This window comes from Hippocampus bargibanti, linkage group LG17 (genome assembly GCF_051943395.1).
Source record: "Hippocampus bargibanti isolate YZ-2025 linkage group LG17, ASM5194339v1, whole genome shotgun sequence".
NCBI lineage: Eukaryota > Metazoa > Chordata > Actinopteri > Syngnathiformes > Syngnathidae > Hippocampus > Hippocampus bargibanti.
In genome coordinates, this window is record NC_142750.1 from 1726407 (window position 1) to 1869674 (window position 143268).

The 143268-nt window shown below is 39.9% G+C and overlaps 9 protein-coding genes, 1 long non-coding RNA gene and 1 other non-coding gene across 20 annotated transcripts in view; 7 read left to right on the forward strand and 4 right to left on the reverse strand.

The window, feature by feature from the left end:
• The first annotated feature begins 17406 nt into the window (after window positions 1-17406).
• nptx1l (neuronal pentraxin 1 like) lies at window positions 17407-24842 on the forward strand. Its single transcript, XM_089017994.1, has 5 exons — window positions 17407-17968; window positions 19874-20078; window positions 21751-21995; window positions 22080-22259; window positions 22840-24842. The coding sequence occupies exons 1-5, from the start codon at window positions 17534-17536 to the stop codon at window positions 23059-23061; spliced, it is 1287 nt and encodes a 428-aa protein (XP_088874120.1). The 5' UTR covers window positions 17407-17533; the 3' UTR covers window positions 23062-24842.
• On the reverse strand, window positions 17827-47543 carry LOC148885159 (SEC14-like protein 1). Of its 4 annotated transcripts, none has more exons than XM_089017990.1 (18): window positions 47266-47543; window positions 47016-47099; window positions 46850-46934; window positions 45446-45595; window positions 44761-44892; window positions 44539-44667; window positions 44284-44458; window positions 42989-43098; window positions 42174-42363; window positions 41132-41220; window positions 40959-41029; window positions 39741-39912; window positions 39534-39668; window positions 38623-38757; window positions 37943-38194; window positions 36598-36776; window positions 35547-35694; window positions 17827-17962 (listed from the first exon to the last, which is right to left on the reverse strand). In XM_089017990.1, the coding sequence occupies exons 2-17, from the start codon at window positions 47018-47020 to the stop codon at window positions 35589-35591; spliced, it is 2115 nt and encodes a 704-aa protein (XP_088874116.1). In that variant the 5' UTR covers window positions 47021-47099; window positions 47266-47543; the 3' UTR covers window positions 17827-17962; window positions 35547-35588. The 4 variants fall into 4 exon arrangements, with proteins under 4 accessions (XP_088874116.1, XP_088874118.1, XP_088874119.1 ...); XM_089017992.1 differs by lacking the exon at window positions 17827-17962 and adding an exon at window positions 19930-20068; XM_089017993.1 differs by lacking the exon at window positions 17827-17962 and adding an exon at window positions 28256-29158.
• A 3655-nt stretch (window positions 47544-51198) lies between these two features.
• On the reverse strand, window positions 51199-83517 carry mgat5b (alpha-1,6-mannosylglycoprotein 6-beta-N-acetylglucosaminyltransferase B). 2 transcript variants are annotated; one of them, XM_089018414.1, is made up of 18 exons: window positions 83198-83517; window positions 82086-82198; window positions 75673-75817; window positions 73455-73564; window positions 68494-68567; window positions 68232-68399; window positions 66705-66869; window positions 65777-65946; window positions 60571-60702; window positions 59556-59689; window positions 58660-58790; window positions 58550-58555; window positions 57633-57788; window positions 57384-57530; window positions 56659-56775; window positions 55912-55986; window positions 52560-52831; window positions 51199-51706 (listed from the first exon to the last, which is right to left on the reverse strand). In XM_089018414.1, the coding sequence occupies exons 1-18, from the start codon at window positions 83254-83256 to the stop codon at window positions 51508-51510; spliced, it is 2373 nt and encodes a 790-aa protein (XP_088874540.1). In that variant the 5' UTR covers window positions 83257-83517; the 3' UTR covers window positions 51199-51507. The 2 variants fall into 2 exon arrangements, with proteins under 2 accessions (XP_088874540.1, XP_088874541.1); XM_089018415.1 differs by lacking the exon at window positions 58550-58555 and having other exon boundaries at window positions 73437-73564.
• A 971-nt stretch (window positions 83518-84488) lies between these two features.
• Window positions 84489-88661, forward strand: LOC148885161 (uncharacterized). Its single transcript, XM_089018193.1, has 4 exons — window positions 84489-84645; window positions 84753-84843; window positions 85877-86185; window positions 87157-88661. The coding sequence occupies exons 1-4, from the start codon at window positions 84643-84645 to the stop codon at window positions 87519-87521; spliced, it is 768 nt and encodes a 255-aa protein (XP_088874319.1). The 5' UTR covers window positions 84489-84642; the 3' UTR covers window positions 87522-88661.
• Window positions 88662-88878: 217 nt separating this feature from the next.
• On the forward strand, window positions 88879-91137 carry LOC148885162 (ras-related protein Rap-2a-like). Its single transcript, XM_089018194.1, has one exon. The coding sequence runs from the start codon at window positions 89801-89803 to the stop codon at window positions 90425-90427; it is 627 nt and encodes a 208-aa protein (XP_088874320.1). The 5' UTR covers window positions 88879-89800; the 3' UTR covers window positions 90428-91137.
• Window positions 91138-91184: 47 nt separating this feature from the next.
• LOC148885163 (phosphoribosyl pyrophosphate synthase-associated protein 1) lies at window positions 91185-105332 on the reverse strand. Of its 6 annotated transcripts, none has more exons than XM_089018188.1 (11): window positions 104951-105332; window positions 104632-104684; window positions 103884-103950; window positions 103613-103788; window positions 102614-102729; window positions 102465-102520; window positions 101263-101408; window positions 99709-99747; window positions 97458-97528; window positions 97172-97318; window positions 91185-96302 (listed from the first exon to the last, which is right to left on the reverse strand). In XM_089018188.1, exons 1-11 carry the CDS (start codon window positions 105031-105033, stop codon window positions 96144-96146), a joined length of 1113 nt encoding a protein of 370 aa, XP_088874314.1. In that variant the 5' UTR covers window positions 105034-105332; the 3' UTR covers window positions 91185-96143. The 6 variants fall into 6 exon arrangements, with proteins under 6 accessions (XP_088874314.1, XP_088874312.1, XP_088874317.1 ...); XM_089018186.1 differs by having other exon boundaries at window positions 99709-99750; XM_089018190.1 differs by having other exon boundaries at window positions 91187-96302; window positions 103613-103785.
• A 3326-nt stretch (window positions 105333-108658) lies between these two features.
• Window positions 108659-116095, forward strand: LOC148885164 (cytoglobin-1-like). Its single transcript, XM_089019298.1, has 4 exons — window positions 108659-108807; window positions 108896-109038; window positions 114566-114797; window positions 115093-116095. Exons 2-4 carry the CDS (start codon window positions 108896-108898, stop codon window positions 115255-115257), a joined length of 540 nt encoding a protein of 179 aa, XP_088875424.1. The 5' UTR covers window positions 108659-108807; the 3' UTR covers window positions 115258-116095.
• A 625-nt stretch (window positions 116096-116720) lies between these two features.
• On the forward strand, window positions 116721-120101 carry LOC148885165 (uncharacterized). Its single transcript, XR_016118116.1, has 3 exons — window positions 116721-116979; window positions 118023-118085; window positions 119623-120101. It is a non-coding gene; the product is annotated as an uncharacterized LOC148885165 (long non-coding RNA).
• Window positions 120102-122726: 2625 nt separating this feature from the next.
• Window positions 122727-133351, forward strand: fbf1 (Fas binding factor 1). Its single transcript, XM_089019330.1, has 30 exons — window positions 122727-122986; window positions 123085-123115; window positions 123169-123232; window positions 123275-123325; window positions 123421-123466; window positions 123540-123606; window positions 123738-123867; window positions 123953-124021; window positions 124245-124403; window positions 124483-124609; window positions 124724-124857; window positions 124946-125039; window positions 125661-126122; window positions 126206-126283; window positions 127200-127267; window positions 127371-127423; window positions 127496-127543; window positions 127651-127776; window positions 127845-127945; window positions 128032-128238; window positions 128389-128496; window positions 129341-129480; window positions 129551-129669; window positions 130159-130281; window positions 130351-130527; window positions 130934-131110; window positions 131853-131990; window positions 132082-132175; window positions 132674-132798; window positions 132883-133351. Exons 1-30 carry the CDS (start codon window positions 122967-122969, stop codon window positions 132973-132975), a joined length of 3429 nt encoding a protein of 1142 aa, XP_088875456.1. The 5' UTR covers window positions 122727-122966; the 3' UTR covers window positions 132976-133351.
• On the reverse strand, window positions 133345-133416 carry LOC148885167 (small nucleolar RNA SNORD49). The gene has a single exon (XR_016118168.1). It is a non-coding gene; the product is annotated as a small nucleolar RNA SNORD49 (small nucleolar RNA).
• Window positions 133417-134417: 1001 nt separating this feature from the next.
• The window catches only part of LOC148885168 (sphingosine kinase 1-like), an 8944-nt gene continuing 93 nt past the window's right edge, over window positions 134418-143268 (forward strand). The window contains exons 1-5 of the mRNA XM_089018903.1: window positions 134418-135447; window positions 138953-139102; window positions 139564-139658; window positions 139803-139918; window positions 141413-143268. The exon at window positions 141413-143268 is cut by the window's right edge and continues 93 nt beyond it. Coding sequence (XP_088875029.1) covers window positions 134841-135447; window positions 138953-139102; window positions 139564-139658; window positions 139803-139918; window positions 141413-142265 — 1821 coding nt within the window. The 5' untranslated portion in view covers window positions 134418-134840 and the 3' untranslated portion in view covers window positions 142266-143268. The remainder of the gene's footprint in view (window positions 135448-138952; window positions 139103-139563; window positions 139659-139802; window positions 139919-141412) is intronic.

Here is a 143268-nt window from a genome sequence, read left to right on the forward strand (position 1 = left end):
TTGTATAAGCAGCCATGGTGAACAGAAATGTTCGACCCCAATTAATTTTGAGTCCCACAATGTGTACATGTAGGACGTGCACGCGAGTGCGCAGATGTGCGTATGCACGTGTGAAGGTGAGAGTCGGACACCAAAGACCTTCTCTTTGACCACACATAGCAGCAGATGTTCGGGTTATTTGGCCGTACCCAGCTGGCGAGATCAATGGCCTACAAAGCGGCTGGTCAGCTGTGGATTCTCGGCAGCTCCAGCAATTAACCTGAAAATGTAGCCGGTCGGTATCAGCAAGGGACCGCCAGGATTTATTTTTGTTTTCATTCTTTGGTTGGTTGGATGTGTGAACATAAGCAAATCAGCCCATTTCCAACAGAGTGTTGGAAATGGGCTGATTTGTCTGCCGGGAATTTGTATCAACTAGTATCAAATAGTAGTCTTGGTGCAACACACAACGATTCACCATCGTGTTATTTATGTGTTTTCCTTCTAATTTCGCCATCAACACGAAGTTTTCAGACCAAACAAAGTACCCACAATTCATTGTGTGTCGCTATCTCGGTCAGGGGCGTTCCTTCAGTGACGTCACGTGAGGACTCGTCACCAACTCAAAAACAAGACTTCCTGAATATTCAGCACGAGTCATAAAAGGTAAAATATAGCTATATGCGGTGGAATCTTGGTAAAATGCGCTCAGTAGAAGTGATTTGAAGTGTTTTTACAAATTATGGATGCAACTTGTCCGGAGGTGTCGGTTGTCCTTGAAGCTGCTGTAAACACGATCGATTTAGCCAGTGAAGTCAATACTGGCCGTGTCACAAAAGCAGTGGTGGGCCGTCAGGGCCTGAAGGCCTTCTCTGATGGCCTCAAAATATCTGAATTATGATATGTTGTCCCTGAATTCTTCTTAAATAATTCCAAATAGTCCGCGTTTTCACGCAACTTCAGTTTGTCAGTCCATGAACTCCAACAACGGAGTCTTGACGTGAGAATTGGAATGCTGCGATCATCCTCCGTGGGTTTAACGATGAATTTGAATCTATTTTTAATGGGTTTTATTGTATCAAACGATGTTCAACATACGCACTGTGTCACGTCGGATCAATTTGCTCCGGGTTATATTGACGTGTGTTGCCTTCCAAGGCTATGCTACCTTAGCTCAATACAACACTTGCGCCTTCCACCAAGCGCTACAAATATGTTGGTGAGCCAGGGAAAGAAAGATGTCAAATAAGTAGATTCATGAACTCTGCTTTGGACATCTATGTGTGTGTGTGTGTGTGTGTGTGTGTGTGTGTGTGTGTGTGTGTGTGTGTGTGTGTGTGTGTGTGTGTGTGTGTGTGTGTGTGTGTGTGTGTGTGTGTGTGTGTGTGTGTGTGTGTGTTGTATGATTAGTCTTGTGAGGACCACTAACATTCTACACCATATGTAGTGAGGACATTTTCGACAAGTGAGGACCTTTTGGCCGGTCCTCACAAGTTTTTCATTCTAAAGGCCTTTATAAATCAATATGCCTCAGAATCAGAATCATCACTGCCAAGTATGTAGAACACGCAAGGAATTTGTTTCCGGTAGAACACGTTTCACTAGTATCATCATCAAAAAATTGCAAAGAGGCACTAGACAGTTCCATTTGGGCTACTGTACAAAGAGTTAATGGCTTGAGGGAAGAAGCTGTTTAGATGTCTGCTGGATTTGGTGCGCATGGATCGGTAGCACCTGAGGGGAGTCGCTGGAAAAGGTGGTGGGCAGGGTGCGGAGGGTCCAGTAGGATTTTCCGCGCCCTAGTTTGGATTCTTGCAGTGTGCAAGTCCTCGAGAGTGGGTAGGGCGGTGCCAATGATGTATTGTATTGTATTGTATTGAGTTATTTGTCTATGAGTGGCGCGTGACCGAGACTTCAACCAATCTTGGATTATCGGGGAACATTGCCATGCAGGTGGATATGATCTCGGGCGTACTAGCATACCGTTACGTAAAGGTGAAGTTTGATTGTGGTTCGAGAGAAGCGTACAAAGTTGAAAACAAGCACTGTTACGCCTTCGTTAGAACTCAGCAAAACTTTGAGGTGCTGCTTGATGAGTTATTTGATCTCAAAAGAAAGCGCCGCAGGTCCCAAAAACAAAAAAGGGACTTTTTAATCAAGTCCGATTTGTACACAAGCTAGTTGAAGTTACAGCACTAATAACGTTCCCTGAGGATTCGGTCCAAATAGTTTCTGCAGTCTTCAGGCTTAAAAGTAATTTGGCGACACCTGATGTTATTTTAACCAGATGCGGATTTTTCTATTGGACATTTTTTGTGAAATGCACTTTTTCCCATCACTTATACAACTATCTCTCTTTCAGCATGATGTTTATTATTATTTTTATAATTGTAACATATTTGGGTATTAGCTATCTATTCGCTAGCTATTAGCTATCTATTTGCTAGTTAATAGCTATCTATTCGCAAGCTGATAGCTTTCTATTCGGCAGCTTATAGCTACCTATTCGCTATCTATTCACTGGCTATTGGCTATGTATTTGCTAGCTGATAGCTATCTATTCGCTAGCTATTAGCTATCTATTCGCTGGCTATTAGCTATCTATTCACTAGCTAGCTAGCCTGCTATCTATTTGAGTTACTTCCAGGTTTTGTGAATGCTGGCTATCTATTAGCTGTCTATCTGGCTGGCTAGCTATCTAGCTGGCTATTAGCTATCTATTAGCTATCTAGCTATTTGAGTTACTTCCGGGGTAAGAAAAAACATAACAGGAAAAAAACGTACCTTGTGACTGTAAAGTGACCTTGAGAGTTTTGAAAGGCGCTTAAATATGACATTTATTATTATTATTATTATTATTATTATTAAGTGGTCAACTACCGTATTTTCCGGTGTATAGGCGTGCCACAAAGCATTCCTTAAAAAAAATGGAAATGAAGCGTAATAGTTTAAGAAATTAAAACTTGAATAGATGCAACCAAGAATCTGGAGGGGACTACTAAAAGGTCACAACTCGGAGAGCTGTGCGCTCTTGACTGGTCGCCGATGGGGAAAAAAGGTGCAGCAAGGCCATTAAGAGTCTTAGGGTCTGCTCGACTCTGAACGTGGCATATACTGTCTTACAAGATGAAAGCCTCGGCGGAATCAAAGAATGACTTGGATCAATAATTACCTGACTCTTCACACTGTGCAATACATCGACTCTCGACTCTGACGGCAAAGTGCAGCGCTGCCGCATCGGCAGTGTGAATCCACCTCGGGTTGTTGTCATGGCGACGGGCGGCAGAATTGCTGCCATCGCCCGTTGTGGATTTCATGTGCGTTCAAAGACAGAAAGAGGGAAATCGGTCCCGTTGGGAGCGGGCGGGAAAAGTATTCCGCCTGGTGATTGGTAGAAACGACAAAATTAACCAATGAGAGCGACTGCTCTAAAGGACCGACAGCGGGCGGCCAATCAAATGATGTTGTCATTCAAAAATTTGAAGCTACTTTTTGGGATCACTTTCAGCCATTCCAGAACTAACGTGTTTTTTTTCAACAAGTGAAAAAATGTCACAGAAACACTATTTTGTTTTTTCTACTTCTTCCTTTCCTTTCCTCACTTTACTGCTGTGAAATGCCAATTTCTCCACTCCGAAACTAATAAAGGTAAATCCAATCCAATCAACAACAAACCAAATAAAACACGGCCATTGATGACTTCTTAATATTATAAAGACTCGGCTGTCTTGCTAGCTACCTAGCTGGCTATCTATTTACTATCTATTAGCCAGCTGGCTAGCGCTCTAGCTGACTATCTATTAGTTATTTATTGGCTAGCGAATCGCACTATCACTCAACCCGGAAGTAAATAGATAGAAAGCTAGCTAGCCAGCTAGTAGATAGCTAATAGATAGCCAACAGATAGGTATCTAGATAGCTACCCACCTAGATAGCTATATAGCTAATAGAAAGTTAATTAGAGAGAATGCTAGCTAACCAGCTAATAGCTAATAGATAGCCACTTAGATAGCTATATAGATAATTTTGTAGCCATTAAAGCTTTGTTCAGACTTTTAAAGACATGCACCCCCCTTCACTTCCCAACAGTGGAAACCGCGCACTCTTCTCTGCATGCACCCCGCCAAAACAAAATTCGGTTGACTCATGCAACAATGCGCTCTTTTGGTTAAACTCGACAACATCAAAGATCCATCTCAAGGGCAACTTGGAAGAAGCGGAATAGTAATTGGATGCCTCTCTTCCTCCAAATTGAGGTATCGAACACATCGGGCGTTGACACTTGCACCATACGTAGTACAAATATCGAACATCGGTCATCAATATGGGTTATTAGTCCAACTCACATCAGTCATGGAAGGAAATGAAATCAATCAAGCACACTCATGGCAATCATGACACATGCTCTATTTTTTAAAGCAAATTTGAACGTATAACAAAATGTCACGTGATTTAAATTGCCCAAGCTGAAATGTCAACATGTTTTTCTCGATGTTGCTGTGCAGTATCGGAACCCAAAGAGTTTGGCAGACCAGCCGTTAGGTGGAACCTTACATCACTTCACACCAATGACTCACGTTTATTTTCCTCTACCGGTCCAAAGCGCCTCTTTGTGCAACACTGGCATCAAATTCTTCACTTTTTTTATCCTCTCTTCCACACAAAATCAATATTGCCAAGAATACTCTGTCACAGGGTGATAGAGATTAGACTGAATAAGAAGTTATCATATTTAAAGGACAACCGACATCACTTTTTTGTTTCCTAACTGACATCAGAAAAACGTTTTATAGCATCTAAAATACCCAAAACACGCAGTATGATATTTTTATTCAAATGCAAAACACCAATAAAAATGACTTCAAGTGTCCAAAATCTGCAAAAAAATTGAGCTGCGAATTGGGCATTTTCAGAAAGTCCCGCCCCCAGTTCGTGACGTCACGGCAAGACGTCTTGCATTGCTGGCGAATCAAAACAATGGCTTCAGATTGGGAAAATATGCTTTCTTGTTAAACGTCCAGTTATGAATATGGTTCAAATAGTTCTGAAGAGGAAAGCATACATGTTTATAATCGATTACATAATTTATTCCGTGCCATTTTGAGGCAACATTGGGGGGAAATGTCTCACCCAAAAAGAGGCAGAAAATGGCCACCGAGCTCCTGTGAGGAATTAATCAGCCCGTTTCCACAGGCTGATGAATTCCTTACATGGAGCTTGGATGCCCTCTTCTGGCTCTTTCTGGTGCAACACGAGGTTTTCTGACCAAACAAGCATTGGAAGGACTGCTACAATGTGTCCCTTTTTTCGGTCAGGGGCATTCCTTCAGTGACGTTACGTACGGACTCGTCACCAACTCAAAAACAACACTTCCGGAATATTCAGCACGAGTCTTAAAACGTAACATATGGCTATATGCGGTGGAATCTTTGTAAAATACGCTCAGTAGAAGTCATTTGAAGCCATTTTATGGACACAACTTGTCCGGAGACGCCCGTTGTCCTTTAAGACTGTAGATTCAATAAAGTGCTAAAAATCTAGCGACACGCTACCGTTAACATTTTCATTTTTGACCAAAACATGGCATCAGTCAATGGGAAAATCTCATCCAAATGCACTTTTCTATCATTGTCGTCTGACAAAACTTAGCAGCGCCCTTCCGAGACCACACGACATATTTAACTTCCCCCTTTGCCAGTTTCCTCCCGTTTGAAGATATTGAACCTTCAGTAAGTCGAGCGACTTGGTCAGTTTGACTTTGCAGAAATTGCGGATAGCATTTTGAATCCTGGCCAGGCAGCCTTGCCTTGATCGATGCACAAAGGCTTGGAAAAAGCAGAGGGGAGCTAGCGCATGTGAGCCACATTGAGTTTGGATTGACAGATGTTGAGCTGTGAGATGTTTCTCCATTGTCGGCAGGTGGCTGAGCCTTAGAGACATCTCCTCACACTATGATAAAATACGCAGAATCAATAGCTGCCTGACTTTGTAGGAAGGAAAATCGTACGATTTTTTTTCAGTCCACAACGGGAAAACCAGAGCATGCGATACGGAGAGCTGGATGAGCCGTTCAAAAGCTTTGAAATCTCCATTTTTCTCATCGGAGATTCTCAAGTTACAATGGGAAGTTACGCTTCTTCCTTCCTTTGTGCGAAAAGCTTGCAAATGGATTGCATTTTTCACCATTTTTTTTCTGAACTAATTCGCTGCCATTGCCAAATTTCTTCGGGAATTGAAAAGCGATTCCCAAATGTGTTCGAATTTAGTTTTTTCTTACGCAGGGTGCAGATATCGCACTGGTCAGACCTCTGGCAATGTTATTTCCTTCCACGAGAGGGCAGCATTTTCCTTTTGTCCATCCTAGCGCTTTGTTCCAGCTTCAGCTGTTGTTAAAGCGCTATACAAACCAATACATATGCATTGTATTGTACGATCCCCTACGTGACGTCACATTTGGAACGCCCCTGACCGAGAAAGCGTACTTTGTTTGGTCTGAAAACTTTGTGTTGATGCCGAAATTAGAAGGAAAACACATAAATAACGTGACGGTGAATCGTTTTGTGTTGCACCAAGACTACTATTTGATATTCGCTGACACAAATTCCCAGCAGACAAATCAGCCCATTTCCAACGGCGCCATCTTCTGCATTTTCTGGGCGCTACATTGGAGTCCAGACGGCTTGAATTGATACGACGGACTTCTTTAATCGATTGCAAACATTTATGCTTTCCTCTTCAGAACTATTGGAATCATATTCATAACTGGATGCGCAACAAGAAAGCATATTCTCCGAATCTGAAGCCATTGTTTTGTTTTTTGAGCAAGGCAAGACGACTTGGTGTGACATCACGAACTGGGGGCGGGACTTCCTGAAAATCCCCAGTTTCGAGCTGATTTGCGGCAGAATTTGGACACTTTAAGTCATTTTTATTGGTGTTTTGCATTTGACTAAAAATATCACCCTACGTGCTATAAAACGTTTTTATGGTGTCAGTTAGGAAAAAAAAAATGGCGTCGGTTGTCCTTTTGAAGGAGATGAAAAAGTTTGGACGTCAAACTCCTTTGGGTAACATTACCAAGTCAGCACTCTGTTCAAGATGCCCTGCGTCGTTGCTTTTCAGCTATTCCAAAAGCCTTCAGAATACGGAAAGGAACGGGGCCCTTTTAAAGACTAAATATAGAATCACGGTGTGATGTGCATGCAAAGCGCCCGAAGATGTACGTCCGGTGAGTATGGCATTGCACGGTCAAGTGGACTTACTTAGACGGACGGTCCCGCTTTTAGCTTGAGACCGAGTACAAATTGTCAAGAATTTGCTGTGCTCAAACCGTTCGTCTATGTTTCCGGCTGAATTTCCTTATCAATATACCCTTTCCTTAATTTAATGACGATGAAGGGTGGAGCAGAAAGTACCTGAAAAAAATTGTCATATTCTCTCATCAATTGAGACTATTTTGTGTAGTTTTAATGCTTATTTAGTCGAAAATTATGTTTTATGGAAACTGATTATTCTCATTTTTAATGGTTTCCTATGGGAAATTAATTTTGGAAGACACTTTTTGCCTTACACACACTTTCTGTGAACCAATTAAGTTCGTAAGCCGAGGTATCGCTGTATTGGGAATCCCCGGGGCATTGCTTTAGACTTTAAATCGGGCCAAATAAAACCCTCAAAATAAAATGGAGTCGACATGCACATATACATCATATGTTCTATCCCTGGCTCTGGTTTCACCTCATTAGCATGACTAAAACTATGCGGTACCGTAGTCATGCCTGTAGCTTAGTCAAGCTATGCAGTGCAGTCAAGCTATAGGAATGAGTATGATACCACATAGGCTTAGTCATGCTAATGAGGTGAAACCAGAGCCAGGGAGAGAACAATCAAGGTTAACAGAGTGGTTTCAGGGACTGGTCCACTTCTCCCCCAACCTTAGAGCAGGGACCTATCAGAGCAGGGTCCGGCAGAGGGACCTATCAAGGCAGAGGTCACCTCTGTCCATTAGGGATATAGGGCTAGGGTTACCAGCACAACTTTAGTTCGCTGATGAAGCTTTTCGGATGAGGAACGAAACGTCCGACACATTCAAAGAAGTACAGATAACGGCTGAAGAAACCTTTTCCTTGATGGTATGACTGAGATCCTACGCAGAAGCAGAACAAAGTTCCACAAAGTAGAAGCAAAGCAGATACCAAAACGGAGCGCTATCAGCAGCCTCATAAGCACACGTTATATAATAAACAGTCAGCCGGGAAGGTCAAGCGACATGAGAGCATTTTGTGCAATATCAGCTAAAGAAGTCCAACAAAAAGCTAGCGAGGGAAAAGCGCATGGTGTATGAGGTGCATCCGTACCACCACGAAAGAAAAAAAAAAAAAAATCACATTTGCTCAGGGGTGGTGAGACACACCACTGATCACGCTGTGAACAAATGTGCTCACAGTAAGCATCTCTTCTGCGCTCCAGTGGGCGTTGCTCGTGACAAATAGGAGTTTGTGTTAATTGGGGGGTGGGGTGGGAAAAACAACAAATGAAGTAAGCCTCCGAGTCCATTTATCAGAACTAAGACTAAAGAAATCGCTCCGAATGATGTTCATTGACATGCCGCCAGCTTGGAACGGTCATGGAGTCTTTAGCTTGTCAGCCCTCCTTTGCAAATTTGCATGTTCTCTGTGTGCCTCGGTGGGTTTTCTCCGGGTACTCGGGGTTTCATCCCACATTCCCAAAACATGCAGGGTAGATGAATTGGGCACTTCAAATTGTCCCTCAGTGTGATTGTGAACACAATTGATTGTTTGAGAAAATTATGTTTTACGGGGACCTGGGAACCGATTATTCTCATTTTAATGGTTTCCTATGGGGAATTAATTTTTGGGATACACACTTTTCCGCCTTACACACTCTGTCTGGGAACCAATTAAGTTCGTAAGCCAAGGTATCACTATACTACCTTCCGCCAGAATGCGGTTGACCCGTTGCGCCACACTCAAGCCGCACTGATAATGACATGTTGGATTTATATTTTCCCTGGCCAGCGCTGGCCAGACCTCTGACAATGTTTTGTCCCTTCCACAAGAGGGAATACACGTGGGCCAAAGTGGTTTGCAGGTCAACGTTTTCAACGCTACATACGTCTTAAAGAAGATCTAAAGTCAGTGAAGATTTGAAAGTCCAACTGAAATATTGAACAGAAAAGGAGGTCTATTTTTAGATGGTTGGTGGAGGTGGTTGGGGGTGTGATTCCGTTTTATTATTGATGTCGCTCTGTGAGTAAGGTGGTGGTGGTGGTGGGGGGGGGGTCGCTCTGGTTTCTCGCCTGAGAGAACAGCTGAGAGGAGCCTTGTGGTGGTCTGCGGGGAATTCTCCGTTGCATTAACGAGACAAGATTTGGGTGGAAAAAAAACGGCGTAAATAAATGAATCAATATGTCACAAATATAAATCAATACAGTATGTGTTGTATTTCGTACTACCGGCCCCATTTTAAGCTCAGATAACTCCATAAGCATATAACTTAGGAATTAACTTTTTTTCTGATAAAAGAAGAAAGTCTAAGATGTCTGACGCTGAATTTAATGCTTATGTAGTCGTAAAACTCAATATTCTGCGGGTCCTTCCAATTTGAGTGACAATGACAAAAACTCTGGCACTGGATTGGACACATTTTTGCACGTTTGCCAGCGAATGAGTTAAATAAGTCCCATTTAGGCCAGCGACTCAATTTTTAATATCAGGATCAAAATATTAAACAATAATAAAATTATATAAAATAAGCTCTCTATTTGCTATCTCTCTCTTTCTCTCTCTCAGCTAGTGAGCTAGCTTTCTATCTATTTGAGTTACTTCCGGGTGGAGTGAACGCTGGCGCGTGTGGCTGCCGCTGCTCACCCACAGAAGAACTAAGCCTGTGACTGGAAAGTGACCTTGAGCGTTTTGAAAGGCGCTTATAAATGAAATATAATTTTAGTATTATTTTTATTATTATTATCTTTATTATTTTTTTATAATTTGTGTTTATTTATTTATTAATTTTATTATTATTATTATTATTATTTTTTATTATTATTTTTATTCATCTTATTCTTCGTCTTATTATTATCATTATCATTCTTATTATTATGCGATATATCGTGCGTTCGTAAGCTGAGGTATCACTGTATATCCCAACATGGTACTTTAATGAATTAAAATCAAATCGAAATCAGCTGGAGTTAGCGGCTCCGACTGCTCACAAATCAGAAATCAAACTGCGAAATTGATGTCGAATGTTTTCCCGGGTGGTGGAATTTATATTTCAGGATGCTATTTCTCTTGAACTCCTGTAATATTCATTTAGCTACCATTCAAACGCTCAACAGCATTCAGTTTTTTTTTCCTATTAACAAATGCAAGAATTTAAAGCAAGTTGCCCACTTGGTCGATAATTAGCTGCAATGCGTCAAATATCAAAGTAAATGTCATCTCCTTCTAAAGGTTTTCTGGCCGTTGCGTTCACCATTAGTCATGGTTCAATGTCATATTTGTCAAATGTGAATGCATGGAATGCTTATATATAGCGTTGGTCAATGTCAAAAGTCAAAGTTAGCTTTATTGTCAAATATGCTAATATGCATGACATACAGCACAGATGAAATCTCGGACCCAGCGTGCAAGGCACTTAGAATGTGGCTAAAAATGATTATTATCTATCTGGCTATCTAGCTAGCTATCCGCTATGAATGTTGTTGGCTATCGATTGGCTAGCTAGCTAGCTGTCTATCTATTTGAGTTACTTCCGGATTGAGTGAACGCTGATGCTTGTGGCTGCCGCTGCTCACCCGCAGAAAAACTTAGCCTGTGACTGTAAGGTGACCTTGAGAGTTTTGAAAGGTGCTCAAAAATGAAATGAAATGTATTATTATTATTATTATTATTATTATTATTATTATTATTATTATTACAGTAAAGTCTCGTTATATTGATATCGGATATATCGATAGTCCCGGTTATATCGATACTATTTCTATGCACACACGGAGAAAATTACATGCAAACAGGGTTGGATATATCGATAGTCCCGGTTATATCGATATTTTTTCGGACTCCCTGAATATCGATATAACGAGACTTTACTGTATTATTATTATTATTATTATTATTATAAAAAAGACAGACAATTGACAATAGACAATACATGTAATTTCTAAATGTAAAGTGAGGTAGTGTCGTATGTAAAGTGAGGTAGTGTAGTAATGCAAAAACAAACACGAAAAAAGGGTTGAAGTGAGGTTTGGCAGAAAAAAAAACCTCGGAAAAAAATAGTGTTCAGACTGATAGTACAACGTGTACTCAGAGTTCAGTGAGTGTGGCAGTGGGAAGGGGCAGGGGGGCAGGGCTGGGAGGGAGGGAATTTTGAGTCTCCTGACTGCCCGGTGGCAGAAACGTTGGTCTGAATCCTAACACCGAAAGACTTCTTTGGAGTTTTAATTGAGTATTACGTGGTGGAATCTGTCATCTGCTAAATGTGTGGGAGTGTTTTGAATTTTCATAAGTTTGGCAAGGCACCATTTTTTTTCCCTTTGTCTACTTTTTTCTCGTACCGGGGCCCAAGTTGCCGTGATTGGCTCAACGTGGAGTGTCTCCTACGGAGGTGTCAGACAGAGACTTTGAGCGAGTCACTCACTTTCTTTTGTGTTGCTAAGCAAGAGCACATCCCTTCATTAGACTGCAATTCTTGACAGCCGTTCATGCTTCCACGGCTTTTCTGACAGCCCACCGCATGCTTCAACGGATTCGCCAGACAATAGAAGCCATGGCGCAAACATGCAACACAAACGCTTCCCTATTGAAATGGATGGGGCCCAATTTAGCTAGCTAGCCAGAGTATATCGTACAAAACTGATTGAAATAAACCAAAATATATTCATTGGAGCATTATATTTGGGTATTAGCTATCTATTCGCTAGGCTTGTAGCAGACGTGCATTTTTCCCTACGTTACATCACAAAAGGTTGAGTGAAGGCCTAGCTAGCTACCCGTTAGCTATCTATTAGCTAGCTAGCCTTCTATCCAAGTTACTTATCTATCTATTAGCTAGCTAGCTTTCTAGCTAGACCTTGAGAGTTTTGAAAGGCGGTTATAAATGAAATGTATTATTATTATGTACTCGCTAACTATTCGCTAGCTACTAGCTATCTATTCGCTGGCTATTGGCTATCTATTCGTGAGCTATTAGCTATCTATTAAGTAGCAATTAGCTATCTATTCGCTAGCTAGCTAGCTATCCTGCCATCTATTTGAGTTACTTCCGGATTGAGTGAACGCTGGTTTGAAAGGCGCTTATAAATGAAATGTATTATTATCACTTTCACACACTATCGTGGACTTACCGTAGCAACGTCAAAGGCTCAGGTTGACAATAATGTAAAATTATTATTATTTTAATAATCCTACCTTAAATTTCTCTTTGTTTCTTGGCCAGAAGACCAGGTTCATCGTGGTTCCACGAGTTTGGACTCGTCGGTCGGCCTGGGAGGGTCATCAGTGGTAATCATTTTTAAACGATTGTCTGGTTTCATCACGATTGCGTTGAAATTGGGTGAGCGCCTGTGGAGAGGAAGACGATAACGGTCATAAAAACTAAAATATTGTTTTCATCATTTCAGACATCTATGTGGGCATACGTAGAGATGTGTATGTGAGTTCTGGTGGCATATAGTCATAGTTTTCTTACATTAAGCCACATTACATTTTTTTCTAAATGGGGAATTTCTATGCAGAGTAAAACTTTTTAAAAAATTAAAAAATAATCGTGCAAACTCTTAATGAAATAAAATTGAGAACATTCAACACACCATTTTTTATGAGTCTACCTATATATCGAGCTAGCTAGCGTTCGAGCTATAACAAGCGACGAGCTAATTAGCTAGCTAGAGATCGTTATAGCTAGCGATCGAGCTAATTAGCGGTAAGTGCAACCATTTAATGAAATAAAATTAAGAAAATGCAACAATTTTTTTCTGAGTCAATCTCTCTTTCTACGTATCGAGCTAGCTAGCGATCGTGCTAATTAGCTAGCTCGATCGCGAATGTTTATTTCTTCCAACCCTTTGGTTTTCATTCGAACGAAAGCCCCACTTACCATTTGCCAAGTAATATTGAGCTTTGGATAACAGCTAGCAGCTTCTGAAAAGAGCAACATGTCAGATTTGCTTCTAAAAAAGAGCGTCGATTCAACATGGCAGTGTGCTGGATACAAAATGTCCATTTAGCTATTTTTGACACAACACCCGGAAACCTCTTTTCAATTGATATGCGTTCATTTCATGAAAAAGACGAGCAGAAATCAATGTGCCGCAGTCACCAGAGGCTCACTGCGTAAACGTGTGACAGTAACTTGCCGAGTTGATCACATCAATAGTCTGCACATGCCAAGCTTCTTTTCGTGGTTGCTTGAGTACTCGCATGATAAATCTCACGCACGTTCGTCGAGTCTTCAACGTGCAGTTCTCTCCTCTTTGTACTTAAGTTTCCAGCGTTTCACCGAAAGGTTGAAAACTGCCAGAGAAAAAAAAGCCAACATGGAGAAGCAGAAAGGGCGAGTGCATGCACGACAAAGAGCAGAGTGCTACTGACAAATGAATCATATCGCGTTGGCTTTCCAAGACTGTTTTCCAGTTTGAAAACATTTGGCATCAGATTAAATGTGAACAAGTCAATCCGGAACGAGCCAGGCAGGACTCAAAGATTCCAACTGGGATATATTTAGAATTCCTCACAGCTATGAAAAAGGCTTTCCTCGCACTTGTTTGTATACAATATTTTGCTCTACTTTTGGAAAGAGAACATAAGGCACCTAATAAATCACATCACTTTTTTTCAGTCTGGATTAATTCAGACATAGCACTACTGAAGGCCTAGCGATAAAATCCATTGCAAAACACTGAAAACAATTTCCACAATTGAATAAAAACGACTTCATATAACTATTTAAAAGGAAATGATGACTAAAAATAAAAATAATGTGATCAATCGTCAATATTTGTTTTTACACGGCCAATTGAATTCGTGCACAGCTTGACACCGACCCCATTGATTTTCGACAATAGCGTAGTAGAACTTCAAAGTAATCGGGTTTATCTTGTTGCCATGAACATAATTTCATACTGCACCTGTTCAATGCTCCCATGATCGATTCTCAGGTCAGGAGCAGAGGTCAGATCAATGAAAAAAGAATCTGAGAAACACATAAGATGACAGACAACTCATTTTTTACCACCAAAACATGTTGGAACGCTTCCTTCTGTAGATAACAGACAGAAACGAATCAACGTAGCGCGTGCACTTGCAGCACGAGCGCTTATTTGTAACAGATTAGTATCGCCTCCTGTGAAATATTGTTTTGTTGTCACCTGCGGTATAAAAAAGTGAGAACTTGAATAATAACTTCTTGCAAACTGCATTATTAATTCATTCGCGTCGAATTAAGTCGAACAACATGATGCTGTGTATTCAGCAGCTGTTAATGGGTTTACTCATGGAAAAGATGGAGGGGGGGGGGGGAGTGGAAAAAAATAAACACTTAACAAGCAAACAAAGTTCTGCCCACTTAAAGCATCTGGCTCAAACACTTGCGAATTTAATTGGTTCCCAGTAGTGTGTTAGGCGAAAAGTGTGTATTCCAAACATTAATTTCCCATAGGAAACCATTAAAATGAGATTAATCCGTTTCCAGGTCCCCATAAAACATAATTTTCTAATTTTCTAAGCCTTAAAACTTCACAAAATATACATTATTTTATGTACAATAAATGTACTATGGTATTGTAATTAAAGAAATAAACTGTACAGTCGAATAAAGTCGTTTTATTTACCTTTGTGCTGGTCATTGATGGCTTGATGGAATGGAGTGGCCGGTTTCATCAGCATTAAACACTTGATGAGGAACGTAGCCTTCTTCTTTCAAAATGGACCAGATGGCTTGTTTGGGGAAAAAAAAACATTGTTATTGTTGTTTGGAGCTTGAATACAGATGGCTCTGTGCAACAAAAGCCATTCTAACTATTTCATTGTTTGTCTCTTTTCTCTACACTCAATTCAAACTAGATTAAAAAAAAATAAATGATGGGGGTTTCTCTCTTTGTAATGCGCTTATAAATGAAATGTAGTAAGTATGTAAAAGTATGTATGTATTTATATATATATATATATATATATATATATATATATATATAAAATGGTAGAGAACCTGATTATATTTTATTTATATATACATGATTTTATATTCTACATGATTTGATTTATTTATACATTACATAAAAAAATATATTTGTAATGTATTTTAATTGATTTTATTCATTTAAAGGCACTTTAATTTATTTTATTGTATTTTATTGTAACTTGTTTTATTTCAATGTATTTTAACGTTTTTATTTGATTATATTTTGTTAGAGTGGGTTTAATTATATTTAATTTTATTGTGTTTAATATGAATTTGCAAACCATGTTTTTTATCTGCTGCTGAAGAATGAAGAATTCATAAACTTGCTACTGTGTTACTTCCTGGTAGAGTGAACACTGGCTTGAATGGCTGCCGCTGCTCACCCGCACAAAAAAAAAAAAAATCCCGCTTAGAAATTAAATGTATTATTATTCATAATAATAATAATTTTTCTTCCTATTTTAATGTCTCTTCCTTATTTCTCTCCACTAATACGTCGATTTTAATTTGATCGACCCCATAGATTTTCATTGTTAATTGAATGTTCTGATTGTAACTATTCGTCGTCAAGTGAATGATGTGTGCTGAATGGACAATGGAGAGTCATTCACGTGTCCTTCCCGGATAATGAACAGCGTCATCATTTATTCGGTAATTCCTGAATTGCTTCCCATAAGGTGCTTCTTCTTCTTTGTTTTAAAAAAAAAGTGTCGTCATGGCAACTAACTTTGGTTTCCACAACGTTCATTCCCCCCCGTCACCAGGATTGCCCCTTTTGCTACAATGCAACATGTGATTATGGTTAAAAGCATTTTTAAAATAAAAAAAGATGTATTTTCATGCCACTGTACAGAGCGCTGAATTTATGAATGCAGCAGCTAACAAGTGGAGACTTGGAATGTACTGTATCACCGACGAGAGGGAGAGAACATTCTATTCTTTTTTTTTTGGGGGGGGGGGGGTTACCTAACTGTAAGGCAGATAGAGATGCAGCAAGGATGCTACTGGTAGTGTGTGTGTGAGTGTGTGAGAGAGAGAGAGAGAGAGAGAGAGAGAGAGAGAGAGAGAGAGAGAGAGAGAGAGAGAAGCAATCAGTGCAGAGAGAATACAGTAACATGCTCTGCGGATGCTGCTGTCCTTGGTCCTGAAACTCCACTTGGGTGCATTTGTGTGGCGAGAGAGAGAGAGAGAGAGAGAGAGAGAGAGAGAGAGAGAGAGAGAGAGAGAGAGAGAGAGAGAGAGAGAGAGAGAGCGACAGAGAGAGCGACAGAGAGAATGAGAGTATGAGAGAGAGAAAGGCTGAGAGTGAGAGTGAGAGACAGAAATACTTTGAGAGAGCGTGAGAGTAAGAGAGAAAGAAAGATACAGAGAGAGGGGGGGAGGAAGAGAGAGACTGAGAGTGTGAGATTACGAGAGATAGAGAGGGTGAGAGAGAATGAAAGTATGAGGGAAAGAGAGAGAGAGAAAAATAGAGAGATTGAGAGAGAATGAGAGTATGAGAGAGACCACGAGAGTGAGAGAGAGAGAGAGAGAGAGAGAGAGAGAGAGAGAGAGAGAGAGAGAGAGAGAGAGAGAGAGACTGAGAGTATGAGAGAGAGAGGATAAGAGAGACTGTACGAGAGTGAGAGAGAGAGAGAGAGAGAGAGTGAGAGAGAGAGAGAGAGAGAGAGAGAGAGAGAGAGAGAGAGAGAGAGAGAGAGAGAGAGACTGAGAGTATGAGAGAGAGAGGATAAGAGAGAGACTGTACGAGAGTGAGAGAGAGAGAGACAGAGAGAGAGAGCGAGAGAGAGGGAGATAGAGAGACACTGTTTGGGAGTGTGAGATTATAAGAGATATAGATAGATCGAGATAGAGAGAAAGAGAGAAAGAAACAGAGAGAGAGGTTTCACCGTGCGCACAAGCAAAATACATGTACAAAAAGAAAGAAAGAAAGCATTCAGCTGTGTTGCTTTCCAGCCGTGCGCAAACCATAACACGTGACGTTAAAGCGCTAAAGAAAAAAGAAGTCAAGGTAAAGAGTAAGCAAAAAAAAAAAAAAAAACATGTGCGAGGAGCCCAGCAGCAAAATGGAGGGTATCTATGTGTGTGTGTGTGTGTGTGTGTGTGTGTGTGTGTGTGTGTGTGTGTGTGTGTGTCGGTTTTTCTTTGGGAAGTGACGCTGCCTCTGGTGCCTATTAATGAGGGACTCCGATTCCCTCCCTCCCCCTTCGCTAGCGATGCAGTCAAGCTGCTCTGTATAAAAACGCCTCCTCGTACATCCGCACGCGGGGCAAAATCACTGCAGATTTTTTTGTCTTTCTTTCACGTCAAAAGAAATTAAAAAAAAAAAAATCACAAACCCGAGCAGGCCAACATGCAGAGCACAGAGCAAGCGAGCTTTTGGAGATTTTGCCTCTTTTCATCCCTCTTTTTCCAGACTTCCTGTCAACACTTTGAAGGAGGACGCACGCAATTTATTTGCACTTCGGTCCCAAAGGATAGCGACATCTGCTCGGCCACTTTACAGAACGCCGTCCCCGCCGACGACCTAAAGAGCGTCGCGGTGCAACTTCGGGAGACGGTTTTACAACAAAAGGAGACCATCATCAACCAGAAGGAAACCATCCGAGAACTGACCTCAAAGTTGTCGCGTTGCGAAAGTCAAAGCGGCGTCCAAGTCGGCGAAGGCAGGAGGAAAGAAAGCGGCGGCAAAAACACCATGGGGGATGTCTCCAGGGGTCCCGCTGACACTCTGGCGCAACTCTCGCAGACTTTGCAGTCGCTCAAGCAGAGATTGGAGAACCTGGAGGTAAGACGATGCGTCCGAAACAAAAAAAATAATCATCATTTGGAAAATCGGACAATCATTCGGGGACGTTTTATCAGGTTGGAGTGACTTGTAGTGATGGGAAATCCAGCTCTTTTCAGAGAGTCGGTTCTTTTGGCTCGGCTCACTAAAAAGATCCGGCTCTTTTGGCTCTCAAATGGCTCCTATCATTGTTTGTTTTTTTGTTGCTTAAATAATTTTAAAAAAGGCGTCTGTGTAAGCTCTTAAGTCGTACGGGAATGGTCCATCGATGAAAAGGTTTCTTCAGCCGTCATCTGTACTTCTTTGAAGGTGTCGGACGTTTCGCTTCTTATCCAAGAAGTACAGATGACGGCTGAAGAAACCTTTCCATCGATTAAATTATTTAACTACCAAAAATCATGTAAAAGACGACAGAACGAGAGTGAGAAAATTGAGAGAAAACAGTGAAATTTGGACTGGTTTCAACTTTGATAGTTCAAAGGCAGAGTGAAGACTGCAAGGTTAAAATTCTCATCAATCAGGCTCCGCAAGTAACCCGCAAAAGCCATCTGTACACTTGATGCAAAAAGCTATCAACCCAGATAAACAGTACACAATTGATGAGGAACTAGGTAAAATTATGGCAGAGAAAGCACCTACAAGGGATCATTCCTCAAGTTGGTTAAAGAAGAAGGCTACGTTCCTCATCAAGCATTTAATGCTGAGGAAACCGGCCACTCCATTCCATCAAGCCATCAACGACCATCACAAAGGTAAATACAACCACTTTATTATATAGTACAGTTTATTTTTTTCATTATAATACCTTAGCACATTTATTATACATAAAATAAGGTATATTGTGTGTAGTTTTAAGGCTTTGAAAATTACAAAGTAGAAAATTATGTTTTATGGGGAGCTGGGAACGGATTATTCTCATCTTAATGGTTTCCTATGGGAAAGTAATTTTTGGGATACACTCTTCGCATTACACACTGTCTGGGAACCAATTAAGTTCGGCGGGGAATAGAGGACAACAACAGTCGGCTGCCAATTTCTTGTTCGGAGAATGGGCTCGTTCAACAACATAAATGTAGAATTTTCATAAATGTAACGTTCATAAAACAAAAAGTTTGTAAGCCAAGGGGTTCGTAAACTGAGGTATCACTGTATTTATCGATTTGCTATCTGTCTAGCAAGCTAGCTATGTAGCTGCCTATTTATCCATTTTCTATCTATTTGCTATCTGTCTAGCTAGCTAGCTATGTAGCTGGCTATTTATCCATTTGCTATCTATTTGCTATATGTCTAGCTAGCTATGTAGCTGGCTATTTGTCCATTTGCTATCTGTCTAGCTAGCTAGCTATGTAGCTGGCTATTTATCCATTTGCTATCTATTTGCTATCTGTCTAGCTAGCGAGCTATGTAGCTGGCTATTTATCCATTTGCTACCTATTGAGCTAGCTAGCTATGTAGCTGGCTATTTATTAGCTATATGGTTATCTAGCTAGTTAGCAAACTGTCTATCTGGCTATCTATTTGCTATGTGCCTAGTTAGCTAGCTATGTAACTGGCTATTTATCCATTTGCTATCTGTCTAGCTAGATAGCTATGTACATGCCTATTTATTAGCTATATGGTTATCTATCTACTTAGCTAACTGTCTATCTATTAGCTATGTGTTAGCTAGCTAGCTAGCTAGCATTCTATTTATTTGAGTTACTTCCTGGTTGAGTGAACGCTAGCGCATGTGGCTGCCGCTGCTCACCCGCAGAAAAAACGATTTTGTGACAGTAAAGTGACCTTGAAAGTTTTGAAAGCTGCTTAGAAATGAAATGTATTATGAGTATATTATTATTATCAAGTTATGAAGCTACAGAATCCTGATGGAAACGTTTTTTTTGGGGGTTCTTTTTCTCAATGCAGCAATTCAGTCGCAGTAACAACTCGGCGCAAGCCAACAGCTTGAAAGATTTGCTCCAAAGTAAAATCGACGACTTGGAGAAGCAGGTGTTGACCCGCGTCAATAGCATCGAAGGGAAACCCGGATTGCGCAACGAGACGGAGCAACGGGGGAGAGTCGAGTCCACCCTCACGTCTCTGCACCAGAGGATCAGCGACCTGGAGAAAGGCAAGGCAAAAAAACACACACACACCAGAATCAAAATCAGAAAGACTTTAACTCATTCACTGCCAGACAATGTGCAAAAATGTGTCCACGCCAGTGCCAGGGTTTTTGGCATTGTCACTGTAATTCCAAGACCCTCACAATATTCCGTTTTAGGACTACATCAACATAGCCAGCTACCGAGCTGGCTATCTATTTGCTATCCATTTGCTATCTATTAGCACATGTAGCTACGTAACTGTCTAGAATCCAAACTAGGGCGCGAAAAATCATACTGGACCTTCCGCACCCTGCCCACCACCTTTTCCAGCTACTGCCCTCAGGCATTTAGCTGGTTAGCTAACTGTCTAGCTGGCTATATATTTGCTATCTATTGGCTATCTGTCTAGCTAGCTAGCTAGCTATATAGCTGGTTATTAGCTATATGGCTATCTAGCTAATTAGCTAACTGTCCAGATGGCCATCTATTAGCTAAGTGTTAGCTAGCTGGCAAGCTTTCTATCTATTTCAGTTACTTCTGGGTTGAGTGAACGCTGGCGCGTGTGGCTCCCACTTCTCACACGCAGAAAAAAAAAAACGATCCTGTGACTGTAAAGTGACCTTGAGAGTTTTGAAAGGCGCTTAGAAATAAAATGTATTATTATAATTATTATTAGAACAACGCCCTGTGGTGATATCAGATCCCTCCTGATTTATGGGAGCACATGTTTTTTGGAGCCTTTCCTGCTCTCGCAGCAGATTAAAGTATTACATCCCCATCCATTTCTAACCTAAACCCCCCCCCAAAAAAACCACATGCGTGCGTTTGGGATGGTTTTGATCTCCTGGCAGACGAGAAAAAGGTTAAAAAAAATGTCGCAGCTCGGAATGTGTTGATCGAATGGAGATTAAAGCAAATCTGGAGCATGGCGATGGTAGATTTGTTGTGTAATGTTTTTCATACCAAATGTAAATCTCCCCCTCGTCGTGTGTGGACGAGTGTTTGCAGTCTTCCATTCCAATTGATGATATCTAATAATAATAATAATAATAATAATAATAATCAGAAAACCTTTATTCCTCCCACAATGGGGAAATTTACTCCACAGCAGCAATAATAATAATAATAATAATAATAATAATAATAATAATAATCAGAAAACCTTTATTTGTCCCACAATGAGGAAATTTAAAGTCCACAGCAGCAATAATAATAATAATAATAATAATAATAATAATAATAATAATAATAATAATAATAATAACTCCAATAATAATAATAATAATAATAATTTCAAAACTCTCAAGGTCACTTTTCAGTTACAGGATAAGTTTTTCTGCAGGTGAGCAGCGGCAGCCGCACGCGCCAGCATTCACTCAAATAGATAGAAAGCTATCTCGATAATACATAGCCAATAGCTAGCTAATAGACAGCTAGCTATAGCCTGGCACCGCAAAGCGTAGGACAATTTTGGCCAGGCAGCCAGAATCTCACACTCGCACAGCAATCGACTGCGTGCTGGCACCAGAGGGGTGCGGGGGGGGGGGGTCGCGTGTCATTTAGCCTCCGAGTCTCTATTCAACATTTTGAATGTATTTCGACTTACAACCATTTCGACTTACGACCGTTTGGTCGGAACGGAACTCAGTCGTAAGTCGGCTTTTACATGTACGTATATCCATTTCCTTCAAACAGGTCAGCGGGACAACAGGCCTCTGGATAAATTCCAGCTCACCTTTCCGCTGAGAACCAACTACATGTACGCCAAAGTCAAGAAAAGTTTGCCCGAGATGTACGCCCTCACCGTTTGCATGTGGCTCAAGTCCAACGCCTCCCCGGGAGTGGGGACGCCATTTTCCTACGCGGTTCCCGGTCAAGCTAATGAGCTAGTGCTCATCGAATGGGGAAACAACCCCATGGAGATTCTCATTAACGATAAGGTAATACGCTTCGCATCCTGGTCATTGGGCGTGGGATTTGACGGAAACCGGTGTGATTGACATGTTATCTGCGCTAACGTCCAGGTTGCTAAACTTCCTTTCCTGATCAACGACGGCAAATGGCATCACATCTGCGTGACGTGGACCACGCGTGATGGCGTCTGGGAAGCTTTCCAAGATGGCGTCAAGAGGGGGAGTGGTGAGAACCTGGCGCCGTACCATCCGATCAAACCACAAGGATTGCTAATCCTCGGTCAGGAGCAGGTAAAGGCCTTCAAATTGCTCATTTCGGGACTGGGTCGACATGAATACGGTCGAATATCGAGCCAAATTTGGCCTAGCGTAGCCAAATCGACTACGAAGAGTCCAAATTTGGTCGCTTGTAGTTGATTTTTAGTCGTTTTGACGTATTATTATTATTATTATTATTATTATTAAATAAATCAAGAAATATTCACACTCAATGCTGATTTAATACCAATGTAGATGTTAAATGGGAATCTCGCTCCCTGGCCGGCTATCTAGCTATGTATTAGCTATACAGCTATCTTTCTATCTATTTGAGTTACTTCCGGGTCGAGTGAACACTGGCGCGTGTGGCTGCTGCTGCTCACCCACAGAAAAACTCATGCTGTGACTGTAAAGCGACTTTGACAGTTTTACGGTTTATTGTAGTGGCAGCTGTGGATTGATTCAGACATAGCACTACTGAAGGCCTAGGTCAATGATATATGAAGGACCGGGACCCTACTTTATTTTACTCTTTTTGGGTGTGCCGAACATAAAAAAACATGATTTTTGACGTGTATTTGATGTGTTTTTTTTTTTTTTTTTTTTTGCGCAGGACACTTACGGAGGAGGTTTCGACGCCACCCAAGCGTTCGTTGGCGATTTGGCCAATTTTCACATCTGGGATCGCAAACTCTCGGTGGGAGAAATTTATAATTTGGCAACTTGCAGCAGCAAAGCACAAGTGGGCAACGTTTTCGCATGGATGGAAACAAGCTTGGAAATTTACGGTGGCGCCTCCAAGTGGACATTTGAAGCTTGTCGGCATCTCAATTAAGACGCTGAAATTAATAATAAGAAAAAATTAATGGCAGGTCTTTTTTTGGGGGAGAACGCACATTTCCAGCATGACGACATATTGACATTTTTTCTCCGTGGCTCCGTTTGATTGTTTTCACGTCAGAGCCTCTCCCCTCCCCCCTCCTGTGAAACCTTCAACACAAATGAAAGATTGAACGGGGTCAAAGGTCACGTGGCCTTTGTAAGCAAGATGCTCTGCAATTTCCATTTTTTGTTTTGACCGCAAAGGGATTTTTCACTGTGAAAAAATGGACAAAGGCGGCCAATGCGTTTTAAAACAGGCTACGAGGTTTGATCTTTGCTTTACAAGCACCCCCGTCCCCTTTTTCCCCTCGCCAATTCCTAAACATGATTTTGTGTCGGAATCCCCCTCCCCTAACCAACTTCCCGACATGGCCAACGTTCAAGCCTGAGTGCCTTGGGCTGTTGAAAAGAATGTCTCAGCGCATTTATTCGTGTGTTGTTGTTATGATTAACTCATTGACTGCCAGATGATGTGCAAAAAGGTGTCCAATCCAGTGCCAGGGTTTTTGTCATTGTCACTCAAATTCCAGGACACACACAATATTGAGTTTTGGAACTACATAAACATTCAATGCAGCGTAAAAAAACACTTAGATTCTCTTCTTTCATCATAAAAAAGGAGTTAATTCCTAAATTATATGCTTCTGGAGTCATTAAAAAGGTCCAAAGTAGTAAATAAAACCATAAGTAAACCATGACAAGGTGAAACAAATGGAAAAAAACGAGTACCTGGACTACTTTTAACTTCCATTGATTAGTTATCTGACCTTGAAATGAGGGCGGCTGTCCAAATTACAATGCAATACGTCCATATTGTTTTAATAATAATAATAATAATAATAATAATAATAATAATAATAATAATAATAAATTTCTCATTTATAAGCGCCTTAGAAAACTTTCAAGGTCACTTTACAGTCACAGGATAAGTGCTTTTCTGTGGGTGAGCAGCGGCAGCCACACGCGCCAGCGTTTACTCAACCCGGAAGTAACTCAAATGGATAGAAAGCTAGCTAAAAGATAGCTAATGATAATAATAATACATTTCATTTACAAGCGCTCTTCAAAACTCCCAAGGTCACTTCACAGTCACAGGACACGTTAGATAGCGAGGCATTAGATAGTTAGCAAGCCAACAGCTAGCTAGCTAGCCAACAGCTAGCTAACAGCTAGTTAGCTTTTAAATTCAAAGTTATTACAATGGTTTTATATATCGCTTCAACGACAGCTGAAGCTGGAACAAAGCGCTAACATGGAAAAAAGGCAAATGCTGCCCCCTTGTGGAAAATAAGAAAAAAAAACATTACCAGAGGCCATGGCCAGCGCTTTATCGGCACCCAAACATGACAAAAACAACCCCAAAGAAAAGGCACTTTACGTTATATTTTCAATTCCCGAATAAATTTGTGAATGGCAGTGAATGAGTTAATGAATGCTTGCGTGATCCTCTTGAACTTAATTCAATAAAAACAACCTTTGCGCTGGCGGGGTTAGTCTTGAAACGCACCTCGCGGGCAACAATGGGTTATTATTATTATTTTTTTAGAATGTTTGTACATTACCCGGAATGTTTTCTGTACAGTAACGGCATGTCTTAACGTAAGCATTCATGATTTTCGCTTTGACTGTTGGGATTTGGGGTTTTCGGGAGATTTTATACTGCGTTGTGATATGCGTGACAAGCATGGCGGCACTAACAGATGGAAAAAAAAGTTCTAGTTTTTGTAATAAATTGTGATACTTCATTAAAAAAAGGGTGCGTCAATCGATTTGTTGACGTCGATCAGGTGACGCGAATGTAGCAACTTGATAAACGCATTGAGTTGGATTGGATTGGCCTTTACTAGTCTCGCAGTGGAGAAATTGACATGTCACAGCAGCGAAGTGATGAAAGGAAGAAGTAGAAAAACAAAATATAGGAGCTGCTGTAAAGGCAGCCACTCTGAGTTGTCGCCCAACTCCGAAAATATCCGCTTCTAGCATAAGAGCTTTTTAAATAATAATAATAATAATAATAATAATAATAATAATTATTATTATTATTATGTTAATGATTATCTAGCTAGCTAATAGATAGATAGCTAGATAACAAACTAGCTAGCTGGCTTCACTCAACCCGGACGTAACTCAAATAGCTCGAACGCTAGTTACCTGGCTAATAGATAGCTAGCTCGATAACAAACTAGCTAGCTGGCTTCACTCAACCCGGAAGTAACTCAAATAGATCGAATGCTAGCTAGCTAGCTAATAGATAGCTAGCTAGATAACAAACTAGCTAGCTGGCTTCACTCAACCCGGACATAACTCAAATAGCTTGAACGCTAGTTACCTGGCTAATAGATAGCTAGCTAGATAACAAACTAGCTAGCTGGCTTTACTCAACCCGGAAGTAACTCAAATAGATCGAACGCTAGATAGCTATCTAATAGGTAGCTAGCTAGATAACAAACTAGCTAGCTGGCTTTACTCAACCCGGAAGTAACTCAAATAGATCAAAATCTAGCTAGCTAGCTAGATAGCAAACTAGCTAGGTGGCCTAGCTAGCTAAATATTAGCTGTGTAGCTATCTAGGTGGCTAGCTATCTATCTAGGTGGCTAGCTATCTAGCTAATAGATAGCTAGCTAGATTACAAACTAGCTAGCTGGCTTCACTCAATCTGGAAGTAACTCAAATAGCTCAAAGATAGCTAGCTCGCTAATAGATACCTAGCTAACAAACTAGCTAGCTGGCTTCACTTAACCCGAAAGTAACCCAAACAGATCGAAAGCTATCTAGCTAGTAGATATCTAGCTAGATACCAAACTAGCTAGCTGGCTTCACTTAACCCGAAAGTAACCCAAACAGATCGAAAGCTAGCTAGCTAATAGATAGCTAGCTTGCTAGATAACAAACTAGCTAGCTGGCCTAGCTATCTATTAGCTGTATAGCTATCTAGGTGGCTAGCTATCTAGCTATTAGCTATCTACTAGCTATCTGGCTAGCTTTCTATCTCTTTAGCTTTAATGAAGTGACTTAAGGTGTCCGCGCTCAAGGCTGTGCCCTACAGCGGCGTTGTCATCAAGCATCGGAACGGATTTAAAGAAAGACGCTTTTTCAAGGGCTGGCGGCCATCGAGCTTGCATACGGTCGATCCGCGTCGCGTCTATAGGAGGCGGACACACACAGAAAGACACGCACGCGGCGCTATTCAACAAAATGTTGAATAGCGACGACGTGCTTTTTCATTCTATACGTGCGATTGAATCATGGCGTCCGCATTTTCTTATTTTTTTTTTTTTGTCATTGGAGGTGACCCTTTGATAGTGAACGAGGTCATTTGGTTACGGCGCCGTCGGGTCAAATGTCACGCTAATTGCTTTCCTTTCACTGCCTGGTCGCCTCCCAGTTGACGGAAGTCTTTTTCCCCCCCAAGACACTTCGACTAACGACAGAAGGTTCACGCGACGGGGCAAGGCTATTACGATTAGCGCATTTTGCTACATGATCTGCGCCATATATGACATACATTGTGTTAAAATAGCGAAAGAAACAAACAGCAATTGAAAACTGAAAGCGCTTAGAGACTGTCGATATTTGTTCCAAAAACAATCAGGATGCAATACTGTTTGAAAAAAATCAAGAAAAATAATGCACACAAAAAAAAATAACTTTGCTATCTAGCTAGCTATCTAGGTCCGATCTATTTGCTATTTATTAGCTATCTGGCTAGCTAGCTAGCGATGTAGTAGCTACTTATAAGCTATATGGCTATCTAGCTAGTTAGCTAACTATTTGCTATGCATTTGCTATCTATTAGCTAGCTACCTGGCTGGCTATCTATTTGCTATCCATTTGCTATCTGGCTAGCTATATATATATATATATACACAGTAAAGTCTCGTTATATCGATATTCAAGGGAGTCCGAAAAAATATCGATATAACCGGGACTATCGATATATCCGACCCTGTTTGCATGTAATTTTCTCCGTGTGTGCATAGAAATAGTATCGATATAACCGGGACTATCGATATATCCGATATCGATATAACGAGACTTTACTGTATATTCAAAAGTCACAGTAAAGCAGAAGCAAATCTCACCTAAGTGGAAGAATGCTTACTGTGCTCTTTATCGCAGGGGAAAACACATGAAATGTGTCGCCGAATGGCCGATGAAAAATTCATGAGAAGGAAAAACAAACATGAGCTTGATGTGGGCTTCGCTGAAATCTAAGCGTCCCAGCGAGGGTGAGAAAGATTTTGCAACTTGGTGATATTACACCGTTGAGATCGACGTGGCGGTTATAGGATTTCATCCGAAGAAAAAAATGCATACATTTGATTCTGCAGTCTTTGGGGTCTACTTTGCCTTTTCTTTTTCTTGGAATATTACAGCTCTATGGGACATGTTTATTTCATGTTTGTACCCTGAGGGTTGATCGGGTGCTGCTATGGACCATGGAATCACTTCAATTTTATATATATATATATACAGTAAAGTCTTGTTATATCGATATTCAAGGGAGTCCAAAAAAATATCGATATAACCGGGACTATCGATATATCCGACTTTACTGTATATATATACAGTAAAGTCTCGTTATATCAATATCGGTTATATCGATAGTACTGCTTATTACGATACTATTTCTATGAACGCAAGGAGAAAATTTACATGCCACAGGATCGGATATATCGATAGTCCGGTTATATCGATATATTTTCCGACTCCCGAGAATATCGATATAACGGGACTTTACTGTATATATATATATATATATACATATAAAATTGAAGTGATTCCATAGTGATACCTCGGCTTACGAATGTTAAATTCACAAGAATTTAATCTTGGCATACGAACTATTTTTTGGGATACACACGGAGCGTCACAATGAGGAATGTGTCATTCGTGAACAAACCCGTTCTCCTAACAAGAAAATGGCAGCCGACTTTTTTGTTCTCTATTCCCCGTCTTCGGTTAAAGCCGCATGTGATTGGTCAAGAACACAGCGGGGTAGGGGGGGGGGGGTTTACAGAATCAGAGCTGCAAATAAAAATAGACAAGCAGATGACAGAGAGGAGAGAGGGAGTGAGAAAATGGATAGAAACCAGTGAAATTTGGACTTATTTCAAATTTATTGATAGTTCAAAGGCAGAGTGTAGACTGTAAGGTTAAAATATCCCATCAATCAGGCTCCACAAATAACCCGCACACGCCATCTGTACACTTGATGAAAAAAGCTATCAACCCAGCTAAACAGAACAGAATTGATGAGGAACTAGGTAAAATTATCGCAACGGCAACTTCACTTGGATATCGTCAAGAGGCAACCTGGAAGTTCGTCATCCATTGATGATTTCAAGGCTAGCCAAGGATGGTTCGAGAACTTTAAGCGTCGTACAGGGATTCATAGTGTCATTCGTCAGCCAGTTCTGACGATAAAGCTGCCAGAGCTTACAAGGAATTATTCCTCAAAATGGCCACTCCATTCCATCAAGCCATCAACGACCATCACAAAGGTAAATAAAACGACTTTATTAAACAGTAGTTTATTTCTTTAATTACAATACCATAGCACATTTATTATACATAAAATAAGGTATATTTTGTGTAGTGTAAAATTAGAAAGTAGAAACTTATGTTTTATGGGGACCTGGGAACAGATTATTCTCATTTTAATAGTATCCTATGGGAAATTAATGTTTGGGATACACACTTTTTGCCTTACACTTGGTCTGGGAACCAATTAAGTTTGTAAGCCAAGGTATCACTGTATATTTAAATTACATATATATATATATACACACGCTATATGTATGTTTAGTCTCTAAAATTGATGAGGTAGAAAGGTGAAAGGTAGCCGCAGTCGGCACCCCGAGTGAGTTTTTAGCTGGGAACAAAAAAAAGATGGTCGCCGTTTTCTTAAAAGTGGACTTGGCGCTAATTAGTGGGTATATGTGTCTGCTCCGAGGCAATCTGTGTCCCAGGATGCTGGATGTGGGCCTGCTTTTCTCTCTTGTAAGGAAACTGAGCTGTTAATCTTTAATCATCATTGGGCGGGTTGCTGTGAAAAAAAAAAAAAAAAAAAAAATCATGAGATTTTTGGCATGAGATGCAAAAACCAGGGTCAGGTTTTCTGAAATAGAAACTGCTAACTAGCACGGATCGCTTTTATTTATTTTTTGCTTGTATTTTCTATCTCAAGAAGACGTTGGTAGCCCTTTCGGGTTACCAATTCAAAATGTCATTGGTTCGAGCAACAGTTTGATCGACACGTGATGCGACAAGGCCTGCAGAACTCATTGTGAAGGCGTCCAGGTCGATTTCTAACAAATGATGGCTAAAATGTGATTGGTTAAATGCTTAAATATGATAAAAACATCTGGAAGCAGCGCCACATGGGGGAAAGCAATGAAAAGAAGGCTTTGCAGGCCTTGACAGTCCGCCACTGACTTACTGTCAGAGATGTTCGATCGGACACTGTGGACAAAGACTTGCTTGAACCCAGAAAGATGTCTTTTTACCCTGAACACCTGAATTTTGCAGCCCTCTGCTAAGCTATTTATTGAGAGTATATGCAAATGAAAGTGATACATTAGTAAAACATAGTTTTCTTGATTAGAATACCTCACCTCTTGAGTTGTAAGCATGTAACACAGCTGTAAGGAATAAAACATTGTCTGTTCCATGAACGGATAAATTTGTAACCTGGCTCATGAGCTCTTCCTGTGAAGGAGTTTCAAGTTGTAAATTGCTTCGATGTTAATGAGTCTCCCAAGTCCTAAATTCTGTCCAAGGCCAGATCTCCTAAGATGAAGATGACAGTTTAACTTGCTGTGTCCGTTGACCTCAGATTGACCCCAGGTTGTCTGTGCTTCAATTGTGTATTTGAGTCACACAACTTGACTAAGCGTATAACAGCATGAAACTTTCAAATATGATAACTTCTGACTCTCCAGTGCCTCGGATGCATCCATGACTGTATAAATCCCAAGGGCACGCTGACAAATCCATCATTTGTGCATCTCATCAACAAAAACAATCATCAGCCTGTTTATTGCCATCAGACTTTTCAAATATTAATTCAATTGGCCGACCGTCGTAGCCACCAGTGATTTGTTCCAGTTCTTGAGTTTGAGCATCTTTGCATATTTTGTGGATTGAGGTTCAAATGGCGACCACCACCCCCCCCATTGAAGGAAATTCCCTCGTCAAGAGGGAAGCCATGATGCACTCCGTCGCAAAGGGGGTTGAACCGTCCAATTTAAGGCGCTCAGAGAAGAAGCAAAGCTTTGAATTGGTCCCTCGAGTGTATTTTCTTTCACCACTGCGAACCAAATCTTTCCAGGTTGTCTTCCAAACACACAACTGGCCTGGATTTCACCCACCGCTTTCAAACGCATCCAAAATAGAGAAGATACGATAAGATAAGAGAAGTGAAGAGAAGAAATTTCCTTCATTACAGCAGCAAAGTTATGAAAGGGAAACAGTCAAAAGTATTCCAGCAATATAAAATATCAATATAAATATTGATATATATGATATATTGATGGCGAGCCGTGGATTTCATAGTTAGGCCTTCAGTAGTGCTATGTCTGAATCAATCCACAGCTGCCACTGTAAAAAGTGTGGTGTGAAGTGTCTTCCACTGTAAGAACAGCAACTATCCAGGCAAATATTACGTGAATGTTTCATCATTCCTACTGAGGGAGCGTCCACATTTTCATTCTTTTTCATATTAATGCAATATCATCGTTGGGAGAGGTAATAAAGCGATTTTCATTTTGTTCACTCGTTACATCATATTTTTGTTTTGTTTCGGATTTCAGAAACTGTCGTCAAATATGAAAATATGAAGGAAATAAAACGGTAAGATCAGAAGCTCATTAAAGGACAACCGACACCATTTTTTTGTTTCCTGACATCAGAAAAACGTTTTATAGCATCTAAAATACCCAAAACACGCAGGCTGATATTTTTTTAGTCAAATGCAAAACACCAATAAAAATGATTAAAATGAATACACACAAAAATGATAAAAATGAAGTGTCCCAAAACTGACACAAAATGAGCTCGGAACTGGGCAGATTCAGCAAGTCCCGCCCCCTTGTTCGTGACATCACTATTGATCACACACAGCCTTGCTCCAGAATCAAAACAATGGCTTCAGAGAGTTCCGATTCAGAGAAGATGCTTTCTTGTTACTCATCCAGTTATGAATATGATTCAAATAGTTCCGAAGAGGAAAGCATCAATGTTTGCAATCGATTAAAGAAGTCCTTCCGTATCAATTCGAGCCCTCTGGACTCCAATGTAGCACCCAGAAAATGCACAAGATGGCGCACAAGCTCCGTTGGAAATGGGCTGTTTTGTCCACTGGAAATTTGTGTCAACTTACACCTTCTTTATGCGTGTTACCGCAATTGGCTGCGACACACAACGATTCACCATCGCGTTATTTATGTCGTTTTCCTTCTAATTTTGCCATCAACACTGTGATTTCAGACGAAAACAAGTACCCAAAATGCATTGTGTGTCGCTCTCTCGGTCAGGGGCGTTCCCTCCGTGACGTCACTTAAGGCATCATCATCAACTGGAAAACAAGACTTCCTGAATATTCAGCGTGAGTCTTAAAACGTAAAATCTAGCTATATGCCGGGGAATTTTTGTAAAATACGCTCAGTAGAAGTCATTTGAAGTGATTTTGCAAATTATGGACGCAATTTATCCGGAAGTGTCGGTTGTCCTTTACGAGAAGCTCAAGTGTTGCATTGCTGATTAGGTCTTAGCGCAATTAATGTGACAATTGGACAGGACGGAAAGGAAAAAAAAAAAAAAAAAAATGTCAATCACTTTGGATCAACGTCACCTGTCCAAAAAAAACGGGCTTTGTGACAACTTTTAGAACTGAGCTGACGCAACCGGGTTTGTCCTCGCTGGCAATTTGAGGCACGCGGTGGGACAGCTCCAAAAGTCATGAATAATCCATGAGCTCAGAGGCGCTGGGAATGGCGCCGGGATATGCGGCGTGAGACTTTCGCTCAGGCAACCTGTCAAACGGGGTCAGGATTGTTTACAAGCACCGGGCGGGCGCAAAGGTGGGGAGAATTTACCAAAAGGCAACAGCGTCGCTGGTGCGGCTGCGGGTGCTTGCGCAACACCAACTTTTATTTCCCAATTGGATTTGTGGACATCACTTTGAGGAATCACAGTCATAATGCGCATTTAAGGAGGGAATCCCGACTGAAACAGGAAAGTAAGCAAAATAAAAAAAAAAACATGTTAAGGTAGAGAATACTGTAAATGCTTTTTTTGCGGTGGACAAAATATCTATATGTGCGACATTTCAAATGTCCATCCATCCAATGAGAGGGCCGCATGATAAAGCACAATATTTGAGATATACATTTTCCATGTCCGTTAATTCGGCACATTAAATGTGCGCAATCCAGTTGGGGTTGGCCCCGTGAATGAGTGAAATGTGGGCCGGGGGAATAATCCTGCCGTGTGATTATTGGGCCAGCAGTGGTTGAAGCGTAATCCCAGGACGCTGGCGCTTTTCCACCTCGGTCACCTCGGAAAAGGGGGCGGGTACTAATCCAAGGTCACATCATCATCCTCAATCATCAAGATCAACGTCAGACCCACGTCATCATTTTGAATCGATAATAGCTATTGTATTTTATCATGGTTAGTGGTATATATATAATATATATGTAATATATATATGTATATATAATACAGTAAAGTCTCGTTATATCGATATCGGTTATATCGATAGTACTTATTACTTATTACGATACTATTTCTATGAACGCAAGGAGACAATTTACATGCCGCAGGATTGGATATATCGATAGTCCTGTTATATCGATATTTTTTCACTCCCGAGTATATCGATATAACGAGACTTTACTGTGTGTGTGTGTGTATATATATATATATATGCATCTATATATATAGATGCATATATAGATAGATGCATCTATCTATATATACAGTAAAGTCTCGTTATATCGATATTCAAGGGAGTCCGAAAAAATATCGATATAACCGGGACTATCGATATATCCGATATTGATATAACGAGACTTTACTGTATATATATATATATATATATATATATATATATATATATATATATATATATATATATATATATATATATATAGATATATATATATATATTCCTTAACTACTTGCCTTTCCTCAGGGCAAAAATGGTTGTTTTCACAATATCATTTTTAAAATTGCTCATTTTCTACTAAGAGTGTACCGAGGCGCTGACGAGAACTGATCGTTGATGGGCACAAACCTAATTTGTTTCCATTCACAAACCGAGGCGGCTACTGAATTATTAATATCAAGTAATCCTCGAAAACAACAAATAAGATTCAGTGTTGTTGAGGAGGCAACGGCTTCTGTTAAGCACGTTTGGCTCTGTTGACAAAGGTGAAGATTTGAATCCTCGAAATCTAATGGATGGATAATTGAGAAGCTACCGGAATACGAAGGCATCATTTTTTAAATGCGTTTTATACAGAAGTGGAAAACGTGGCTTAAATTGCCACGGAACGATGAGAGCCATTAAAAAAAATGGCCGATTCAATTTGGTGGATGGTGAAAGAATCCTCATGAGGCTTCCTTATGCCATGACATTTTGCAGATTTCACTAGATTCATTTTCCGTTCTCTGGGGTCGCTGTGACCTCGCAACCTCCAATTGTTCATTGGACACTGGATTGCTGCCCAGGAAAATGTATTCCGCATGCACTTTGGGATCAAAAAAGTGGATACGGTGATAGCTCGTTTTAAGAACGCCTTGGCTTACGAACTTTTCGGTTTATGAATGTTAAATTTATGACAATTTAACCTTGGCATACAAACTATTTTTCGGGATACACACATAGCTGCAAAAATGAGTGATGCGTCGTTCGCCTAACAAGAAAATGGCAGCTGACTTATTTTGGTCCTCTATTCCCCGCCCCCAGTCTTCAGTTAAAGCCACGTGATTGGTCAAGAACGCAGCAGTGAGGGGAGGTGGTCTAAACATTAAAGAGACAGGCAGACGAGAGAGAGAGAGAGTGAGAAAATGGATAGAAAACAGTGAAAATTGGACTTGTTTCAACTTTGATCGCTCAAAGGCAGAGTGTAGACTGCAAGGTTAAAATTCCCATCAAACAGGCTCCACAAATAACCCGCACAAGCCATCTGTACACTTGATGCAAAAAGCTATCAACCCAGCTAAACGGAACACAATTGATGAGGAACAAGGTAAAATCATGGCAGAGAAAGCACCGACAAGGGATCATTCCTCAAGATGGTGAAAGAAGGCTACATTCCTCATCAAGTGTTTCATGCTGATGAAAGCGGCCACTCCGTTCCATCAAGCCATCAACGACCATCACAAAGGTCAATAAAACGACTTTATTATACAGTACAGTTTATTTCGGTAATTATAATACCATAGCACATTTATTATACATAAAATAAGATATTTTTTGTGTAGTTTTAAGGCTGAGAAAATTAAAAAGTAGAAAATTAGGTTTTATGGGGACCTGGGAACGGATTATTCTCATTTTAATGGTTTCCAATGGGAAATTAATTTTTGGGATACACACTTTTTGCCTTACACACTCTGTCTGGGAACCAATTAAGTTCGTAAGCCAAGGTATCACTGTATTTCATTCAACAGGCTGGATTTTCTTAAATAGTGCAATATATTTATTTCTGCTAAATATTGTCTCACGGGCAGATGCCAAATATAACGATCACTCTGTATGACTTTAATAAAACTATTTTGTGATCATATTTTGGTGAGGAGGAGTTTGTTGTCATGGGCAAATAGGCAACAAATAAATCAGAAAATTGATAGGCCTCCACAATTGCTATCTTAATAATAATAATTATTATTATAATACATGTCATTTATAAGACTCTCAAGGTCACTTTACAGTCACAGGATAAAGTTTCTGTGGGTGAGCAGCGGCAGCCACACGTGCCAGCGTTCACTCAAATATATAGTTAAAACTTATCTTTGTAAATGTTCTAATGTTGTTTTCGTTGTTGTAAAAGAGGCAGGTTTCTATTTTTTAATCGTGTCAAATTGTGTTTGGTTTGGTTCTCTGATAGTAAATTTGTTTATAGGATAAATAAAATAAAATAAAAAATAATCAATGACCGGTTAGACTGTAGCATTTTCTGCACGGGTATACTGCCATCTAGTGGACAATTCAGAAATTTCAGTCATAAACTGCTTCGTCTTCATTTTGACAAGACATGACGACTATTTATTGACCCATCACGCGTATTGACGACTGTCCACTGATCGATTACACTTGACTGCTTTTTTATTTAAAAATCCAACACAGATCGACGACATTGTCTACTGTCTTTTGAAAAAAAAAAAAAAAGCTTTACTCTGCAAGAATGATTGAAAAATTCCCAAGTTACCCGGATAGCCAGCGGGGCTTTAAGTCCATCTTCGAGCTGGCACTACCTTGAGACCGTCGAGCTGCTGTGCGATTGGCCGGAAAGGCTCGTGGATGTACTGAGCTGAGAGAAACCACTGTGGCTGGACTCAAGACTGGTCATGGATCCCCTAGATTAAAAAAAAAAAAAAAAAACACAGACATGACATATATCAAAGTCAAAAGTCAAAGTTAGCTTTATTGTCAAATATGCTAATATGCATGACATACAGCACACATGAAATGACTGTCCTCTCGGACCCAGCATGCAAGGCACTTAGAATGACTGTAACAAACATAATAAACACGAAAATGCCAATTTGCCGGTTTGCTTTATACACACTCCAGGAAGTCAGCATTCCACTTAGGAATAATGTTAACGACCTTCATGGGGAAGAATGTTCATTGGAAATGTCCCAAAAATGACAAACATTGGTCATTTTGAAATTACCTATCATTTTCAATATATTAATATTAATAATAATAATAATACATTTAATTTTTAAGCGCCTTTCAAAACTCTCAAGATCACTTTACAGTCATAGGATCGTTTTTTCTGTGGGTGAGGAGTGGCAGCCACACGCGCCACAGTTCACTCAAACCGGAAGTAACTCAAATAGATAGAAAGCTAGTCAGCTAGCCAATAGATAGCAAATATATAGCCAGCTAGACAGTTAGCTAACTAGCTAGATAGCCATATAGCTAATAAATAGCCAGCTACATGTGCTAATAGATCGCAAATAGATAGCCAGCTAGGTAGCTAGCTAATAGATAGCAAATAGATAGCCAGCCAGGTAGCTAGCTAATAGATAGCAAATAGATAGAACTCCATCCAAGCGGCGCAGTCCGATTGGCCTTTCAAATGCTGCTTGTGGATGGTGAAAAAAAAATCGTCTGACCAGCACTTTATCGGCACCCCACGTCAGAAAAAAAAAAATGTAGGAATGGCGCTTCACGTCACACTTTTCAATTCACGAATAAAAAATGTGTTTAAAAAAATAACATATAAGGCACAGTGAAATCAAGGAACTGACCTGATATCTTGAGAAGCCAGCACTTCGATATAGTACATGATTTTACACTTGTGGGAAGAGACCTGCAAAGAAGCCAGCACGTCGTCCACGTACGACAAGCTGGAGGCCGAGGTGGCCGCGGCGCTGCAAAAGCACCACTGGAGGATGTAGTATCCGGGCCAGCGAGTGATGTGAGAGCCCTGGAAGAACAAAAACCAGGAAGATGCGGATTCAATATGACACTTCGCTCATGCGGAAGGCCAGTCGGTAGCGGCGGACATTTGGAGGGCATGTTGTAGAGAAGGGGTGTGAAACATACGGCCCGTGGGCCAGAACTGGCCCCCAAGGAGGTTTGATCAGGCCCGCAGGATAATTTAAAAATGCGACACGGAATTCATATTTTAAGGAGGTGTAATTCAAGGATTGTCCACTAGGAGCAGAGTTGTGCTGTTTCGATCAACGTAGAAGAAAACAGTTGGTTTTTTTAAACCACTGTGTTTTTTTTTCCAACCGTGGTTTCAACACCCTCATTAGCCAAAATGTCAGACTCATCACAGCAAAAAAAAAAACTGCAGCAATTCATCAAGTTCGACAAATTGCTGGCGGGACTGAGGAAAGAGCAGTCAACTTTCACCCAGAGCCAAGAAGTCAGTAAAGCAGCAGCAAAACTATCTATTTGCTATCTATTAGCTGTCTATCTGGCTCGCTAACTATCTAGCTAGCTATCATTTAGTTATCTAGCCGGCTAGATAGCTATCTATTAGCGACTGTATGCTGTGACTGTAAAGTGACCTTGAGAGTTTTGAAAGGCGCTTATAAATGAAATGTATTATTATTATTATATCTATTAGCTAGCTTTCTATCTATTTGGGTTACTTCCGGGTTGAGTGAACGCTGGCGCGTGTGGCTGCCACTACTCACCCACAGAAAAGCTTATCCTGTGACTGTAAAGTGACCTTGAGAGTTTTGAAAGGCGCTAATAAATGAAATGTATTATTATTATTATTGTTTATCTATTAGCTAGCTAGCTAGCTTTCTATCTATTTGGGTTACTTCCGGGTTGAGTGAACGCAGGCGCGTGTGGCTGCCGCTACTCACCCACAGAAAAGCTTATCCTGTGACTGTAAAGTGACCTTGAGAGTTTTGAAAGGCGCTTATAAATGAAATGTATTATTATTATTATATCTATTAGCTAGCTAGCTAGCTTTCTATCTATTTGGGTTACTTCCGGGTTGAGTGAACGCTGGCGCGTGTGGCTGCCGCTACTCACCCACAGAAAAGCTTATCCTGTGACTGTAAAGTGACCTTGAGAGTTTTGAAAGTCTAAAAATAACAGATGAGTCAAGCTCCATCTACGCGATCATACCTGTACACTCTCCCCTTCTCTGCACGTGAGAGCTTTCTCAACATGGCTGTAGTCCTGACCCGGTACCCAACTCTTGTCTATCACCTGCGGATTGACAGAGCCCAAAGATGTAAAAGCGTGAGCTCCGAGTGTGTCTTTCCGAGGGAACCGGGGGGCCATCTTGGAATGGTAGATGCTAAAAAGCACGTCCCCTTTGGACACGTCAAAGTCCCAGGTGATGACGGAGGACGCTTCCACGATCTCGATCAAAATCTGAATGGGAGAAGGACACAAAGTGAAGCAAAGGACAGGAACCGGCACCAAAACGCAGTCGCGATTGTCATTTATAATAATAATAATAATACATTTGATTTCTAAGTGCCTTTCAAAACTCTCAAGGTCACAGGATCAGTTTTTCTGTGGGTGAGCAGCGGCAGCCACACGCGTCAGCGTTCACTCAACCCGGAAGTAACTCAAATAGATAGACAGCTAGTTTGCTAGCTAACACATAACTAATAGATAGCTAGCTAGATAGCTAGCCAGCAAGATAGCAAATAGAGAGCTGGCTAGCAGCTAGATAGCAAATAGAGATTGTTAGCTAGATAGGTAGCTAGCCAACTAGATAGCAAATAGAGATCGAGGTAGCTAGATAGATAGCTAGCAGCTAGATAGCAAATAGAGATTTAGGAGGCGGACGCTACCTCGTATGGAGCTCCTTTGAAAATACTGCCACTTTTATAGACGGATTCTGTCAATAATCGGTTGTCTTCAATCTCCAGCTCTTCTGGCGTCCTGTACAAAGACTTGGGCACTAAACCTCCTTCGGGGATGTCACACTTTGAAGAAAGACAAGAAAAACAAGCTTCTCAATAGATAACAACTTCCTGCACAATTTGTAGATGGCTGTAACTTCAATGAGAAGGTTTCTTCAGCCGTCATGTTCTTCGAACTAAAATTTAGGGAGACTAAACAAATTCTTAAAAAAAAAAAGACTATCAAAGTCGCAGGGATAATACGAGTGGGCCTCAATCTGCGGTACATATGCACCTAAAAGCTAGCAACCATACATTTGACGAGTGAGGTTAAAATCTTAGCGAAAGAAAACAGATGGTTTGAAAAGGGAGTAAAAGAAGCTATCTTCATAAAACAGCAAAACCCTTCACTAAATCGCCATGGTGGGGTGCGGTTTCATTTGGATCGTTCTTACAAAAGTCTTCTTAGGCAACATACGCTTAGTTATGCTGATGGGGCGATACCAGTACAAAGGGGGCAATCAGGCCAGTCGCAGACTCCATCATCAGGCAGGACAATAGAAGTAATCAGTGTCGCCTCAGGGAGTAGTCCTCTGCTCCCCCCAACCTGAGAGTAGGGACCAATCACAGAAGAGTCTGGCACTGCCACATCTGGACAGTAGGGATATATATAGGGCCGAAACTACCAGCAAAAGAAAATTGTAGTTCGCTGACGAAGCCTCTTGGATAAGAACAGAAACGTCCGACACCTTCAAAGAAGTACAGATAACGGCTGAAGAAACCTTCTCACCGATGGACCACTCCTGTACGACTGGGAGCTTAACACAGACGCAGATGGCCGTCATTCGAAAAAAACTCACCGCGCAGTCTCCTCCCAAAAAGTCGGGAATAAACGCCTGGTCGATGTAGTCCACCAAACCACCCGGGCCCATGTAGTCATTGGCGGCGTAAACAAGAAACTTCTTCCGGGTGTTCTCATTGATCAGTGGACTGACCTGCAAGATCCGATAGCAGAAGATAAATATCCAATCCTCTGATCAGATAAATCGATAAATTTTTATTCTGACCAGCGTCCATAACACGGGAAATAATCTGGGTGCTTTGAGCATAAACAGGCGTCCCAACGTCTCGGGGTAGTTGGCCTCCACCACTTCAATGATCCTCAAGAGAGCCTTCAATCCTGGTCTCCACAGATGACGCATGTTCAGACCTTCCAGATCCACCAAGCAAGTCCAGCACCTGGCGCAGAAAATAATGTCACCATTGTTCAGCAGGAAAGTTCTTTTTTTTTTTTTTTTTAACTCATTGACTGCCAGACGATGTGCAAAAATGTGTCCACTCCAGTGCCAGGGTTTTGGTCATTGTCACTGAAATTCCAGGAGCCAGAAGAATATTGATTTTTAGGAATATAGAAACATTCAATGCAACTTAAGAAACCTTAGATCTCTTCTTTCATCAGGAAACAAAAAGTGTTATTTCCTAAATAATACGGGTCTGGAGTTATCTGATCTTGAAATGGGGGCGGCTGTCCAAAATACAATACATACATATTGGTTTATATAAGCGCTTTAACAACAGTTGATGATTATAACAATAACAACAATAATAATAATAATAATAATACATGTCATTTATAAGCGCCTTTCAAAACCCTCAAGGTCACTTTACAGTCACAGGATAAGTTTTTCTGTGGGTGAGCAGCGGCAGCCACACGCGCCAGCGTTCACTCAACCCGGAAGGAATTCAAATAGAAAGAAATGTAGCTAATAATAATAATAATAATAATAATAATAATAATAATAATAATAATAATAATAATACATTGTTTTTATAAGCGCCTTTCAAATCTCTTAAGGACATAGCTAATAGACAGCTAGCTCGCTATGTAGTTAGCTAACGAGTTAGCCAGCCAGCTAGATAGCTTTAACAACAGCTGAAACTCTCCCAGGTGGAAGGGAAAAACATTGCCAGAGGTCTGACCAGCGCTTTATGGGCAATCTGCAACAAAAACCAAAACCCAAACACTTGAGCCGGGGGAATTAAAATGGAAGCTTCTTTGGACTTGTTCAAAATTTGTATTCCTGCGTTTTATGGGTCAGGAGTTATCCGAGCTTGAAATGAAGGCAGATGTACAAAATACAATAGAATATTGATTCATGGCCAGCGCTTTATCGGCACTCAAGAAAAAAACAAATGAGGAAATTGCCTTTGACGTCATATAATAAATTTGTGAATGGCGGTGAATGAGTTAATCAGTCCTTTGGATAAGAAAGAAATTCTCTGACCAAATCGGACGACCAAAGAGCGCCGTGTTTTCCTCGCAGCGCCTCAGACCTTCTTCGTTGACGGCAACGACCTGGATCATGGAGGGAAAGCGTGCCGGTTAGCACGGTTATCGATATGATCCGCGTGGCAAAATAGGCCATTTGTATGCAAACGAGGGTCGAAAGCCTTTCACCTGTCGAAGCAGAACGTCTTCCGTCAAGGCGCGCATCAAACCCTTTGTGTCCATGTGGCCCAACCGCAACACATACAGAGGCCGACCATCTACACGCACAAAAGACAAGGAAGGATCATGTGGACAAAAAAACACACACATAGTAAACAAATTACACACACATACTACAATAGAAATTTCATTGGTGCCAATGTGAAATACATTTCATTTCTAAGCACCTTTCAAAAGTCTCAAGGTCACTTTACAGTCACAGGATCAGTTTTTCTTTGGGTGAGTAGCGGCAGGCACTTGCGCCAGCGTCCATTCAACCCGGAAGTAACTCAAATAGAAAGCTAACTAGCTAGCTCATAGATAGCTGATACCTAGCTAAATAGCCATATAGGTAATAGATAGACAGCTAATAGATAGCTGATAGCTGACCCTAAATTTGTGGTGGGCCGCGCATGTCACTTCGAGGCCTTCAGTCGTGCTATGTCTGAATCAATCAACTGGTGTGGTATTACTACACGTCCACTATTGGCCAGGAAATTACATGTTACTTGAAGAAACTTTGGAAATAATGTCATTAAACTGTTCACATTTTTACTATGAATGTGTGGATTCATGATAATCTCATAAAATGGCAATATTATTTGCTATTTTTGCTAGCTTCGTAGCTGTCCAACCTTTCTTAACGATATCCTTCTATTCTTGAAAAGTCTGTCTTGACAGAACTGATTTGATTTTACCAACCCTAAATATGCCCTTTTTCCCGAAAATGGATGAAAAATGGATGGAATTGTTGCCTTGGATTGGATTTTCCTTTGTTAGTCTAGTAGTGGAGAAATTTGGCAGTTATTATTATTTAGTCCACAAAAAAAGGCATTTCAATCTTACATTTTGGCTCAATCTTGTTGACCATTTTTATTTTTCTATGCGAAGATTGCAGGTGTGGACTACCTGTATTTCATCCAAAAGAACACAAAACCCTGGCACTGGAGTGGACGCATTTTTACACATTGTCTGGCAGTGAATGAGTTAAAAAAAAAAAAAAAAAACATGCCTCTGTCATTGTGATGCCATCCTCCGCAATAATAGTCCTGTAGAAGTTGAGGACGCAGCCACGAGTCCAACAGGAAATCCACTTGGTGTTGCTTCCTCCAGGTAAGCGATTGGCAAAGAAGCTCTCGAGCCTTGTCCAAGTTAAAGTCGGTGGCGATCAGAAAGCGGAGTATGTGCTGATCCTTTGGACACTGTAAAGCCACCCCACCAAAAAATATATATATTGCATGAGTTAACAATTTCACCAGTTCAAAATAAAAACAAACAACATTAAAGGACAACCGACACCATTTTTTTGTTTCCTAACTGACATCAGAAAAACATTTTATAGCATCTAAAATACCCAAAACACGCAGGCTGATATTTTAGTCAAATGTAAAACATCAATAAAAATGACTTAAAGTGTCCCAAAACTGCCACAAAATGCGCTCTGAAACTGGTGAGATTCAGAAAGTCCCGCCCCCTTGTTCGTGACGTCACGCCAGGATACTCCTTCACAAACTGACTTGCTCCAGAATCAAAACAATGGCTTCAGAGAGTTCAGATTGGGAGAAGATGCTTTCTTGTTACTCATCCAGTTATGAATATGATTCAAATAGTTCCGAAGAGGAAAGCATAAACGTTTGCAATGGATTAAAGAAGTCCTTCCGTCTGGACAATGGTCAATCTAGCTATATGCGGTGGAATCTTTGTAAAATGCGCTCAGTAGAAGTCATTTGAAGTGATTTTGTAAATTATGGACACAACTTTGTCGGTTGTCCTTTAATTGTTACATGAAAACGTGGAACTAATGTGTTGAGACAAAATAGATGCGACCTTGCCCTTGTTGGTTTCCTGGAGCCACTGGCGCAGTCGGACGAGGCAGCTTTCCTGCAGAGGCGTTAAATCACCAAGGTAACGTCGGATGTAATCAGCATCCAGCTTGTCTGCGGGCAAAAAAACACGGCGTCAACTTCGTACGCGCATTCAACCAAAGACTTGGGGCGCTTTCAAAACGGAGTGGAAAATATAAGCGACACCACACGGAGCCGTGTAAGTTCACCAGGTGGAATTCTCTGATGAGGATGCTCCCTTTCATGCCACCACAAAATAAAAGTTGGAAATTGAGGCTACAGTTTAAGTAGCTCTTTTTCACTTTAAAATAAATTTTGTGTTTGTGTGTGTGTGTATGTATGTGTGTATATATATATATATATATATATATATATATATATATATATATATATATATATATATATATATATATATATATATATATATATATATAATGTTTTATGTACAAAAATATATACATAGAAAAATGCACATTAAAATAAAAAAATTATGAATTAAAAAAAAGAACTCATGAAATGTCAGATATTTTCACATCAATTCATTATTATACAGTAAAAAATATGTATACATTTTTTACTGTATTTATGTACTTCATATAAAATAGACATGATCTATCCATCTATCCATGTCTGTATATCTATCTCTATTTCTGTATCTCTATATCTGTATCTCTATATCTATATCTATTTGTATCTCTCTCTATATATCTATATCTACATCTTAATTAAAATACAAAAAATATGAATAAAAAAAAAGAACTCATGAAATGTCAGATATTTTCACATCAATTCATTATTATACAGTAAAAATATCTATACATTTTTACTGTATTTATGTACTTCATATAAAATAGACATGATCTATCCATCTATCCATGTCTGTATATCTATCTCTATCTATTTCTGTATCTCTATATCTGTACCTCTATATCTATTTGTATCTCTATCTCTATATCTATATCTTCATCTACATCTATCTGTATATCTATATCTATATTTATCTGTACATCCATATATATCTATATATCTATATCTATATCTATATCGGTATTATATTTTTTTAATGTGCATTTTCACCCTCCAGGCCTAATGAATTGAGAAAAAATGACCTAAATTTCATGAATGTATTTAGTACTTTATTCCCAAATTGTAACACTTGAACAAAATTGGAACTCAAAAGCCACTTTGCCCCCCCCCCCCCCCCCCCAATCCAACCCACTTGAGTGTGAATCTTGCAGTTAAAACAAGAAAACAACCACAGCATGTCATCCCACTGACCATTAGGAGAAGCACTTGCTATCTCTGGGGTTTGGTCCTTGTCATCAACAGCCGGCGCATCTTGGACACTGTTTCCAGGGACGGATTGCGTCGGGGAGGGTCCAGCCCACCGAGGTATGTATGTGATGCCTTCTTTTTCCAGCTCCGCCAGGTGATACTGGATAATTTCTTTACCCTAAAAAGCAGAAGGACAGATGGGGAAAAATGTCTCAAAAAGACCACTTTCATCAATGTTCACAAAAGAAAATAGCAAACCTTTTCGATGCTATGAGCGTACTGCTTCATTGCGATCTTCTCCGCCAGGCTTTCAAAGCCGAAAAAGGATTTGACGTCGAGGCTAGCCGTTTGTTCGAAACAAGTCCACTCTTCATTTTCAGGATGGACCTGCGATGGCAGAATGCAGAAAATATGAAGCTGGACAGTTTGCCACTTGACAACATTGTTGACAAATCTGGACAAATTGATATCAATACTCACCGAATATTTGCACCATTCACAAGAAACAACTCGGTTGGAAAAGGTTTCGTTCTGCACTTCAATGACGAGAGTCCGTTCCCTGCGGTTCAGTGTGTTCTTTTGGATGAAATACAAGTAGTCCACGCCTGCAATCTTTGCATAGACAAATAAAAATGGTCAACAAATTTTAGCCAAAATGTAAGATTGAAATGCCTTTTTTTTGTGGACTAAAAAATGGATTTAGATCAATAACTTACAAAACAATTCTATCCATTTTTTTATTGGGAAAAAAGAGCAAATTTAGGGTTGGTAAAAAAAAATCAGTTCTGTCAAGACGGACTTTTCAAGAATAGAAGGACATCGTTAAGAAAGGTTGGACAGCTCCGAAGCTAGCAAAAATAGCAAATAATAATGTGATTTTATGAAGTTGTCATGAATCCATACGTTCATAGTAAAAATTCAAACAGTTTAATGACAGTATTTCGAAAGTTTCTTCAAGTCACATGTAATTTCCTGGCCAATCGCACCCTCTAGTGGACGTGTAGTAATATCACACCACACTCCGAGGTAATTGATTCAGACGTAGCACTACTGAAGGCCTCGGGGTGACATGCACAGCCCGCCACGGTTAGCACAGTACTCGTATTTTATGTTTTTTTTTTATCTCACAAAAGTAGCCCGAAGTCATACATGACAGCAAAGTTACCCGCTTGAGAAGTCGAGGCGCGTCGATGTCGATCGTGCAGCGCCTCTCGATCACCAGCGTGGAGCCATCTTGGCTTTGGCTCTCGCTGATGATCTCACTGTCTACAAACACCGGGATCAAGGAGCATTTTGGGAATCTTTTGTTGTACGCCTGATAAAGAGAAATTTAACTGCTGTGATGACAAAAAATAAATACATAAAAATGAATGAAAAAAAATGTTCATGTTCGGACTTTGTAGCAGGTTCCATCGGCTTATGGTCATGACAATAGTATTCATAAGACATCCAGACAAGTCATACAAAAGAAGGTATTAGTGTCACTAAGATGGCTGATATCTGTTTACGAATGCTTTAGCTAACACACGCACACAAAAGGGAGACGACAGAGCTTGAAACAAAAAAACAAAAGTGAAAAAAAAGTGAAATGGTGAGAAAATGGATCGAAAACACACTGAAATTTGGACTTGTTTCAACTTTCTTGAGAGAGTGTACCGGTAGACTGCAAGGTTAAAATATCCCATCAATCAGGCTCCACAAATAACCCGCACAAGCCATCTGTACAATTCGAAGAGAGCATACAAGCAACGGAACCAGTTATCAATGAAGTTTGTAGTGTGTCTGCCTGCATCTGTTGCTGTTGCAATATCACAACTTCTAAGATGTACAACCCAGAGCTCCTTCAGACACTTTATGATACAGTAGTTTATTTCTTTAATTACAATACCATAGCACATTTATTAAACATAAAATAAGGTATATTGTGGGTAGTTTTAAGGCTTATTTAGTTGAAAATTATCGATGAAAAGGTTTCTTCAGCCGTCATCTGTACTTCTTTGAGGGTGTCGGACGTTTCGCTTCTTAAGTCGCTGACGAAGCATCTTGGATAAGAAGCGAAACATCCGACACCTTCAAAAAAGTACAGATGACGGCTGAAGAAACCTTTTCATCGATGGACCACTCCCGTACGACTGAGAGCTTACACAGACGAGTAGAAAATTATGTTTTATGGGGAACTGGGAACGGATTATTCTCATTTTAATGGTTTCCTATGGGAAATTAATGTTTGGAATACACACTTTTCGCCATACACAGATTTTCTGGGAAGCAATTAAGTCTGTAAGCCAAGGTATCACTGTATTTTATTCCCCTTTTCATTTAGGAGATTTATTTGAAGAGAAAGTCGACTTGGAGTGTATATTGAAAAAATCCCATCTGGTGTCTGCAGTACAAAGTGTGCCGGTTGTTGCGTAAGCAACAGATTAATGTATAACATTGTTCGACCACAGGCGAAAATAACGTACCGCTAAACCTTCTTGGACTTGTATAAATATTTACTAAGCACTTTTTAATGGTAAAGATGATTCTTTCTTGCAGTGTGAACAATCCGGAAAAATAGACTACTCACTGCTATGATCAATTCAAACGGATGTTTGTAGACCCGCACGGGAGACTGGTATTCCCGCACCATGGCTGCAGCCTCGTCCAAACGCCTGAATGGAAACGACAACAGCCATCAAATTCACACGAGACGCAATTGCTGAGTAGACATGTACTTAGAGATAACAACTTAACTCATTCACTGCCAGACGATGTCCAAAAATGTGTCCAGTCCAGTGCCAGGGTTTTTGGCATTGTCCCCCAAATTCCAGGACCCGCTGCAGTTACATACACCGTAAAATATGGTTACTACATTAATAATAATAATAATAATACATGTCATTTATGAGCGCCTTTCGAAAATTAAAAATTCCATTATTTCTCATAGAGCAATAATGTATACATCGGGAATGGCAATGAATGAGTTAAAAAGTAAAAACTTACAGCAGTGGAATGTTGACCTGTGAGTTGAAGATATTTCAAGTTACTGATCCATTTGAACACCGTCCACAATCAGGATGCAGAGTTAATGCTTTTTTTTGTTGTTGTTGGCTCTCCTTGCAGGAAGTTGTAAAATGACAACACCGCGTGACCAGCTGGTGAACGGGAACTCCGTCTCTTTGGGACCAATGGGAAGCCACGTGCGTGTGTGTGTGTGTGTGTTCAGGTTTCGTAGCTGTGGTGGAGAAGGAAAGATAGGTGGTCAGCAAATGTAACGCGATATCGATGGCGAGACCATCGGCAGTTGCAGCGGGGCCACGTTGCGTCAGGAGCAAGCGGGGGGGGGGGGGGGTTGTTAGGGGTCTCGTGTGCTTGGAAAATAGTCACTTAGCAAGTAAACAAAAGCACGTTTTTGATCATTTGCCCTTTGTGTGGCTGTATATGTTTAACATGTGCATTGTAACTGGCGCCAATATTGTCATTGGTTGCCATGACAACAAAAATATTAATTTGGGCTTGTTTTGTAAAAAAGTGTTTTACGTTTCTATATGAACCTTCATAATAATAATAATAATAATAATAATACATTTAATTTACAAGTGCCTTTCTGGACAGCCAAGGACACTTTTCAATAAAAACAATACATAAAACAATAAAATCATGAATAAAACAATAAATAATTCATATATCTTTTTCTTAAAATCACTTTATGTTACTTCCGGGTTGAGTGAAGTATAAGGCGCACCTTCAATGAATGAATAAAACTTTTCCAAATATAATATATAAATATAAATATAAATAAATAAAAATATAAATTATAAATATAATAAAATGTGGCCGCCGCTGTTCACCCACAGAAAAACTGATCCTGTGACTCTAAAGTGACCTTGAGAGTTTTGGAAGGTGCTTGTAAATGATATGTATTATTATTATTATTACTATTATTATTATTATTATTATTATTATTATTAGATAGCTAATTTCTATGTGAGTTACTTCCGGGTTGCTCAACCTGCAGAAAATAATATCCTGTTACTGTAAAGTGTCCTTGAAAGTTTTGAAAGGCGCTTATAAATGAAATGCATTATTACTATTGTAAAAAATGAAATAAATTAGCATATAAGGCACACTCAAAAGCCTTCATTTTGTTCAGAATATAACCCTGCGCCTTATATGCAGGTGCGCTTTATATGGCAGTGAATGAGATCAATTGTGCGCGTAATATCATTTGGTCAAAGATGATTGTTTTGAACTGTTCAACTGTTTTTGCACAGTTTGCTGTTTTTAAACAAGGAGCTGAATGGCCAAATTCACAAGGACGTCGACTTTTATGCCTTTCCGTTTTTTTTTTTGTTGGGATATCTGCTGACTGGTGACATTTAGTGACACTTTCAGATCAGTGCACTGCCCTGTGGGAATACTCTTTTGAAGCCTTGCAAGCAAGCTACCGTTGAGCAATAGTTAAATGTTGTTTTGTTAGCACAAATTCAAAAGTGTGGATAGCCTGATGAAGAGGACTCTCTAAATACTTTGCTGCTGTGAAATGTAAATTTCTCCACTGCGAGACGAATAAAGGCAAATCCAATCCAATGCCAGGTGCAATTTAGCCACAAAAAATGTTGCAGGCAATTAGTGGGTAAAGCACTTCAGTTACTTACATCAAGGTCTCCTGTTAAGCATTTGTTTGGCATGAAACTTTCAAATATCGTTAACTATTTCTGAATACAGATCGCATGTAAATTAATACATGCAGAAAAAGATGAATTCTGTAAAATGAAACTAAACATGCATCAAATATACGAGTACAGTTAAACTCAATTCCGCGTGTACTAATGGGCACATACAAATAAACACAACTCGGTTGTCTATATCTTTAAATTCTAAATAAATTGAATTAAAAATAGCATAATTTAGATTACACAATTCACCGTGCGTCTTTAATAGTTAGATAGATAAACTCACACACAGCCGCAATTTGCGAGACTTAACTTAGCCTGTTGATGAGCGAAAAATTCAATTTGACAGCGACGACGCACTTCCTGTAAGTGACCGGAAATGGAAGACCACGTGACCACACGAGGTTTATCCCAGTGACGTTTAAGGGCGACTTGTCCAACATCAGCAATCTTGATTTGTTTTACATATTATGTTATAATTTTAATTGGTCGTGCTTGCGTTCGCCGTCAAAATAAAGAACGTCGTCATCAAGCATAAATATTGTGTGACACAGTGTTTCGTGAGTATTTTGACTGACTTAAAGCAATTAACCGTACGTCTGGTGACGTCATTGCATTAACCCCTATTTTAAAAAGAAATACAAGAACCGATTATTATATTATATACAAATTTATATTATGTATCAATGTTATATTATTTAACAATTATGGTCATGTAAATTGTTAACTTACCTTTTAGACTCCATAGTTTTAATTTAGCAAATATAATTACCACCCGGAAGTACTCTGGATGTCCTTTCCTGAAAGGGATCACATTTAAAATTCCACACACGGACATGAAACAATCAAATCAATGAATTTGTCAGAAATTAGTTTCAATCGCAGTAATCAAACCAATAAAATAGCGCAATATACACATCAACTGATTTGACGGCAAGGTTCATTTTTTTACAGGAAAACATCAAATAAAACCATCGCTGATGAAATAATACACGAATGAACTTTGCTGGATTTGGGGTGAACTCGTTCGTTTCTGTTATCCACCTGGTGAGAGAAAGCAACATTTTTTTTGTTTTACATTTATAAAAATAACGTGAATATGAGTTTAAATTGAACATGAGCCTTGAGCCCCAAAGAAACGTTTGTAAATACATCGTCTGTCCACACGAGGGCAGCAGTCAATTATGATAATGAGCTGGACTTAAATTTACATGCCGGGATAATAGTACAGTAATACATAATAATAATACGATACGATAGAACAAGTATTAAACATCAAATTCTGATGGTTAAATTTCACGATCGATATAGCTGGATGGCATAAATGCACCCAAGGAGCATCTCTCGCTTCTCAGTAAAAGGGAGAAGATAGTATGTGTCAAATTAACATTTAACAGCAAAGCATGTGACCTACTTTTCCTTCCAGAGCAGCAGCACCTCGAAATAAATAGCACACAGATTTGTTTTTTTTTACCTGAGAGCTTGGAGAGGATTAAACAAACAATGAGTTTGTCAACATGAAAATAAGAATCATTGTAAGAATCATAAGAAAAGAAATCCAAGATGGCGCCCGAGTAGGCAGCCGTCATGAGTCCATAATCCGTTCCAGAAAGCTGTTCGAAAAACCGATTTGTTCAAAAACCAAAACCGCATTTCCCATTATAATCAATGTCTGCTTTTTTTAAAATCGTGATTGAATAATGCAAACACATTAAACGTAGACTTTAACATTTAACATTAGACTTTAAATCAAACGCTACACCAGGATAATGTCCGATTTTTGACCGATCGACTTGCCGCTGTTCACCCGCAGAAAAAACTGATCCTGTGACTGTAAAGTGACCTTGAGAGTTTTGAAAGGCGCTTACAAATGAAATGTATTATTGTCCGGTTTTTGGCCATAATCCGTTCCAGAAACCTATTCTAAAACCGATTTGTTCGAAAACCAAAACCATCAATAGATAGCAAATAGCTAACTAGCTATGTAGCCAGCTAATCTAATTGAATTTTTTGACTTGACTTTATACTTTACTAGTGAGAAATTTACGTGGATGGATATCTCACTCATGACTTATGGATATCTCACGTGGATAGATCAATAATAATAATACAGTAAAGTCTCGTTATATCGATATTCAAGGGAGTCCGAAAAAATCACTATCGATATATACCCTGTTTGCATAATTTTCTCCGCGCGTGCATAGAAATAGGGACTATCGATATATCCGATATCGATATAACGAGACTTTACTGTATAATAATAATAATAATAATAATAATAATAATAGAGGGAAAAAAAGCCGGCTGCCATTTTAGGAGCTCCAAGAACCAAAGCCGTGTGTTTCCCGAAAAATAGTTTGTATGCCAAGATTATATTCTCGCGAATTTAACGTTCGTAAAGCGGAAAGTTCGTTAGCTAAAGCGTTCGTAAGCCGAGGTATCACTGTACTTGTACAATCATGCAAGTCCCTGAGTTGTCATTTTTATTTATTTTTTAAACCAACCTGTCAAAAATATTTCTCCGCAAGCTACCAAGTCCAAGTGGATCTCCTGGTTCGGGAGATTCAGGTCACAAGCAGTCCCGGCACAGCGCCACCTGTCCATCTCGATAGTCTCTACAGGGACAAAGGCGCTGGTATTTGATGCCGCCACCGGCGCAGCTGAACAGCAGCGGGTCCTGCTGCAGGCCACATTCTGCGTGTTCTGCTGAGAAGGCGGGAAAGAGGTGATTCATCTCGGACTCCAACGCCACGCATTGGAAATCCAGCCTTGGAGACAAAGATAAGACAATTGGTAAGTCTTTGTAAGCTCTCAGTCTTACAGGAATGGTCCATCGATGAAAAGGTTTCTTCAGCCGTCATCTGTACTGTTTTGAAGGTGTCTGACGTTTCGCTTCTTATCCAAGAAGCTTCGTCAGCAAACTCAAGTTTTACTGGTAGTGCCACGATATTTTAATCGATACAATTGGTAAGGATACTTTTTTTTTCTCCCCAAAAAAAAAGCAAGAATACTGTTATGATTTTGTTAAAACTCCCCTCAACTGCCACAAACTCCAGTGCCAGGGTTTTTGTCATTGTCACTAGTAACCCACAGAATAAAAAAAATAATAGTAAATAAAAAAATAGCTACCCACCTAGATAGCCATATAGCTAGCTAGCTAGCTAGCTAGCTAGATAATTAGTAGACAGCTAATAGATGGCTGATAGCTTGCTACATAGCTATATAGCTAATAGTTAGCCAACAGATAGCTCGCTAAATAGCTAGCCACCTAGATTGATTGGATTTGCCTTTATTAGTCTCGCAGTGGAGAAAGAGGAGAGGATCAAAGCGTCCTTTTCAGCAGTGGATCAGGGTCGTCATGGTGGAATGTGCACGTCTGCTACAAGCTAAATGTTGCAAGCAAACACGAAGCTGTAGCATCCATTGACCAAAAGAGATTGTCTAACATCTCCTGTCCCACGTAAATCCGCTTCCAATTCCAAGCCGCGACAGCAAGAAAAACCAAAATCCGAACAAATTCGGGAATGGCACACCGCGTCATATTTTCAATTCCCGAATACATTTGAGAATGGCAGTGAATGAGTTAAACACCCTAACAGTAACTAGAAAATAAAATCTTACGCATGGAAGGCTTCCTTGATGTTGACAAAACGATACAAGGCAGGTTCGCAGATTAAGCCGGCATCCTGGCAGGCTTTCACACACGACTCGCCCTGCAGCGAAGCCAAAAGCTGCAGGGCCCCGAGCGGGGGCCACGATGTGTGGGAGGTGACGTTGGAGGCCCAAGTCAGGACACTCGAGTTGGGCAGAAGCATGAAAGGAGCGAGTGGGCTGCCTTGCCATATCCTCCAAGCGTTCGCTGGAGGGAACCGAACCTCGGGAGAACAAAAATCCTACGGAGGCAAAATGAAATTAGTCTGATTGTAATAATAATAATAATAATACATTTCATTTCTAAGCGCCTTTCAAAACTGTCAAGGTCACTTTACAGTCACAGGATAAGTTTTACTGTGGGTGAGCAGCGGCCGCCAGCGTTCACTCAACCCGGAAGTAAATAGAAAGCTATTAGCTTAGCTAATACACTGAATGTCACTAAAATACACAGATAGAAAGCTAGCTAGCCAGCTAGTAGACAGCTAATATATAGCCAACAGATAGCTCGCTAGATAGCTAGCCACTTAGATAGCCATATAGCTAGCTAACTCGATAGTTAGTTAGCTAATACACTGAATATCACTAAAATATACAGACAGAAAGCTAGCTAACCAGCTAGTAGACAGCTAATATATAGCCAACAGATAGCTCGCTAGATAGCTAGCCACTTAGATAGCCATATAGCTAGCTAACTCGATAGTTAGTTAGCTAATACACTGAATATCACTAAAATATACAGACAGAAAGCTAGCTAGCCAGCTAGTAGACAGCTAATATATAGCCAATAGATAGCTCGCTAGATCGCTAGCCACCTAGATAGCCATATAGATAGCTAGCTAGATAGTTAGCTAGCTAATACACTGAATATCACTAAAATATACAGATAGAAAGCTAGCTAGCCAGCTAGTAGACAGCTAATATATAGCCAACAGATAGCTCGCTGATAGCTAGCCACCTAGATAGCCATATAGCTAGCTAGCAAGATAGTTAGCTCATACACTGAATGTCACTAAAATACATAGATAAATAGCTAGCTAGCCAGCTAGTAGAGAGCTAATATATAGCCAACAGAGAGCTCGCTAGATAGCTAGCCATCTAGATAGCATATAGCTAGCGAGCTAGATAGTTAGCTAATACACTGAATGTCACGAAAATACACAGATAGAAAGCTAGCTAGCCAGCTCGTAGATAGCTAATATATATCCAACAGATAGCTCGCTAGATAGCTAGCCACCGAGATTGATTGGATTTGCCTTTATTAGTCTCGCAGTGGAGAAATTTACATTTCACAGCAGCAAAGTTAGGAAAGGAATGAAAGTAAAAAAACAAAATACAGAGATAATAATAATAGATAGCCACATAGCTAGCTAGCTAGATAGTTAGTTAGCTAATACACTGACAACAGACAGCTAGCTAGATAGCTATACGGTATAACTAAAAGATAGCTAGCTAGATAGATAGCTAGATTACAGAATATTGAGTTTTAGGACTACATAAATATTTAATACAGCGTTAGAAACCTTAGAAAAAAAGTCTGGAGTAATATGAGGTGCAAGTGGGGGTGGCTGTACAAAATAGTATACATACATATTGGCTAGCTAGATCGCTAATAGATAGCTATCTAGATAGCCGGCCAGGGAGCTAGATAGCAAATAACTAGCTAGCGAGAAGCGCAGCTAGATAGCTGGATAGCTAGGTAAATCTTCTTTTTTCCTTTTTGACTGAAAAACACGACCATGTATAGAAAGGCCTTTTTGGGATACGCCATTTTCTGGATCAGAGCGCTAACGCATAAATCATAAAACCAACATGACAAGATAAAAAGCGGCGGATAGATTTGAAGTCAAGAAGTGCTTGTCAAACGTCCGAGTCGTAGGAATAAGAACGTCGTTATTTCACTCGACAACAAATGAGAATTGAAAGGTGTTTTTTTATTTATTTTTTGACGCTCCTGCGAGAACCCCGGATTACATTCCCTCCCTCCATTTTGAGCGATTCATAAGACTCAGGTAATAACATTTTTCTGACATGTCCCTGTGGCCTCCAGAGCCGTTTATTAAAGTGTCTCTGGCGCCCACAGGCAATAACGAGTCTTCCAATCTTCCCGCGGTCTCCTGCTTCGACTGTCCTTCAAAGAAAAAGAGGTAGACATTTTGTTTTTATTAGCCAAAACGACTAACCTTTAATTCATTCGCTGCCATTCATGAATTTATTCGGGAATTGATAGTATGACGTAGAGCGCCATTCCTGAATTTGTTTGGGTTTTCATGCTTGGGTGTTGATAAAGCGCTGGCCATGGCCTCTGGCAGTGTTTATTTTTTGTTTTCCACAAGAGGGCAGTATTTCTCTTTTTTCTATATTAGCGCTTTGTTCAAGCTTCAGCTGTTGTTAAAGCGCGATATAAACCAATATTTAGGCTAGCTGGCTATCTATATCGCTATCTAGCTAGCTATCAGCTATCTATTAGCTGGGTATCTATTAGCTATATAGCTATATAAATAGCGATCATCACTGTATTAGCTGGCTATCTCAATGGCTATCTATTAGCTATATAGCTATCTAGCAAGCTATCAGCTATCTATGAGCTGGCTATCTATTATCTACAATAATAATAATAATAATAATAATACAATAATAATAATAATACATTTCATTTTAAGCGCCTTTCAAAGCCATATAGGTATGTAGCTAGCTATCAGCTATCTATAAGATGGGTATCTATTAGCTATATAGCTATCTAGCTAGCTATCAGCTATCTATTAGCTATATAGCTACCTAGCTAGCTATCAGCTATCTATTACCTGGCTATCTCGCTGGCTATTAGCTATACAGATATCTCACTAGCTATCAGCTATCTATTAGTTGGCTATCTAGCTGGCTATCTATTAGCTATATAGAAATGTAACTAGTTGTGTCTTTGTGTTGTCATGTTATTTGCTATTTATTTATTTTTTTATTTGACTTTAAGATGGCATCGCGAGAGTGGCTGCCTTTCCAGCAGCTCCGGTATTTTGTTTTCTACTTCTTTCTTTCCTTTCCTCTAGCTTTCATAACTTTGCTGCTGTGAAATGTAAATGTATCCACTGTGAGACGAATAAAGCTACATCCAATCCAATCAATCAGCTATGTATTAGCTAGCTAGGTAGCTTTCTATCTATTCAAGTGACAATGACAAAAACCCTGACACTCCAGTGGACATATTTTTGCACATCGTCTGGCAGTGAATGAGTTTAGGTATTTTCATCAAATTGATGAATTGGTCTTCGCATGTATATTCCGTTTTGTTATGCTTGGTACGAGTGGGCACGTTGCGACCTACCTGGTTCTGAATGTAAGCATGCACTCTTTCCAGCATTCCCTCACAGGTGTACTCGTACGGCAAAAAAGGCTCCACCTGCAAAAACAACAGAGTGCTGTTTGTCTACAGAACCAAGCCAAGGTAATTACTGCCACTGAACGCCGCAGTTCATCAATATTGACATGTTCATTAGCGTAATTGTGAAAGGCGTAGATCGCTCCGTGCGCTCCGAATTGAAATCAATGAGCAAATCACAGGGGAACAGCTTTAAAAATTGATCTCGGTATTTTCCTGGCGACTTGATCAATATGTCAAAAAAGAGATTGAGGTGATGTGGTCCCGAGTACTTGATGAGTGTCGCTGTCAGAACCTGTCAATCATCATCTGTTTTTTGATGACAAGCAAATTGAAAGTCTTGGCTTGGACCTTTTTTGTTTTCATTGTTATTTTATTTTTGTTTTCATGCTAACGCTATCTTATACATAACAAGGAAGAGTTCCATAACTATATTTAATAAACCATAATGAACATAATAAACCAATGTCCATATTATAGAGCAGACCCAAAAGCACTCCGTTTTCTCAACAGACAAAATAAAAGGGTTGTGAAAGAGCTATATACGCACAAACCTGTTGTATTGTATTGTATTCCCTGTAGTACATCTCCATCTAGTAGATGCATAATATCATCATAATCATAATTCATATACTGTATATACGCATACAGACAGACAGACAGACATCCATACATACGTATGTACAAACATACCTTAATTTTCATGATGTCACGAATGGCCGCATCAAATTCTTGGGAGTTATTGAAATCAACGGTCATGACGTGCGGCTTGCCGATATATTGCTCCGCATAGGGATGCTGGGAGGACACCTGAAAGAGGTATATCAAAATATTATACCTTTGCCATCTATTAGCTATCCAGCTAGGTAGCTGCATAGCTAATAGATAGCTAGCTTTTTGTGGCTTTATGTTAACATCTGATTTCCTATGGGATGTACGCTTACGTACAGAGCTAAACCAAAAAATATGTTAAAAAAAAAACGAAAAGTGTTGTAGCCCCAAAAGCTATAGTACAGAAATTGAATGACTCATTTACAAGGTGAGCCTTGTACAGGTAACATCCGAGTTACGACCGGCTCCACTTACGACCACCCATACTTACGACCACGACTTTCAGACCCTATTTTTTTATTTTTTTATTCTGCACCTGGTATCGCAACACGCTAGCAGGCCGTTCCAACCATTTGGTCGGAACGGAACTCGGTCGTAAGTCGGATGTTACCTGTATTACTCGAAACCATTTGAAAGTGATTCTTTCAGTTTAATACTTCAACTTCCTAACCATTGTGGTCATTGTTTTTATATTTTGGTGGTCTCTATTCAACATTTTGAATGGATTGCGACTTACGACCATTTTGACTTACGACCGTATACACCGGAAAATACGGTACGTATATTGAAAAAAAAAGTGTACGCACCTCCCTGGATGTGGGTTTCCCTCTGAAGAACTGATGATTGAGAGAACTGTGAGCAGGGCTAAATTTAGGCTGCAAAAAGATGCAACCATTGGCGATGGCTTCCAAAGGAGCCGGGCCTTCATACGGGAAGCCAAATCCAATGAAAAGCTTTCAAAGGTGGAAATGAAAGGTCAGGGGTCGAGGTAAAAAAAAAAAAAAAAAAAAAAACAGCAGGAATGGATTGTTGTCATTTTCATTTCAAAGTTTCACCTTAGCCTTCCGAAGGAGTTGCTGGAGTTTGTGCTGAGGGAGAAGGCCATGGTTCTTCACAAAGGTGGGCACCTCGGGGGGACGTTGCGTTTCGTAGTACACCGTCCCGTGGATCTCCATGTGGCGATGCAAGATGGACAAGAAGGTCTCCTTACCCTTTGGATGGATTTGGCATTCTATTAAAACGTCACTTCGCGACTGTAAGCGATCGCTTTTCTAATGCTTCATTTTTTGCTTTATTCGCTGCCATTGACGGCTGCAGAGGTCAAAGGTCAACTCAGTGAATTCGTTAATGTAATCGTTATAGCTATTTATTTATTGTATTTATTTGAGTTCATTTATTTATTTATTACTTTATCTCTTTGTTTTTTTGATATTTTTTATTTTATTTTTTTTACTTTGTTACTTCCGGGTTGAGTGAACGCTGGCGCGTGTGGCTGCCGCTGCTCACCGGCAGAAAAAAAATATCCTGTGACTGTGAAGTGTCCTTGAGAGTTTTGAAAGGCGCTTATAAATGAAATGTATTATTATTATTATTTATGTTTTCATGCTAGCTAGCTAGCTAGCTAGCTATTGACTATTGATCGATTGATTGATCTATAGATCGATTGATCGATTGATAGATACTGTCGCTAGCTAGATAGCGAGATAGCAAGATAGCTAGATAGATACTGTAGCTAGCTAGCTAGTTAGATAGATACTGCCGCTGGCTAGATAGCTAGATACTGCAGCCACCGTGGCGCTCCGTGTAGTTTGGTTCGTTTGCCGAAAACTAGTTCGTATGCCAAGATTTTATTCTTGCGAATTTAGTGTTCGGAAGCCAAAAGTTCGGAAGCTTAAGCATTTGTAAACTGAGGTATCACTGTAGTTCCAAATAGAAGGGAATTTGTTTCAGAGAGATGACATCATGTACTTACGTGAAGCTAGGACAGCCAGCGGTCACGATGCAAGCAGGAAGGGAAAAAAAAAAGATTCAGACATAGCACTACTGAAGGCCCATCACTGGTCTCCGTGTACTACGACTTACCCTCCACATGCTGACCTCTTTGCCGTAGACGACGGCCATGTTGTTCACTTTGTTTTTTTGGATGTTCAGTCTCGCCGTCTCATTCAACTCCTCCGCCACAAAGCCCATAAACGAATTGTCTGGGGTGTGAGCTGCCAGAGGACAGACACAATGACATGTTTTTAGGTGACAGCGCAAAAAGGATACAAAATGAAACATTTTGTAGCGCGATGCCAAATTTGTTTTGTTTTCTTTTTTTTTCATGCCGAGTGCTAGCCAGACCTCTGGCTGTTTTTTTTCCACAAGGGGGCAGCATTTCCCTTTTTTCCCATGTCACAGCCAATTGCGGTAACACGCATAAAGAAGGTGTAAGTTGACACAAATTCCCAGCGGACAAATCAGCACATTTCCAATGGAGCTTGTGCGCCATCTTGTGCATTTTCTCGGCGCTACATTGGAGTCCAGATGACTCGAATTGATACGGAAGGACTTCCTTCTTTAATCGATTGCAAACATTTATGCTTTCCTCTTCAGAACTATTTGAATCATTTTCATAACTGGATGAGTAACAAGAAAACATCTTTTTCCGAATCGGAACTCTCTGAAGCAATTGTTTGGATTCTGGAGCAAGGCAGTTTGTGAAGGAGTATCCTGGCGTGACGTCACGAACAAGGGGGCGGGACTTTCTGAATCTCCCCAGTTCGGAGCTCATTTTGTGGCAGTTTTGGGACACTTTAAGTCATTTTATTGGTGTTTTGCATATGACTAAAAATATCAGCCTGTTTGTTTTGGCTATTTTAGATGCTATAAAACGTTTTTCTGATGTCAGTTAGGAAACAAAAAAATGGTGTCGGTTGTCCTTTAAGTCATTGTGGATGAGTGTTCGTTCTGGTTATAAAAACAAAATGTTCACATACGGAACATGGTCATGTACTGTTGGCTGTTCAGGTTCCAGTAGCCCCAGTTGCTTCTGTAGCCATGCAAAGTGGCGTATTCCTCGTGGTTGTACGCCGGCTCTGTGCCAAAAGTGTCAATCACACGGATGTGGCACCTAAAGGGGGGTTGGGGGGGTGCAGAGGAGCTATAATAAGGAACAATCACATGCTTGCTTTCAGATGCCTTCACCTTGATGAATTGCATGACTAAAAATACAGACAGTCGCACATATCTTTTTTTTCCTGACGGCTCAAAACAGGAAACTTATATACAGTGATACCTCGGTTTATGAACCCCTTGACTTACGAACTTTTCGGTTTACGTACGTTAGATTTATGAATATTTTACCTTGACTTACGAACTTTTCGGTTTACGTACGTTAGATTTATGAATATTTTACCTTGGCATACGAACTTTTTTAGTACACGGAGCTGCCTCAATGAGTAATGTGTCGTTGGCAAACGAGCCCATTATTCTAACAACACAATGGCAACCGACTGTCTTTGTCTTCTATTCCCCACCCCCACAGTATTCGGTTAAAGCCACGTGATTGGTCAAGAACGCAGCAGTGAGGGGGTGGTTTAAACATTAAAGAGACATGGAGACGACAGTGAGGGTTGATAGTTCAAAGGTCTTTTGAACTACAAGGCTTTCTCTGCTGGCCTAAAAATATTTGAATCACAGACTAATGTTAATTATAGTTTGTCCATTTATTCTTCTTAATTAATTCCAAATTCCAATTCCAAAGATAACAAATAATATTGCAATTTTATGAAGTTATCATGAATTCACACGTTCATAGTAAAAACTCAAACAGTTTAATGACAGTATTTCCGAAGTTTCTTCAAGTCACAAGTTATTTCCTTGCTATCGGCACCCTCTAGTGGATGTGTAGTAAATCACACCGCACTCGCAGCTGTGGAGCGATTCGGACATAGCACTACTGAAGGCCTAGCAATGAAAGTCATTCAAGAGTTGAATTTGTAAAGGACAAACTTGTGCTTCTTGAGTGACAGCCCCAGGTGCTGCTTCATCTGCTGCAAGCCGTGGTAGTCTGTGTAGATGAGGTCAAAGGGCAGAGCGCCAGTCAGAGGGCAGCTTCCTTTCCCTGGAGGGACCCCCAAAAACCTGCAAACATGATGCAGCCACACGCGCCGGGTTGCGTTCATTCAACCCGGAAGTCCATAGACAGAAAGCTAGCTAGCCAGCTAGTAGATAGCTAATAGACAGCCAACAACCCGAAATAACTCAAATAGATAGAAAAGCTAGCTAGCTAGCTAGCTAATAGCTAGTAAACAGATAGCCAGATAGCAAGCTAGATAGCAAGCCACCTAGATAGCTATATAGCTAATATGAATGTCACTAATTAAATAAACACACAGAAATGAGTAGCATATTTCAATCTTTACATATATTTAATAATAAAGTTATGAAGTACTCCATAAATACAGTTCAGTTGAGTTGAGAGTGAAGCGCGTTTAGCAATTAGCGACATTAGCATGTGACAGTAAAAGCTTTTTCTTTTGTTTTACGCACGATAAGGCACTTTGGAGTACAGTATAAGGTGCACCATCAATGAATGGCCTATTTTTAAACGGTTTGTCGGTGAAGGCCATGGATGTGAAGGCCCGTGTTGCATCATGGGAAGCAAAAGCTAAAGTGTTACGTGACGTTGCTCCGAAGAGATCCGCCAATGCCGCGAGAGGCGTAATTGGATATATGTAAATTTGTTCGGAAGTGATCGTCAAAGGATTAAAGTGCAATGAAGACTTTGAAGGTGGGCACGCGCGTGCGTGCGCGACGCACCCGCATATCTACTTTGCCCCGAGAAAAAAAATGACGGGGAGACCTTTGATTTCCTCGGGTTTCAAACGATGGAATTATATTTCCCTCCCGGGAGGGTCTCGGGGTGATGCTGCTTCTCCTCCACATAGAGATGAGGTGGCTCGGGCATCTGATTCGCAAAATAGCTAGCAAATAGCTAGCTATCTAGCTGCCTACCTAGCTAGCTATCTAGCTGGCTTCCTAGCTAGCTATCTAGCTGGCTACCTATCTAGCTAACTATTTGCTATCTACCTAGCTATCGATTAGTTATCTATTAGCTAGCTAGATGAAAAGGTTTCTTCAGCCGTCATCTGTACTTCTTTGAAGGTGTCGGACGTTTTGCTTCTTATCCAAGAAGCTTCGTCAGCAAACTAAAGTCTTACCGGTAGTTTCGGCCCTATATATATCCCTACTGTCCAGATGTGGCTGTGCCGGACTCTGCTATGATTGGTCCCTGCTTTCAGGTGCTCAGACGTATTAGCTAGCTAGCTAACTTTCTATCTATTTGAGTTATAGTGGGTTAGCTTGAAAAAAGATGACAGACGCTACCCAGCTTACAAACATTCGAGTTACGAAAAACGGTACATACGAACATTTTTGCGAGTAATGCATGTCGAAAAATTTTCGGACAGAGATGCTGTATGTTAGATTTTGTATTTTATTGCCGTTTCCGACGATCCGACATGTCATTGTCGGATCGTCCGACTGATTACCCGTGCATTTGACAGATGGATATTTCCCAAAATAAATCCTCTGTGACAGCGAGCGGAGCGCACTATTAAGTTGAGAAAGGAGTGGCTACTCCCGCTGCCTTCCAGGAGAATCATAATTCAAAAGCCGTGGGCAAAATGGAAAGCAGCACTCGCCTGCGCAACGGCGCGCATGTGGAAGCAGCAGGCAGAAAAGAAGCTAAGAGGTGAATCCGATGTCAACAACAGAAAGAGAAAGAAGAGATGACAACGTCCGAGTGAGATAGGGATAATAAACGTCGGGATAATAAACGTCGCATAAAATGTCTAGATGTCAACTTGATGTCCATATACAGTTAGACCTCGGTTTACGAACCCCTTGGCTTACAAACTTTTCGGTTTACGAACATTAAATTTATGAAAATTTTACTTTGGCATATAAACAACAAAATGGCAGCAGACTGTTTTTGTCCTCTATTCCCCGCCCCCAGTCTTCGGTTAAAGCCACGTGATTGGTCAAGAACGCAGCAGTGAGGGAGGGTGGAGTTTACAGATAGAGAGAGAGTGAAGCCGTTCTCCAAAAAGAAAATGGCTGCCGACTTTTTTTGTCCTCTATTCCCCGCCCCCAGTCTTCGGTTAAAGCCACGTGATTGGTCAAGAACGCAGCAGTGAGGGGAGGTGGTTTAAACATTAATGAGACAGGCAGACGATAGTGAGAGTGTTTTAACTTTGATAGTTCAAAGGCAGATTGTAGAATGCAAGGTTAAAATATCCCATCAATCAGGCTCCACAAACAACCCGCACAAGCCATCTGTTCACTTGATGCAAAAAGCTATCAACCCAGCTAAACAGAACACAATTGATGAGGAACTAGGTAAAATTATGGCAGAGAAAGCACCTACAAGGGATCATTCCTCAAGATGGTGAAAGAAGAAGGTTACGTTCCTCATCAAGTGTTTAATGCTGATGAAACCGGCCACTCCGTTCCATCAAGCCATTAACGACCATCACAAAGGTAAATAAAACGACTTTATTATACAGTACAGTTTATTTCTTTAATTATAATAGCATAGCACATTTATTATACATAAAATAAGGTATATTTCGTGTAGTTTTAAGGTTTACAAAATTAGAAAGTAGAAAATTATGTTTTCTGGGGACCTGGGAACGGATTATTCTGATTTTAATGGTTTCCTATGGGAAATTGATTTTTGGGATACACACTTTGCCTTACACACTCTGTCTTGGAAGCAATTAAGTTCGTAAGCCAAGGTATCACTGTATTTGAGTCAGGAACCATATTAGCTATCTAGCAAGCTTGCTATCTATTAGGTATTTATTAGCTAGCTAGCTCGCTTTCGATTGAGTGAACACTGGTGCGTGTGGCTGCCGCTGCTCACCCGCAGAAAAACTTATCCTGTGACTGTAAAGTGACCAAGAGAGTTTTGAAAGGCCCTTATCAATGAAATGAAATGTATAAAACAAACACAGAACTGCTTGAAGTTCAAATCTTTCCTAAATTTCAGACAAGCAAGTCCGAAGTTCTAAAATCATCGAATGGAAGTCGACGTAGGTCCGACTCCTAAACCTGGCGTTCCTCCACTTGGGATATATAAAGCCGACACCGCATCCCAAAGAGGTTGATAAATCGCCTCAGCTTCACGTTCGGCCCTCCTATTCTATTTTCCCTCGGGCTGCACATTTTATTTCCTGATGAATGGAGTCCAATATTAGCTCCAGTGGAATACTATAAATGTATATTTACTAACAAGCTAGCTGTGGCGTGTCCGCACGGGACGAAGGACATCAGCAGTTTGGATTTAACAACCCGAACGGCGCCGTATGTTTCTTCGACAATTCCTTGCACGCTTCAAGTGGCCCAACACTCCAAAATTAATCACGCCGTGTGGCATCCGACATCAATAATTCAGCTGTGTTGTTTTAATGAACTCTTCCACGGGAGTCATTTGTCAGAGTAAAACAATAAGTACGACATACATTTAGGGACGTACAAAAAAAAAAATATGATGAATTCTTAGTCAAACAATTCATTCACTCATTCACTGTCATCCCTAAATTTATTCGGGAATTGTGTGCATTAGCTTTTTTTGGGGCTATCTATTAGCCAGCTGGCTAGCTTTCTATCTATTTGATAATAATAATAATAATAATCCATTTGATTTCTAAGCGCCTTTCAAAACTCTCAAGGACACTTTACAGTCACTGGATTTTTTTTTTTTTTTTTTGTGCGAGTGAGCAGCGGCAGCCATTCGCACCGGCGTTCACTCTACCCGGAAGTAACACAGCAGGATAATGTCCAATTTTTGACCATAATCTGTTCCAGAAACCTGTTCGAAAACCGATTTGTACGAACACCAAAACCGCATTTCCCATATTATCAATGTCTACTTTTTTAAATCGTGATTGAATAAAGCAAACACATGGACTTAAAATCAAATGCTACACAAGGAGCTATCCCTTAGCTAGCTAGCTTTCTATTCATTTGAGTTACTTCCACGTGGCTGTCACAGAAAAACCTATCCTGTGAATATGAAGTGACCTTGACAGTTTTGAAAGGTGCTTATAAATGAAATTTATTATGATTATGATTATGATTATTATTATGATTATTATTATTATTATTATTCGGGAATTGAAAGGCATGACATGGAGCGCCATTCCTGAATTTGTTTGAGTTTTGATTTTTCCTGTTTGGGTGCCGATAAAGCGCCGGTCAGACCTCTGTGTGTGTGTGTGTGTGTGTGTGGTTAATGAGAGGAAAAATTTCATACCAGCAAAAAGTAAAGCGATATTTTTACCAAATTCACAACAGGGGTGAGGACTTTGAATGTAGCCATTCAGAAACCTCAATCCTGCTGTTATTTCAGTTTCAAGTGCACTTTTTATTTATTTGTTTTTAAAGAAGTAGAAGTAGGAAATGGGGTGACATTTAGTGTTAACATGCAACACTAGTTCTTCTCGAAACTTATCAACAACGGTGGTCCTCACTCCTTATCTGGAGTTATCCGGACCTCACAAAACCATTTAAACAGGAATGTGTGTGTGTGTGTGTGTGTGTGTGTGTGTGTGTGTGTGTGTGTGTGTGTGTGTGTGTGTGTGTGTGTGTTCCCCGTGACAAGCAACAAGCCTGTTATCACTCTGGAGTCAGTGAGCTGCAGTATGGAGGAGGTGCGTAAACTACAGTCATGCTGTCAAGCCTTCGGGCCAAAATGCTCTTTGCAGGTCGTAAGAATTATGGGTAGTGGTGCATTTGGGATGAAAAATTGATTGAAGGAAAAAAAAAATCTAAATACAATGATAGGTCACTTTACAGTCACAGGATATGTTTTTTCTGTGGGTGAGCAGCGGCAGCCACATGCGCCAGCGTTCACTCAACCCGGAATTACTCAAATAGATCGAAAGTTAGCTAGCTGATAATAGACAGACAGCTAGCTAGGTAGCCGTATAACAAATAGAAAGCCAGCTAGATAGCTAGCTACAGTACTGTATAATAAAGTCGTTTTATTTACCTTTGTGATGGTCGTTGTGAAGTTGCCGTGCTTTCTCGGCGATAATACCGTCACTCACTGTCCCTGCTAGCTGCTTTTCGTTAATCCAAATGAAGTGAAAATTTACGGTGCCTTCCCAAAAGGCAAAAAAAAAAACAACTAAAAATTTCTGCTACATACCCGTGAAGCTCCTTGACAGAAACGGAGATCTTGAGGTCATGTCCCAGCACATAGAGAGTCGTCAGGATATCAGCCCACTGCACCATCTCACCCAGCGGACCCCCTTTCAGCACCTTTGGGCTGAACAGGTCACCGGATTCCTCCGTCAGAAATCCAACGTGGACCAGAATCTGTAATCAGAATCAGAATCAGAATCATCTTTATTGAACTTGTCTCTGGCAGAACATGCTGCACTAGTATCATCGTAAAAAAGACATTACCAAATTATTGTTGAGAGAGTTAATGGCGACTGGGGAAGAAGCTGTTGAAATGTCTGCTGGATTATGGCTGCCGCTGCTCACCCGCAGAAAAAAAATATTCTGTGACTGTGAAATGTCCTTGAGAGTTTTGAAAGGCGCTTATACATTAAATATATTAATATTATTATTATTTGGTGCGCATGGATTGGTAGCGCCTGGCCTGCCTGAGGGGGAGTCGCTGGAAAAAGTGGTGGGCAGCGTGCGGAAGGTTATTATTATTATTATTATTATTATTATTATTGCAACAGCAACAGATGCAGGCAGACACACTACAAACTTCATTAATAGCTGGTTCCCCTGTTTGTCAAATTGTACAGATGGCTTGTGCGGGTTATTTGTGGAGCCTGATTGATAGGATATTTTAACCTTGCAGTCTACACTCTGCCTTTGAACTATCAATAAAGTTGAAACGAGTCCAAATTTCAGTGTGTTTTCTATCCATTTTCTCACTCTCTTTCTGTCGTCTGCCTATCTATTTTCATGTGCAGCTCTGTGTTTCTATTGTAATAATAATAATAATAATAATAATAATAATAATAATAATAATGACAGTTTCCATCCTGGCACTTCACAGCTGCACAAGCACGGGCTCATAACGCCCCTTGTATTTTAAGTTTTGCAAAGCTCACCCGCTTTTCATCCCTCCAGTGGCCTCGCAGCTTGTCATCCAAGCGCCGAGCCGCCGAGGCCCATTGCGCCGCTAGCCTTTGTATGCGTCTCCTCATGAAGTTCAGAGATTCCTTCCCGGTGCCCACTTGCTCCAGCAGAGCGCCTGTTTCAAACCGGAAAACAGCCTGGAGGACATCAGCCATTGTTAGTGATGGAGCTGATTTGTTTTGTCTCCACTACGCTAATATCTTATTCCTTCAAGCTAATTCTAAGACATTACCATTCGACGGAAAACATCAAGCGTTATGGCTTGTAAAAAAATCCCGTATTGAAATTCACATCCCTTGAACGCTTGGATGGAAGACAATGGGGAATTTTAAAGACGATACGAGGCGTGGAGCGACATTTGTGTCTATTTAGAGCTACTCGTGGGTCAGATCTTTCCAACGGGATGTCTGATGTGTTACGGGCTCATCTTCATAAATAGTATTATCCTCAAAAAGCTGAAAGCAAGCTGGCGGGAACAAAAGCCAAGAGTCGCTTGCTCTTTAATATTCTGCTCCACTTCGTTTTGCTTGTCAATTTGAAATATTTGCTCTCACATGAGCAGCGCTGTAGCCAAATCGCTTATGCTTTCCAAGACAAAGATCTCGGTGACTTTCGTCCATACAGTGATACCTCGGCGTACAAACTTAATCGGTTCCCAGATAGAATGTGTAAGGCGAAAAGTGTGTATCGCAAAATTTACTTTCCCATAGGAAACCATTAAAATCAGAATAATCCGTTCCCAGGTCCCCATAAAACATAATTTTCTACTTTCTAAGACTTAAAACTACACAAAATATACCTTATTTTATGTATAACAAATGTGTTATGGTATTGTAATGAAATAAATAAACTGTACTATATAATAAAGTTTTTTATTTACCTTTGTGATGGTTGTTGATGGCTGTGGCCGTTTTCATCAGCATTAAACACTTGATGAGGAACGTAGCCTCCTTCTTTCACCATCTTTAGGAATGATCCCTTGTAGGTGCTTTCTATGCGAGAATTTGCGTAGTTCCTCATCAATTGTGTTCTGTTTAGCTGGGTTGATAGCTTTTTGCATCATGTGTACAGATGGCTTGTGCGGGTTATTTGCGGAGCCTGATTGATGGGATATTTTAACCTTGCAGTCAACACGCTGCCTTTGAACTATCAAAGTTGAAACGAGTCCAAATTTCACTGTTTTCTATCCATTTTGTCACTCTCTCTCTGTCGTCTGCCTGCCTCTTCAATGTTTAAACCACCTCCCCTCACTGCTGCGTTCTTGACCAATCATGTGGCTTTAACCGAAGACTGGGGCCGTGGAATAGAGGATAAAAACAAGTCGGCTGCCATTTTGTTGTTAGGAGAACGGGCTCGTTTGCGAACGACACATCATTGTCGCGCTCCGTGTGTATCCCGAAAAATAGTTTGTATGCCAAGGTAAAATTTTCATCCATTTAACATTCGTAAACCGAAAAGTTCCGAAGCCAAGGGGTTCGTAAACCGAGGTATGACTGTACTTGTTTTCTGGGCGGGGGCTTCAAAGTGGGCGTCGCAGTCTGGTTCCTCCAGGCCAGCGGGGGGCAGAACCACTCCACCTCACTCAGGTAAATGAGAAAGGAGCAGTCGGAGCCGTCCACTCCGTAAAATGCATAGCACGGGTCAGAAGTCCAACGGGCGCGCATCCACTAGAACACACATACAGGCATTGTTTTGGGTACCTTAAATGTGTTTTGCTGTGTGCAAAGTACTTTTTGAAATCTACACTCTAAGCAGACTTACATCCATCTTGGCGGCGCAGTCTGGATAATGAGTGTCTTTTGGAATGTCACACTGTCCCAATGTTCCTTCCCTAACTGGAAAAAAGAAAAGTCGACGGTTATTAGCGCTCGTACGCACACAAAAGCACATCTCTTTCGACCTCATTTCAGCCGCCGTTTAAAGATTTTACAGTGTGTTTGGCTTTTTAGCGTTCTGAAAGCAATGCGAGAAGAAAAGAGGCGAAGAGGAATAGCCTACACAAGCTAACGCCAACGCTAGAGTCAAGTGAGGCGACTCGCATTCAAAGCAGAAACACATTTTATCAGTGTTTACGGGTCATGTCAGTCCAACATCTGTAGTTATATCGATGAACGAACGGACATTTTCTTAAGCTTTGTGCGCAAGCTAGCAAGGTGAATTTTATGTGGCAGTTACAGTAAAGTCTCGTTATATCGATATTCAAGGGAGTCCGAAAAAATATCGATATAACCGGGACTATCGATATATCCGACCCTGTTTGCATGTAATTTTCTCTGTGCGTGCATAGAAATAGTATCGATATAACCGGGACTATCGATATATCCGATATCGATATAACGAGACTTTACTGTATTTGAAACCTGTTACCTCTTTTATAGGAAAAATTAAGTCAAAAATGTTCTTAACAGAATGTTCCATGTTGAGCTAGTATTCTAAACACGGTGTTCAGATTAATATTATGTTTGTAGAATATTAAGTAGGCAGTAAAATTCATCCATGTTGATGCATCGCAGATGGCGGCCATTTTGCCATTTGTTGTCGACTGGAAAAAACAAAACATCACCGCGGCCCAAAGCTCGGGTAACGACCAATCGCAGCTCATCTGGTAAACATCGCATGACTAAAATCTCTAAAACAGGCGAGCCGTGACGGTCGTTCCCGCCGAGGCACTGTGAGATCATTTTCAGTCGACAGCAAGCAAGTGGCAAAATGGCCGCCCCCTTGGGAGGGATAAAAACAACTTCATTCATATTCGCCACATGTAGCATGAAGCAGACAGTCATGTTTGGACTTGTAGGTGTACACAGATAATGTTTTTTTTTCCACTCCAAGGAGTGTTTTTAGATTTTTCAATAGTTGCTTGGTTGATAGAGAATAAGAAGTTATCATATTTAAAAGTTTCATGCTGTTATATGCTTAGTCAACATGTGTGATTCGAATACACAATTGAAGCACAGACAACCTGAGGTCAATCTGAGGTCAACAGACACAGCTTGTTCAACTGTCATCTTCATCTAGGAGATCTGGCCTTGGACAGAATTTAGGACTTGGGAAACTCGTTATCATCGAAGCAATTTACAACATGAAACTCTTTCACAGGAAGAGCTCATTAGCCAGATTACAAAATGTATCAGTTCATGGAAGATATAATGTTTTATTGCAGACAGCTGTTCGTGCTTAGAAGAGGTGTGGTATTCTAATCAAGAAAACTGTTTTATTAATGTATCACTTTGATTTACATATACTCTCAATAAACAGCTCGGCAGGGGGCTGCAGAATTCAGACGTCTGTCGTGAATGGCTGTGTCTCCTGCCAGCAGTAAAAGACAATCTTTCGAGTCTTCGTCCACAGTGTCCGATCAAACATCTCTAACAGTTGTGAATGTTTTTTTTTTCTTTTACTATTCAGCACGATGACCATTCAGAATCTCCGTTTTGCATTCTTGTGTACCTAATATTTTGTCCAGAGCATCATTTGATTCATTCACAAATTTATTCGGAAATTGAAAATATGACATAAAGCGCCATTCATGAATTTGTTCAGGTTTTGTTTTTCATGCTTGGGTTCCAATCAAGCGCTGGCCATGGCCACCGGCAATGTTTTTTTTTCTTTTCCAAAAGGGGGCAGCATTTCCCTTTTTTTTACATGTTAGCGCTTTGTTCCACCTTTAGCTGTTGTTAAAGCGATAATATGGATGTATTACATTGTGGTTTGGACAGCTTCCCTCATTTCAAGCTCATATAACTCCAGACTCATCATTTAGGAATGATCTATTTTTTTTTCTTAAAAGAAGAGAGTCTAAGGTTTCCAACACTGTATTGAATGTTTATGTAGTCCTAAAACTCAATATTCTGTGACTCCTGGAATTCAAGTGACAACGACAAAAACCCTGGCATTGGAGTGGACACATTTTTGCACCTGTTTGGCAGTGAATGAGTTAATTAATATTTGTCAAAAAAAGACAAATTAGATAATATACTGTAAGTAGCTAAGTGATTGTCCTTCCATGGCGCTTGTGACTTAATGACCATGTCAGGTTTTATTATCCCTTTGCCACTTTTGCAAGTATGCCCTTCAGCACCTTCCTTAGTCCCTTCTCACTTAATTCACTGTGTCGTTATCTCTCCGCACCTCCTTCCCGTCTCCATCCATCCTTATCCTCACAGCCCCGGCGCTAGTGAGCCCAATTAGGGGAGCAGTTGCAGCATTTTCCCTCCCATACAGCACCTCATCAGTTAACGGGGTCTTATGAGCATGGTAGCAGCATGACTTCAAACAAACAACACCAACAATAACAAAAAAAACGTGTAACACCGTATTTGGATCAAGCTCATTTAAATCATTCACTGCCATTCCAGAATTCCCGATGAAGCGGTGGTCAGACCTCTGGTAATGTTTTTTTCCCTTCCACGAGGGGGCAGCATTTGCCTTTTGTACAGCTCACATAACTAAAAGATCGCTCTCCTCCAACAATTGGCGACCCCGACGTGATATCGAACTTGTCACGGTTTGCAAGGTGGTGATGGCAGTTGCGGATACGAAAAAAGCAGGCGAGAGGGAGGGAGCAGCAGGTTGTATTTCAGAATCAGAATCAGAATCAGAATACCTTTATTCGTCCCGCAATGGGGAAATTTGCAGTCCACAGCAGCAATTGAAGAGGGATGGGGTTGGGGTGGGAGTGAAAGGATAGAAAACAAGATATTCTAAGCATAACAAAATAAAAATGTCAACTGTATACTGTGCAAATGTAGATGTGCAAAAACCGTTCTATAAACAAGACTGTACATAGTGCAGAATCAAGAGATGCATTTAGATATATTGCAACAACCCATATTTACAAGTGTCCAGTTTTTTTTTTTTTTTTTTTTTTTTTCACATGTGATCATTGGGAATTGTGAAGCCTGACAGCAGTCGGTAGGAACGAGCGGCGGTACCTCTCCTTCTTGCAGCGCGGATGTAATAGTCTCTGGCTAAAGGAGCTACCCAGAGCTGTCAGGATGGGCAGGAGGGGGTGGGAGGGGCTGTCCGTCATAGCTTTTAGTTTAGCTAGCGTCCGTCTGTTGCCCACCTCCTCAAGAGAGTCCAGCGAGCAGCCCACGACAGAACTGGCCCGCTTGACAAAGCGCTCCAGTCTTTTTCTGTCCCGGGTGGTGATGCTGCCTGACCAGCAGACAATGCCATAGTGGATGGCTGATGCCACCACAGAGTCATAGAAAGTCTTTAGGAGTGACCCCTGAACTCCAAAAGATTATTTGAGAAATGGTATTAAAATAAAGTCAACAGCAACAAAATCTAAAACGTTAAAATCATCTGAACAGAAAAATACAAAGTATCAAAGAAAAAAACAAGAGTAAAAGTCTGCCAAGATGGAACAAACACATGCACAGCATACAATGCATACAATGACCCGACGCCGAATGGTCGTGCCGGGAGTCCTTATGACTGCCACTAATTGTAACGACCAGCACCTGCGAGGCTGCAGGCGGGGCCAACAGCGCCACCGGTTGGTCGCTAACCAGATCATGACAGAACTGAGGACTGCCCTCATTTTAAGCTCATTAAACTCCAGACCCATGTAACTTAGGAATTAAATGTTTTTTTCTGATGAAAGAAGAAAGTCCAAGGTTTCTTACACTGCATTGAATGTTTATGTAGTCCTAAAAGTCAATATTGTGGAATTGGAGTGACAATGACAGAAACCCTGGCACTGTAGTGGAGCCATTTTTGCCCATCATTTTTTTTTTTTAGCTTTGTACCCAACGCAGGAATTGAAAGTGACAGCTTCATGAAAACGCCAACAGTACAATATCCTGTTTCGAGCACACTGGAGAATGCGTTGCGGTGCGGCGATTCACGCTGAGTGCTTCCACAGTTATGACACAAATGAAAGGGTTCACTTTTTGAAAGGGCAACGTGTCGTGAACAACGCCTGCCATGTTTTGGGAGCTCAACTAGCAAGTGCAAGTTACTTGTACATTGTGCATTCAGACTTTGACAGCTTGACTCGAGTGTAGAAAGAGGAAAGCGTTTTCCAAATTGCAAAAACCCGAACAAATTCGAAAAGGGCGCTGCACGTCATATTTTTTTTCAATCCCCGAATAAATTTGTGAATGGCAGTGAATTAGTTGAGAAAGGTCGGACATCCCCGAAGCTAGCAAAAATAGTAAATAACATTGCAATTTTATGAGGTTATCATAAATCCACACTTCGTTGTAACTAGCTAGCTGGCTACCTAGCTAGCTATCTATTCGCTATCTAACTAGCTATCTAGCTATCTATTAGTTATCTTAGAGCTAGCTAACTTTCCATCTATTTGAGTTATTCCGGGTTGAGTGAATGCTGGCACATGTGGCGGCCGCTGCTCACCCGCAGAAAAACTGATCCTGTGACTGTAAAGTGACCTTGAAAGGCGCTTATAAATGAGAGGTACTATTATTATTATTAAAAAAAATTTTAATGAATAAAAGTTTTTTAAAAACAGTTGAATGACAGCATTTCTTAAGTGTCTTCAAGTCACAAGTAATTTCCTAGCTAACTGCACCCTCTAGTGGACGTGTAGTAAATCACACCACACTCACAGCTGTGGAGTGGTTCAGGCATAGCACTACTGAAGGCCTAGGAGTGACATGCACGGCATACCCGAGGTATGGATTAGTGTGAGCAGCCGTGTTTACATACGCACGTGTGTAGTTTGTGTGTGTCACCTCTGCTTTCAATGTCACCTTTTTTGCTTGCGACGCTGCGCTGTAGAATCTGCTCCACCCTCCCTGCCATGTCCGACATGTTCTGGGCTATTGTCTGGATCCGCTCCACCAGACCTATCGGCTGAATTCTGACCAAAACGAAAGACACGTACAGTTTGGAAAGGCGCTTATAAATGACATGTATTATTATTATTATTATTGAATTATTAATACAGTGATATCTTGGCTTACGAACTTAATTGGTTCCCAGAAAGTGTGTGTAAGGAGAAAAGTGTGTATTCCAAACACTAATTTCCCATAGGAAACCATTAAAACGAGAATAATCCGTTCCCAGACCCGCATAAAACATAATTTTCAATTAAATAAGCCTTAAAACTACACACAATATACCTTATTATTATTATTATTATTATTATTATTATTATTATTATTATTATTATTATACTTGCGTCCATGATAAAAATCATTTATTGACAATGTAAACTTCTTCAATTTCTTCGGGTAACAGAATATCAATTAAAATATGAAGAACACTGAATAGAAATTCACGGATATTGGTAATTGTGCAAAATAGCAATGCTCAATTCACGTTTCAGTGTGGGCGAGGTGAAGAAAGGAAATGAAGCGTAGCTAAAGAAATGGTAATCAACAATAAAAAAAGGAATGCGGGTGATCCGGGTCTTTCCGAGAATCGAAACTGAATGACGAGAATAGCCATGGAAATGCTGCCCCCTCCTGGAAGGGATAAAGCATTACGTATACCGGTATATGAGAATTTTTGCATAGGCCTCATTTATAACGCGCACCCAAACTGTGAGTTCTTTTTTAGGTAGAACATTTTGTGCGTTATACTCGAATACGGTACCTACAGGCGCTTTCAATTTGAGAGATCGGATTTAACAAATATGGAAACGCTTCGATAGGTATCATGGCCTTTTTTCCCTCCACACGCTACTAAATTCTCTGAACAGGGTTGCTCTTCCGTTAAAGAGTTCTTTTTAATGAGCTCCCTCTCTCTATTTTCGCCTCTCTCTGAAAAATCTCTTCAAAGTAATGGAATGGCTGGTTCTGGTGGGTTCTGTGGGCGCCGAGCTCATTTGCATAACTTCATTCAAAGCCGTCGTAGACTTTTATTTCCCCTCGCTAGTCCGGGAAGACATGATAGGGAAAACATTGTCCTTTATCCTCTCCATCGACAGATTAGCGAAAAATGAAATGGTATTCATGCAGATACCCAACCGTAGAACCGGGATAATAATGTACCGGCGCGCGAACAGGCATGGTGAAAAACGATCATAGCAACACAACTACGGCGTCTCCGGGGCTCGTCGTTGATTAACCGCATCCGTCAGATGAAATAGAGGATGGCAGGATAATTATTCCGAAAATTAGGAGCGCCAAATTGGTGGCCTTTGCCACCGTCACATTTGCCATTGAGTCTAACAAGCGCCAATTATTATTATTATTGTTTTTTTTTTTTCATCTAGTGACTGGGATCCAAACTATATTTTGGTGGAGAAATGAGCGAGATGGAAAAACAGATATGATATCTTGTAAATTAGTATGCAATTACATGCAAGGACAGACGAAAAGTATGACCGCTACGGAAGCATGATGGCCAGTACATAAACAAGAGGGAGCTTCCTTTAGTACTCGAACCACCGAGTCGATTCAAGTATGAGAGGTCTGTTGCTGTGGCAACCACACTCAAATCCGGCGCTGGCGTCTCGGCGCTTTGTTAGAGACCAGTGCTCTTGTTGCCGTCTTGCCGTCGAAACCGCAAATGATCCCCAAGTGAAATTTCACTTATCTTGGAAACGACTTGAATTCTCCATTGAATATTCGAAATGAAAACTTGATCAAACGCGTGCCGACATCGGCCATTCATTAAAGGACAACCGACACCTTCGGAAAAATTACGTCCCTAATTTGTCAAATCACTTCAAGTGTCAAAGAAGTCCGCCAAGGTGAAACAAAAACATGCACAGCATACAATGCATACAATTGGATACAAAGCATACAACAATGACTCGACAGCGAATGGTCATGCCGGGAGTCCTTTTGAGTGTCACTGATTGGGAACGACCAGCACCTGCGAGGCAGCAGGCAGGGCTAACAGCGCTACCCGTTGGTCACCAACCAGATCATGACAGGCAGTGAATGAGTAACATATTTGATAGGTACATCATTTGTAAAAGCGGAGAATGAAACAGACAAGTCGACGCGCTGATTGTACCTGTCCAAGATGGCGGCGAGCTCATCCAGTTTGTGGGTTTCACTTGTGTTACCCAGTCGAGACAGAGTGTCCATCCGCTTCATAATAACTTCCAGCATGTCGCTGATTTTTCGGAGCACGCCGCGAGATTCTTGATCAGCAAAGACTGAAAAGTAAGAAGGAGGAGGCGAGAAGGGATGAATATAAAAAACAGATCAAAAGACAAAACTCAACAAAATAAAATTGATTTACATTTAAAGTTCAACCGACACCTCCGGACAAGTCGCGTCCATAATTTGTAAAATCACTTCAAATCACTCCTACTGAGCGCATTTTACAAAGATTCCACCGCATATAGCTATGTTTTACGTTTTAAGGCCTGCGCTGAATATTCAGGAAGTCTTGTTTTCGAGTTGATGACGATGCCCTATGTGACATCACGGCGGGAACGCCCCTGACCGAAAAAAGGTTTGTAGAAGTCCTTCCATCACGTCAATGCATTTTGCTGGACTTTGGACACACAATGCATTTTGGGTACTTTTTTTTATCTGAAAACACAGTGTTGATTGCAAAATTAGAAGGAAAACTACATGAATAACGTGATGGTGAGTCGTTGTGTGTCGCAGCCAATTGCGGTAACACGCATAAAGAAGGTGTAAGTTGACACAAATTCCTAGCGGACAAATCAGACCATTTCCAACGGAGCTTGTGCGCCATCTTGTGCATTTTCTGGGCGCTACATTGGATTCCAGACGGCTCGAATTGATACGGAACAAACACTGTCTGTAAAAAAGAATCTGTTTTAAATTTGATATGGAAGGACTCCTTTAATCGATTGCAAACATGTATGCTTTCCTCTTCAGAACTATTTGAATCGTATTCATAACTGGATGAGTAACAATAAAGAATCTTTTTCCGAATCTGAACTCTCTGAAGCCATTGGTTTAATTCTGGAGCAAGGCAGTGTGTGACCAATAGTGATGTCATAAACAAGGGGGCGGGACTTTCTGAAACTACCCAGTTCCGAGCTCATTTTGTGGCAGTTTTGGGACACTTCAAGCCATTTTTTATTGGTGTTTTTCATTTGACAAAAAATATCAGCCTGCGTGTTTTGGGTATTTTAGATGCTATAAAACGTTTTTCTGATGTCAGTTAGGAAACAAAAAAATGGTGTCGGTTGTCCTTTAATTTTTATCATCACAGCAGCTAAAACGCAGCCTTTGTTTTCTAGAGTCGCTTGATTGTAAGTACAGGGTACACCACCCCCCTGCTAACCACCCATTGAAAGATGAATTCCTGTCACCGTTTAATATTTCGCTTGAGTAGAAATCACAAATCCATACGGGGGAAAAAAGGGGATGAAATCGGAAATGGATGTGCCGCATGGTAAAATCGAATATTCCCCAACATTGTGCTGATTGCGGCACACTTTCAGTTTCCTGAGAATAGCGATTCCGACTTTTAAATAAGATACTTCCGCAGAAGGATTCTAGATATTTGCTCTAAGTTGGTCTCGAAGCTGCAGTGCTGCATTAAATCTAAAAAAAAAAAAAAGGCTCCAGGGCTGAAGTGCGGAAAGGAGAACTCACAATTCTTCACGTTAATACTTATCATAAATCACCATTACAGAGAGCAAACGGCCTTCGTCGACAGTGCCTTTTTTTAGAATGATAGCGCAAGTTTGCAATCAAGTATTCATTAGGCCACTGTTTAATATTCACGGCCTAGACGGTGTGACTTTAGCAACAAAACAACACTTTTTGTGACATTCCTCATTCGCTAGCTAATAATCAAGCTCTTAAATAGCAGCAGGTAAGCAAGTCCATTCCAGCAGTGCCGCAGCATCGTTCAATATTGACCAACTTCCTACACGAGGTCGCCGTTTGCGCCCACAGTCCGCTTTGAGGTCATTCAGCCAGCTTGCCAAGGTCAGTTTGTAGCTGGATGAAAAATCTGGAGAGAAACCGTAAACACCGACCAGCCGCAACATACTGACCATTTGCCAAATATAATGCTGAATATTCTGTCTTTGCAAAACAAAAGTATATACAGTAAAGTCTTGTTATATCGATATCGGTTATATCGATAGTACTGCTTATTACGATACTATTTCTATGAACACAAGGAGAAAATTTACATGCCGCAGGATCGGTTATATCGATAGTCCGGTTATATCGATATCTTTTCCGACTCCCGAGAATATCGATATAACGAGACTTTACTGTATATATATATATATATATATATATATATATATATATAAATCATCGTCATCTAGGAGATCTGGCCTGGGACAGAATTTAGGACTTGGGAAACTCCTTTATCACCGAAGCAATTTACGACTTGAAACTCCTTCACAGGAAGAGCTCATTAGCCAGGTTACAAATTTATCAGTTCATGGAAAAGACAATGTTTTATTGCTTATAGCTGTTTGCGCTTAGAACGCCCAGGGGCGTGGTATTCTAATGTTTTACGAATGTATCACTTAAATTTGTATATACTCCCAATAAATAGCTTGGGAGAGGGCTGCAGAATTCAGGCGTCTGTCATGAATGGCTGCGTCTCCTGCCGGCAGTAAAGACAATCTTTCTGGGTTCGAGTCTTTGTCCACAGTGTCCAATCGAACATCTCTGACAAAAACACATATATATGAAAAAAAAAAAAAAATATTAAGTTCAATCAAAATCTAATCTTGTCTGCCGATTGAAGTTCTTTTGTTGTATTTTATTCGAACCCACAAAAGATTTAAAATCGTATTGTCAGTTTGGGATTTGTTGGAACATTCATTATCTCTGTCTTTTTTTTTCTCTTAAAGTCGAGACACAAAGCACAAACGATAAAACGCGAGGCTATTAAAGCAGCACTCATTCCACCACCGAGTGTCGCGGCAAACAATGAGGAGATGAGTTATGATGGGTTTCATTCTCCTCTTTTTTTTCTTCCTCTCGGTTGTCCCATTGTACCAAACCAGGACAATATGATGATCATTTGCATAAACATATTTCCTATTTGCATAGCAAGAAAAAAAAGTTTTGCCAGCGTAGCGGAAAACACGTTCAAGAACCGCAAATGTGACTTCAAGGAGGACTCGACGAGAACTTTGTGACCTACTTTCACTCCAACCAACTAAGATTTGATTGACGCAAGCATGGTGAATAAAAATTCACAGTGAAATCGGTCGCCTATTCGATAAAATGACAGACGCTCCCAACTTACGAACAAGATACATTCCGAACGGTCGTTCGTAAGGTGAATTTGTTTGTAAGTTGCTTCAGTGCTATATTTTGGATGCCATGTATGTTTAAGGCTTATATAAGCATGTTTAAGGTTTATATAAGTATTTTTAAGGCTTGTATACAGATGCTCCCCTACTTACGAATATTCGAGTTACAAACAATGGTAAGTACAAACATTTTTGTAGTAACATATGTAGTATTCTTTCCAGTTGCACATGTACATATCATATACAGATATGTTTTATGAAATGTTTTTTTATATATATATATATATATATATATATATATATATATATAGTACATTATGCCTTGTTGTAGCCTTTTGAAAAGTACAAAAATAAAACGATTGAGGAGCCTATTCCAGTTTATAGGTCACAATGATGGAAAAAAAGCCTTGAAATAATCCATCATGGTCTTGTTTTTTTTTCTCTGCCCACAAACCCAGCATTTTTACAAGTGAAGTGAAGAGATCTTTTTTTTTTGTTCACTGTAATACTGTGCTGAGAAATCTTATTTCGTCTATAAGCCAGCTGGGATTTGCTCCAGCGGCTCCGTAAACCATGATGTGTGCCTGTTAAAAAAAAAAAAAAATCCATTGAGCTATACACTTTATAGGTCACAATGGTGGAAAAAGTTTTGAAATGATTTATCATGTTTTTATTTTGGATTTCTGATTTAAAAAATGTCACATTTCAACAGGGGTGTGTAAACCATTTTTCCTCACTGTCATACTGCGCTTTGAGATCTTATTTGCTTTGTAAGACGTCAACCAATGGATTTCACATGTAGTTGGAAATTGTTTGAAATTGACTAATAAAGTCCGACAATAAATAAATAAATAAATAAATAAATGCTGAGAACAAGAAGAGCTTAATCCAGCGAAATTAAAAAGAAAAAAAAGCAATTAGTCAAAAGGACAGCAGAGAAATGAAGACATATTCAATTGACTGAGATTTGATTGTCTTTTGGACATAAGTACTTGTCTTTTTGATTGAACGGTGTGTAGCTTAAAGGACAACCGACATCACTTTTTTGTTTCCTAACTGACATCAGAAAAACGTTTTATAGCATCTAAAATACCCAAAACACACAGTATGATATTTTTAGTCAAATGCAAAACACCAATAAAAATGACTTAAAGTGTCCAAAATCTGCAAAAAAATTGAGCTGCGAATTGGGCATTTTCAGAAGGTCCCGCCCCCTTGTTCGTGATGTCACCGCAAGACGTCTTTGCCTTGCTGGAGAATCAAAACAATGGCTTCAGATTCGGAGAATATGCTTTCTTGTTACACGTCCAGTTATGAATATGATTCAAATAGTTCTGAGGAGGAAAGCATACATGTTTGCAATCGATTAAAGAATTTATTCCGGGCCATTTTGAGGCAATGGGTGGGGGGGGCAATGTAGCACCAAAAAGAGGCAGAAAATGGCAACAGAGCTCCGTGTAAGGAATTAATCGGCCCGTTTCCACAGGCTGATTAATTCCTTACACGGAGCTTTGTTGCCCTCTTCTGCTTCTTTTTGGTCCTACACGAGGTTTTCAGACCAAAGTCCAGCAAAATGCATTGACGTGATGGAAGGACTGCTACAATGTGTCCTTTTTTCGGTCAGGGGCGTTCCTTCAGTGACGTCACGTGAGGACTCATCACCAACTCAAAAACAAGACTTCCGGAATATTCAGTGCGAGTCTTAAAACGTAAAATATAGCGATATGTGGTGGAATCTTTGTAAAATACCCTCAGTAGAAGTCATTTGAAGCCATTTTACAAATTATGGACACAACTTGTCCGGAGACGTCGGTTGTCCTTTCAGGCTGAATGTATATGGCTGTACGCACCAACACATCAAGTATTTCCAGAGACTGATGTTCCGCAGCTTGCATTAAGGCTGATTTTAATGAGCTAAAGGCCAAACAAGCCTTCCCCTGACGATCGCGTGGGGGTGCAAAATTAATCAGACAGCTCTCCTGTTGTCTGCAACCCACTCTTCTACAATGCTGAATATAGGGCTTCATTAATGAGCAAGAACCTTTCAATTGTTTTTTTTTTTATTGTCTAAGATCACCAAATGCACATCAGCGGCGTTGGGCCAATTATTTCTGGAGCCATTCAAAAAAAATTCAATGTGAGCTACCAACTTAAAAGCAAGATGTGGCCGCACAGATGATTGCAAAAAGCTTATACTGATTGGGTTGACATGAATGATCCCGATTTGGGGGTAAAAGACAAATCTTATAGCCAGGTGCTTTCAGCCAAATGGACCTACAGTGATACCTTGGCTTACGAACTTAATGGATTCCCAGACAGAGTGTGTAAGGCGAAAAGTGTGCATCCCAAAAATTAATTTCCTATAGGAAACCATTAAAATCAGAATAATCCATTCCCAGGTCCCCATAATACACACACACACCACATAATTTTCTACTTTCTAAGCCTTAAAACTACACAAAATATTCCTTATGTTATGTATAACAAATCTGCTATGGTATTATAATTAAAGAAATAAACTGTGCTGTATAATAAAGTGGTTTTATTTACCTTTGTGATGGTCGTTAATGGCTTGATGAAATGGAGTGGGCGGTTTCATCAGCACGTAGCCTTCTTTCACCATCTTGAGGAATGATCCCTTGTAGGTGCTTTCTCTGCCATAATTTTACCTAGTTCCTCATCAATTGTGTTCTGTTTAGCTGGGTTGATAGCTTTTTGCATCAAGTGTACAGATGGCTTGTGTGGGTTATTTCTGGAGTCTGATTGACGGGAATTTTAACCTTGCAGTCTACACTCTGCCTTTGAACTATCAAAGTTGAAACGAGTTCAAATTTCACTGCTTTCCATCCATTTTGTCACTCTCTCTCTCTGTCGTCTGCCTGTCTCTTTAATGTTTAAACCACCTCCCCTCACTGCTGCGTTCTTGACCAATCACGTGTCTTTAACCAACGAGTGGGGGCGGGGAATAGAGGACCAAAACAAGCCGGCTGCCATTTTCTTGTTAGGAGAACGGGCTCTTTTGCGAACGACACATCACTCATTGTGGCAGCGACGTGTGTATCCCAAAAAATAGTTTGTATGCCAAGGTAAAATTTTGCGGCAATCAAGGAAGCCTCAGCAGCATGTTGCTTGTCCATGTCCGACCGGTATGGACTGCAGCCGCTCCAGATCCTGTCAAAAGCCCTGACGGACAGCACAAGAGCAAGCCTACCTTCAGCCCGCGTGGTGAAGGGAGAATCCGAGGGTCGCTTGGCTGACAACTGACCCCCGAGAGAGGTCATTAGAAAGCACAAACTGAAGAAGCCGATCCCGACCACAAAAATCCTAAAATCGGGAGAACAAAAGGCAAACGAATCAACATCAAAGTAGAAGAAATGTATCATAATATGTTTCATTTGTAAGTCCCTTTCAAAACTCTCAAGGTCACTTTACAGTCACAGGATCACATTTTCTGTGGGTGAGCAGCGGCAGCCACATGCACCAGCGTTCACTCAACCCGGAAGTAACTCAAATAGATAGAAATAGGACGCAATATATAGAAATAGATAGAAAACTAGCTAGGATGTGAATGGGGAATATCTTGTTGTTCTGCATCTCATCAGGACTCCCCGGTTCACGCCGCCTTTCAACGCCCCCAAATGTCACTCCGCCAGCCACTCAATTAAAAGGTCAACTACGACGGCCTTTAATATCTTTCTTTTCGAGTCTTTTCTCGTCTTGTCGCCATCTACGGAGGTGGTAAAAATAAGTGAGCTAGTCATTTAAAGAAGGTACAGATAGCGTTTGTTTTGAAATGTCAGTGGGTAAAATGTCATTAAAAAATAAAAAGTCCTTTATAAATGCGGTTTTAGTACGTACGTATTTGGTTCAGAATCAGACTCATCTTTATTGGCCAAGCATGTAGAACACACTGAATCTGGTCGAACACGCTGCACTAGTATCATCATTAAAAAAAGACATGACAAATAAGTATCGAGGACACGAATAAAGACTAATCGAATCGAATTGAATCCAATTCCTTTAATTAATGTAAGTGGTGCCTCTCAGGAAAAACTGTGAGATCAAGCAGTGAGTACAGAGCTGAAGCTACAATGATTAGAACGGGACTTATCATCATTACTTCACATTATATGTGTTTGTTAACTTTATTTTTTAAAGCCTGCCATCACCAAAATATAAATATATATGTCAAGACTGTGCGTAATGATTTGTTTTTACATTTCATGCGAATATTTCAACCATTAAACGACGCATTCGCCCCCCCCAAAAAACACGCCACACATACACACACAGACGCCATGAGCTCATGAAGCGTTTGTTTACCTGAACGGTTTGTAAGTGAGAAGATATCTCCTCGTCATCGTGGAAATATCGCCGCTCATCGTCTCGCACACGCGTGTCCATTCACAGAGCGCTTCGTGTTCGTGCCGAGGAGCAAAGCACCACTCCAACGCGTAACTTTCAAGCGGCCGAGTGGTACCGAAAACACAACTTCCACTTCCATCCACCTTTTCCTGTGTCACTCGTCCACAATAACTTCTTCATCCTCAGATGAGTGCAGGAGGGGGGGGGGGGGCTCAGTGGCTCCTTCGTGATGCTATCAGCCTCTTGCCACACGCTGGGTGGATTGCGAATGTCCTCACCCCCCCCCCACCCCCCACTCCCCGCCATCCCGTGTTACTGTGGCTGCCCGGACTCGACTGTGTGTTCGGAATCAAAACACGACTGAACGCGAGAAGAAAAAAAGGTGGATGAAGACGGCCGGCAGCGCCCTCTAGCGACTCACGTTGGAATACAAATGCTGAGAATTAGGTTGTTGATTATAGGCGGGATTAATTTTAGACAACTAATTCGGTTGTGACGGAGTGGAACGTAAAGTGTATTTTTTGTTTTTTTTTTATGTTCCCTTAGGGAAGGGGTGCTCAGATTTTTTTTTCCAGCTTGGGAGCTACTTTTAAAATTGGCGAGTCAAAATGATCTACCCATTGAGAGTTTGAGAGAAAGACACTTATAAATTAAACGTATAATAATAACAATAATAATTATAATAATAATAATAATAATAATAATAATAATAATAATAATAATAATAATAAGAAGAAGAAGAAGAAGAAGAAGAAGAAGAAGAAGAAGTGTCCTTGAGAGCTTTGGAAGGCGCTTGAATGAAAATGTATTATTATTATTATTATTATTATTATTATTATTATTATTATTATTACCAAATGTTTTATTCTTTCATTTCAAAAATGTTGTCCATGTGTTTATTGTATATAAATTAGCTATCGCTAGCTAGTTATCAAGCTAGCTAGCTAGCTCTCTATTGTAGATAGCTTTCTATCTATTTGAGTTACTTCCGGGTTGAGTGATTATTAGCTCACTCTTAGCTAGCCAGCTTTCTATCTATTTGAGTGACTTCCGGGTTGAGTGATTATCTATTTTAGCTACCTTTTACCAATTTGACTTACTTCCGGGTTGAGTGATTATTAGCTCACTGTTAGCTATTATTATTATAAACAGCAGTGCTCTAAAGAGTGTCTTTGACACATTTGAACAGAAGGGGGAATAAAAGAGACGTTCACAAGTCTAAAAGTGTCATTCTGGAACATGTTTGAACACGTAGATCACGCCACTCCTGAATTCACGAGAAGCCACGGGTGATTCTCTCAGAAAGCTTGAAGAAACAGAAACAGAAAAGAAACCGAAATAGAAAGCTTGAAGAAACCTGGATCAAGAAAAGTAACCTTTACATTGTCTGCAGAAGACCCATCATGGTAAGTCAAGACCACCAAGAAATATGTCAGAAAAATTGCAAGCCTGTACGGTATTTTCTCCCCGCCTTACTCGTACTTTTTATTTGACAAACGCTACAATCATACAGATAAAAAGAAGCATTTGCTCCTGTGGAGTTGGGATGTGCGTTTTCAAAGCGCTTTCTATCATGTGCTTCACTCTGGCAATTGCCACCACAGGTGAGTGCAGTTTTCTTAATCGTTTGTTTCAAGCCCATTTGTAGATAATAAAAGAAATAATAATAATAATAATAATACATTTCATTTATAAGCGCCTTTCTAAATTCTCAAGGTCACTTTACAGTCACAGGATCAGTTTTTCTGTGGGTGAGCAGCGGAAGCAACACGCGTCAGTGTTCACTCAACCCAGAAGTAACTCAAATAAACAGAAAGCTAACTCGCTAATAGATAGCTAATAGCTAGATAGATACAACAAAGAGTGTGCATAAGATTGGATGACCGTGCATATGACTCGGTCCAATGCTTGATGGGTTTTCCCCCTCCTTTAATTGATGCTAACTAGCACAACGGAGGAAGTGAGGTGTAATTTAAATTTGCATTGTTAAATGGTAAAATGCAGGATGGTGTTAAAAACACAGAACTCGTTTGTATCTGCAGGTGCAATGCTAGTAAAAAAGTTTTTCGAAAATTTTTAATACACTACAATTGAAAGTTTTGTTTCGTTAACAAAACTGCAATAAAACCATTGACCTGCAGGTGGCGACAAATATTTTGTCACTTCATGACCATTTTTTGTCGATAGATAGATGGCTAGCTAGCTAGATTGATGGCTAGCTAAATAGATTGATGGCTAGCTAGCTACATGGCTAGCTAGATAGATGGATAGCTAGTTAGATAGATGGCTAGCTAGCGAGATGGATAGATAGATGGCTAGCTAGCTAGATGGCTCACTAGCTAGATGGATATATAGATGTCTAGCCAGCTAGATAGATGGCTAGCTAGCTAGATGGATAGATAGATGGCTAGCTAGCTACATGGCTAGTAGCTAGATGGATAGATAGATGGCTCACTCGCTATATAGATACAGTAGATGGCTAGCTCGATAGCTAGAAAGCTAAATATCGAGATAGATAAAAGAACTTTACAAATGACGACTCAAATAGCATGCAGATACATTTGTGGGTTAAGTTACTGTACCACATTGACTGTTTTTCATCATTTTAATGTCCTCCATCATCTTCTCTGGGGGCAGATATTTATCTGAAGACCACCCCCCACATGGTGGCTCGCTGTGGGGACAACGTAACACTGACATGTGATGCCAGCTCTTATAAGTTTTTGGATGTCAAATCATTTTCCTGGACCGGTCAAAACAAAACATTATGCGACACCATGGTCAACGTGGACCCTGCCGTCGGGTGTGAGAAGGAAACGCTCGGATCCCTCCATAAACTCACTCTGAGACTCTTCGACATCATGCCCATCCATCAAGGAAAGTACCTCTGCAAATTTCGCTCGCAGGTCGGGCTAAATCACAGCACCACTTTTATCACCGTACAAAGTAAGTTTTCCTCATTTCCAAGCGCCTTTCAAAACTCTCAAGGTCACTTTACAGTCACAGGATGGATACGTTTTTCTGTGGGTGAGCAGTGGCAGCCACACGCGCCACCCCGGAAGTTACTCAAATAGATAGAAAGCTAGCTAGCCAGCTATTGGATAATGAATAAATAGCTAATAGATAGCCAGATAGCAAACAGTTAGCCAGCCAGACAGCTTACAGTCAGCTGTATAGCTAATAGCTAGCTAGCTAACGGATAGCAAATAAATAGCGAATATAGATCTCCAGATAGCCAAGAGCTCGCCAGCGAGACAGCTTACACTGTAAGCCTTACAATCACCTAGACAGCTAATAGCTAGCTAGCTAATGGACAGCAAATAAACAGTGAATATAGATACAGCTTACAGTCACCTAGACAGCTAATAGTTAGCTAGCTAATGGATAGAAAATAAATAGCGAATATGGATACAGCTTAAAGTCAACTAGACAGCTAATAGCTAGCTACCTACCAAATGGATAGCAAATAAATAGCGAAGATACAGCTTACAGTCAGCTACACAGCTAATAGCCTGCTACCTAGCGAATGGATAGCAAATAAATAGCAAATATAGATACAGCTTAGTCGGCTATCTACCTAGCTAATGGATAGCACATAAATAGCGAATATCGATCCAGCTTACAGTCAGCTAGACAGCTCATAGCTAGCTACCTAGCTAATGGATAGCAAATAAATAGCGAATATAGATCCATCTTACAGTCAGCTAGACAGCTAATAGCTAGCTACCTAGCTAAGTACACAAATTGAGTTGTTCAAGAGAAAATCAACCAAAAATTGTCTTGAAAAAAATACATTCCGTGCAGATTTGTGAAATATGAGTTGACCCGTCTTCTAGGAGGGCGGCCATTTTTAGAAAATTAGCTGGTGTTAGCGCCTACTGTTGTGGTTCTTCTCGTGATTATTTCTCTCTCTGCAGACTGCCTCGGAAGTCAAAACTACTTCATTAATGAGTCTGTAGCAAGCTGCTGGTTCAACGGAGTGTACGGCCGAGGTGAAATCCACTGGTTCAAAGGAGATGAGCGCTTAACGTCACTTAGCTCAAAGGAAGACGTTGACCAATACGGACGCTACAATATTATGAGCATGATCGGAGCGAATGACAGAACAGCAAAAGCAATTTACAACTGCTCATTATGGATTACCCAGCTGGAGAAATACGTCTCATTTCAAAAGGTGGTCATGGACAAACATTCGCGGAATTCATCCGGGAGCAAATTTAAACAAATGTCGCTCTTAATGATGATGTTGCATGTCATATTGGTGACGTTTATCTTGTCGTGATAAAAGCATGTTTGAATTTAACAGTCTTTTAGGGAAAGATGTATACAGGTAACATCCGAGTTCCGTTCCGACCAAACGGTCGTAAGTCGAAATGGTTCTACGTCGAAATCCATTGAAAATGTTGAATAGAGACTCGGAGGCTAAATGACATGCAAACTCCCCCCCTCTGGTGCTATCACTCGGTCGATTGCTGTGCGAGAGTGAGATGCTAGCTGGCCAAAATTGTTGCTAGCGTATTGCGGTACCAGGCGTCGAATTAAAATTTTAAAATAGGGTCTGGAGGTCATGGTCGTAAGTACAGGTGGTCGTAAGTACAGGTGGTCGTAAGTCGGATGTTACCTGTATTTTTTTGTGTAAATGGATTTAATCAGAATCATCTTTATTGCCAAGTATCAGTGTCTGAAACTGATGACAAAAAGTTAGCGGACACCAGGGCAGACAAACTCTGAAAAGTTGCCTGCCCGGCCATAAAGTTGCCTGCCCCATTTTTCACAACTTGAAACACAATAAGACGACTAATCGCAAAAAAAAAACCTCTTTACAGGTCACTTTACAGTCACAGGATGAGTTTTTCTGTGGGTGAGCAGCGGCAGTCACACGCGCCAACATTCACTCAACCCGGAAGTAACTCAAATAATAAAAACCTAGCTAACTAGATAACAGATAGCTACTAGATAGCTAGTTAGTCGGCTAGCCAACCAGATAGAAAATAGGTGGGTCAACCTCCTGCATTGCCCTAAGATGTGACCAACGCTTACATCAGCGATAGACAAAGCCACCAATGAAGCATGTTCTCCCGTGGCCAGAGAAAGGTTAACCTGCCAAGAGTATAATGCCGAACCTTTGTCGGAGGATAAACTGTCCCTTTCCCCCCCTGACCGGGCGACCAACATATGAGACTCTCTGACTTTGGAGCCGTTTTAATTATTCGGTGGTTCAACTGCTAAGCTAACGTGTTTAAAGGACCTACTGGATAAATCCGATGAAAAAAAATCCATGTGCATCAAATTCATGCCTTAATCTGTCTAGCTACGTAGCTAGCTATTTGCTATCCATTTTCTATCCGTTAGCTAGCTATCTAGCTGGCAATATATTTGCTATCTATTAGCTAGCTACCTAGCTGGCTATCTATTTGCTATTCATTAGCTATCTGTCTAGCTAGCTAGCTATGTGGCTGGCTATTTATTAGCTAGATAGTTAGCTAACAATCTAGCTGGCTATCTATTAGCTAGCTTTCTATCTATTTGAGTTACTTCCGGGTTGAGGCGCATGTGGCTGCCACTTCTCACCCGCAGGAAAACCGATCCTGTGACTGTAAAGTGACCTTGAGAGTTTTTTTCTGCGGGTGAGCAGCAACAGCCACACGCGCCAGCGTTCACTCAACCCGGAAGTCACTCAAATAGATAGAAAGCTAGCTGGATAACAGATAGCTAATAGATAGCCAGCTAGAGAGTTAGCTAACTAGCTAGATTGCCATATAGCTAATAAATAGCCAGCTACATAGCTAGCTAGCCAGATAGCTAATAGCAAAGCAAATATATAGAAAATGGATCACAATAGAAGTAACTCAGATAGAAAGCTAGCTAGCTAATAGATAGATAATCGATAGCTAAGTAACTCGGATAGAAAGCTACCTAGCTAATAGATAGCTAACAGATAGCCAGCTAGCCCTTCACTCAACCTTTTGTGACGTAACGTAGGAAAAGATGCACATTTGGAACACAAATACAGATGCAGTCCAGTGAATGCTACAAAGTAAGGACGACCGACATGTCATTAGAAGAGATGCAACATTGAGTTAGCGCGACATCCCACACTTCCAATGACCGGGACTGGATGTTCCCTCCCAGCAAGAGTTTGAAAACAATTCTGGAAGCAACAAGCATGTGCCATTTGATTATGTGTGAAGAGGCTAGGGTACAGAGTGAAAGGCCGGATTAGGGAGAGAGCAGAACATAACGTTGTGGGGGGTGGAGGGGGTGCGCTAGTAGGACTTATAGCGCCCTATGTCGTTTTTTTTTTTATAGAATGTCCACTACCACATGACCGCCTGTGTGATGATTGGTTGGAAGACAGCAGGAGGCAGTTATGTGTGTGAACATAAATACAGAGCGTGGATTGTCCAGCTTCATAGTCAAAGCCAAAGTCGGCTTTATTGTCAAATATGCTAATACGCATGACATAGTCTCCAGTGTTTATAAATCCTCATCTTGACGCACTTCAGTCAGTATAATTTACACTCCGGGAGCTTAGAGGATATCTTGCGCCAAGTGTTCAGGATGTCCCTTGAAGACAAAGACGGGACCAATGTGCGACTGGTGTTTTTGGGAGCGGCGGGAGTGGGGAAGACAGCCCTCATCCAGCGTTTCTTGAAGGACACTTTTGAACCTAAGCACCGTCGCACAGTCGAGGAGCTCCACAGGAAGGAGTACGAGGTCGGCGGGGTCAAAGTTAACATCAACATCATGGACACCAGCGGTAGTTACTCTTTCCCAGCGATGAGAAGGCTCTCCATCCAGAACAGTGACGCCTTTGCATTAGTGTACGCGGTCAACGACCCGGAATCCCTCAAAGCGGTTAAACGTCTGCGGGATGAGATTCTGGAGGTCAAGGAGGACAAGCGCACGCCGATCGTGGTGATCGGAAACAAGATTGACCGTCACCACGAGCGACGAGTGTCAAGTGAGGACGTTGTCTCCACGGTGGAGTTGGATTGGAACAATACTTTGGTGGAGGCGTCCGCTAAAGATGACATTAATGTGCTTCAGGTGTTCCGGGAGCTTTTACAGCAAGCCAAAGTGCCAAGTTGGATGAGTCCAACGATGTGCCACCAGAGGGAGACATTTCTCAAGGAAAAGAACAAGACGCATAAAATGAACAAGGCCGGCGGCTGCCTCCTTTCCTAATGAAGTGATAATAATAATAATAATAAAAAATATTGTACTGGTAGTTTCGGCCCTATATATATCCCTAATGTCCAGATGTGGCGGTGCCAGACTCTGCTATGATTGGTCCCTGCTTTCAGGATTGGGGGAGCAGAGGACTACTCACTGAGACTACACTGATTACTTCTATTGTCCTGACTGATTACTTCTATTATCCTGCCTGAGTATGGGGTCTACGACTGTCCTGATTGCCCCATTTGCTATGGTATCACCTCATCAGCATAACAAAGCCTATGTTGCCTAAGAAGTCTGTTGTAGAACGATCCAAATTGAACCTCACCCCACCATGGCGATTTAGTGAAGAGTTTTGCCGTTTGTGAAAAAAAGCTTCTTTTACTCCCCTTTCAAACCATCTATTTTCTTTCGCGAAGATTTTAACCTCATTGTCGTCAAATGAGTGGTTGCTAGCTTTTAGGTGCATATGTACTGCCGATTGAGGCCCACTAGTATTATCTCTGCGATGTTGATAGTCTTTTTTTTAGAATTTGTTCAGTCTCCCCAATGTATTGCTCTTTACAATTTTCATTTTTACAATGTATTGTATTTGTCATGCAGCAATTTGGAAAATTGGGTCAAAATGCAACTTTCACGTCATTTCTCGATGATATAAAACATGACGTAACCTAATAAAAAAATTGACTTTCGGTTGGGATAAACAAGGCACTGGTATGGCAAATAATTTCTTATATTTAACAGACAATAATAAACATTCATGTGGCAAAGCGGAAGAGGAAAAATGGGAAGACATCATGAAATTACAGTAATTTTCGGCTTGCGAATATTCACATGCCTTTACTACGGAAGAGCATAAGGGCCAGGTTGTAATATATATTTTTTAGAGATAGGGTATTATTCTGAGAAAAAAAAATCAAATTAAATTCTCAAATTTGCTAGATTTAAAGTCACAAATTTGCGAGATTTAAAGTCACAAATTTGCTAGATTTAAAGTCATAAATTAGCTAGATTCAAACTCAAAAATTGGCCAGATTCGAAATCGCAAATTTGCTACATTTAAGGTCACAAATTTGCTAGATTCAAACTCGCAAATTTGCTACATTTAAGGTCACAAATTTGCTCGATTCAAACTCGCAAATTTGCTAGATTGTTGGAGTAAAAATGGCGATCATGTAGTCACAATATATTCGTAAATTAGTTTGCTTTGTATTATCCAAGTTACTTACACACGCACATAGCTTTTTGTTTTGACTCATAGCCATGCTGACTCTCAATGTGCAGACACAATGTGAATGAATGTGTGACAAGAGAAATAAAAATACCGGTTTTCAGGGAAACGAGTTAGGCGACGAAGTGTAAAACCCGGACAATTCTAGACTCAGGTCAGAATCAGGTAAAAGGAAAGACCAGTTAAAGTCCGCGCGAGGGCAGACTCGCCTGTTGATACAGTTAAATTCTGCAAGGGCGGCGGCGTCCTCTGGCAAAATAAATACAGTTAAATTCTGCAAAATAAATACAGTTAAATTCTGAAATAAAAATACAGTTAGATTCTGCAATAAAAATACAGTTAGATTCTGCAAGGGCGGCGGCGTCCTCTGGCAAAATAAATAGTTAAATTCTGCAAAATAAATACAGTTAAATTCTGCAAGGGCGGCGGCGTCCTCTGGCAAAATAAGAAAACGCGTTAAAAGTGTGTGAACTAGGTTTCCAACTCCATATTAAACAGTGAGATTGTAAGTGGATGCAGAGGCAAGAATTGTCCGCCCTCACCGGGGTAGAAGCTTGACAATTACCACAATAAGGCATTGATCACCACCTCACTAAGAACATCCCCAACTATTAGGATTCCCTAGGAGCACTCACCATAGTTGGGACCAAATGACCAAAATGGGAAAAGGGCAAAGTAAACAACGTAAAAAAAAAAAAATAGACAACCTAGAATGTAAAGATTGGACGGCGGTATAAAAATAAGATCCAGAAGCACTAAAACCGTTACCGTATTGGATAAAAAGGTATGATTTTAACGGCAAACTTTCGACGACTTACAGCAAAAAAAAAAATCAGAAACAAAACGAACTGTAAGGAAAAACAAATGAACAAAGAAGGTATTCAGCATACTTACGTATGGATGAAAATAGCAGGATAGAGAGAGGCAGGTGAAAAAAAGAGCAAGGCAAGTTAAAATAGAAAAAGAGGAACAAGAGAGGCAGCAACAGTACTTGGTAAAGACCTTCCCACTTTGAATAAAATAAACCTATCCTACCGAAAAATGTGTATAAATGGGCTGCATTATTGAGTCATGGGAAATTTCATGTCTCAACAGGTGGAAAGGTGGACTCAATATCAACTATTTATACAACATATGGTTTTTATTTTTATTATTTTTTTTTTTTTTGTAGAGCATGCTTAGTGTGTGCCAAATATAATGTACAAGGTAATTTACGTCCACAAAGAGGTCAGTTTCTTAAAGCAAGCTACCCATTTCAATATATACACATGGATTTTATTGAATTGAATCATTTTTTTTGTTTGGTAATCATAGATTCATTTTCTAAATGGATTGAATTATTTCCAACAAAACATCCAGAAGCACTTACCGTAGCAAAAGACATTATACCAAGATATGGTATTCCAGAAATAATATACAGTGATAATGGTTCACATTTTGTTAACCAGATAATAGACAACATAGGCAAAGCATTTCATATTGATTTCAAACGACATTGTGGTTATCACCCACGGAGCGCAGGACTGGTAGAAAGAATGAATGGAACAATCCAAAACAGATTAAAGAAATGCATGGAAGAAACAGGCAGACAATGGACTCAATGCCTAGACTTGGTTAAATTACACATTAACATAACTAGTACCAACGCCTTATGAAATTATGTTTGGGCGACCATACCAATTACCATATTTTAAAAATAAATGGGAAACAAATGAAGATAGTAATTTAGCAGATTACATGAGAAAGATGTTGCAAAATATCAACAAATTAGACAAACCAAATAACAATGAGCAAACATCATCCATTTCTCCACAGAAAGACCAACTGGTCGAACCAGGACATTTGGGTGCTGATTAAAAGCATCAAGAAGAAGCATTGGTATTCACCAAAGCGGGAAGGTCTTTACCAAGTACTGTTGACTACACCGACAGCCTTAAAAATAGCAGAACGAAACACTTGGATTCATTTAATTCATTGCAAAAAGATTTTAAAATATGATTAAATTAACTGCTTTTATCGTGATTTTCAGTGTAGTAGTTTTTATGTGCGCCTTTACCATAGCGTTGTGGTATTTATTGTAATAGAGATAAAAGACAATAAATAAAAGGGCTTGTTGGAAGGGTTCTCGGGTTTCCTACCGTCTTGCAAGGTAAAGTCCGACTACAAACACTTTTAGTGTGTAGTCATCTCAAAGCCGGTGAAGATTGTCCACAGCCTTGTGAGACTTTAGAGGGAACCAGGGGATAAGTTAAAATGAAATCAGGAGTAACGATAATATTAATAACAGCAATCGGACTGATTATCACAGGAACAGGTTCACTACTTCATGAAGAGGTACAGTTACAACAACCTGACAAACGAACGGTACTCTGATTTGAACATAAAACAAAACATCACAGATCCCTCCTGTGGCCAACACCAACATTTAGTCTACTCAGAGTATGCATTCCACAAAATAAAACCAAATTTGCTGACTTTTTTTATCAAAATAATACCTCATCTGTAAAAAAAAATAAATCTTTCAACCTGGCCCTAATGCTCTTCCGTACTTTACAGTATAGTTGATGAAAGAAAAAAAAAATGCAGAGAAAGCGACACCAAAAAATGGCAAAAAAAAGAGGCACTCCAACATCAACAGAGTCCTTTGCATTGGTTCACAGAGTATACAGTACGTCCCTGATCAGAGCGCTATGTTAACATACAGACTCAGGATCATTTCAAATGATTAAAAGGTGCACGTGTTTAAAACATACATAGATCAATGGTATACATTACGCGTACATTAAGACTGTTTTCTACCGAATACCCAAAATCTTGTCATCATCTAATCCAGGCACCTTGCGGTTGTCTGTTTTCATTTTGATGGAGTCGAAAATTCATGTGATTTTTGGTGCAACGCTCACAAAACGCCAATGTTTAATTTTAGCCTGTGGATATACTAACATTTGGAAAGCCTAACTTAGTCTAAAATGTAGCCAATCGACAATTTTTTTAATTTAGAATTGATACTTGATGATGGAAGTCATCTTAGAGGCAAAAAAAGATACATTTTTTGTGTGTTTAAGACGACAAACAACAGATGGGGTGCCTACCAACACGAATACCACATTGCTAGCTAGCATGGCCATCACAAATTAGCATTGCCATTTGGGATTCAGTCAAAGTAAACTTTGACAAGATGGCGGCGCCAAAAGTGTTTCAACTTCATTATTGAGCTCAAGACCAGCGCTTAAAATGCTGATCAAAATTAATAAAAAGCTTTATAAGAGCGCAAACAGCACACACTTGTCAAAATACTGTTTAGAAAGTAAAGCTAAGCTAAACGGCTAACTGAACAGAGCAGCAGACGTGATGCGGCAGTACAGCAGATCAACAATGTTATCTGAATGCTATTCAACACAGAGTTTCCGCGAACAATAATAGTTTCGGCATAGTCATGTGAACTATCTTTTCACAGTTGTTTTGAAATACAGTGATACCTTGGCTTACGAACTTAATTGGTTCCCAGAAAGTGTGTGTAAGGTGAAAAGTGAAAGAAAGAAGAGAATCTAACACACAGGTGTCAAAGTCAAGGCCCGGGGGCCAAATCTGGACCGCTACATCATTTTATTCGGCCCGCAAAGCCAAATCATACCTGTGAAATTCCATGATGCTTGCTAAAGTCCGAACCAAAATTTCAATTTGTTGTGGGTAAACCACAATAACAGTTATTATTTTTTACTTCACATTTGAAAATTGGTTATTTCTCAATTTGTTGTGCGCACTATATGTAATATTTGAGAGGATTAAATATAATAATAATAATAATAATAATAATAATAAATTTAATTTCTAAGCCCCTTTCAAAACTCTCAAGGTCGCTTTAGTCACAGGATTGTTTTTTCTGCAGGTGAGCAACGGCAGCCACATGCGCCAGCGTTCACTCAACCCGGAAGTAACTCAAATAGATAGAAAGCTAGCTAGCTAACAGATAGTTAATAGATAGCCAGCTAGACAGATAGCTAACTTGATAGATAGTCATAAAGCTAATAAATAACCAGCTACAAAGCAAGCTTGCTAGCCAGACAGCTAATAGATAGCAAATAGAAAATGAATGGATAGCAAATAATGGCTTCCCCAAATTCATAACGGCCCTTGAGAGGAAACCATAACTACAATGTGGGCGGCGGAAAAAAAATGACTTTGCCAACCCTGGTCTAAGGTTTCGAACGCTGCATTTGAATGTGTATGTAGTCCTACATCTCAATATTCTGTGGGTAATGGAATTTGAGTGACAATGACAAAAACCCTGGCACTGTAAATGACCCCATAGTGGGACCATTACAGGCTTTCTGATTCTGAATGGAATGGACACCTTTTTGTTCTGTCAATCTGTTGTGTTTGATGGAGATTTGTGATGCATATCATATCATATCATATCATATCATATCATCACAGGAACAGGATAGCTCAAAAGAACACACCTCCCCTTCAGTCACCTCTCTGCTTTTCGCTCTAGTCGTCCACAGCGATGTTACGAAACAAGTAAGCCATGGACTCGCCGTTGTGGATACGACGGATGGCCTCAGCCAGGATCATACTGACGTCCACCGTCTTGATTTTTGGACATTGGAGCTTCTGAACTTCGTGCGGGACTGTGTTGGTCACCACCACCTCGGAAATATATCAAATATATATACATTGTTATTTCCATTGATATGCTAACACAAAAATATTGGCAAGTTGTACGAGGTTGACAGTCGGCTCTGTTGCCGACTGATCAGGTATTTATAGATGTATTTATGTATGTATTTATACATGTATTTATATATGTATTTATATATGTATGTATTTATATATGTATTTATATATATATGTATTTATATATGTATGTATTTATATATGTATTTATGTATGTATTTATATATGTATTTATATATATATGTATTTATGTATGTATTTATTTATGTATTTATTTATTTATTTAAGTGTTTGTTTCTGTATTTATATATATATATATGTATTTATGTATGTATTTATGTATGTATTTATTTAAGTGTTTGTTTATGTATTTATTTGTTTACATATTTATATATGTATTTATGTATGTATTTATTTAAGTGTTTGTTGATTTATTTATTTGTTTATATATTTATATATGTATTTATATATGTATTTATGTATGTATGTATTTATTTAAGTGTTGATGTATTTATTTGTTTATATATATTTATGTATTTATATATGTATTTATTTATTGAAGTGTTTTTATGTATTTATTTGTTTATATATTTATGTATGTATTTGTTTGTTTATATATATGTATTTTTTTCTTGATGTTTGATGATTATGACTTGCAGAAAAATGTAAATACAATGTATTTATTATTATTATTATTATTATTATAGCGGAAATACAAAATTGTCTCAGACAACACAAACTGAGAGATCACATTTGAAAGCCGCAGTGTCACACACACACACACTCACCAGCTAATGCCATCAAAAGGCTAATGGCTACACGCTAGCAAACAATTTCCTCACCTCATCAATGGCCGACTCCTCGATGAGACGTGGCGCGTCGGCGGAGAGTAATCCGTGCGTGGCCATGATGTAAATTTTGTACGCGCCTCTCTCTTTCAAGATCTCGGCGGCTGCGACAAAGTCTCCGACATCATCGATGATGTCGTCCTGGAAATCAAGCACAGCGGTAAAAAATTATAATATCATAAAATCCCGATCTTTAAAAACATAGATGGGCAGTTGAACGTAACTCACGGTTGGATGCGATCAACAACAAAGGGGGGTGTACACTTTTGCAACCTCTTACCACAATGATGGCAATTCTTCCTCCCACGTCCCCAACGACTGTGATGGGAGGTTTCTCCTTGGCCATCATTACTGGAAAGAGAAACGAGTTGGCGTTAGAGGCGATTCCGCAGCGTATCCGTCACAAGTGATTCCATGTAGATTGGGTAAAATGGGTCGAGAAAATCTTTTTTTACGACAAAAATAGTTAGCCAAATTCCTTTATAATACTAAATGTTGATAACACAAAGCTATCTTGACTTGAAATTGACGAGAGAGGGTGTCACCTCTCAGAATTCTCCCCCCCCCTCCCCCCATTTTACCCCACCTAGAAGAAGTTGATTTAAAATGTCAGAATGTGCAAAGCATGCGCCATGCAAAGAAAGCTTTTTTTTTTTTTCTTCCCAGGATACCCAATCAGAAGGCAGCGTTTCGACGCCAGCGGTGTGCATAGGAACAAGATATGCACCGGAGGAAACTCGAGTTGACAGTGGACAACAGAAGATGGCAAACCGCCGCTGAGGGTTTCTTCAAACACGCTTGCCAATGTTTCGGGTCAAGCGCCAGTCCAACCTCCGGCAAATATTGGCATACATGCGCCGCAATAACCACAATGCATCTCGTCTGCTAAGCACAGGAGATTTCAGCAGGTTTTTTACTTTGGAAGTGCAAAAAAAAAAAAAAAAAAGAGGAATAAAATCCAGATACCTCGGTTTACGAACCCCTTGGCTTCCGAACCTCTCGGTTTACGAACGTTAAATTTATGAAAATTTAACCTTGGCATACAAACTATTTTTTGGGATACACACGGAGCAAATTGTCCTTTGCTTCAAATTGGGCTGCATTGTGAGAATTGGCGACCATGTCGATGCTTGAGTTAATTCAAAAGGGTGGAAGGAGACAATCAGCCAACCAAGCAAATTCTAGGAGGAAAAAAAAAAATCCCACGGAGAAGAGAGAGGAGGCGCATGCCTTGTGCGACGCACGCGACTGAATACCGTGAGCGGCACGGACGGCATCAGTCAGTGAACGCTTTGGAGTCAAACCATTGAGAGCCACGCTTGCTCGCTTGCCCTCAACATCGCTGTGAAACGGGAGACTGGGCTGATCTTGAAACTACTTGGAAATATTACGCGTCACATTTGGAAACAAAGATCAAAGTGGACTGTGCTGAAAATTATGGGAAAACGTGTGTGCATATATATGCTGTGTATATATTGTATGTATACATATATTGCATATATATACATACATACATATATATATACATACATACATACATACATACATACATATATATATATATATATATAGTATATAATAATAATAATACATTTATTTTATTTCTAAGTGCCTTTCAAAACTCTCAAGGATGCCATACTGTGTGTGTATATACATATATATACATATACACATATATATATATATATATATATATATGTATACATACATATATACATACATATATACTGTATATACAATATATACACACACATACAGTGTATATATATATATATATATATATATACAGTAAAGTTTCATTATATCGATATTCAAGGGAGTCCGAAAAAATATCGATATAACCGGGACTATCGATATATCCGACCCTGTTTGCATGTAATTCTCTCCGTGCGTGCATAGAAATAGTATCGATATAACCGGGACTATCGATATATCCGATATCGATATAACGAGACTTTACTGTATATATATACACATATATATATACAGTATATATATCTATACATACATATATACAGTATATATACAGTATATATGAACACAGTATATATATCTATACATACATATATACAGTATATATATATATACAGTATATATACACACTGTATATACGATATAGATACAGTATATACATATATTAAAAAATAAAATTAGATTGTTTTTTTGTTGTAAAATTAGTTTGTTTTTTATTAAAGTAAAGTATTAAAGCTTGACGTGGTTGTGGTTTGATCTTTTTTTTTCTAGGAAGAGGGGGAATAAAATCAACACAAAAACAAACAAAGGAGGTTTGGGCCATCATGTAGAAGCATCCGTCTGAAATCGGAGGCACGGTGCAATCATTTTGATCAAGTTTCTTTTCACGCTTGTCCTAACTTTGAACGTCTTTTGCACCAGTTGACCTTGTTCAATGCAGATTATTTTCCCAGGATGCATCACAAACCCTTTTGCCAGCACATGCACCAACAACTGAGGAACCATTTGAAAAGAGAGAACCATATAGTTAGACGGAGGTTAGGGTTTTACGCTCGTACTTGGAAGCTCTATGCCAGGGAACGGAGCTTGTTGTTTGCCTGCTATCGCCAACAAATAAACACCACGTTAAACACAAATGCACAAATATACAAAAACATAATGACACTTGGAAAATCCTTTTGAGGAGTCATCTGCCAATGATAAATAATCTGTTATGCGGCTGAGCCTTTGTGATACTGTATAACGTATTTTCCGGTGTATAAGGCGTACCCAAAAAGCCTTGATTTTCTTCAAAAGATGACCCTGCGCCTTATACGTTGGTCGGTGCGCCTTAAATGTGACGTCATATTGAGCCACAACAGGTCTCGGCAGAAGCCACCGTCTCCATTTGCGCCTGTAGAAGAAGTCGTGCGTAACCCCAGCCTTTAATGTAGCGCCTTATAACGTGGTGCGCCTTATATTTGGAAAACTTGTATATATTCTTATATTATACAGTGATACCTTGTCTTACGAACTTAATTGGTTCCCAGAAAGTGTAAGGTGAAAAGTGTGTATTCCAAACATTAATTTCCCATAGGAAACCATTAAAATGAGAACAATCCGTTCCCAGGCCCCCATAAAATGTATTTATTTATTTATTGTCGGACTTTATTCGATTTCAAACAATTTCCGCTGCCAATGATGCGGAAAAAGAAATGGTTCCTCCTTGTTTTCGTTGCACCGTAACAGACATTTTGTCCAGCGGTTCATGTGAGTGCAAACTTGCAGATCTCTGTTCAAATAAACAAATACAGTGATACCTCGGCTTACAAACTTAATTGGTTCCCAGAAAGTGTGTGTAATGCGGAAATTGTGTATTCCAAACATTAATTTCCCATAGGAAACCATTAAAATGAGAATAATCCGTTCCCAGGTCCCCATAAAACATAGTTTTCAACTAATTAAGCCTTTAAACTACACAAAATATACCTTATTTTATGTATAATAAATGTGCTATGGTATTGTAATTAAAGAAATAAACTGTACTATATAATAAAGTCATTTTATTTACCTTTGTGATGGTCGTTGATGGCTTGATAGATTGGATAGCTTTTTGCACAAAGTGTCTCAAGGAGCTGTGGGTTGTACATCTGGGAAGTTGTGATATTTTTGTTCGGAGCTCCGAGAACCTCTCGTTCGCGAATGACACATCACTCATTGTGGCGCTCCGTGTGTTTCCAGAAAAATAGTTCATATGTCAAGATTATATTCCCGCGAATTTAACGTTAGTAAGGCAAAAAAATTGTTCGCTTAAGCGTTCGTAAGCCGAGGTATCACTGTATTTGGAAAACTTTTTTTCATTCGTTGAAGGTGCGCCTTATAATCCGGTGCGCCTCATACATGGAAAAAGTTTGAAAAGACACCATTCATTGGAGGTGCGCCTTATACACCGGAAAATACGGTAATGAATATATGGGACAACGATAAAAGATCAAGAAAAAGTAGTCCATGCAACAAAAATGGTGACCCCGACGTGATATCGGACTGAGGTTTTGGTCACAGTAGATAATCACACCTGAAAACATCATGAAAGTCATGAAATGTAAAAAAAAAAAATCTAACATTTGGCTTACAAGGTAGCTCCAATCCTGTGTGTCCCGTGGCGTTGCGCACACATGGCGGTGAATGCCGTCCGTCGGCCATGTCCGACTCAGAACACTGAGCTTCGCCGTGAATCACAGCCAGACCCAAGCGTAAACGTTCCGCGTAGGATTGAGCTCTATGAAAATTAACGATAAAAAAAATTACGCAGAATACGTTGCATGTCTGCATCGTTTTTTTTTTTAACATGTACAGTGGGACCTTGACTTACAAACTTAATTGGTTCCCAGAGTGTGTAAGGCGAAAAGTGTGAATCCCAAAAATAAATTTCCCATAGGAAACCATTAAAATGAGAATAATCCGTTCCCTTAAAACTACACACAATATACCTTATTTTATGTATAATAAATGTGCTATAGTATTATGATTAAAGAAAAAACAGCACTGTACAATAAAGTCATTTTATTTACCTTTATGATGGTCGTTAATGGCTTGATGGAATGGAGTGTTCGGTTTCCTCAGCATTAAACACTTGATGAGGAACATAGGCTTCTTTCACCATCTTGAGGAATGATCCCTTGTAGGTGCTTTCTCTGTGATAATTGTATCTAGTTCATCAATTGTGATCTGTTTAGCTGGGTTAATAGCTTTTTGCATCAAGTGTACAGATGACTTGTGCGGGTTATTTGTGGAGCCTGATTGATGAGATATTTAACCTTCCAGTCTACACACTGCTTTTGAACTACGTATCAAAGTTGAAATGGGTCCAAATGTCACTGTTTTCTATCAATTTTCTCACCATTTTACTTGTTTTTTCCCCTTTTCTTTTTTTTTCGTTTCAAGCTCTGTCCTCTCTCTTTCGTGTGTGTTTTCTCTCTCTCTCTGTCGGCCTGTCTCTTTAATGTTTAACCTCCCCCCAATCACACTGCTGGGTTCTTGACCAATCACGTGGCTTTAACCGAAGACGCCATTTTGTTTTTTCGGCCTCACTCTCGCTCTGTCTGTAACCCGATCCCCCGGGGGCGGGGAATAGAGGACAAAAAAATGTCGGCAGCCATTTTCTTTTTGGGAGAACGGGCTTGTTCGCGGACGACACATCACTCATTGAGGCAGCTCCATGTGTATCCCGAAAAATAGTTCGTATGCCAAGGTAAAATTGTCATAAATGTAACGTTTGTAAACTGAAAAGTTTGTAAGCTAAGGGGTTCGTAAACCGAGGTATCACTGTATTTACCTCTTGGCTGCTGCTGGGGATTTGGCCACAATGATGGCATTCCTGTAATCTGGAATCTGAAGATACAAGGAGAAAAAAACCCGAATCAAATTTTCAAGAGGTAGTACATGATTTACATGACAAAATATTTGCTCGCGTGGAATTTTCACCTCCTCTTGGATATACTGGATCAAGAATGGAGAAGCCCGTAAATTGTCCACCGGAAAAGAAAAGAAACCTTGGATCTCTTTCTGATGCAAGTCCATGGTGATAATGTGCGTTAGCCCTTCGTAGTAGAAGACACGTCAATGGGACTTTTTAATTAATGCAAACAGGAAAAAAAATAAATACATATGTATACACAGTGATACCTCGGCTTGCGAACGCTTTAGCTCACAAACTTTTCGCCTTACGAACATTAAATTCGCGTGAATATAATCTTGGCATACGAACTAGTTTTCGGCGGACGAACACCAAACCACACGGTCGAACAGCGCCAAGGTGGCTGGCGGACCGGTTTTCCACATCCCCTTAGAGTGCAGATGTGGTTTGCTATCGAGTGGAGTACTTTTGCTATTATGGGACCGAAAAAGACCCCACCACAGGCTAGTGTGAAACCGAAGACGACACAAAACCAAATTACGGTCGAACAGAAGAAGGAGATAATCGAAAAACACAAACGAGGTGTGCGTTTGTGTGACTTAGCGTCCCAGTACCAGTACGCTAAGTCGACCATTGCTACGTGTGGCTAAGGGTGTTTCTGTGTTGTCTAAGCAACGGTCTCAGGCAATAGAAGGGGTTGAAAAACTTCTGTTGATTTGGATTAACGAAAAGCAGCGAGCAGGGGACCGTGAGGGTATTATTGCCGAGAAAGTACGACAACTTCACTCGGATATCATCACTTTATTATGTAGTACAGTTTATTTCTTTAAATACGATCCAATAGCACATTCATTATACATAAAATAAGGTATATTTTGTGTAGTTTTAAGGCTTATTTAGTACAAACTTATGCTTTATGGAGACCTGGGAACGGATTATTCTCATTTTAATGGTTTCCTATGGGAAATTAATGTTTGGAAGACACACTTTCTGAGAACCGATTTAGTTCGTAAGCCAAGGTAACACTGTATATATATATAAAATAAAATAACAGAGAAGCTCTTTACCTGCTTTTGACAACATGGAGGCTAACAGTTTACATACTATGGAGCCCCTTTTCCTCATCTTGCACTGTTTGCTGTAAGGGAAGTACGGAATAACCCCAATAATGTTCTTTGCACAAGAGGTCTTGAGGGCGTAGGCCATAACCAGCAACTCCATGATTGCCGTGTTGACGTCTCTGCTTGAAGTAAAAGTGACAAGTTGACAAACCACCGGAACTACGATCACAAATTTAATATTAATCATTAAACAACCCCCTGGAGCCTCAACGCTCACCTTGGTATGGTCTGAATGATGAAGATGCTTTGTCCACGAACAGATTCTTTTACATCCACTCTTGTCTCTGCATAAAAAAAACATATTATTGATTAAACAAAAGCACAACATTTGGGATAGAAAAGTAAGTGAACTAAAATTTACTACAGTCAACCCTCGCGGGAGATACGTTCCAAAAAATAGCCTGCGATAGGTGAATGTAGTACAATAGCAGTAGTACAATAGTACCACTACTATAGTATAGGACTACTACTACTATTACTATAGTATAGAATGTAGTACAATAGTACAATGTAGTCAGCTTTTTTTACGATGCAAAACTGTACATACTGCAGAATGAAACAAAAAATAAAACCTCTTTTTTGATAGTTTAAAGAACGGTGGTGTAAAACAATCCCCACTCCGCTGCGCTGTAGCGTCTTTTTCAGAGTCTTTCTCAGAGAAAAGAACATTGTTATCGGCAGTTGTTGGCACTCTTTTTTTGTCTTTCTTTTTTTTTGGAAAATAGAGAAAGCCAAAGCCAGTGTGATTGATTTTATTCTGCTTTGTTTGCTGTGTTGTTTCTTTGCACATTTGCATGCCATTAATTTAAAAATGTTTTTTTCCTCTGAAAAAAAATCCGCGATGCACTGAAGCCGTGATAAGTGAACCGCGAAATAGCGAGGGATCACTGTACATGAAAAAAAAAGCCTAAATGGAAATGATGCGTTCACGTACACTGATTTTCCAATTCAATCATTTCTCTTACCACTATTTGACTCTTGAAAGACGACAGATTTTCCCAATTCAACTCCTAGTCGCCTGAAGAGCAAAAACACAACATTTAAAATAAATTTGAATTTTGCGTAGCACGCACATACACAAAAGCGGTCTTTCAAAATGTCAGAAGAAACCTTCATGGCCTAATTGGCCATCAGTGCCAGCATTCTAAATCGTCTGCAGCGTTGTGAATAACTCGTCAAAAAACAAGTTTAACTGGTTTAACATATGATTGAAATTGATATTTGGAACGTTCTGTTTGGCATGCAAGTAAAGGGGCTGATGATGTATCATCACAATATTCTTACTCTGTTATCTTCTTCGCCAGCTCTGTGCATGCCACGGAGGAATTTGCCGAGAACACCCGATAGCCACTTTTTGCCACGTTCATTGTGTTGTTGGTGGTGTTATTTCGTCGACGACCGAGGCTCCACACTGGATTTTTTTTTAATGAAAACACTGCTTTATCTTTGCAGTTCCGTTCTCGTGACGTTAGCTGCGATGCTAGCTGCTCCGGCGCTCGCCCGGTTCACTTACACCGCGTCGATAGAAACTATAACTTTCAATTTGTTTTTGGTGTAAGAAAGGTGTAGCACGGGAAAATTATGCGGCACTTGGAATGTTTTAAAACGTAGTGCGGTGATCAAACGACGGACTGATAGCGGACTAGTTAAGATAGCGTGCCGTTGTTTCGAGCATCAGTCAATATTTGTTAATACGGAAGCTTGACTTGGACAAACTTTACGAATCGCGGCGCTCCAATGCGGAATATGTGTTGGTGTCATTTTTATGTATTATATGAAAGGAAAAGCGGAAAGGGAAAGAAGATATGTAATAAATAATAATAATAATAATAATAATAATTTGTTAATAATTTGCTGCACTAAGCGGTTCTAGATGAAAGTGGAGAGGATCACAGCTTCCTTTTCACCATTGGATTTGGGTCATCATGGTGTAATGCGCGCATCTACTACAAGCGAAATGTTGAAAGCAAACGTGAAGCTGTTGCATCCATTGATGAAAGGAAATGTCTTATAGTATCTCCTTTCCCACGTAAATCCGCTTCAATTCCAAGCTGCGACATGGTCATGCGCATCGGCGCTCTGTGCTGATGCTACTTTCTTGTCATGGCGGGCTCCTCGAGCCATGCATAATTGATTTTCTTTAAGTGCCATATTAAAAATAAAAATAAAAATAAAAATAAAAATAAAAATAAAAATAAAAATAATAAAATGATGTGGGATTCATAACTTCTTCTTTTCCTTTGGGCTTTTCCCTTGACGGGGTCGCCACAGCAAATCAGTGTCCTCCATCTTTAGAGGTTTGATCCGCATGTTTGTTTTGGCCAAGCTTTTACGTCGGATGCCCTTCCTGACACAACCCTCTGTATTTATCCGGGCTTGGGACCGGCACAAGAAGACATATGTTCCTTTGTGGCTACAGATCAAGCAACTCGCTCAGTAAAAGGCTCCCAAACACAAAATGGTAATCGGCAAAGCAACATTCAAAATAGCAAAAACTAACTGTACTGTATAATCAAGTCATTTTATTTACCTTTGTGACCTGCTGATTTAATATTTAGACTATACAAATGGAGAGCTGAACCAGGAAGAACAACATTTAACCCAACATTTGGTATCCGTCCAGAATCATATATTTTTTTTTAAAAAGTATAGCGTTATTTATGACTTGAGTTGTGTAAGCGCTGCACCGGAGCTAGCGGGAGCTTTCGCCCTGTCAATAATCTTTATAGCCTCAGTTAAGCCTTCCAGTTTTTGATATTTGATAGGCCAAAATATATTCGTAAATAATTTTCTTAGCTGTCTTATTTATCCGTTGACGCCTCGGGAGAGAAAAACATCCTGGTGCCGTCCGTGACTGCCACCATTTTCATGTGTAATCATAACCATAATCATAACCATAACAACAACAACAACAACAATAATAATAATAATAATAATAATAATAATAACACTAATAATAATAACAATAACAATAATAATAATCATCATCATCATGTCGCTTTTTCGATCAGGGTAGTTCCCTCCGTGACGTCACGTCAGGCATCGTCATCAACTTGTCCTTTAAAGATTCAATCAACGGTTTAAATTGAACTCTCAATTGACCTGATCTGGTCCTACAAGCGACCTTTCGCTACAAACCAATCAAATGGTGATATCCACAAAGAATGTCGCTTTGGTGTGCAAACAATGACAACACAAGATGGCAGTGACCATTACATCCAACCTTTTTCTGTTTTTCTAACCAGTTTGATCATTAATGACACACATGTCAATATTTAACCGGTCTGTACATTTTTCACACCTTCTGCATACACGTTATATCTCCCCGATATCGACCGTGAAGGCTGAACTTCTCTTTTTTTTCCCTCTCAGCAGGTAACCCTGGACGAATTCTTGAGGAATTGGTGTTCATCGCCCGCCCAACCATGAAATCGGAACCCGTTTTCAGATGCGCTTTTGCGTTTCTGTTGTTCGGGTTATGTGTGGAATTGAACATGATTGGAGGTTAATCTCTTCAACAGTTCAAAGTGGGAAGAGTGGAAGAAGAGGTCGCATTGTTTGTCTTTTTTTTTTTTTTTTTTGAGGTCGTAATCTCACATTACATCCCTGACGGCGGATTACTTTTTTTTAAAAACTTCTATCTCATCATGTTATTATGGAAGAGGATTAGAGCCACTGAAGAAAAAATATATAGATGGTTGAGAAGATTCTGACTATAATCTCAGAATTCGGACTTTAAAGTCAGAATTCTGACTTTAAAGTGACAATTCTGACTTTATTCTCAGAATTCTGAATTTAAAGTGAGAATTCTGACTTTAGTCTCAAAATTCTGACTTCATTTTGGAATTTATGACTTTATTCTCAGAATTTTGACTTTATTGGATTGGATTGGATTTGCCTTTATTAGTCTCACAGTGGAGAAATTTACAATTCACAGCAGCAAAGTGATGAAACGAATGAAAAAAAGAAATACATTATTTATTCTCAGGATTCTGAGACTAAAGTCATTTTAAAGTCAGAATTCTGAGAATAAAGTCAGAATTCTGAGAATAAAGTCAGAATTCTCACTTTAAATTCAGAATTCTGACAATAAAGTCAGAATTCTCACTTTAAATTCAGAATTCTGACAATAAAGTCAGAATTCTGAGAATAAAGTCACAATTCTCACTTTAAAGTCAGAATTTTGAGAATAAAGTCAGAATTCTCACTTTAAATTCAGAATTCTGAGAATAAAGTCAGAATTCTCACTTTAAAGTCAGAATTCTGAGAATAAAGTCACAATTCTCACTTTAAAGTCAGAATTTTGAGAATAAAGTCAGAATTCTCACTTTAAAGTCAGAATTTTGAGAATAAAGTCAGAATTCTCATTTTAAAGTCAGAATTCTCACTTTAAATTCAGGATTCTGAGAATCAAGTCAGAATGCTCACTTTAAAGTCAGAATTTTGAGAATAATGTAAAGTCAAAATTCTAACTTTAAATTCAGAAATCTGAGAATAAAGTCAGAATTCTCACTTTAAAGTTAGAATTCTGAGTAAAAAGTCTGACTTTAAATTCAGAATTCTGAGAATAAAGTCAGAATTCTCACTTTAAAGTCAGAATTTTGAGAATAATGTAAAGTCAAAATTCTAACTTTAAATTCAGAAATCTGAGAATAAAGTCAGAATTCTCACTTTAAAGTTAGAATTCTGAGTAAAAAGTCTGACTTTAAATTCAGAATTCTGAGAATAAAGTCAGAATTCTCACTTTAAAGTCAGAATTTTGAGAATAATGTAAAGTCAAAATTCTAACTTTAAATTCAGAATTCTGAGAATAAAGTCAGAATTCTCACTTTAAAGTTAGAATTCTGAGTAAAAAGTCTGACTTTAAATTCAGAATTCTGAGAATAAAGTCAGAATCTTGTAAAAAGAAGTGAGGTGGAAACTGAGGGAACAGAAGGAGAGGGAGTGTATAAAAGCGAGGACAGAAGCTCCTCCTCATTCTCTGCGTGTGTTTCTTGTGTGTGTTTTTCTCTCTCCAGCCTGTTTTTCACTCACATTATCGCTCAGAAGAGATTCGGGGCAAGGGAGCAACCGGTCTCTTTGGGCAAAGACGCAAAGGAAAGCAACTTTTCTGCAAGCCAAAACAAAAAAACAAAAAAAAGGTCAGATTTGACCTTTTTTTGTACGTAATTCCTATTTTGGGGGCGGAGGGGGTCATGCATGAAGCATTGATCAGGTTGTGTTTCGTAGATGGAGAGGATGCACGGAGAGGGAGAAGTGGACCACCTGGAGAGAGCCAGCCCGCTGAATGACAAGGACAAGGTGAACATCCAGGACTCTTGGGCAAAAGTCTACCACAATTGCGATGATGTTGGAGTGGCCATACTTGTCAGGTATGCACTTTTTACGCTTTCTTGTCGACAGCGTTGTTTCTCACGGACTGTGTCTTAGTTCATTCGCAAAACACCACAGAAAGATGAGATAAATAAGTTTAAAAGAGATATAGATAATATAGAGATGTAGATAGACATATAGATAGAAATATACATAGAGATAGACAAATAGATAGATATATAGCTATACATAGAGAGCGTGCTATAGATAGATAGATAGATAGATAGATAGATAGATAGATAGATAGATAGATAGATAGATAGATAGATAGATAGATAGATAGATAGATAGATAGATAGATAGATAGATAGATAGATAGATAGATAGATAGATAGATAGATAGGTTTTTCCCCTTGATTGCAAATAAATTTAAGAGATATAGATAATATAGAGATGTAGATAGACATATAGATAGAAATATACATAGAGATAGACAAATAGATAGATATATAGCTATACATAGAGAGCTTGCTATAGCTATAGATAGATAGATAGATAGATAGATAGATAGATAGATAGATAGATAGATAGATAGATAGATAGATAGATAGATAGATAGATAGATAGATAGATAGATAGATAGATAGATAGATAGATAGGTTTTTCCCCTTGATTGCAAATAAATTTAAGAGATATAGATAATATAGAGATGTAGATAGACATATAGATAGAAATATACATAGAGATAGACAAATAGATAGATATATAGCTATACATAGAGAGCTTGCTATAGCTATAGATAGATAGATAGATAGATAGATAGATAGATAGATAGATAGATAGATAGATAGATAGATAGATAGATAGATAGATAGATAGATAGCTTTTTCCCCCTTGACTGCAAATAAGTTTAAAAGAGATATAGATAATATAGAGATGTAGATAGACATATAGTTAGAAATATAGATAGAGATAGACAGATAGATAGATAGATAGATAGATAGATAGATAGATAGATAGATAGATAGATAGATAGATAGATAGATAGATAGATAGATAGATAGATAGATAGATAGATAGATAGATAGATAGATAGATAGATTTTTTTCCCCTTGACTGCAAATAAGTTTAAAAGAGATATAGATAATATAGAGATGTAGATAGACATATAGATAGAAATATACATCGAGATAGACAAATAGATAGATATATAGCTATACATAGAGAGCTTGCTATAGATAGATAGATAGATAGATAGATAGATAGATAGATAGATAGATAGATAGATAGATAGACAGATAGACAGATAGATAGATAGATAGATAGATAGATAGATAGATAGATAGATAGATAGATAGATAGATAGATAGATAGATAGATAGATAGATAGATAGATAGATAGATAGATAGATAGATAGATAGCGTTTTCCCCCTTGACTGCAAATAAGTTTAAAAGAGATATAGATAATATAGAGATGTAGATAGACATATAGTTAGAAATATAGATAGAGATGGACAGATAGATAGATAGATAGATAGATAGATAGATAGATAGATAGATAGATAGATAGATAGATAGATAGATAGATAGATAGATAGATAGATAGATAGATTTTTTCCCCTTGACTGCAAATAAGTTTAAAAGAGATATAGATAATATAGAGATGTAGATAGACATATAGATAGAAATATACATAGAGATAGACAAATAGATAGATATATAGCTATACATAGAGATCTTGCGATAGATAGATAGATAGATAGATAGATAGATAGATAGATAGATAGATAGATAGATAGATAGATAGATAGATAGATAGATAGATAGATAGATAGATAGATAGATAGATAGATAGATAGATAGATAGATAGCTTTTTCCCCCTTGACTGCAAATAAGTTTAAAAGAGATATAGATAATATAGAGATGTAGATAGACATATAGTTAGAAATATAGATATAGACAAATAGATAGATAGATAGATAGATAGATAGATAGATAGATAGATAGATAGATAGATAGATAGATAGATAGATAGATAGATAGATAGATAGATAGATAGATATCGAGACAGTTTTTTTTTGGTTGATGTTTAGAGAGTTGAGACTGTTTTCTTTGCCAACAGCCTTATTGAATTTTCTTCAGCCGTTGTGTAAACATGCATATCATCCAAGTGTGGCGGATCTTGCAGTCTGCTGTGGTTTATTCTTGAAGGCTTCACAGCTGCGGTTGTTGTCTTTTCATTAAGTAAACAGAAAGAGCGAGAAACCCGTTTGTTTTTTGTTTGTTTGTTTTTTTGTCGTAATTCATTGCATGACCCACCGTATCTATACATATCAGCTGAATGTTTAAAAGGCCCTCGGATGGAATGCAGCGGATATAACTCATCCAAGTCATGTATATTGCTTATATATATTGCTTACATATGATAATAATAATGATTCATTTCATTTCTAAGTGCCTTTCAAAACACTCAAGGTCACTTTACAGTCACATGGTAGGTTTTTCTGTGGGTGAGCAGCGGCAGCCACATGCGCCAGCGTTCACTCAACCCGGAATTAATCAAATAGATAGAACGTTACCTAGCTAGTTAATAGATAGCTAATACATAGCGAGCTAGCAAATAAATAAATAATAGATAGCTAGCTAGCTAGCTTATAGATAGCTTATTGATAATAAATATATAGCTAGCTAGATCTATAGATTTTTTTGCTCTTTTGACTTCAAGACGGCGCCACGCGATTGGCTGCCTTTCCAGAAACTCATGTATATTGTTTTTCTACTTTCATTCCTTTCATCACTTTGCTGCTGTGAAATGTAAATTTCTCCACTGCTAGACTAATAAACAGACAGATAGCCAGCCAGCTAGCTAATAGATAGCTAGACGTCTTTGCCTTGCTGGAGAATCAAAACAATGGCTTCAGATTCGGAGAATATGCTTTGTTGTTACTCATCCAGTTATGAATATGATTCAAATAGTTCTGAAAAAGAAAGTATACATGTTTGCAATCGATTAAAGAATTTATACCATGTCATTTTGAGGCATCAGGGGTGGGAACTGTCGCACCCAAAAAAGGCAGAAAATGGCGACAAAGCTCCGTGTAAGGAATTAATCATCCCGTTTCCACAGGCTGATTAATTTCTTACTCTGAGCTTTGTCGCCCTCTTCTGCCTCTTTTTGGTCCTACACGAAGTTTTCAGACCAAAGTACAGCAAAATGCATTGACGTGATGGAAGGACTGCTACAATGTGTCCTTTTTTTGGTCAGGGGCGTTCCTTCAGTGATGTAGGGTGAGGACTCGTCACCAACTCAAAAACAAGACTTCCGGAATATTCAGCGCGAGTCTTAAAACATAAAATATAGTTATATGCGCTCAGTGGAATCTTTGTAAAATACGCTCAGTAGAATTCATTTGAAGACATTTTATAAATTATGGACACAACTTGTCCGGAGACTTCAGTTGTCCTTTAACTCCGGATCCATATAACTTGGGAATTAACTTCTTTTTTCCCGATGAGAGAAGAGAGTCTCAGGTTTCTTACGTAGATGGAGGGCCTCTGTCAGTATTCCAATTTGATTCTTACAAGCTAATGAGGGAGCGCGATGTTTAATCTTTGGCGGATGGAATTGCACCACCTGTGGTTGCATATAAATAGCCTCATTAGTATTTTAAACGAGCGTCGGCGCCGTAATCCTTCGTTATCTATTTCTTCGAGATGAAATTTCGCAGGTTGTGTCAAAGTCAGATCATATCAGCAATACCGTGAGAGGGCACGGGCAGTTTAAAAGCTTAAAAAGTTTTGTCGGCACTTTAATGGAAATTTACGATCGCCGTGCTTATTGATAAAAAGTCATTCTTTAAATTCCAGCTGGTGGAAATTTGGATGTAAAATATTCTTTTCGTTGATACTTTTTGGCAAGGGATTTGAATCGCGGTTTAAAATGGTTACGAGAAAATTTCTCTCCCTGTTTTGTCCTTCACAAAAATAAAAATGCAGAGTAGTTGTACACAATTGCAAAATAGATAGATTGACTTCACTCAAGCCGTTTTTTTGGGGGGATGCAACTATTTAATGGGATTTTCTTAGGTCAAAAAATTGCATATTGTTACGAACGTTATTAACTCATTAACTACCATTTTTAGCTAGCTCTCTATTTGTTATCTAGTTCGCTAGCTATCTGTCTAGCTAGGTCGATCTTTATTTGCTATCTAGCTGCTAGCTAGTTCTCTATTTGCTATCTAGCTGGCTGTCTATCTATCTGGCTAGCTCGATCTCTATTTGCTATCTAGCTGGTAGCTAGCTCTCTATTTGCTATCTATCTGGCTAGCTGTGTATCTAGCTAGCTCAATCGCTATTTGTGACTGTAAAGTGACCGTGAGAGTTGTGAAAGGTGCTTATAAATGAAATGTATTATTATTATAAAGTTATCTAATATCTATCTATTAGCTATCTAACTAGCTTCCTATCTATTTGAGTTACTTTCGGGTTGAATGAACGCTGGCGCTCACCCACAGAAAAACTTAATCATGTGACTATAAAGTGACCTTGAGAGTTTTGAAAGGTGCTTATAAATGAAATATATTATTGATAAAGAATAAGAAGTGAACAATTATTATTATTATTATTATTATTATTATTATTATAAGATCTATCCTCCATTTAATTTTCAGGAATTTCAGTATCGCAAATGGAATGTCTTGAAAGGCGGCTCTCGGTTTTAAAGTTGACTTTGTAGTTGTTTGGTCAAAGAAAGGGAAACAGAACATCAGGAGTACATTACCAGAAGTTCTGGGCCTCGAAACGTGGGAGTGGGCGGGGGGGGGGGGTGAGGTTTTTAAGCCCCTCAGTGTGCCTCAGGGCATAATAGGGGTTAAAAAAAGACCTAGAACCAATCCCAGCTGACTTTGGATCGCAGTCAGGCTGCAGTCAGACTCAGGTTATCACATATGGACAATTTTAAATCTCTCGCGAGCGAACACACATGGTTTGGATTGTGGAAGAAAGCCAGAGTACCCGGAGAAAAACGGTGTAATGATGTGGGAAATTGGGAAATATGGAAATTCCACGTCAGAAGCCCGAAGATGAAATGTCACGTCTGCACTATAGAAATCTGATGCAGATGTGCTAATGACCAACCACAACTCATGTCTTTATATCAGTGGATTTCATCGCTAGGCCTTCAGTAGTGCTATGTCGGAATCAATACAGACTGAAAAAAACTGTGTGCAGATGTGCTAATGACCAACCAGAACTCAAGCATTTATATCACTGATTGTGAAGGCGTCCAGGTAATTTCTTCTGACCCTGGTAACAAATAATGGCTAAAATGTGATTGGTTACTACTACTACTACTACTACTACAACTACTAGCAGCGACTGATTTATATGTATACATCTCCAATCAAATCTATTTCTTCTCCTCCGCTATTAAATCAACACAACAAATATTTGCTTCTGCAGCTCGCTACCGACACCGTGTGCTAGCTCTGGCCAGTATGCTCTTGTCACTAATGGCTTGTGATAAGAGCAGTTTTCGCATATGTTACAATGTAAATACCGCTACGCCCCCTTCCACCCCTGACAGGCTGTTTGTTAGCTACCCGTCATCCAAGCAGTACTTCAGCAAGTTTAAGAACATGACGGATCCGGAGGAATTGGAAAAGAGCGCCCAGTTGAGGAATCACGCCCGCAGAGTCATGAACAGTATCAACACCCTGGTGGAGAACCTGGAGAACCCGGACAAGTTAGCCTCGGTGCTGAAGCTACTTGGCAAAGCGCATGCGCTTCGACACAAAGTGGAGCCGGTGTACTTCAAGGTAATGTTGGAAGAGTAAGGATGTAAAGTCGATGCTCCGCACGTCAGGTAGCTAGCTATATAGCTAATAGATACAGTAGCTAGCTAAATAGCTAGATAGCCTGAATCTGTGATTCATATATTTTTAGGCCAGCAGAGAAGGCCTTACACATTTTTGCACTACGTCTGCCAATGAATGATACAGATTTTGGATTTGGAGCAGAGAAGGCCTTGCATCTCTTGATGGCCCACCACTGGAAGTCTATTCATAAGCTCTCCAATTTGCATCTCATCTGCCCCATTTGTGTGTCCATCAGTTCCTCAGCGGCGTTATCCTGGAAGTTCTGGCGGAAGAGTACTCAGACGTAATGACAGCAGAGGTAGCAGGCGCCTGGACGAAACTCTTGGCGACAATCTACACCAGCATCGCAACCACCTACCAGGAAGTGGGTTGGAAGACGCTCTCCAGCTCAACCGGGTGAAGGTTTCAGCAGGTTTCTCGAATGGTGCGCATCTCTAGACCTTTGACTGTGCGTCCTCAAGGATGCTAGTCTTCGCTTTGAAACGATGTATTTTCACTAAAACTATATCTCAGAAATACTGTGTCATATTGTCTACGGCACAGGTGTCAAAGTCAAGGCCGGCGGGCCAAATCCGGCCCGCCACATAATTTTTTTCGGCCCGCGAAAGCAAATCAAACTTGTTAAATTCCATGATGATTGCTAAAATCTGAGCCAAAATTTCATATTTTTGGATGTCAACCACAATAAAAGTCAGTATTCTTGACTTCAGATTTGAAAACGAGTTATTCATTAATTTGCTGTGTGCTCTATATGTAATATTTGAAGGGATTTAAACATTCTAATGGCTTCCCCAAATTCATAACGGCCCTCGAGAGGAAACCATAACTACAATGTGGCCCGCGGCAAAAAATGACTTTGACACCCCTGGTCTACGGGAAGCAACGGAATAGAGTACATAGGATATACTGCACATGTGAGCTAAATATGAAGTAATTCTGTTCTCTTTTGCTGCTATACTGTAGCCGTCTTCATGAATCTGGATCAGTGGAGAAACTGGAAGCTAAATTTTTTGGGAGCCAACCCGGCATTAGTGAGTGGAAGTTCGTTCGGAAGTGTAAACAAAGAGGACACATAGAATGTGCCTTGTCATGAATGTGTATCGTACATCTCACCTGAAAAAATGACCATGGTTATTGACGAGAATGACATTTTTACATGTTTTTACATTTTCTCATCATGACGCAACCTTTGGATCCGTATTTACCAATGTTTTGAAATAAAAAAAATATGACCAAGCCATGTGACTCGGTGATATGTGATAATGCTATGTAGTGCAGTAACAACAAGCGGCATATCGATGAGAAGATTTCTTTCTCTGCTATGATTGGTCCCTAGATTGTTTGAAAGGGGAGTAAAACAAGCTATTGTCATGAAACAGCAAAACCCTTCACTAAATCGCCATGGTGAGGTGAGGTTCAATTTGGATCATTCCTACAATCGACTTCTTTGGCAACATAGGCTTAATTATGCTGATGAGGTGATACCAGATTAAATGGGGCAATCAGGCCAGTCGTAGACCCCCATGCTCAGGCAGGACAATAGAAGTAATCAGTGTAGCCGCAGGGAGTAGTCCTCTGCTCCCCCCCCCCCCAACCTGAGAGCAGGGACCAATCATAGCAGAGTCTGGCACCGCCACGTCTGGACAGTAGGGATATATATTGGGCCGAAACAACCAGCAAAATATTTTAGTTAGCTGACGAAGCCTCTTGGATAAGTAGCGAAACGTCCGACACCTTCAAAGAAGTACAGATGACGGCTGAAGAGGGTTAAATCTCCTGATTGTGTGTTTTTTTTTTGAACGGAAGCCCCCCACAGCAGGTTCTTGTTTGCTTCCTCGTCATGCCAGCCAGATCTCACCCCTCCTTGATCCCGACTAATCCTCTGAGCTAATCTTGACGATGGAGAGTCACAGTCAAGAGGAAGACGGGAATAGTCTGATTTGTTACGCCACAAACGTTTGCCTTTTCATTTGGGGAGGCTTTCTAATGGGAGCGGAGGTCTCGTTGGTCTAATCGGAAAGGGGGGTGGAGATCCTTGGGAAAGGATCATGTGCACCACAATGATGGTCCTCACCAGCATCGGTCTCATCTTGCGGCATCGATTCTCCAGTAAAATCACCCCGTAAGTCGTCGTCGTTCGTCACTCTCTTCAGAAAATATCTTTGTAATAATAATAATAATAATAATAATAAATAATAATAATACATTTCATTTATAAGCGCCTTTCAAAACTCTAAAGGTCACTTTATAGTCACAAGTTTTTCTGTGGGTGAGCAGCGGCAGCCACATGCGCCAGCGTTTACTCAACCTGGAATAACTCAAATACAGAAGATAGAAAGTTAGCTAGCTGGGTAATAGATAACTAATAGATAGCTTGCTAGATAGATAGCTAATAGATAGCATATATAGATAGTAAATAGATAGATAGCAACCACTCATTTCACGACAACAAGGTTAAAATCTTCGCGAAAGAAAATAGATGGTTTGCAAGGGGAGTAAATGAAGCTATTTTCATAAAAGAGCAAAATCCTTCACTAAATCGCCATGGTGGGGTGAGGTTCAATTTGGTTCGTTCCCATAACAGACTTCTTAGGCAATATAGGCTTAGTTATGCTGATGAGGTGATACCAGATAAATTGGGGCAATCAGGCCAATCGTATGCTCATACTCAGTTAGGACAACAGAAGTAATCTGTGTAGCCGCAGGGAATAGTCCTCTGCTCCCCCCAACCTGAGAGCAAGGACCAATCATAGCAGAGTCTGGCACCGCCACTGGACACATCTGGATCTGCAAAAAGATTTTAGTTCGCTGACGAAGCCTCTTGGATAAGAAGTACAGATGACGGCTGAAGAAAGCTTCTCATCAAATAGATGCTAGTTAGGTAGCCAGCTAGATAGCTAGTTAGCAAATACTGTAAATATCAAATAGATATGTAGCAAGGTAGCCAGCGAGATAGCAAGCTAGATAGCCAGCTAGACAGCGAGATTAGCCAGCTAATAAATAACTAATAGATAGCCAGCTAGAGAGCTAGCCAGCTAGCTAATAGATAGCAATATAATGGTGATTTTTTTTTTTTACGGGATTAGGCACATGCTAATTTGGTTTTTATTTTTATTTTCCTTCTACTTTAACGTTTTGCATAATTATTCTTACCACCGGATGCAGGCAGAAGGAGGAAGAGGTGCCATATGTGAAGAGCGACGAGGGCGTAGAAAATCATAAATGACGGTGAGTGTCACCCGTAGGGTAAGGAATAACAAAGAATCCATCAAGCCTATAAGGGAACTTTTCGGTTTACGAACGTTACATTTATGAAAATTTTACCTTGGCATACAAACTATTTTTCGGGATACAATCGGAGCTGCCACAATGAGTAGGGATCATTCCTTAAGATGGTAAAAGAAGGCTATCAAGTGTTTTCCTCATCAAGTGTTTAATGCTGACGAAACCGGACACTCCATTCCATCAAGCCATTAAGGACCATCACAAAGGTAAATAAATTGACTTTATTGTACAGTACAGCTTATTTCTTTAATCATAATACTATAGCATATTTATTATACATAAAATAAGGTATATTTTGTTGAAATTGAAAATTAGGTAGTAGAAAATTATGTTTTATGGGGACCTGGGAACTGATTATTCTCATTTTAATGGTTTCCTATGGGAAATTAATTTTCGGGATACACACTTTTCGCTTTACACACTCTGTCTGGAAACCATTTAAATGCGTAAGCAAAGGTCCCACTGTACGTGAGACTGGAGGTTAGGGTGTGGGTAGGGGAAGTGGGTTCACAAGAGTCTCCAGACAAGGTTGGAAAGTGGAGCATTTTACCGAGGCACAGATGCGTAAAAAAAATGGGGGGGATGGGGGGGCCACTGCAAAGATGCCTGTCCCACATTTCTCTTTTATGCACCGGCTGCAACTCGGCGGACACTAAATGATTCAGAGGCGGAACAACAATCCATCATCGTCATTTTCGAGGGTGATTACATATGCATTGCCTTCCATATATACAGATGGAAGATGTGCGGTACACAATGATATGGCCGTATAACTGCACCCCCCCCCCCAAAAAAAAATATATATATATATATATATATATATATATATATATATATATATATATATATATATATATATATAATAAATAACATAAATAACAAAGAAAATGAATAAAAGAAAAAAAGAAAAAATAATTAAATATAAAAATAAAGTATAGAAATAAACAAATTAAATAAATATAAAAATAAATATAAAAATAAATATAAAAATAAAACTACGAGTACAAGTACATGTACAAGTAAAAATACAAATAAGTAAAAATTAAAATTAAAATTAAAATTAAAATTAAAATTAAAATTTTGTTTTTTATTATTGCGATGGATATATTTTATGGAACAAAATTTGGTTGCTAAACAAAAGAAAACGTTCAATTATATAATTGTGTCATACTATATTCAGAATCAGAAAACCTTTAATCGTCCCACAATGGGGAAATTTGCAGTCCACAGTAGCAATTTGAAAGGGGATGGCTGAAATGTGATTGGTTAAATAGGTAAATACAAAAACACACATTTGTATGCAGCGCAACAGGGGAAAAGTCATAAAAGGAAGCTGAAAGACAATTCGGAATTATTTAATAAGAATTCATGGACAAAATATAATTCACATTAGTCCGTGATTCAGATATTTTTAGGCCAGCAGAGAAGGCAACAATCCATTCACTGTATTTTCCTTTTCTCTCTTTGTTAATTCGGACAGGTCTGCACATGGCAGCTCACGCTAAGAATCCGACCAGGAGTGAAGAAACAACAAAGTGGGGGGTGACGAGGGCGGCGGAGGGTGTGTGTGTGGGGGGGTTGCATCGAGTCTGTTCTGTCCTGCATATGCTCCCTATTATGCGACAGGAAACTGAGGCTGAATTCCAGTTTGAAGATAACCTTTTCTCTGTTTTCGTGCCAGTTGAAGCAGGATAGATTGAACCAATGATCCTGAATTCTTTGATTTAGTTTTGCATCATCGCAGAGCTCTGTCCGGTTCTAGTAATGTGCCTCCTTGTAAATAAATACATCAATGAATCAATAAATGGATGAAAGAGAGATCATGTAAATGAGGATAGCTGAGCTTCAAGAGTTCTTTTTTTCTGAAATTGGCAAAAAAACAACTCTTAAGTGACCCCCAAATCTTCTAAAATCGACAACGGATGTGTCATGAAAGGCAGTTAATGTCTGTGTGTTGTTTTAAAGTATCCATAATTGGTCAAGCTCTGTGGTAGAGGAGGGAGGGGACACAGACAGCAGTGAGCGGGGAGAGGGGTTACAGAAACACACACACACACACACACGAAAGGGAGATGACAGAGCTTGAAACCAAAAAACAAAAAAACAAAAGTGAAAGAAAAAAAAAACAAACGAAAGTGAAATGGTGCGAAAATTGATAGAAAACACAGTGAAATTTGGACTCGTTTCAACTTCATTGATAGTTCAAAGGCAGAGTGTAGACTGCAAGGTTAAAATATCCCATTAAACAGGCGCCACAAATAACCCTTCACAAGCCATCTGTACAATTTGGAGACAAGACAAGCAAGCAAGGGAACCAGCTATTAATGAAGTTTTTAGTGTGTCTGCCTGCATCTGTTGCTGTTGCAATATCACAACTTCCAACATGTACAACCCAGAGCTCCTTGAGACACTTTATGAAAAAAAGCTATCCATTCCATCAACGACCATCAAAAAGGTAAAAACATGACTTTATAATACAGTACCATTTTTTTCTTTAATTACAATACCATAGCACATTTATTATACATAAAATAAGGTATATTGTGTGCAGTTCTAAGGCTTATTTAGTTGAAAATTCAGTTTTATGGGGACTTGGGAACGGATTATTCTCATTTTAATGGTTTCCTATGGGAAATTAATGTTTGGAATACACACTTTTCGCCTCACGCACACTTTCTGGGAACCAATTAAGTTCGTAAGCTGAGGTATCACTGTATTTTAGATCATCCTGAGACGTGTCATAAATTAAAGTGTTAATCCATGTTATTGCTTAAATTGAATTAAAATGTCACTTCTTTGCAATGATTAAGTGATACTCCTGCTCGTTTCAGCTGACAAGGAGAATTTTTAAAAGAATAGTACGTCGAGCACTTTTAACGTAGGCTTCAAATATATCCACAAAATCCAAGGAGCATCAACTAAATCATTTTTATGTGAAATGACACATCTATCCAGATGATTTAATTAACTGCCATGATATTTTATTGCTGAAACGGTTGTGAACTCACCACTTGCATGACATCACGTTGAAAGTATTCCAGATATTTTGATGTTGTTCCTTTGAATGCGTCTTCATTATTCGGGGAATAATATTTACATTCAAAAAAGATACAATTTATGCTAGCTGAAATATCCACTTCCACAATAAAATACGAAATGTTTACCAAAGGTCTAGCCAGTTAGAAATTGAGCAAGAAGCTCATTGTACACACAATGAAAATATTTCAGGAATGATCACACATTTCTGATGACTGGAAGTGTCTTCTAGGTTATTGCTTTTGTTGTACATAAAGTGTAGATCTTACTAAATTAAATACGAGCAAAAATAAATTATTTAGCTCACTTCTCAGTTGACCCAGTATAGTCGAATGGTTAGCACGCCGACTTCACAGTGCAGAGGTTGTGACTTCAAATCCCGATGTGGCCTCCTTGTGTGTATGTTCTCCCTGTGCCCATGTGGCTTTTCTTTGGGTCCTCCGGTTTCCTTCCACATTCCAAAAAACATGCTTGACAGGCTGATTGGACACTCCAAATTGTCCGTAGGTGTGACTGTGAAAGCTGATTGTCTCGGTGTGCCCTGTGAGTGGCTGGCAAACAATTTAAAGTGTCCTCCACCACGTGCCTGAAGACGACTGGGAGAGGTTCCAGCACCACCCTCCCCCCCACCGTGACCCTCGTGAGGATAAAAAGGTCAGGAAGCAAAATCAGTTCTCAAACCGGTTTTCTTTCAATTAACGATGTAAATCATGATGCCACCTAGTGGTGATGGTGTTTAGAAGCTTCAGCGTCACATTAACTACAGGTAAAAACATTGACTGCTTTAAAATCTGTTAATCACACACACAGACATAATAATAATAATAATAATAATAATAATAATAATAATAATAATAATAATAATAATAATACATTTCATTTATAAGCGCATTTCAAAATTCTCAAGGACACTTCACAGTCACAGGATATTTTTTCTTTTTCACACGCACACACACACACAAGTATAAAATAATATTTGTGGTGAGGTTATGAATGAATCACTTACTCAAAGCGTAATAATTATAAAATGGCATCGTTTTGAAATGAAAAAAAAAATACATTTCACAATGTAAAAAGACATACCTCCGCCCAAATTAAATACACGAATAAATAAATAAATAAATAAATAAATAAATAAATAAATAAATACAATTTAAAAACAATTCAACAAACCACCAAGACAACGATTTGTTTTTCTACCGAATAACGAATAATAACGTCGAATAATAATAATGTCGAATAACAATAACCGAATCATATGTATTACTTCCGGGTTGAGGGAACGCTGTCGAGTCTGGCTTCCGCTGCTCACCTGCAGAAAAACTTCTCGTGTGGCTGTAAAGTGTCCTTGATAGTTTTTAAATGTGCTTTTAAATTACATGTATTATTATTTTTTATTATTGATATTATTATTATTATTTTTTATAAAAAATCTGTTTAAGGTTTTTGTATTTTATTTATTTATTTATTTATTTATTTATTGAGTTTATGCTTCGATGCCTTCGCGTCTGCCTGGAAACTACGTTACCCATAACGCAAATGGGCTAGTAAAGCGGCAACGTTCCTTCTTCACACCAGTTCAATTCTCGCAATGGAAAGGCGTTCGTGGAAAACAACTACGCTATCGTATTATTTGAACATCTGTGCGAACGTTTACACTCTTCTTTAAATTCACTGTCACGTTTTAAATGGTGGAGCACGAGTGGGCACGGGAGCGTTTTCTATCACCATTGGAAACGAGACCCCTCATCAAATCGATGCTAGATTAGCCAGCTAACCGCTACTGTGATGGTAAGCAAACCAAAATGGTTCGTATCTTGACTGACTGCAGTCTCAGTGATCGATTTTTTTGGGAGTTTAATTGTTGACTTTGTTCGTTTGTTTTATTTGTGACGTGATTTTTCAGGCCACCAAGCCAAAAGGAAAGCCTGCTAAAAGTAAGCTTCTTATGTTATTGTGATACAGAATGACAGTGATGCATGTCAAGTAGAGCGACAACGTGCCACGACACAAACATATTTTACACACTTGGAACCTCAGATGTAAGAAAGTGAGTTAGATCCTAATATTTCAATGTATATTTTCATCATTCTCAGAAAGCCAACTCGGTGGTGGAGATGGTATCGACAGTTCATTTGACAGTGACAGTAAGTGTCATAAAAATTACATATACGTACATGTACTGTATTATGATTCCCATCATTGTCCCGTGTACTTATTATTTTAACAATTTGTTTACCAGAATTCCCACTAAGAAGGAAATCAGCACGTAGTGGATTACAACATAGGTATGTTTGACTAATTTCATATAATCCATAAGAATTCATAATATTTATCTATGAATATTTTTCTTTACTTCAGCACGGCTGACATTGAAAACATCTTCAGTATGCTTGACGATTTAGATTTGGATATACCCAACACTGAGGTATTGTTATTGTTATTATGTATGTTGACTGCTATCCAGAGTTCAAGCTTTAGCCAAAGATAATGCTCCAAAAAAAAGCTTATTTTCATTGTCCATGGTGTATTTTTTATTTTTAATTCACTTTTGTACAGGCTCCAGATGATATTAATGATTCACCAAAGAAAACAACTAAATCACCTTCTGTCGAAATAAAACCATCTGAAAATGAGGTGTTCTCTCCAGAACCAGATAAAGCCAGTTATGTAAAACCAAGCGAATCAGGTAATGTGAAATAGTCAACTTATATTCACTGACTCAGATGATTTTCTAAACTCAGGGAGAACTATGTCATTCCCCCTTCACTTAGATGAAGCTGCCATAGAAGGGAAGAAAATCAACTCATCTTTTGCACGGAACAAAAAGTTCAGCTTCTCTGGTGAGTTTGCCTTAAAATGCGCTCAGTAGAAGTCATTTGAAGTGATTTTTACTAATTATGGACACAACTTGTCCGGAGGTGTCAGTTGTCCTTCAAGTGCCAGTCTGTCAGGGATTTAAATGAGGAAATATACAATAATTTATATTTCAACACCAGGGTCATCTGAGATTTTTGGTTGGATCCGAATGAGACGTATTTGTTTTTATTTATTTTTTGTCTGCAGAGCTTGATGACCAGGATGATATGGACGACCTGGTTGACCTGCTGGATTCTTTACCGCAACATAAAAACAAATCGCCATCAAAATCCAAACTGCAGCCTACCAAACCTGAAAAATCAATCCCTTCACATTCGGCATCTTTGGGCCAAAAAAGGGAAACAAGTAAAGTTTACAGCATTTCATATTGATAATTTTTCAATGTAAACCTCACATCATGAATCCCACTCTTGTTTTTAATCAGACACTAAAGCAAAAAAACTCAACGAACTTGCGTTTGATGATGAGAAAGACGATTTGATTGATGAACTTGGCTTGGACTGTGAAGTTCCCAAGAAAAACGACAATGTACTTTGGTCCAACAAAGAAAGGTGATTGTTTTGTCTTCCCGTATAATTTCTACGATTGTTCATATTTGATAGTTTTTTTGCCCCCCCCCCCCCCCCCCTTTTTTTTTTTTTTTACGTGTTATCTCAATACATTAGTGAGCAACCACAGAGAGCTCGTACCAGACTCGATGAGATTCTGGAGAACTGCAATTCTCGTGGTCCGGAATGGCCACCGTCAGGTGCTAAGAAAGACCAACCCTTGCCTCGGGAGAAAAACCTCAGTATGAAAGGTTAAGATGTCCGCCTGTCTAATTACGTCATACGAAGTGAAGGTGTAGTCTTTGAAAATCACGTCAGACCTTTATGTCCATTTCTCAGAAACCCTTCTAGAAGATGACCTCGCATTTGGGTCCTATCAGCCCACATTGGGTGACGCGACTTCAGGACTCCAGTCCCGTCGGCAGTCTATCAGGTGGACATTTATGCTACTAGTACACTTGTACCTTGATTGATAGTGCTCTATCTTATACATTTTGTGAGTTACGAGCCATGACAAAATGGTCGCCAGAATGCACTTTCTGCCATTCATTCAAGAGCGTAAAAACTAAAACTCACAACAAAAATTGTGATACAGTGATACCTCGGCTTACGAACGCTTTAGCTAACGAACTTTTCGCTTTACGAACGTTAAATTCGCGAGAATATAATCTTGGCATACAAACTATTTTTTGGGAAACACACAGCGCCACAATGAGTGATGTGTCGTTCGCGAACGAGTCGGTTGTTGGAGCTCCTGAAATGGCTTTTTTTGTCCTCTATTCCCCGCGCCCAGTCTTCCGTTAAGGCCGCACATGATTGGTCAAGATCCGTGGTGAAAATTATGTTTTATGGGGACCTGGGAACATATTATTATCATTTTAATGGTTTCCTATGGGGAATTAATGTTTGGAATACACACTTATCACCTTACACACACTTTCTGGGAACCAATTAAGTTCGTAAGCCAAGGTATCACTGTATTTTGATATATGAGAAGTTGAAAGGTAATATTCCTGTTTTTGTGTGACCCCCCATAAAAAAATAAACAAATAAGATTCTCCACGGAGGATGTTCGTGCTTCCACCCCGGAGAAAAAACCTGCCGCCGCCCCAACCGCGACTCGATCCCGCAACCCAGCCGACTGGCTCTGTCTCAAAGCCACCGAAGAGCCGAGCCACCTTGAAGATGACGTCAAAGAGAAGAAGATGTCCGCCGACTCTCCAAAATCTCCTCCTTCTCCTCGATTGGAGAGAAAGCACTCTCTGTCTGGTGACAAGAATTTGTCATCCGTCAGAATGGAAGTGAATTCCTCCGTTTTGACTGACAACGTAGCGGTAAAGCCTGAGGCGATCAAAAGCCAGAAGAAGAAAGAAGAAGAGGAGGAGGAGGATGACTGGTTGGCAGGAGCTTTGAGTAGGAAAAAATCTTACTCCGGATCAAACTTTGATGCTAAAATTTTAAATCAGGAGCAATCATTAGGTCTTGGAGAAGAAGTGGATCTGGAGTCATTTATTAGGTAATATTTATGAAATGACACAATCTGCCTATCGTCACACGCTCAATCTGATTTTTCAAGATGTTTGATGATCTGGTTTTCAGTAAAGAAGCTCCTTCACAAGGCCGCAGAGGCAGAAACAACATCCCTGGGAAACAATCGGCGTCCTCCAAGGATACTGAGTAAGTAAAAATGGAATAAATTCCTAACTTGAAGAAAAAAAAATAGCTAGCTAGCTTGCTAGCCAGCTGTCTGTCTGTCTCCATCCTTCCATCCATCCATCCAGCGAACTAGCAAACGTTAGCTGGGTAGCTTGCGATGTAGGCAGCTAGCGATGTAGCTAGCAATGTAGCTGCGTATCTCGCTTCACAAGCGGTATGAATACAGTATCATGTAAATAAGGAAACATTCTGAACTTTTTTTTTTTCATCGTGACCTAACATAGCTGTCAACATTGGCTAATAGCCGCAATTATAAATGATGCCAATTCCCGTATAAAAGTTGTAGTACGCCGTACATTATTTGAAAATATAAAATAACAGGAATGAATTCCAAACTTGAAGAAGAACAAAAAAAATCTAGCTAGCTGTCTCTAGCTAGCTAGATGTCCGTCTGTTTGTCTGTCTGTCTCCGTCCAGCTAGCATGCAATGTCGTTAGCTAAATAGCTTGCAATGTAGCTAGGAATGTAGCTACATATCTCGCTTCAAAAGCGGTATGGATACAGTATAATGTAAATAAGGCAAAATTCAGATTTTATTTTATTTTTTAATCGTAACCTGCATACCTGTCAACCTTTGGCTAATAGCCACCCTTATAAATGATTACAATTCCCGTATAAAAGTTGAAATGCTAAAAAAAATGGAATGAATTCCCAACTTGAAAAAATAAAATATCTAGCTAGCTAGCGAGTTAGTTGGATAGATTGGATTGGATCTACCTTTATTCGTCTCACAGTGGAGAAATTTACATTTCACAGCAGCAAAGTGATGAAATAGCTAGCTAGCGAGCTAGCTAAATCTAGCCATCTATCCATCCATATTTATATCTATATATTTTAGTTTTCTTTTTTTCCTTCAATATTGTTGAATTTGTCTCAGGTCCTCACGTGGACACCCGAGCCTTGCTGAGCAACCCGCCCCTCAAAGAGAAGAGAAAGCGAAGCAAGGTACCGTACAGGTTTCATCGCATTAAAACGTGCATTTGTCGCACTGTTGACATCTTTAACATATTGGTCCTTCTCATTGATGCATTTTTTTTTTTAATCCCAGCGCTCCCACAGCAAAATCTCGTGCCAAACTCATTCGACGCTTTCCAGAAACAGGTATCATTTTCATGATGAATAGCGTCGTTTAGATTAATCTTGCTGCATTTTAATTCCTCGTCCTGTGAGCAGGTGCCATTTTCAGCTGACGGCTTGCAGCAATTGTTACTACAACAGCAGGTATGGGGGTGATACTTAGCCCCAAATTCAAATCCATTTCAGTCCTCTTCATTTGGGTATGACTGTGATGGTTTTGTTCTCACATTCTTCCCTCTTCTGTCTGAAAGATGATGCAGTCTCAGTTATTGGGCATCCGAGGTGTTTTGGACGTTGGGTCCTTGCAAAAACTCAATGAGCCGCACCACGGCGATGGCGAGGATTTGCAAGCACGCATCATTCAGCTGGAGGGACAGGTATGCGATGACATGACGATGCTTGCTTGATAATGCTGTGATGTAACCTCTGACCTTACACCGTTCAGGCGAAGACTCTGCAGCTGGAGCGAGACCACTGCCAGAAGTTGCTAGAAAGTATCCAGCAGCAGCATAGACAGGACGTGGAACTCATGGAAAACACACACAAGTATTTATTCAATGCTCGTACACTCACCACGTGTTAAAAAAAATAAAGGGGCATTCAAAAAATCTGATCTGATGCGCCACCTGCAGGACTCGCGTGAAACTCCTGGAGGAATCGTCGATCCAGCGGGAGACGCGAATGCGGCAGGAGAGCGAAGACCTCATTGAACGCTTGGCCGCGTTTACGCAAGCGGCTGAGAAGGAGCGCTCGGACCTGCAGGCTCACTACCAGCGGAAACTAGCGCAGTTCCAGCAAGACCAAGACCGAGATGTGGAAAGACTCAGGGATCTGCAAAGGTTCATCTTCATTGTCTCAAGAAAGCTCGCTTGCAAGACCATATTGGGCGTTTGCTTCAAAATGTTGAAAATAGGATGACCATCAGCAGCTCGGCGTGATGGTAACAATTCCACTCCTCCGTTCTCTTGATTCTTTTTGTTGACATTCAGAAAATCGATCACAGAGATGAAGAGAGACCACGAAGACCACATCCATCGGCTGAAAAGGCTGAAAGAAGAAGAAATAGATGCCGTAACAAGTGCCACGTCCGAGACCAGGTCCATTATTTATTTCTTTAAAAGTTGTTTGTGCTTATGGATTGGATTGGATTAGCCTTTATTCGTCTCGCAGTGGATACATTTACATTTCACAGCAGCAAAGTGATGAAAGGAAGAGGAAAGCAAAGGAAGAAGTAGAAAAACAAAATAAAGGAGCTGCTGTAAAGGCAGCCACTCTTGCGGCGCCATCTTGAAGTCGAAACAACAACAAAAATTAAAAATAATAATAATAAATCTTAAGCACTTTCTTCACCCTCGTTGTTGTATGAAGCAGTTCGAGATGAAAGAGAGGACAAAGCATCCTTTTCACCAATGGATTAGGGACGTACGTCATGGTGAAATGTGTACGTCCACTACAAGCTAATTGTCGAAAGCTAACATGAAGCTGTAGCATCCATTGACGAAAGAAAATTGTCTCACATCTCCTGTCCCACGTAAATCCGCTTCAATTCCAAGCCGCGACAGTTCCACATACTCATCACTGCTCTGACAATCCTTTCTTTTTCCCAAATCAAAAACGGTGCTGCCGAAAAGGCGCAACCGCTCAGTAGAGTCTCCTACTTGATGAATGTCGTGGCCAAAAATGCTGAAAAACAATCCGTATCAGTTCCACATGATGCACAACAACTCAAAATAACAAATGAAATGACAAAAACAAAAAAATAAAAGCAAGGCCGCCTAATCGGGCACCATCTTCTTTCTTTATAATAATAATAATCATAAATGTACACAATTATGGGTGTATTTGGATTGTTATCGTCAACATGAACATAATCCATCAACAGAGCATATAAAATACTTTTTGATTCGATTAAATGTTAAAATGTATGGCATTTTTCTTCAGGTCTCTAACGCTCGTCATCGAGAAGATGGAGCAGTTTTCTTTCCGACTTGGCGATCTCTCCACTTTGGTGGAGAACAGGCATGAACACACCACTCACGGCTTGGAGCAAGGGGCGCGACATCGAGACGAGCAGCTTCGGAGTAGGCGTTTCGCACTTTTCACGACGATCCAGATTTCACTGGCAGATGTCGCTAAATGTTTCTTTCTCAGTCATGCAGGACCGTTTAGCTCAGCAGCAGAAAATCATGGCGGAGGAGAAGGCTTACCTGAAGGAGATCATCTCCAGGATGGACACTCAGATCACTGAACAGCAGAGACAGATTGAGAAGGTTTAAAGGACAACCGACATCAGTAAAACGTTTTATAGCATCTAAAATACCCAAAACAATTTTTTTTTGTCAAACGTAAAGCACCAATAAAAATGACTTAAAGTGTCCCAAAAATGCCACAAAATGAGCTCGGAACTGGCGGGATTCAGAAAGTCCCGCCCCCTGTTCATGACGTCAAACCAGGAAAGTCCTTCACAAACTGCCTTGCTCCAGAATCAAAACAATGGCTTCAGAGAGTTCAGATTCGGAAAAAGATCATTTCTTGTTACTCGTCCAGTTATGAATATGATTCAAATAAATCTAAAGAGGAAAGCATAATTGTTTGCGATCGATTAAAAAAGTCCTTGGGTATTTTAGATGCTATAAAACGTTTTTCTGATGTCACTGAAGGAAACAAAAAAAATGGTGTCGGTTGTCCTTTAAGGACAAGTGATCACCCACATGCAACCTTCCAAGCACCAAAATCGTTAAATAACATTCGTCTTCCAGGAACGTTGGAAGATCACGACAGAGCAAGCCATGGTTGAGTCATCCATGAAGAGCTTGGAAGAAGAACGGCGGTCCATGACGATGCAGATGAGCATGGAGAAAGAGGAGCTGGAAAGAGCCAAGGTAAGGCAGACAGTGGGCGGAGCTACCACAAAATGACGAAAGCCTAATTCTACCTCTCGGGATAAATAGTGCGCGTTACTGGAGGAGCAAAAAGGAGTGATTCAGCAGTGTGCAGAGGAGAGAAGGAAGTTGGCAGCGGAGTGGAACATCTTTCACACGCAGGAAAAACAGCGTCGAGAAAGGGCAGAACAAGATGTCAGCACGTTATTGGAGAGGAGAGAGGGCTCCATTATGAGTCTTGCGCAGGTGAGTTGTAACTGCATTTTCAGCACACTCGCTCCCAAATGTAGCAGGTTGATTACGATTAGCGCATATTGCTACGTTGGCTAAAGAAACACAGTCACAGAAGTCGGATGTATACAGGTAACATCCAACTTACGACCGTGTTCCGTTCCAACCAAACGGTCGTAAGTTGAAATCCATTCAAAATGTTGAATAGAGACGCTGAGGCTAAATGACTTGCAAACTCCCCCTCTTAAAATGTTAAAAATACGGTCTGGAGGTCACGGTCGTAAGTCGAGCTGGTTGTAAGTCGGATGTTACCTGTATATTTTAATTTTAGAATTTGGCCCCCTTTTTCCAGACTTTTTTTAAATTCCCAGATGCATCCCTGCAAATGCATCAAACTTTTTTTGGGGGGGGGGGTTCATAGGAACAGGCGGAGTTGAAGCTTCGCAGCGGAGAGTTGAAACTAAAGGAGACGGCTTTGGCACAGGAGAGAGAAGCTCTGGAACAGCTGAAAGGAGAACTGGAGAGAGAAAAAGAAAGGATAAGCAGCGCCGCTCTGAAGCTCAAAATCCGAGCGCAAGACGTTGAGGCTTTCAGCAAGGTGAATTACAAATAACATGAGGATTGGGATCCATATGTTTTTCTACTACTGAACGTTCTTTGTTTGACTCGTGGCTTTTAATAATAATAATAATCCATTTCATTTATAAGCGCCTTTCAAAACTCTCATGGTCACTTTACAGTCATGGGATCAGTTTTTCTGCGGGTGAGCAGCGGCAGCCACACGCGACAGCGTTCACTCAATCCGGAAGTAACTGAAATAAAACTGAACTGAACTCTGTTAGGTTAAAATATTACAGGCTAATATTAGCATTAACAGTTAATTGTAAAATTGTAAATATTATGAACGAATTAAATATTTACCTTATTGCGCAATGTGGCGTGTTCGTTGTGAGAGAGATCACCAAAGAAGCAAGTTACTCAGATTTATTTCCTTCACTAGCTAGCTAGCTTTCTATCTATTTGAGTTACTTCTGGGTTGAAAAATGCCGCTGTTCACCCGCAGAGAAAAAAAACGATCCTGTGACTGTTTATTATTATTATAGCCAGCCAGCTAGATAGCTAATAGCTAGCTAGATAGCTAATATATAGCCAGCTAGACAGATAATAGAAAGCAAATAGCTAGCTAGTTGGCTAGCTAGATCACATCAGTCTGTGATTCAGATATTTTTAGGCCAGCAGAGAAGGCTTTGCAGGGCCTTAACGGTCCGCCACTGCCCTAACAATGGATATGCAAACTTTTGCTTCCTACAACTGCTACTTGACTTTTTTTTGTTTTGCAGCTAGCAGCAGAAAAGTATGAGGAAGGAGAACACGCATTACAGGAAGCCAAACGTATCGAGTCGGAACACCAGGCAAGGCTGAGAACAATTCATTCCCAAATTGAGAGACTGAGACAGTTAGAACAACATGCTCTTCAGGTATTTTTAATCAGAAATAATATCCTCGTATTATTTTTTTTAAATGATTGTCACTCTGAGGTAATAATAAACTTTGCGCTTTCAATTGTAGGACCGAACAAGGTTTAATACACAGGAAACAATGGAGAACCCAAGAACAGATCCTCCCAATGTTTTTACAAAACAATCCAATTCCATTCTACCAGGTAACGTCAATCTTCAGTTTCAGATTACAAAATAATACATTTCATTTCTAAGCGCCTTTCAAAACTCTCAAGGTCACTTTACAGTCGTAGGATAGTTTTTTTTTTTCCTGTGGGTGAGCAGCAGCAGCCGCACGCCCCAGCATTCACTCAAATAGATAGCAAGCTAGCTAGCGAATACATAGCTAGCAAATATAGTTAATAGCTAGCAAAGATACCTAATAGCTAGTGAATAGATAGCCAATCGCTAGTGAATCAATAGCCAGCGAATAGATAGCTAAATATATGGTTAAGATGATTTTATTCGTCTGTATTAGGGACATATATTATTTTGGATTTTTCAAAATGTTGATAGTTTTTAAAAGTGTAAATATGGATTCTGTGTTTGTTTTAATTTCAAAATAAAAATTAGCCAACACAGAATAATTAAACGCATTTAAATTCGCATATTGTTCCTCTTATTTGACATGCAAATAACAGCAATTTTACTGTCACGTGTAGACTCTGGTTCAGCAATATTAGAGCCTAAATTGACGCCGCCTTTAAACACCAGTCCCACAATGCCCGATTCTCAGTCTGTGGCACTCCAGGCAAGTCTGGCCATATGGAAATACAATGCGCGAAAGGTGAGGAACAACATTCACTCATTTATTTATAATAATGCTCGTATTATACAGATTCCCATTAATTTTAATTACTCATCCATACAGGACCACGACTACCTGCAAGAACAGCAAATCTTCCTTGAAAATCTGAAGAAAAAGTCATACAAATACAAGTCCCATTGGGCTCCAGCTTCATAATTCAAGCACATTTTCAGGGTCTAGATACATTTTTTGTACATTATAAAAAAACACAAACACATCTGCTTTCCTTGCCATTTATTTTCTCCAGATAATACACACCGATGCAGAAATTCCACCAAATGGCGCAACAAAGGAGACGAGAATAAGTGAAAATGTGATTGTGCTCAAGCATCAGGTTACCACGACTCAATATTTCTTTCTTGTAGCATCACTGGCTGTAATCTAAATGCATCCATCGGCAAGTATGCATCCATCTTCTTTTCCATCAGGAGACACATGTTCTGATGACAGCGATTCACCTAAAAACAAATATCTCGTTTATTCTCATGCGGCCAGCTTTTAATGCAAAGAAAAACAAAGGCCATTTCTCAGATTAAAAACATTCCCATCGTCAGTTTCGCATCGGACGGCACTTCCTATGTAGTTATCATCAACGAAATTGTAACACAACGTAGTGTAACAGGTCAGTGTGATACAAACCTTAATTAAGTCATCGTCTTTGTACATTTTAAACCAACTGCACCTGAAAAAAAAAAGAACAAATGAGGAGAAGTTGGGACATAGCAACTTGCTTTCTACTACTGGTCAGTTTCCTGTTGTTCAGACATTGTTGTCCACACGGTGTTTTTCAGTCAGGGATAACAAAAGTCATCACATACAAAGAGCAGATTACAATGTAAAATTGTAGAAAAGCGTAAACTACGAGATCTTACCTGTGATGATCGGACGGCACCACGTGCTGATTCCATCGAAGCTAACGAGCTAGCTCCATTACAAAGTGGCGAGATTATCCTAATAAACATTCGAAAATAATAACCTTAGTTCAAGAAGGGCCGTCTAAATTTATCAATTTCATAATTGAACATCGATGCATCAAAAGTTGATGCACGTTGCCTCGTTTGATCCCAGTTTTCATCTTGCAGGCTGATCGACTGATCTATAAGTGGACCTGAGCAAGAAGAGACAGGAAGTCTCGCGCGGTCTGACTTTATTCGAGATTGACGTCACTGCAATGGGCGTGGCTATAACTCGGTGTTGAATATGCCAAGAAATTTCTTTTATATTCACTTACTCGTTACTTAATAACAATAATAATAATACATTTAATTTCTAAGCGCCTTTCAAAACTCTCAAGGACACTTTACAGTCACGGGATTTTTATTTTGGCACCGGCAGCCATGCGTTCACTGTAACCGGAAGTTAGTCATATTTTACAACCAACAATGTCAATGATACTTTTCACATAAAACTTTAAAATGTGTTCATCCCGTTTAGTAAAATGTGCCGTCATGTTGATTCTGACTATCAATTTATACAAAAGCATATAACAACACGAGAGTAATAAACATAGTACATTACAATAATATGCAATGTTTACCTCGTGAATATAATTTATATATATAATAACATAGCGGTCAACCTTAGCTAATAGCTGCCCTTATAAATGATTACCATTCCCGTATAAAAGTTGTAGTACGCCGTACATTTGTAATTTATTTTGATAAAAAACGCCAGCATGCTGAAAGTTTACATATTTTACTGCGCATGCGCAGGTTAAGTTCTTATCAATTCGACCGTACGCAGCGATAAAAAAATACAAAATATATATACGATTGATGCTTAATTTGTTGGTTTGCCGTGACAATAGGAGCGATATCGTTGGCTATTGGCAGTCGAGACGAACTTGATTTGACCCAAATTAGTCTTTGTAAGATCAATTCACTATTTTTAAAAGTTGTAGTACGCCGTGCATTATTTGAAATTATAAAAGCGTATCAAATATGGAGGAAAAACGTATAGGTTGACAGGTATGCAACTTATGAGGCTATTGTTTGCCCTGCCAAAATTGCCCCGAAATAAATATGAAACCATGTGCTTGCAAAATGTATTTTTTCGACGCTTTAGCGGCTGCATTCCCTCTTTTGGCCACTAGGAAGAGACACCGAACCAGTAATGGTGACTTGACGCTCGGAGCGTCCCACACCACAACTCCACTTGAGAGTCGGTACAGCCACCGCCATCCTCACAGTGGCCTGTCCGGGATGGAGAAGGACGCCCCCGGAGGGGATCCACCCCGCCAGCGGAACGGCTCGGCGGGCATGCTCTATGGGGAGTTTACGGACACGCTCGACGACAAGGTCCGGTACTCTGTGAGCCTGGCGGAGGGCGCCTTGACCGTCCAGAAGATCTCCTCGTCCCCCGGGCGGACTAAGGTGGTCTTTAACTTGTCGGACTGCGTCGGTTGCCGGGCGTACCGAGGGACCGACAGCGCGGACGTCGGCGCCTACTTCGCCGCCTATTTTTACCCCTTCAAACGGCGTTGGATGAGCGCCGGTGTGGCCCGGCAACGAGTGGAGCAGTGCTTTCGGGTGGCTCTAGTCCAAGACACCCAGACGAACCTTCTGGAGGCTGAACGGTGGGCAAGTGCCATCAGAGATGCTTCTGTGCAAAGGGCACCCCGGAAAGACGGTGAGCAAGGTCACATTGTTTACCTTCTGTGTAGTTATTTATTATAGTACCTATGCCTGTCTGTGACTGTAAAGTGTCCTTGAGAGCTTTGAAAGGCGCTTAAAATGAAATGTATTATTATTATTATTATTATTATTATTGTTATTATTACAACTTTTATTGATAGGTGACGTATGAATTTTTCACAATATGAACTGGGAGTACAAATTTGAGACCCAAGTGCTTTTATTGAACAATGGTCTCTGTAAAACAAGTTTGTCAGACAATATGCTCGCATTCCGTCCGCCGCTAACCTGCCGGATTTGCCTGGAAGGTGATTCACCTTCCATCCATTCAATCAGTCAGCCGGCCCATGTGAAAAGGCGTTCTCGAATAGCACACATTGCTCAATGCATTCGTAATACGGCATCGCGTAATACGCTCCTTTCAAAATTCACATTTCAAATTCTTGTAGCTAGCTTGGAGGTTATAACAGAAACTCTGTTTCCTTGGATTTTTTTCCTCAAAAGGCTGACTGTCCCATTACAGTGATACCTTGGCTTACAAACTTAATTGGTTCTCAGACAGAGTGTGTAAGGCGAAAAGTGTGTATCCCAAAAATTAATTTCCCATAGGAAACAATTAAAATGAGAATAATCCGTTCCCAGGTCCCAATAAAACATAATTTTTTACTTTCTAATTTTCTAAGCCTTAAAGCTACACAACACAAAATATACCTTATTTTATGTATAATAAATATGTTATGGTATTATAATTAAAGAAATAAACTGTACTGTATAATAAAGTTGTTTTATTTACCTTTGTGATGGTCGTTGATGGCTTGATAGAATGGCGTGGCCGGTTTCATCAGCATTAAACACGTGATGAGGAACGTAGCCTTCTTCTTTCACCATCTTGAGGAATGATGATCCCTTATATGTTTAATCTCGGCAGATGACGTAAAATAATCCAGCGCCCGGTGAATGTAGCATTCAGCATTGAAAATAGGGAGTGCCGTGGAACAAAGAAGTGGTTGTGGAAGCAACCCCATGTGGAATGTTGGTCACATATAAATAAAGATGCCGTCCGTGTGCATCTGGCCTCCCTTTGCGGTCTTCAGTCAGCAGGAATTTTGGGAATAATAATAATAATAATAATAATAGATTGGATTTCTAAGCACCTTTCAAAACTCTCAAGGTCACTTTCCAGTCACATAATATGTTTTTCTGTAGGTGAGCAGCGGCAGCCATACGCGCTAGCATTCACTCAACCCGGAATAACTCAAATAGATAGAAAGCTAGCAAGCTAGACATCTATTAGCCATCTACCAGCTAGCCAACTCGCTTTCTATTTATTTGAGTAGCTAATAGATAGCCAACTAGCTAGGCAGACAGCCAATACATAGCTGCTGATGTTACCTATTATTTGACTGTTTTGTGTGGATTTTTACATACAGGTAAAAATGACCCACAACATAATCAACGTCAGATATCAGTAATAGATAGCTAATAGCTAGATAGCTAGCCAGATGGCTAAAAGCTAGCCAGCTAGATAGCTGCTGAAATTACCTATCATTTGACTGCTTTGTGCGAATTTTTACATACAGATAAAAATGACCCACAACATAATCAACGTCAGCTATAGCTAGCTAGCCAGATTGCTAAAAGCTAGCCAGCTAGATAGCTGCAGATGTCACCTATTATTTGACTGTTTTATGTGGATTTTTACATACAGGTAAAAATTACCCACAACATAATCAACGTCAGCTATCAATAATAGCTAGCTAGCTTGCCAGATAGCTAAAAGCTGGCGCTCAGTGTCTGTCTTCCTATATGGACCCCGATCATAACACCACATCTAATCTGGTGGAATCTTGAAATTGACCAATGATTAATCCGCTTCGGAGATGCGGATTGTTATTTTTTTTCATATTTTGTTTTTCGCTCACTCGTTTTAAATTTCTAATCTGAGACAGAATTCCAAATCCTAAACAGCCTGTTAAAAACAATCTAACATCTGAAAGGCCGGCGTGGTGGTAAGAAACCAGGTTGTATGAAAGTCAGTGTGAATCTTTAATCCTTCATATCTCTTGTCGACTATTTATCCTAAAGTTAATTACATTTGAGCTCGCTGCGGTTTGGCATGGATGGATTAAAAGAGCAAGACAACTGCGCTTTGATGGATTTTATATAACGCAAACCATATATCAAAAGCTGCTTGGCTGTCATTTTTACAGCGTCGTATCTTAAATTCTGGAAATGCAAAGTCCCTTTTTTCTACAGGGTGACCCAAAAAAATGCGTACCCATGAAATTTTCAATTGTAGCTATGATTAAAAAGCGATTTATTTCAAATTAAAATCACACATGATTCAGTTTATGGAAGACCATTCACCAGAGTTTCAGCTATTTCTGTCAATTTATAGTCAATTTATGGCTTTCCCAGGATGTGTTCTAAATGCCTAAAAAATAAAATTAAAGTTGAATATGTACATATCTTGATGTTAAATTTAGAATTTGGTTCACATTCGGTACAGCGAGAACAAAGTTATATAAATACAGGTAACATCCATCTTACGACCAAGTTCCGTTCTGAGCAAACGGTCGTAAGTCAAAATGGTCATAAGTCGAAATCCATTCCAAATGTTGAATCGAGTATGTATGAAGCGCATCACATAAAGGCACACCTTTAATGAATGACATATTTTTAAAACATTTTCCATATCCAGGTAACATCCAACTTACGACCAAGTTCCGTTCCGACCAAATGGTCGTTAGTCAAAATGGTCATAAGTCGAAATCCATTCAAAATGTTGAATAGAGACCCGGAGGCTAAATGACTCACCCCATCTATTAGCTATCTACCGAGAAATAGCTAGCTATTTAATCAAAGCCACAATTTTTACGGGTACGCATCTTTTCGGGTCACCCTGTATATGAAAGCCACATTGTGCTTTGATTCAAAATCAAAAACAATGCTGACCGTGTGTTGGTTGAATGGAGGCACAGTGAGGGTGTGCGCCCGTTTGTTTGTTTTTCCACTCTCTCCTCGTTTCTCCTTCTGGAATCGCACCTCTGTACTGCATGCCTAATGCGGGAAAGAGAGAGGGGGGGGGGGGGTTAGGGGTCACGGGCAGCCATTCCCCCTAGCACGAGGTCATTGTGGGAAATAGATTTCAAGATGATTGATGTTTGATGGAAGATAAATAAATGTGGTTCCAAATACAAAAACAGAAAAAAAATCTTGTATTTTCCGCACTATAAGGCGCACCTAAATTAACTTTTTTCAAAAGATGACCATGTACCTTATAATCCGGTGAATATATATACAGTAAAGTCTCGTTATATCGATATCGGTTATATCGATACTTTTTCTATGCACGCACGGAGAAAATTACATGCAAACAGGGTCGGATATATCGATAGTCCCGGTTATATCGATATTTTTTCGGACTCCCTTGAACATCGATATAACGAGACTTTACTGTATATATATATATATATATATATTCTCCATCTGACTCTCAGGCGTCACCAAGTGGGAGGTGCGGCGGCCGTGCAGAGTCATGATCTTGGTGAACCCTCTGAGCGGACGTGGCCAGGCTCTGCAGCTTTTCACCAGCCACCTGCAGGGCATGCTCACTGAAGCTGCCATTCCCTACACGCTCGTCATCACAGGTCGGCGAGGCACACACACACACGCAAACACACACACACACACACACGCACACACACACACACACACACACACACACACACACACACACACACACACACACACACACACACACACACACACATTCCTGTTTAAATGGTTTTGTGAGGTCCGGATAACTCCAGATAAGGAGTGAGGACCACCGTTGCTGTTAAGTTGGCATTTGTTGGTCACAGATGTTTGCCGTGCAGTTAAGCTGCCTTGGAGCTCCGGAGGAGCCACCGGGTAGCCGAATGTCACATGTCTGGCCTCATAAGTACAACATGAACACTTAATCTCCCGTGGCCATGTTGGAAGAGCGTCTGTCTTTGCCCTTGGCCTTATTTTTATTGATTGATTTATTTATTTTGGGCGTTTTCTTGTTTTCCTGCGCATCGGAGAAAAGAATCTTGCATGTATCATCCACCCTTTTGTGTGTTATCAGAGCACCAGAATCATGCACGAGAACTGGTGAAGAAAGCAGACCTGTCACAATGGGACGCTTTGGTTATCATGTCCGGAGACGGGCTGCTCTTCGAGGTGATTGACATGCATATGTTTTGGTGTGTTAGGTTAAAATATTACAGGCTAATATCAGCATTAACAGTTCATTTTAAATTTGTAAATATGATGAAGGAGTTATTCATCTTCAGCCAGCGTCTGATTACATCCGTGTTCAAGCAGGTGATAAATGGTCTGATGGAGCGTGACGACTGGCAAGAGGCCATCCAGACCCCTCTGGGGATTCTCCCGGGTGGCTCTGGCAACGCCCTGGCTGCTTCTGTCCATCACTACTCTCAGTGAGTCGGACTATTTATAAAGCCATTTAAATGCATGGGGATGACTGGGCAAAAAAAGAACCTAGAGAGTAAAATGGTTTGCCTAAAAAAAGAAAATTAAGGTTTAATATGTGCATATCTTGATGGCAAATATACTATTTGGTTCACATTCGGTACAGCGAGGACAAAATTATAGAAATACAGTAAAGTCTCGTTATATCGATATCGGTTATATCGATAGTACCGCTTATTATGATACTATTTCTATGACCGCAAGGAGAAAATTACATGCGCGCAGGGTCGGATATATCGATAGTCCCGGTTATATCGATATTTTTCAGACTCCCGAGAATATCGATATAACGAGACTTTACTGTAATATCCGACTTACGATCGAGTTCCGTTCCGACCAAACGGTCTTAAGTCAAAATGGTTGTAAGTCGAAATCCATTCAAAATGTTGAATAGGCACTCGGAGACTAAATGACTCGCAAACCCCACGGGCTCTGGTGCCATCACACGGTTGATTGCTGTGCGAGAGTGAGATGCTAGCTGGTTGGCCAAAATTGTCGTCCACATTGTCGCCAAAATTGTCGTCCACATTGCCGTCCTGCTAGCGCGTTGCGGTGCCAGGCGTAAAAATTTAAATTTTAAAAATAGGGTCTGGAGGTCGTGGTCGTAAGTACGGGTGGTCGTAAGTCGAGTTGTTCGTAAGTCGAATGTTAGTTGTATATTTTTTCAAGGCAAGTACATTTTTTAATACTTATAAATAAGAATCATAAAATAATTATGGTTCGGTATGTATCTTGATTTTAAATTTATAATTTGGTTTACATTCGGTACAGCGAGGACATTTTTTTTTTAAGGCAAATGCAATTTTTAATACTTAAAACTAAGAATCAGAGTCATGTGACAGTCATGTTCAGATTTATTAGGGTTGCCTAGTGTCAAAGTTGCGGCCCGGGGGCCAAATCTGGGCCGCCACGTCATTTTATTCGGCCCGTGAAAGCAAATCAACTATGTCAAGTGCCATGTTCATCTATCAAGCTAGCTATCTAGCTAGCTCACTGTTTATTCAGCTAGCTGGCTAATCTCTTACAATACGGGTGTCAAAGTCAAGGCCCGGGGGCCAAATCTGGCACGCTACATCATTTTATCCGGCTCGCGAAAGCAAATCAAGCATTTTCAAGTGCCATGCTCATCTATCGAGCTAGCTAGATAGCTATCTCGCTTTCTTTTTAGGTAGCTGGCAAATCCCTTACATTACAGGTGTCAAAGTCAAGGCCCAAGGGCAAAACCTGGCCCGCTACATCATTTTATTCGGCCCGCGAAAGCAAATCAAGCATTTTCAAGTGCCAGGATGCTTGCTAAAGTCCGAACCAGGATTTCAAATTGTCGTACGTGAACCACAATAGCAGTCATTATTCTTGATTTCAGATTTGAAAACCAGTTATTCATAAATTTGATGTGCGTTCTATAAGTAATTTATGATATTTTCTACTGTGGTGTCCCTCAGGGCCCCCCCTGCGTGGAACGAAGAACTCCTTCTAAGTTGCGGCTTCATACTGTGCAAGGGTCTCGTGGGTTCTTTGGACTTGGTATCCATCCACTTGGCTTCCAAACAGCGTATCTTCTCCTTCCTGTCGCTGGCGTGGGGCTTTGTTGCCGACGTGGACATCGAGAGCGAGAAGTATCGCCACGTGGGCGCCATTCGCTTCCTGATGGGCACCTTGGTGCGCCTGGCCACTCTGCGAGTCTATCAGGGTCGATTGGCGTACCTTCCCGTTAAGGAGAAGCAGCAGAGTCTTGATCCAATCCCTAGGAGAGCCACAATGTGTTCTTCACCCTGCCAGCTCAACCCAAACCCTTCCCCGTTACACAAGCTCCACCGCCATCGCTATAACGCAGTCGGCGGCTCGTCCACGAACGGCAAAAGCCTCCAAACGCCAAACGACGGCAAAAACCGAGCGCCGCTGGACTCTCTCTTACCAAGACTGGACCAGCCGGTCCCGGAGACCTGGACCGTTGTCAAAACGGAGGATTTCGTCTTGGTTCTGGCTATTTACCAGTCTCACCTAGCCGAGGATTTGTGGGCGGTCCCCGGCGCGTCGGCGGATGACGGAATCATCCACCTGTTTTACGTAACGGGCGGGATCTCGCGCCCCGCCCTCTTGCGCCTTTTCCTCGCCATGGAGAAAGGGGCCCACGTCGCTTGCGGTTGCCCTCACCTGGTCTACGAGAAGGTGCGAGCGTTGCGACTGGAGCCCGTTTCCGGACAAGGCGTGATTACGGTGGATGGCGAGACGGTGGAATACGGGCCGGTTCAGGCTCAAATCCATCCCGGACTGGCCAGACTCATTTATGGATGAAGGCGGATTATGTTAATCTTGGAGTTGGAGAGCTTTCAACTTGGGCCTTTTCGCTCGCCGTTGTTGAGCTTTTGGTATTACGCCAAAGTGCCAAAGACGTGACATCAGCCTATGAGATGGCCTCTATTTTTATACTCAACCAACCCCTCTTTTTTTTTTGTAAACCCCGCCCCCTTCCAACCTTTTGGAATCAGGGTCCAAACCGCGGGATGTCGTCTTCAACCGCCTCAGGTTGGAGGGGAGCAGAGGACTACTCCCTGCGGCTACACTGGCTACTTCTATTGTTCTGACTGATTACTTCCATTGAGTATGGAGTCTATAACTGGCCTGATTGCCGCATTTGATCTGGTATCATCTCATCAGCATAACTAAGCCTATGTTGCCTAAGAAGTCGGTTGTAGGAACGATCCAAATTTGAAGGAGAGAGTTCTAGATGAAAAGTTATGAAAGGAAGAGGAAAGGAAAGGAAGAAGTAGAAAAACAAAATACAGTACAGGCGCTGCTGCAAAGGCTGCCACTTTTGCGGCGCCATTTTGAAGTCAAAAGGAAATAATGTCAAAAAAAATGGTGTCGGTTGTCCTTTAAATCTTGAGAGGATTAAGCACAATTTGTATTAGAATTTTATGTAGGATCGAAAAAAACACAATATTCTAACTTACTGCCAGAAATATTTACAAGATATTTACATTATTCCACTTGCTGCTGTCATGTAGCATCAACACAATTAGAACCGCTAGCGTCTGTCGTGAGTTTTTAATTCATAATTCAGGAGACGTCTCACTGAGTTATGTGCAGGAAATTAGGTCAAAAATCCACCGGTGCGCTGACGTTTGTTGCCTGATTTTGGGCTGATGTTGAAAACATCTTTTGTGGGTTGTTTGTATGATGCTGTAGTGGACAATAACGGGCTCGATACTTATTTTTGATATGCCTTTCGGTATAGACAAGCATAAAAAGACACTTTACACATGCAGTAGGACATGTCTTCGTTGTTTTGTCATCT

Excerpts from the sequence above, each read along its gene's own strand:
- LOC148885164 (XM_089019298.1), top strand. The coding sequence starts at position 108,896 with ATGGAGAGGATGCACGGAGAGGGAGAAGTGGACCACCTGGAGAGAGCC. Across the intron at positions 109,039-114,565 it reads GGAGTGGCCATACTTGTCAG|GCTGTTTGTTAGCTACCCGT; the intron begins GTATGCACTTTT and ends CACCCCTGACAG. Across the intron at positions 114,798-115,092 it reads TGGAGCCGGTGTACTTCAAG|TTCCTCAGCGGCGTTATCCT; the intron begins GTAATGTTGGAA and ends TGTGTCCATCAG.
- LOC148885163 (XM_089018186.1), bottom strand. The coding sequence starts at position 105,033 with ATGAACGTGGCAAAAAGTGGCTATCGGGTGTTCTCGGCAAATTCCTCC. Across the intron at positions 103,789-103,883 it reads ATCATTCAGACCATACCAAG|CAGAGACGTCAACACGGCAA; the intron begins GTGAGCGTTGAG and ends TTTTACTTCAAG. Across the intron at positions 102,730-103,612 it reads CTCCATGTTGTCAAAAGCAG|GGCTAACGCACATTATCACC; the intron begins GTAAAGAGCTTC and ends TCTACTACGAAG.
- nptx1l (XM_089017994.1), top strand. The coding sequence starts at position 17,534 with ATGCAGAGCACAGAGCAAGCGAGCTTTTGGAGATTTTGCCTCTTTTCA. Across the intron at positions 17,969-19,873 it reads AGAGATTGGAGAACCTGGAG|CAATTCAGTCGCAGTAACAA; the intron begins GTAAGACGATGC and ends TTCTCAATGCAG. Across the intron at positions 20,079-21,750 it reads GATCAGCGACCTGGAGAAAG|GTCAGCGGGACAACAGGCCT; the intron begins GCAAGGCAAAAA and ends TCCTTCAAACAG.
- LOC148885162 (XM_089018194.1), top strand. The coding sequence starts at position 89,801 with ATGTCCCTTGAAGACAAAGACGGGACCAATGTGCGACTGGTGTTTTTG.
- LOC148885159 (XM_089017990.1), bottom strand. Across the intron at positions 44,459-44,538 it reads ACGCTCATAGCATCGAAAAG|GGTAAAGAAATTATCCAGTA; the intron begins GTTTGCTATTTT and ends TCTGCTTTTTAG. Across the intron at positions 38,758-39,533 it reads TTTTGGGAGGAGACTGCGCG|TGTGACATCCCCGAAGGAGG; the intron begins GTGAGTTTTTTT and ends CTTTCTTCAAAG.
- mgat5b (XM_089018415.1), bottom strand. The coding sequence starts at position 83,256 with ATGAGCGGCGATATTTCCACGATGACGAGGAGATATCTTCTCACTTAC. Across the intron at positions 68,400-68,493 it reads ACTGCGCCGCCAAGATGGAT|TGGATGCGCGCCCGTTGGAC; the intron begins GTAAGTCTGCTT and ends TGTGTGTTCTAG. Across the intron at positions 58,791-59,555 it reads ACAGTACATGACCATGTTCC|CTCACACCCCAGACAATTCG; the intron begins GTATGTGAACAT and ends GTCCTCTGGCAG.
- LOC148885161 (XM_089018193.1), top strand. Across the intron at positions 84,844-85,876 it reads TCTGGCAATTGCCACCACAG|ATATTTATCTGAAGACCACC; the intron begins GTGAGTGCAGTT and ends CTCTGGGGGCAG. Across the intron at positions 86,186-87,156 it reads CACTTTTATCACCGTACAAA|ACTGCCTCGGAAGTCAAAAC; the intron begins GTAAGTTTTCCT and ends CTCTCTCTGCAG.
- fbf1 (XM_089019330.1), top strand. The coding sequence starts at position 122,967 with ATGGTAAGCAAACCAAAATG. Across the intron at positions 124,858-124,945 it reads GAAAAACCTCAGTATGAAAG|AAACCCTTCTAGAAGATGAC; the intron begins GTTAAGATGTCC and ends TCCATTTCTCAG. Across the intron at positions 128,497-129,340 it reads AGTGCCACGTCCGAGACCAG|GTCTCTAACGCTCGTCATCG; the intron begins GTCCATTATTTA and ends ATTTTTCTTCAG.